General features: G+C 41.9%; 3 protein-coding genes and 1 non-coding gene across 6 annotated transcripts; all 4 read left to right on the plus strand.

Annotated features, from left to right (window-relative positions):
* Positions 1–14117: 14117 nt before the first annotated feature.
* Trnal-caa (transfer RNA leucine (anticodon CAA)) lies at positions 14118–14192 on the plus strand. The gene has a single exon. It is a non-coding gene; the product is annotated as a tRNA-Leu (tRNA).
* Positions 14193–38795: 24603 nt separating this feature from the next.
* LOC126235915 (E3 ubiquitin-protein ligase Siah1-like) lies at positions 38796–52536 on the plus strand. Of its 3 annotated transcripts, none has more exons than XM_049944870.1 (2): positions 38796–38907; positions 50712–52536. In XM_049944870.1, exon 2 carries the CDS (start codon positions 50783–50785, stop codon positions 51929–51931), a length of 1149 nt encoding a protein of 382 aa, XP_049800827.1. In that variant the 5' UTR covers positions 38796–38907; positions 50712–50782; the 3' UTR covers positions 51932–52536. The 3 variants fall into 3 exon arrangements, with proteins under 3 accessions (XP_049800827.1, XP_049800828.1, XP_049800829.1); XM_049944871.1 differs by lacking the exon at positions 38796–38907 and adding an exon at positions 38929–38975; XM_049944872.1 differs by lacking the exon at positions 38796–38907 and adding an exon at positions 40085–40152.
* A 14774-nt stretch (positions 52537–67310) lies between these two features.
* Positions 67311–80294, plus strand: LOC126235916 (E3 ubiquitin-protein ligase SIAH1B-like). The gene is made up of 2 exons (XM_049944873.1): positions 67311–67378; positions 79231–80294. Exon 2 carries the CDS (start codon positions 79304–79306, stop codon positions 80258–80260), a length of 957 nt encoding a protein of 318 aa, XP_049800830.1. The 5' UTR covers positions 67311–67378; positions 79231–79303; the 3' UTR covers positions 80261–80294.
* A 13391-nt stretch (positions 80295–93685) lies between these two features.
* On the plus strand, positions 93686–114928 carry LOC126235917 (E3 ubiquitin-protein ligase SIAH1A-like). The gene is made up of 2 exons (XM_049944874.1): positions 93686–93776; positions 113934–114928. Exon 2 carries the CDS (start codon positions 113936–113938, stop codon positions 114776–114778), a length of 843 nt encoding a protein of 280 aa, XP_049800831.1. The 5' UTR covers positions 93686–93776; positions 113934–113935; the 3' UTR covers positions 114779–114928.
* The last annotated feature ends 29251 nt before the right edge of the window (positions 114929–144179 follow it).

Raw genomic sequence — 144179 nt, forward strand, 5'->3', positions numbered from 1 at the left:
GGCTGCGGTGTAACAACACAAAGGGCGTGGAGCCTTTTTACAGGTACTGTCCAAAGAAACTTGCAGACGTCAACGACGCCTATCGACATTTCCTGACGGATGCCTACTGTCAAGCGACAGTGAATCATGGTTCGATGTTCTCTGGTCGCTAAGGGTGACACAAAGAAGAGCCATTAAGTGTCATCCTTGCCCAAGAATATCAACCTGGCATGTCAATCGAGGATACTGCACGAATTTGACAATACAAACATGGAACAAAATCGAGATGTACGTGACACAAGAGAAACTTCATGAGAGGGCAGAGACGGCGGGATTGCACGCAACAGATGGACAAAAATCCCTACTGACAGCTGCGGCGACGAACCCCCTCCCCCTCCCCTTATATTGTGCCACGGAACAGTGGAACTAGTGAGTGTATAAGTGAACAGTGATTATACGGTTCTTAGTTCAATGCATATACGTGTGTTTCTGTCACAGAAACTTTGACTCGTGTGTTTTGCAGGGACTCGATTTATTGATGTTTATTAAACTCTGACTCTTGTATTTTGCAGGTGTTCTATATTTTTGTTTTGTTTTGAAACTTTGACTCTTGTATTTTGCAGGTGTTTTATTTATTGGTGTTTTGTTTTAGATGTTGACTATTGTACTGTTTTATTGATCAATGTTTGTTCTTGTGTTAGGTATTAGATTTGTGATATTTTGTTTCATAAATTCATTACTGTGGCACTGCTTCCTTTATCAGTCAGATTGCTATTCATTCTCATTGGGCTGTGATCGATTAGCCTTTGCATGGGGCATATTTATTGTGAGGAACCCCTTAAGGGTAACAATCACACAATTATTGTACTTTCAGTATAATGACACAGTGCTCATTGTTTGCTAACTAACTGAAATATTGTAGAGTGATTAAATTAGTGCCACATAGTTAGGTTAATTCTACAGATTATTAGTTTTGTAAGATATAGAATTTTTTTGCGATAACCACTTAGTAAAACATGTTTTTTTGTCGATTTTTTGCTTTTGCGAATTGTGCATTGTAATGTTCTACTTTATGATACTGATGTTATTTGATGTTCTTTTTTTTAATTGCTGTGGCACCTTTGCTATTTTCATAAATTTTGCCTGTTAATAAACAGTCATAAATTTGCCTGTGATCAGTTGGCTCTTGCAATGAGCAAATACTGGTGAACTCCATAAGGGTAACAACCAGAAATTGTTTTCATATCAATGACACAGGAACCATTGTTTTTACTTGCTGACCGATTTAGGTCTACATGATCTTTTAAATAGGTGTCACAGATTGTGTGTTTTTATTTTTCTCTCTTTGAAATTGGTAGATTGTAAAGATGTTTGAAATTATTGTGTTTTAGCAAGTAGCTGGTGACCTTTTGCCTTTTTCTTTACACTTTTGGTTTAAGTAGGGTGTGAGAAGCCTGCTTGGGAATGTCCTAGCATGGCCAGAAAATTCCCTGCACAGTCTTTTCCCGGAGCGTTGGGGTTATGAAAGGTCTCTGTTGGATTCCTTTCATGTTTAATTTCTCAAATTTGTTGTCTTTTAAGGAATAAATTCCTCTTCTAAATTTACTGTGGCGTTTCTGACTATCTGGGAGGAGACTGAGTAGTGGAACGTGTTACTTTTACACGTAAACAAGAACGATCTCTCACACTACTACACTTTAAAGCACAGTTTATATGTAATTCTTATATGTAATTCATGTCACACAGTCTCATACGGAACCTACATCCGCTTTCTTTTATATACTGTGTATGATAAGATACTGTCATCCCCCTTCCCTTCTGTGTGAGAGGATGAATGATCAAATGTGTTTGTAGCTGCATGCTTGAGGGTAGCAGACAAGGCTGTCTGCTAGAGAACAGTAGGACCAACGTTGAAACAGGTAGCTACGGTTCCTAAAAGCAGAGAGGTTTCCATTCTTAGTATGGTCCGGTCCGTCCCCTGTCATGTTGGTATAGGAAGCTGCCCCTCTGGCGCCTTCCGTTTGGTCTTTGTGAGCGACTCTCGGGAGCACGCTGGGTAGTTCAGTGGGAGTCTGGCAGTTGGAGAGTGGGCAGTTGGAGTCCAGTAGTAGCGCAGGGCAGTCCAGCAGTAGCAGTCTGGCGGTTGCGAGCGTCTGAAGTGGTAAGATCTCCGGCCAAGCGCGTGTCTGTTAAGTCCATAGGACAATGGATTTGTTAAGTTCAGGTTAACTGAGAATTTAATCATTTTATTTCGGGTTAGCTTTAAAATAGCTAAGGTTATCTTTAATTGCAGCGGAGTGTGATTCTCGTGTCCAGTTCAGATTATTTGGCGGTAGTTGCTTTGTTATTACTTTGTGAGTAAAGTGGAACCACGTGTTGGTCAGTAACTCTAAGTAAGATCAATCTTAAAGCCAAATGCTTGTGTGATTATAACGTATCGTCTTGAAAAGATTTTGAATATACCAACTTTTCTTTATGTTCAACTCACGTGGCGTGTACTTTGTGAGACCAGTACCACGTCCTTATATAACTGTTTGACCCATCAGGTTAATAGTAAGACGTTAGTAACCAGTTCGAGGTTTTTGTTTTGTAATTTGCTTTTTGATCTAATTTATTTTATTATCTAAATTATTGTGGAGTTATACGCTTTCTATAAACCAAGTTGACCACGTGAAGGGTAATTACAAGACGGACAGGATTGTGCTATGAAAGCAAATTCTTTAACTGAAAATTTGAATCTGTTTGTAGTGATTAACTTTCTGTTGCATGTGTTTCAATGTTCTTTGTGTGTTGTTTTATGAATGCAGTGTTGTACCCAGTCTCCCAATCTTGGCTCCATATTTTATGTGTTCCGTAATATTCCAATCTCACAGTCTCACAATCGTAAATAAGGCACCAGCTCAGTTATAACTCACGTATAATATGCTGAAATTTCAATGAACAATCTTTAAAATAAATTTGCAAATATAAACTGATTTCTTTCTTTTTATTTAAATTCTCCTTTTATATAGATATATTACCGGTTGTTGTATGACTGTAAAAGATTATAATCAATGTTAGTCTGATTGGTAATGTGGTAAACCTAGACTAGTTACCCAGTCGTGAAACAGTGGCCAAGTAAACGCACGGTTAACTTCTCCCAAGACAGCTCACAGTTTTAAACCGCTTTCATGGTCTAATTAGCACCCGATTTCAGCATACCAAATTCAAGTCACAATCTTACGCTATTCAGCAAAGCAAATTAGAGTTACAATCTTACAATATATATATATATATATATATATATATATATATATATATATATTTCCTTTTTAATCGTACAGTTTCGTCTCAGTTATCCTCTGTCATAAATCTCAATAATCGGGTCACAATTCTTCAAACCAAGCTCAGGCTAATCGGCACGAAGACAATCCCGGAAGCTTTTTTTTTAACAACCACCAGAGAAAATACTACAAAGAATAATTATGCGCTCATGGCATAGCTATTGTATGAAACTATTTTGCGCATGGATTCTCAGAGTATGAAGATATAAAATCTGTAAACGTCATTCTAGGGTAGAATTGTGTCAGAATAATTCATCGAATATGAAGAGATATTACAATAGTAACATTAATTTATCACTTGCATTGAAACGACTGATGAAACTTTTAGATAAGTAGATGAAAACCTAAGCATATGCAAAGATACGTTTAATACAGGATGTCTCAAGTGTCAACCATCTGCGGTAGACAAAACATTCACACAATACATAATTTAACGTCATACCTTCTGTAATATTAGTGGCATCTCTAATTCAGTTCTTGTCTGACACTACAGTAGCTCCATATATGAAACACAAGAGGGAAACGTGCAACACTATCTAAACTAGGTGCATATGGTCACAATTGCAAAATATGTTACATCCCTATAAAAAAAGGGATATAATATTCAGTCATGATAAGTTAGGTATAAACATGGGAATCTTTTCTTGTAGCAGAAGTTAGATGCACTGGTTGGTATATGGACTGTATAAACATGTTGAATTAATTTTTATTTTTATTTTTTTAGCACATTGCCAATTTGTATGAAATTTATGCTGTTGAAAAAAATAAACATGCTTCAAGGAAACAATCAAATTTTGTGTGCCATTGAATAATGTTCACAAATGTGATGCTGTTATATTAAATTCATATTTATGTTAATTACCCATTGAAGACTTTGAATATGACACAATTCATAGTATCACATTTCACCTATTAATAAAGTAACTGATATTATGCCTAACATCTTTTCTGAAGAAGCTGAGTTAAAGCTATCCTTATAGATTGTCAGTATTTCAGTGAAGTCTGGATGTCCATTGAAACCTAAGTAATGTTAGTGTGGATATTTGAAAATGATGGATTGCCTGGTTTGTACTCTGCCACATTTAATAACTGTTCTTGCATTATAAAGAATCTAAACTGCCTTATGCAACAGCTTATCCTGATAGTTTAAGGACTATACAAATGTTGGGCCAAAGTGTAAATTTGTCTCTTGTCAGTTACTGGATTTCTAATAATGCTATAATATGGGTCAAATATGTTCACAATAGGTAATAATCTATTTAGTATCATGTTTCCGAATTCATAAGTGATAAATCAATGGACTGAAACGCACAGGCTTCAAAACAGCTTCACACATTTAACAACATATATTATTACATCACCACATGATGACATTTGTAGAGTTGTGACTGATACGTTTCCTATTACAAATTTGTGTCTTTTACATGAGATGTATTTGAGATAGAAATTTATAAGCTGATATTTTTAATTCGAAAACAATGGAGAACAGTGAATATAATTTGCTATTATATTTATAAGAATGGTTTTGAAAAGCAATTGACATCCACAAGGCTCCAGAACTGGAAGGGTTTGCTGTTAGTTTCCAAATGGATTTTATATTTTAGTCACTCCCTTGAATTAAATCTCCACCACAAACGAAAAATAGGGACACCATCACTTCAAACACATCGTTGATTTTCAGTGTATAAATGAGTCAACTGACCCAAAATTACCAGAGATGGAAATATTACAACCAGTGGAATATCTAAACTCACATGAAAATATATAGTACACAACATATACTCCATTCACAAGTCTGCTGCCAACTTATCAAGACCTGTCATCATACTAATTAAGATCACTATTAATTTACTTTGACAATGATAAGGGATAACAGAGTAATTTCAAACAGAATTTGGGTACCAAATTATAGGGAAGTCATTAAAATTCATCCCCACGTTTGCTAAGTATGCACAGTTATTAGCAATGAAGCAATTATTTAGCTCCAACAGTGCATTTATTGGTCTCACATTAAGTGGTCATTATTGTAGTGTTACATTTTGTGTAGCCTTCTAATGCATATCGGAGAGTTAGCTTTATGTCGCAGGGGTTATAGTAATGGTTAATCACAACGATGTGGAATGAATCATTTAAATTCAAGTTACATAGTCACGTGTAAATATAGTGTAATGCTGACAATTCACAATTTTTTTCTGTTTCATTTACATATCTGAGTTAGTAAGTCATACCAACACCTTTTACATATTACAAAAACAGAAATTCCTTTATAGAAGAGAAATAGCTGCGAAGGAGCTCATTTGTCAGTTACTTTTCAAACTTAAGTTTGTTGTCTGTCACATGTGTTGTATCATTGGGCAGGATCAAAACCTTTGGTGCTGATATTGTGCCATATTATTGCTGATATTTTGCCATACACTACCTTAATGTGGAGTAATTAATGTTATTTTGTCTTCTGATATTGTAATTATGTACGACAATGCTCCTTCTGGAGTGAAGTTGATTCCTTACAACAAACTTTGTCAGGACATAAATATACTCAGAAACATTTGTCAAAATGTCTAGTCCTTAAACAGATGTCTGCAACAGGAGGGTGGGTGAGCAACGCATGTTACTTTTACAGCAAGTTTCTGAGCAATAAAGACTTTCTTTTTTCTATATCTGTCACCTCAGAAGATTATTCTGTATGATGTTATTCAATGAAAATATGCAAAATATTTCAATTTACTGTTTCGTCTCTCCCCATGACTTGCATGATTAGAAGCGCAAATGTGACTAATGCAAATTTTTAGGAGTGACAAAATGTGTTTCGTTCTGCTTAAATTCTCATCAGTGTGGATTCCTGAAATGTTTAAAGTTTCCACCCTACGTATAACTTCTTACCATTAGTGTAAAACCCCTAAATGTGGAGAACTGAATGTGTTGTGACACTCTGAAACTGAGACTCAGACCATGTGCAGAACACTACTGAATAAAACTTTTAAGAACATTATTTACCATTTCTTGCGTTTCTGTTTGCAATTTTTCAGATTGATTACATTACCAGTATCATCATCAAAAAGAACCAATTCGGCTTGTTCTATGTTATAAGGCTATATATATATATATATATATATATATATATATATATATATATATATATATATATATTGATTTCTCCCCAATCAGAAGAATCTCGCCTGCTGCTCTGCTGAAGTAGCACACGTGCAAGAGCCAGTAAATAGGGTAGAATGCTCCAAAATTTCGTGTGTACATATTGATGAAAACTTGGAATGGAAGAAGCATATTACTGAGCTTCTCAGACAGTTTCAGGTACTTTTGCTCTTCATGTAATTGCTAATCGTGTAAAAAAACAATCCATATTGTGACATATTTTGCATATTTCACAGATGACAGTACTTACTGTATAACATCGAGTCCTTAGTTCAGTTGGAAACACCATCAAATCTATATGAGTTATTATTTTTGAGAGAATATGCAATTTTCTTAATTTGAGAAGTAGGCACATATTTGAATCAGTTTCATGGGAGTTGCTTTTTCAACATACTGCTTTAATTTTTCTCTTGACCTTATTGTCCCCATGTTTTCTACTGCTTTTAAGAAATGAGTATTAAGCATACCTGTTACCTTTAACTGATCATGCTTCCCACTTCTATGGTCAGTTCTTCTGTCTTTCCTTTCATTACTTTCCATGTGAACTCGAATCAGTCACAAAAATATTTCTTATTTGCGACATAATGTACAAAGAAGTTCTTGGTATGTTACGAGTTTCATTCTGCCTGGTGAACTCATTTGCCTCTTCACATTTCTTGACAATCAGTCAACTGTGATCTCAACCAACATCAGCTCATTGAGTCCATGTATTGTGCGGCAGTGTCTCGACCTGTCATGTCATCGACCCCAAGCTCTGATACCTGAAAATATACAAAGAAAATTAGTTTCTTGGTTTCACATACATATCAGAACATGCACAATAATAACTAATGAATATATATTGTCTCCTAAGATGGATGTCCTGTGTTACACACAAAAAGTTACGCTATTGCTTCACAGACTTTCCATACCTTTTAAATTCATAACAATAAACATGCATAGCATTAAGTAGTAATCTAATCACACAGCATCATAAGACAGGCTCATATTAAAGCCAAAGTACAATAAACAATATCCATGACTGATAAAATTATATCACTTTATACAGATGTAAATGAAATTGATAGTGAGTGTGGCTGGTCATGAACCCATAAACTTTTTAATTAACCTTCTTCCCACTTCATAGTTCATTATCACTATTGTTCTGTTTATTTATTTTATTGCTTCGTTTAGCTCTACTGTTTTTGTTTATATAATAGATTTCGTTTATTACCTTCTGTGAACTTGTCACATGGTTTGATTGATTACAAAGTAATATAATAATAATAGCAATAATAAAGCAATATAAATAATAATAATACCAGTAATGACAAAGATGACAATAATTAAGAAAAAACAATAGTAAAATGAAACAAATTAATATATATCCGTAAATGTATTATGAATCAGCACCAATATTAGTTGAGAGACTCCATGTGTAAGTATTGACTGAAGGTAGAGAAACTGAAAGCTTTAAAAGAAGAATCACTACTAGTCAGACAATATGTGACAGTAAAAGCCATTTTACACGAAATAACATTGGGGCACAGTACCACTGTATCTTTGCTGTAAGAGCTACTTTTTAATTTTTGTGTTTGTAAATTGTCTCAGAAAAACATCGTTACTTTCTACAGCACTGTATCACACTAGAAATGTTTTGCACCTCCCTCCGACGCTGATGTCCTCGCCACCTTGCCGAAATGGGAATGGATGCTGTACTTACGTTAGGCTGATGTGATACTGCGGGTTCCGCCTCGTGTGGTGCTGTGATCTTGGTTTTTCACTCACACTATGTAACTTACTACTCGCGTTAACGTCTTCCACAACACTAAATGAACTCGCTAGAACTTGGTTAATGATATCCATACTTACGTGGTGACGCTGTGCAGGATGGGAGGTATTTTGTAATTGCCATACCTTGACAAATTTACGTTTTCCATGTCAGAAAACGATGTTAACAAAATTGCCTCTTATTGTCCACCATTCGCAGTTTCTTAATGGTTCGTGTAGTGGTCGGTCAGTATCAGTTTGTTCTTTAATTTCATTCAAGGGTTCACAGTACAAGATAATGTGATCAACTGTTCCTGTACGACCTTGCTGATAGATTTAATATTTTATTTTCTGTTGAACCCGTACAGGGAAATTATATATGGGTTGTGTTCCAATAGACAACATACCATGCCTTGACTGGGGTTTACATGGCCAAGGGCACACACTCGTTCAGCAGAGAGTGAAACGTGCAAGTGAAGTACTGTAATAAATATGGGAGAGAAAATGCCGAAAACCGGTCATCTGGAGTATGGAGATCGATTAAACACATCTCCAGCTTGAGGCACGTGAAGTACACTATTGGAACCTGTCACTAAAGATGCTTCATAAATAAAAGAAGCGAAAAGGTTGTAGAAAATGCGAACTGCCTTTCGTTTAACTGTAAAGGCGGAACATATCTACATGAATTTTGAACCAACTAAGGAACCACGTAAAACTGGAAAAATGACGAAAATAAACGTTGTTACGTCAGTTCTTGAAAGTTTAGTTTATGATGTAGACAGATCTAATAAAGAAGTGGTTAGAGACATTGACAGATATAGGTGACCGAATGCTCATTAGAAAAGAAAAGGATGTAGCTGCCACTCAGCGATTCTTTGAAATTCGTCTCAGACCGTAGGCTTTAGTTCGGAATATTTTCAAAATTTCAAAAGCTTTATAATATTCCTCTAGTCGTTAGCTAAAACAGATGGGAAGGGCCACACTTACAATACCCTCTGCCCTCTGGTTCTAATCTAAAATACACTGTGTTGAAAGCTAGCCTGTGGGGAGTTACACGTCACAAGCGTTACAAACTCGGGGATCTTCCCACCAGAGTAGAACGCCTTGCGTTAATGGACGTAGCCGTTCTCCACAGATCCCTACCATCCAATCTTAGTTATCCCTCGTCCTTTGCAGTCTAAATTGGTGACTGCTTTGAGTGAACGTGGGATCACGTAGGGTTTGTCTACAGCAGAGTAAAACACCCAGAAGACATGGTGGGATGCCAAAGCAACTCTCTACTTGCACATATCATCGGTGGGTACGTGAATGATGAGAACTGCAATACTCTGCGACAGGTAAAATGGTCACCAGATCGCATTTGTGTTGTTTATGATTACTTTAGTCACGAGGCCTTGTAGGGTATAAGGGGCGACAACTGCATCAGTTATTTGGTCTCTGTGAAGGACACGAAGGTGCAACATACTCTTGTGAGACGATGTTATCGGCACCTGACAAAGTTTGGAAAGGGCCATACTGTGGATCTCCACTTGGCCTATTGGTTTAATAGTGCAATATTCAGATTTGTGGGACATTCGGATGTGTCAGTGGTCCGATGTTGCACTGCGTGGGAATACTCGTCATCAATATTACGTTTGACCACATCTGACCACCACAAGGAAGGACCGTCTTACTGTGCACCAAACACATCGTAACCCCTCCACATCTGCGCCTGCGAACCGAGAACAGGTAATGGACTTCCAGCAACATTCTGTCTTATCCCGCACCTTTGGTCGGGGACTAGCAGCAACCGGACTAGGGAATTACTGTCCCATGCGGAGGCTACTGTTAACCGCTTGGATGGTGCAATCACTCGGAAGCATCGACAGCTGATGAATGCATAATGTATCTGTAAGAGAAGAAGTAGCAGCTTGGCTCCTGTGTGAAGTAGATCTCTTTGGGCTGTTAGTGTTTATGTTGTTGTAGGTAGGTGAAGCAGTTTCTCCAGCTGTCTTGCTTCTCCTCGAGCGCGCCTTACTTTGGCTTGTACTGTGAGCTTTGGCAGTGGCGACACTCACTTTCGGGATGCTGTTTCTCCATCTCGGTGTTCCCTGAGTAAGGTAACGTTCGCCAAGGCATTCGCATTTGCTGTGATCACAAATATTTGAGCGATATTACTGGGGAAGGCTTTCATCCGGGAGTTATTATGTAGAAGCTCGATTCTTTGTATACAGAACAGTATCTGGGGAGCTGTTTCATGATTATCAGGCTAGTACTTAGGAAAACATTACATCACTCTTCATCCTTTCCAGTGCACTACATGCAGAAACTATAACTAGTTAAAACTGTTCAGTTTACTTACAAAGTTTTATGTTTTCGTACCTGTGACCAAGTGATTGTTTGTTCAACAGAGCTTCTCAGTTGAAAGAGGGCAAGTAAATTTGAAATAAGTTTTCGATTTATCTATTTCGTACCTTCGTATCCTTTCCTTGATTATTCAATCTTTTTTCTCATGGTAACCTCCCCCTTGGCAGTCCCCTCCCGGAGATCCGAATGGGGGACTATTCCGGAATCTTTTGCCAATGGAGAGATCATCATGATACTTCTTCAATTACAGGCCACATGTCCTGTGGATACACGTTACGTGTCTTTAATGCAGTGGTTTCCATTGCCTTCTGCATCCTCATGTCGTTGACCATTGCTGATTCTTCCGCCTTTAGGGGCAATTTCCCACCCCTAGGATATCAATGATACGATTCGCTGATGACATTGCTATACTGAGTGAAAGTGAAGAAGAATTAAATGATCTGCTGAACGAAATGAACAGTCTAATGAGTACACAGTATGGTTTGAGAGTAAATCGGAGAAAGACGAAGGTAATGAGAAGTAGTAGAAATGAGAACAACGAGAAACTTAACATCAGGATTGATGGTCACGAAGTCAATGAAGTTAAGGAATTCTGCTACCTAGGCAGTAAAACAACCAATGACGGACGGAGCAAGGAGGACATCAAAAGCAGACTCGCTATGGCAAAAAAGGCATTTCTGGCCAAGAGAAGTCTACTAATATCAAATACCGGCCTTAAATTGAGGAAGAAATTTCTGAGGGTGTACGTCTGGAGTACAGCATTGTATGGTAGTGAAACATGGACTGTGGGAAAACCGGAACACAAGAGAATCGAAGCATTTGAGATGTGGTGCTATAGACGAATGTTGAAAATTAGGTGGACTGATAAGGTAAGGAATGAGGAGGTTCTACGCAGAATCGGAGAGGAAAGGAATATGTGGAAAACACTGATAAGGAGAAGGGACAGGATGATAGGACATCTGCTAAGACGTGAGGGAATGACTTCCATGGTACTAGAGGGAGCTGTAGAGGGCAAAAACTGTAGAGGAAGACAGAGATTGGAATACGTCAAGCAAATAATTGAGGACGTAGGTTGCAAGTGCTACTCTGAGATGAAGAGGTTAGCACAGGAAAGGAATTCGTGGCGGGCCGCATCAAACCAGTCAGTAGACTGATGACCAAAAAAAAACCTTCGTATATTCCGCTTGTCTATTGAAGACTTACTGAGTGCATCAACGCTTATACGCATTGCTCTTTGCGTGATTTATTTGATAAGGATTGCTTAACAGCGTTTTTAGGGAAAGCCACAAGCTTTATTTCAGGTCAACGTGCAACAAATTTTTCCATTACAGATAGGGTGACAGAGCAGAGCCGACTTCGTTATATTGGTTGCACAGGTAAGAATTAATATCAGGGGCATGATAAAACATTGTTCGAAGTATTCAGGCAGTAGTGAATAATTACACAGCTCTATATCGATTCAGATTAACATGAGAAACTGCACGTGACTGTTATAGAGGGTGTCCCACAAAAACACCGACAGCACATAGTATGTTGTGTGGGAAGGAAAACTGATTGGTTTTAAAGAAGGAGCCCGTTCAGGAAACGCGCGGATTGGTCACTGGAGTGCGCCGGAGTCTGAGAACAAACGTTTGTGACAGTTTTCTCCAATACGTGTTGGTGCCTGAATACAATATGTATGCAACCCGTTAGCCATCTGTGTACTGAGGATGGACGGCCAGTGCCTAATAACATTCCTTACAAGGGAACCTCCCCATCGCACCCCTCTCAGATTTACGAGGGCTATTCCGAAAGTAAGGTCCGATCGGTCACGAAATGGAAACGACTATGAAAATCCGATAAAGCTTTGCACAGATGTGTTGGGTAGTGTCTCTAGTATAACCCCAGTTAGCATCACGTCGCTCTTCTCATTTCTGAGCTCGCAGTGAGTGCGTAAAGATGTCTAGAAAATAGTGTCTGCCGCCAAGTACGGGGGCCTGGTGAGAAATTTCCCCTGAAGCTATGCAGCTAACATTACATAACTGTCGTGCTGTTTCGTCTTCAAGACAATTCTCAGCCGCATTCTGCAGGGGCAATGAAGATGCTCCTGCATCGTTTTCAAATGGAAATGTGAGAGTACCCACAATACAGCCCGTAATTGTCTCCCTCTGAGTTTCAGCTCTGGTCACATGAACCGCTGGTTATGAAGACAACATTTCGGCACAAGACAACGAGCCGTAGGCCAGCGTAGAGAATTGGCGGAGAGCACTGTCGGCTGCCTTCTATAGCGAGGGTATGGGAAAGTTGGTACAACGCTACGATACACGTCTAAGTCGGGTCGGCGACTATGGAGATAAGTAGCTGCAAGGTGTATCTAACTGTTGCAAATAAAACATTTTTGATTTTTACCGTGGTTTCCATTTCGCGACCTATCGGACCTTACTTTCGGAATAGCCCTCGTAGTTATAAGTTGGCACAGTGGATAGGCCTTGAAAAACTGAACATAGATCAATCGAGAAAACAGGAAGAAGTTGTGTGGAACTATGAAAAAAATAAGCAAAATATACAAAATGAGTACTTCATGCGGAAGATAAGCAACATCAAGGAGAGTCTGCTCACAGGAGCGCCGTGGTCCCGTGGTTAGCGTGAGCAGCTGCTGAACGAGAGGTCCTTGGTTCAAGTCTTCCCTCGAGCGAATAGTTTAATTTTTTTATTTTCCGAAAATTTATTATCTGTCGGTCCAAAGTAGCGAACAGTCAACTGCCAGCCAGGGAGCCTCGTTAGCAGGAATACTCTCTCTTTCGCCCGCTGTAGTCGACTGACGTCGTGTGTTTCGATGTTTGTTTAGGTGTAGCGTCCCCATACTACGGCGCAGTTACCTCGCATCGGACGGACGGACGAACAGATAATAATTGTCTAAAAATAAAAAATTAAAGTTTTTACTGGAGGGAAGACTAGAACCAAGGACCTCTCGCTCCACAGCTACTCACGCTAACCACGGGACCACGGCGCTTCTGGGAGCAGACTGTCCATGATGTTGCCTATCTTCCGCATGGACTACTCAGTTTGTATATTTTGCTTATTTTTTTCATAGTTCCACACAACTTCTTCCTATTTTCTCGATTGATCTGTGTTCAATTTTTTAAGGCCTATCCACTGTGCCAACTTATAACTAAATCTGACGGGGGTGCGATGGGGAGGTTCCCTTGTTAGTATACACTACATTCCTCCACACAACCCTTGTGCGCATCCTACTGCCGGATCTTGTGTGGTCTGCCAGCGCAGTAACGTGGTTAACAGCAGCGCGATATGTAGCAGTACCCAGCTGCGCAAATAACAGACATGGTTGCAGAATGAGATTTCCACTCTGCAGCGGCGTGTGCGCTGATATGAATCATATCATACTCCGTTGCAGAGTGAAAATCTCATTCTTGAAACATCCCGCAGGCTGTGTCTAAGCCATGTCTCCGCAATATCCTTTCTTTCAGGAGTGCTAGTTGTGCAAGGTTCGCAGGAGATCTTCTGTGAAGTTTGGAAGGTAGAAGACGAGGTACTGGCGGAAGTGGAGCTGTGAGGACTGGGCGTGAGTCGTGCTTGGGTAGCTCAGTTGGTAGAGCACTTGCCCGCAAAAGGCAAAGGTCCCGAGTTCGAGTCTCGGTCCGGCACACAGTTTTAATCTGCCAGGAAGTTTCGACCGACACGGTGCTTGCATACGGCAAAACGGATTGCAGCGGTAGAGATGCTCCACGTTTCTATGCAGATCGTTTTCCAAACAGATGTACTCCACATCATTCCACGTTCGCGGCCATCGAAAGACGTCTCAGAGAAGCCGGGAAGCTGCACATGGATACTTTCAGCCTGAGGTGTGTCCATTGCAGAATAAAGTGGTAACACTTTGTGCTTGGTACATGCGAATACTTCTATAGTCTTCTGGTAGGTGATATAGGTTGTCCATGCTCGGCTCGAATACTTCAGTTGGGGGGAGGCGGTACTGACAATGTTCGAAGAGGACCCAGCCATCAGCTCTCGGCAGCTAGCACAAGCGTTGCACACGGGTAAAAACTCAGTGTAGCGTACTGTCCGTGAACACCGTCTCCATCCATACCATCTGCAGAAAGCCCAGGCGATACAGGAGGAGGACTACTTACGACAGGTGCGGTTTGCGCAGTGGTATTTGCAACACTGCATTCTCCAACTACAATTTTCTAGCTTGGTGCTATTCACCGATGAATGCACGTTTACTAGAGACGGCATATTAAACTTGTGCAATGTACATGTTTGGCGGACGAAAATACGCAGCTGATTCAAAATCGCCTACAGATGGCCGGTATTAACATCTGGGCTGAGACAATTTGTGATCAACTCATTGGGCCATATGTGCTCCCAAACAGACTACCAGGTCCGATCATTTATTAGAGAAGTTTTGCCTACCGTATTGCATGTAGTACCACTAAGTGTTCGGATAGATATATGGCTGCAACACCACGGAGCTCCGAGACACTTTGATGCCGATGTGTGGAATCACTTCGACGTCGCGTAGGGGTGGACCAATTCCATGGCCAGCACGGTCGCATCTGACATCTCTCGAATATTTTATGTAGGGTAGTATGAAGAGTATGGTGTATGGCACAGCGGTAACATCAGCAGAGGACCTCATTGCTCCAGCCCACGGAACCAGGCAGCTGCTACGGTCGCAGGTTCGAATCCTGCCTCGGGCATGGATGTGTGAGATGTCCTTAGGTTAGTAAGGTTTAAGTAGCTTTAAGTCTGATGACCTCATATGCTAAGTTCCGTAGTGCTTAGAGCTGATTACTTCAAACACAGCCACACATATTGGCTCCCGTGCGTGAGGCTCAGTATTGCCGATGTAGGCTCTGCATTGACGTAGGAAGTACGTAGTTTGCAATGTATACAGCGCAATGTTCTACAATGCTGTGTTTACTGAGGTAATGAGGAACGCACACCCATCTCAGACTTCGAAGCTCTCCACCGCTCAAGCTGTACGTTTCAGATATGGATTACATCTTGAAAATCGATCATTGTACCTTCCTGCACAACAAACTAACTTCCTTGTTTTTCTTGAGTCATCCTGTATGTGTCAACCAAAATGAAAATCTTGACTGTTGACAATTTATCAGTCACACGTGCCAGGTGAAACTTCCAATCAAATTGAGAACATCGCTCTCAGAAAACTCTGTATCATTCTAACTTCGTAGAGTTGCAGAGGCACATTTAATTTTCTTAAATCTGATCTTTCATAAAATGTTCATGTCACAGTATACTGTCTACACAATTTAAATATTCCACAGCAGTCACAATTAGAACCTTTCCTTCTACATACGGAATATAACGCCGACACATTCCATTACTAGTGTATTACACTGAATTATTACTTAATTAGAAGTTTAAGTAAAAAAGTTACACACATATGTTAGATGGTGATACACAAAGGTTTCAAATGGCGTCACATTGTGTTCAGTGGTGAATCGCGGTTCTGCACTACACTAGATGACGATCGTTGGTGCGTATGACGGCGAACGGCGGAGAAGTCCCATTCTTCCAGTGTTTCGGAGAGGCACACCGGTGTTACTCCTAGCATCATTCTGACGGAGGCCATCGGGCTATGACTTCAAGTCGCTGCTGGTAACTACGGAGGGAACTCTGATGACACAATGGTACGCTGTAGTCTACTTGCGCTCTGGTGTGTTGCTTCTCATGTGGCGGAAGGCAATGTGACAATGCTCGTCCACATAAAGGCGCATATCTCAGCTATGAACTGCCGAAGTGATATTGAGATGTTCCCGTAGCCAGAAAGATCCCCAAATTTGACCTAGTCCTTATCTGAATTCAACTCAGTCACTGTGACAGTATCAAGGAAATCAAGCACCTGTTACAACAGTTGTGGACCAGCTGGCTTTACAAGGAGATACGACCTTATGACACCCTTCCCAAGTGAATTAATACGTGCATCAAGGCCAGAGGGGGTTCAACCATCATATTGATCAGTGTGCCCATACAGCGAAATTCTTTGTAAACTTCACTCTATTTTCCGTGTAAAATGAATGTATACACTATCCAATCGAAGTACTCGGATACCCCTATGTAGTGCATAACTGACCACTAGATATCTCGAGAGACGAACATTGTAGTGGAAAAGGAGGCTGGGAGTATTACATTGCCAGCGGAGGAGGAATAAGAGCAGGATGGGATTGTCGTGAATGCTCAGCGACTTTGGATTAATCGTTACACACCACAAAGTAACAGATCCATCTCAGACATTTCATCCCTCCTAAACATGCACAAGTCGACTGTTGGTGATGTGATTGTGAAGTGGAAGCGCCTTGGAACATCCACAGCTAAACCAAAACCAAGAAGATCTCATGCAGGGAGGTCAGGGGCCGTCGAGTATTGGGCAAAGTGGTTGTAAAAAACGCACGCGGTCAGCGGCAGGCATCACTCATGAGTTCTAAAGGCAGCAGTCCAGCTACTACAGTGACTGTTGACAGGGAGTCTGGCGTAGAATGGCCGAGCAGTTCCTCATAAGCTACACTTTTTTTGTAGTTAGTGCTAAGCGACTGTTGAAGTAGTGTGAAGAGCAACACCAATGGACTTTGGATGACTGAAAATGAAGTATTTGGAGTGGCGAGTCACGCTACATTCTGCTACAATTGGACGCAAGGGTTTGGCTTCCGTTTTGGCGGACGGCTGTAGAACTTCACCTGCCGACATGTATAGTGCCAATAGTGAAATTTAGTTTCTTAATCGGTTTCGAGCACTTAGTGCCCTTCTTCAATAACGTATACCTATCGTATTATTTGCGAGTGTCAATAGTAAAATGCGTACGGCAAAATGCCGTGGTCACGTGGTTCATAGTGCCTGTACAAAAACGGTAGAAAGTATTTCAACAACAAGTGCAAACATCATGCCACAACAGCAGCTAACCAGCCAATGCGATGGGTATAATCTTCTCAAGAAGGGCGTTAAGGGCCCGTAACCGATTAAGGAATTAAATTCTTTATATTCAACTGGTTGCTGATTATTTAGATTTATACAACTACAGTTGCTGAGGATGGACAAAATACTAAACATAATATTTTTAGTATAGCTACTGTTGACTTCCATTATTTATTTCATAGTTACTTTTAAGTGTTGTATGTCATGGTAAGTATAAGTCTTTTCTGTATTAACTGTGTTACGCAACCATAGTACAAAATATGTAGAATGCCTCATTAGATGTAAGAGAAGACATGCTAACTAATTTTACCAGGGTATTTAAAAGAAAATTAATGTTTTCCTCGAAGGAGAATCATGTGCGGAACTTATCTACAGCCTCTGTTCAGTAAGAAGCCACCATGCAATAAGGAGGCGAAACTGTGTCATCTATGTACATTTTTAAAAGCTTATGAACCTATTGAGAGCTCAGTCCTATTTTCTACACTACAGTCTGGTTAAAGAATCTCTCACGAACAGTAAATCAAAAGTTAAATTCCAAGGTGAAATTTCTGAAAACATAACTGGAGTCCGAAAATCTGATGGATTTTCCCCTGTACTAGTTAGTGGAGTTTGGTGAAAAATCCTTAGAGAAGAGGAATGTTCACTATGGAAAGCTGGAATATATGAACTAACAAAACTACGAACGAAACACAAAGAAATCAAATTAAACTGCCTGGCCTTTGTAGATGACCTTGTCGCCTTTGCCAAAGATACAGAATCAGTTATCACCCAATAAACCTTCTGGAAAGCATATCAGATAACTCGGCCTACAAATCACGACATCCAAAACAGGAAGCAAGACAAATATCGTAAGTGACCCCAAATTGTTGAAAATTTTTTGTGGAAATTAACACAGTCACAATTTTACGTACCTTGGAGAAATATAAACAAAGAAGGAAACAATATCAGATCCCAGAAAATGGAGATGGTGTATCGACTACCCAAGAACACCTATAGTAAAAAATCGATGTCTATTATTGAGAAAATTAGACACCATGAAACTGTCATAAAACCACAGGCGTTCTGTGCAGCAGAGTGCATTGGCACCAGTAAAACATGGTCAATAGAATCGAAATGGAGAAAAAAGAAAGGAGAGTCCTTCGAAAGAGAATGCTTCGAGAGAAGCATAAGTCATAAGCGAGTGACTGCGTGTGAGATCGCTCTCTAAGTTTTCATATATTTTTGGGTTCCAGATACATATTTTATCGGTTTTTGTGATAATATTTACTATATAAGTGACGTATTAGTGGTTTCTTCATTCAGCTCTGCCTTTCTTCTGTTGTGACGTGATATTTGTGAGTGTTTCGTATCGAGCAACTTAACCTCTTGCCTGTGTTTACATTCCGCGCTGACCAGTTGCAGCTGTAGCGGCGCATCGAAAGCTAAGTACTAATTAATTGTTTGTGCATAGTGATTTATTTAGGAACTTTAGTAGTCTTCAACCGGTGTTCGTGGTGTTTTCTGGTGAAATAATTTCAGAAGAACCTTTTGGGAACTGTTTACAGCTCGTTACTGTGTGATTAGACGTTTGATTCTCTTTCTGTATTAGTCTTTTGTTATATTCACATTTGTTGTTTATTAATACTGTTAATAATAGTAGTTACTTCCCTTGTAGAGTAAGTTTGTGATTATTGTAGTCAGGTTTTAGCATCTTCTTATTGTAGTAGCGGAACTTAGAAAAAGTAAAATTTTACCATGAGTGAGAAGTGTGGGCTTTGCCGTAGGTTCGTGATTAGTGGATTGCGGTGTGACACTTGTTCGAAGTATTTTCACTGGGGGGAATGCAGTGGGGAAGCCAGTGGGCATTCTGGTGAGATCCTCTCCTGGAACTGCAGGTTATGTAGCAAGAGTAAACTGATAGAGGAGCAGGAGCGTAAGATCTGTGCCCTTCAGGTGCAGTTGAAAAACGCACAGGAGGAGCTAGATAGGATGAGGAGGGAGAAGGGGGTTGGGGAATGGGAGCTGGCTGTTGGCAAGAGATCTGCTAGGAGAAGAAGATTTTCAGATAGTTTTACTATTGGTGTTTACAATAGATATGACCAACTGTCAGAGTCTAGTGGAGAGGAATCTCTAGTAGCTGTAGATGTAGGAAGTATGCAGCAGACCTCAGTAGTTACTGTGCCTAGAACAGTTGCAAAGTCGAAGAGAAAGAAGAAGGTTCTGCTGTTAGGTAGTTCACATGGCAGAGGTGTAGGCCAGCAGTTGCAGGAAGTGCTGGGAAGTGAGTACCAGGTCACCAGCATTGTGAAGCCTAATGCAGGGTTGGCTCAGGTGACTGTTAACATAGGGGGGTTATGTAGGGATTTTACTAAAGAGGATCAGGTAGTGATTGTGGGTGGGGCTGGTAATAGTATTGGTAGGGATGGGGAGTATAACATAGATGGTGACCTGGAAAAGATAGCCACTCAGACTGGCAACACGAATGTGCATTTCGTGGAACTGTTTCAGCGTCACGATCGGCCTCATCTTAATACAGCCATCAGGCGTAATAACATGAGACTTGGGGGTGCGCTGATGACAGAAAGCATGGGTCACATTTCAGTGGTGTCGGTGGAGTCTATCAGCAGGACGGGTTTCACTAGACACGGCCTGCACCTCAACAGGTATGGGAAGGGGAGGTTGGCAAAGCTTATAGGTGATCACTCATGGGAAAATTCCTGCAGTAGTGTGTGTTAGATCTGCACCTTTTTTAGATTGAAGTCAGCTGATAGGTATTCCTGCTTAAGGGAAGTCTCTCTAACAAGGGAATCACTTTTGACAAAGCTTAGGTATCCGAGTAATGAGGGAATTAGTATATTTCATCAAAATATACAAGGTATTAGGGATAAAGTTAGTGAACTGCTTATAGATGTTGACTCTGAAATTATTGGTATATCTGAACACTTCTTAAATAAGGAGATAATTCAGAGGCTTCCTTTACCAGGATACAGGTTGGCTGGCTGCTTTTCGAGGAGCTCTTTGCGGTGTGGGGGAGTAGCCATGTATGTGAAAAACGGCATCGCATTTGAGTCAATTGATGTTTCAAAGTACTGCACTGAAAAGGTGTTTGAATGTTGTGCAGGTGTGGTTAAATTTAACGGAGTTAAACTTGTAACTGTTGTTATTTATAGATCCCCAGACTCCGATTTCACAGCATTTTTGCTAAAGCTAGAGGAGGTTCTTGGTTCACTTTATAGGAAATACAAAAAGTTAGTTATATGTGGTGACTTCAATATTAATTGTATAAGTGATTGTGCAAGGAAGAGGATGCTGGTAGACCTCTTTAATTCATATAATCTTATGCAAACCGTATTCTTTCCAACGAGAGTGCAAGGGAACAGTAGAACAACCATAGACAACATTTTTGTTCATTCCTCATTACTAGAAGGGCATTCTGTTAGAAAAAAGGTGAATGGCCTTTCAGATCATGATGCGCAAATTTTAACTTTAAAAGATTTTTATGCTGCAACTCGTGTTAAATATAGTCATCAGCTGTTCAGGAAAGCTGATCCGGTTGCTGTAGAGACCTTTGTAAACCTTATAAAGGAACAAGAGTGGCAAGATGTTTATAGCGCTGAGACAGTAAACGATAAATATAATGCTTTTCTAAAGACCTTTCTCATGCTCTTTGAAAGTTGCTTTCCGTTACAACGTTTAAAACAGGGTACTAGCACAAACAGGCAGCCTGGGTGGCTGACTAGAGGGATAAGAATATCTTGTAGAACAAAGTGGCAATTATATCAAAACGTTAGAAACAGTCAAAATCTAAATGCAGCAGCCCATTACAAACAGTATTGTAAGGTGCTTAAAAATGTTATTAGGAAGGCAAAAAGTATGTGGTATGCAGATAGAATAGCTAAGTCTCAGGATAAAATTAAAACCATATGGTCAGTCGTAAAGGAAGTTGCTGGTCTGCAGAGACAGGTCGAGGATATAGAATCAGTGCGTAGTGGGAATGTCCGTGTTACTGATAAGTCGCATATATGTACAGTATTTAATAATCACTTTCTGAATATAGCAGGTGAACTAAATAGAAACCTACTTCCAACAGGGAATCATATAGCGCTCTTAGAAAAAAGTGTTCCGAGACTGTTACCTGAAATGCTCCTCCATGATACTGACAAGAGGGAGATTGAGTTAATAATTAAATCACTAAAGACCAAGAACTCTCATGGATATGACGGGGTATCTAGCAGAATACTGAAGTATTGTTCTATGTATGTTAGCCCAGTACTTAGCCATATCTGTAACTTTTCCTTTAAGAGTGGTCGGTTTCCTGATCGATTAAAATACTCGGTAGTGAAGCCACTTTATAAAAAGGGAGACATTGATAATGTTGACAATTTTAGACCTATTTCTATGCCATCGGTGTTTGCTAAAGTTATCGAGAAGGTTGTATATACAAGGTTACTGGAGCATTTAAATTCACATAATTTGTGTCAAATGTTCAGTTTGGTTTTAGAAATGGTTTAACAACTGAAAATGCTATATTCTCTTTTCTCTGTGAGGTTTTCGACGGATTAAATAAAAGGTTGCGAACGCTAGGTGTTTTCTTTGATTTAACGAAGGCTTTTGACTGTGTTGACCACAAAATATTACTGCAGAAGTTGGACCATTATGGAGTAAGGGGAGTAGCTTACAATTGGTTCGCCTCTTACTTTAAGAACAGAAAGCAGAGGGTAATTCTCCGCAATATTGAGAGTGGTAGTGATGTTCAGTCCCAATGGGGCACTGTTAAGTGGGGCGTTCCCCAAGGGTCGGTGCTGGGGCCACTGCTGTTTCTTATTTATATAAATGATATGCCTTCTAGTATTACAGGTGATTCAAAAATATTTCTGTTTGCTGATGACACCAGCTTGATAGTGAAGGATCTTGTGTGTAATATTGAAACAGTAACAAATAATTTAGTTCATGAAATAAGTTCGTGGCTTGTGGAAAATAATTTGATGCTAAATCACAGTAAGACTCAGTTTTTACAGTTTCTAACTCACAATTCAACAAGAACTGACATTTTAATCAGACAGAATGGGCATGTTATAAGCGAGACGGAACAGTTCAAGTTCCTAGGCGTACGGATAGATAGTAAGCTGTTGTGGAAAGCCCATGTTCAGGATCTTGTTCAGAAACTAAATGCTGCTTTATTTACCATTAGAACAGTATCTGAAATAAGTGACACTTCAACACGAAAAGTAGTCTACTTCGCATATTTTCATACGCTTATGTCGTATGGTATTATTTTTTGGGGTAATTCTTCTGATTCAAAAAGGGTATTTTTGGCTCAAAAACGGGCTGTTCGAGCTATATGTGGTGTAAGTTCGAGAACCTCTTGTCGACCCCTATTCAAAAATCTGGGAATTCTGACATTGCCCTCACAGTATATATTTTCTTTAATGTCGTTTGTTGTTAGCAATATTAGCCTATTCCCAAGAGTTAGCAGCTTTCACTCAGTTAATACTAGGCAGAAATCAAATCTGCATGTAGAATGCAGTTCCTTGACTCTTGTGCAGAAAGGAGTGCAGTATTCTGCTGCATCCATTTTCAATAAGCTACCACAAGAACTCAAAAATCTTAGCAGTAGCCCAAACTCTTTTAAGTCTAAACTGAAGAGTTTCCTCATGGCTCACTCCTTCTATTCTGTCGAGGAGCTCCTGGAAGAGCTAAAAAATTAAGCAAATTCCAGTGTTACATTGTTGATTGTCTTCATTTAAACTTAAGACTTGTCACCTGAATATGTTTTTTTTTCTATATTTCATTTTATCTGTTTCTAATATCGTGTTATAATTTCATGTATTGACTCGTTCCATGACCATGGAGATTTCTCCTTAATTTGGTCCCACGGAACAATAAATAAATAAAATAAATAAAAAAGAGAATGGAACCTACAAATTAAGATGCAACAAATAACTCTATCAAAATACCCCCGAAGTCTTAGTCACAATCGGGAAAACGTGAGTCGATTTATTTGGAGACGTGAAATGGAATGATAAATTAACTATAAGATTCTTCGAGTGTTTCAGTAACAAAATAAATGGATCAGAGATATTCAAAAAGACGTAGATTGCTACATCTGGACATACAGCTCACCAACATAGCAGTAAAGGGACACGGGCTGCCTACACGTGAGAGTGCAGGGGCCAAGACAACGACAAACCAAACAACGCGAGCACGTTCGACAAGAATAATTAATACGAAGAATGTTACTAACATGGGAAACTCCCCATAGCAACCCTCTCAGGTTTAGTGGTACGATGTCCAGTGGATAGCCCGTCAAAAACAGAACACAGATCAAGTATTAAACAGGAATAAAATGTACTGAAGCGTGTAATAAAAGGCAAGACAGAAACAGCGAACGGTCCGTGCTTAACAAGTGCAGTATCAAGAGAAGAGAAAGAACCACGGCGTCGTGGTTGGGTGCTCACGGTGTTGGTCTACCAAGTGGGCAAGCTAGGTTCCAAATTCCCTTGTGCTATTTATTTTTGTTTATTTTCCTCAACATAATGGACGTCCGGTCATCGAGATGTTTTTTTTCTCTTTCTGTGGTCTTAGCAGTTATCATACCATGCACTGGTAATGGAATATGAATAATATGGTAAACATACATTACCATCGAAGGTAAATATGATGAATAGTGAGGGCAGGCGACATACCACATACACGTCTCACAGAAATGAATACAACAAATAAACGGGTGTGACCTATGTTACAACAATGGAATTCAAGTGTCAAAACGGAACGCAACTTCAAAAACGTTTAATACTCATGTTTTGACAAAGCACAGAAAAACTGAGTTATTGTGGAACTGTTGCGTTCATTTGTTGCAGCTAACTATTATGATTCCATGATTTCCGTGGGAGAGATCACATTCACATTCACACGGACACCTGTATCGGGCAAGAAAGTGTGTCTCACTCACTTACCAGTTGTACAAATTAAATGCGTCGATAAGAGATTCCTATCATACACTCCTGGAAATTGAAATAAGAACACCGTGAATTCATTGTCCCAGGAAGGGGAAACTTTATTGACACATTCCTGGGGTCAGATACATCACATGATCACACTGACAGAACCACAGGCACTTAGACACAGGCAACAGAGCATGCACAATGTCGGCACTAGTACAGTGTATATCCACCTTTCGCAGCAATACAGGCTGCTATTCTCCCATGGAGACGATCGTAGAGATGCTGGATGTAGTCCTGTGGAACGGCTTGCCATGCCATTTCCACCTGGCGCCTCAGTTGGACCAGCGTTCGTGCTGGACGTGCAGACCGCGTGAGACGACGCTTCATCCAGTCCCAAACATGCTCAATGGGGGACAGATCCGGAGATCTTGCTGGCCAGGGTAGTTGACCTACACCTTCTAGAGCACGTTGGGTGGCACGGGATACATGCGGACGTGCATTGTCCTGTTGGAACAGCAAGTTCCCTTGCCGGTCTAGGAATGGTAGAACGATGGGTCCGATGACGGTTTGGATGTACCGTGCACTATTCAGTGTCCCCTCGACGATCACCAGTGGTGTACGGCCAGTGTAGGAGATCGCTCCCCACACCATGATGCCGGGTGTTGGCCCTGTGTGCCTCGGTCGTATGCAGTCCGGATTGTGGCGCTCACCTGCACGGCGCCAAACACGCATACGACCATCATTGGCACCAAGGCAGAAGCGACTCTCATCGCTGAAGACGACACGTCTCCATTCGTCCCTCCATTCACGCCTGTCGCGACACCACTGGAGGCGGGCTGCACGATGTTGGGGCGTGAGCGGAAGACGGCCTAACGGTGTGCGGGACCGTAGCCCAGCTTCATGGAGACGGTTGCGAATGGTCCTCGCCGATACCCCAGGAGCAACAGTGTCCCTAATTTGCTGGGAAGTGGCGGTGCGGTTCCCTACGGCACTGCGTAGGATCCTACGGTCTTGGCGTGCATCCGTGCGTCGCTGCGGTCCGGTCCCAGGTCGACGGGCACGTGCACCTTCCGCCGACCACTGGCGACAACATCGATGTACTGTGGAGACCTCACGCCCCACGTGTTGAGCAATTGGGCGGTATGTCCACCCGGCCTCCCACATGCCCACTATACGCCCTCGCTCAAAGTCCGTCAACTGCACATACGGTTCACGTCCACGCTGTCGCGGCATGCTAGCAGTGTTAAAGACTGCGATGGAGCTCCGTATGCCACGGAAAACTGGCTGACACTGACGGCGGCGGTGCACAAATGCTGCGCAGCTAGCGCCATTCGACGGCCAACACCGCGGTTCCTGGTGTGTCCGCTGTGCCGTGCGTGTGATCATTGCTTGTACAGCCCTCTCGCAGTGTCCGGAGCAAGTATGGTGGGTCTGACACACCGGTGTCAATGTGTTCTTTTTTCCATTTCCAGGAGTGTATGACACACGTACGTCACTGGTGGCGTTTATGATACACCAGACGTGTTTTCCGGGGGAGGATTCGGCTGACTTGCCGCTTATTATCAAACGCTTGCGGTTCCCATTCGAAAGCCACTTCCTTTAGGCTGCTAATATAGTAGTGCGCAGAATCAACAGTCATTAAACATCGCTGTTGCAAACGGACTTTACACCACAGTACAGACACAAATTTGAATAAGGCGAACAGCAAAAAAAAAAAAAAAAAAAAAAAAAAAAAAAATGGCCTCCGCGCACAGATACAAATTTCTATAAACCGAACAGCGGAAAAAAAATGGGAAGACGGAGATTTGGACACAGCTCGTCCGCTTGGCAGTCCAACACCGCAACCACTTCTTTTGTTCGTTGAATTTTGTCATAGCACACGTCACATGACATCCGTTGAAGCTCGTTGTTGATGCATTCAGCCTTTTTTGTTATTACAGAGACCAGACAGCTATATGACCGTCCACGCTGATCTACCGTGCCGGCAGCCCATATGCCATTTCTCTGCCTTGCTGTTCTATAGAACACTACTTGTTCTTAGACCACTGTTTATATTTTGCTTTTTTTTTTTCACAGTCCAGTACAGTACACTTTCTTGCTGTGTTCGTGCTTGATCTGTGTTCAGTTTTGGAGGGCTGCCCACTGGACCCTGTTACTACTAAATCTGAGGAGGTTGCGAAGGGAATTTCCTTTGCGATGGCAGTTCAAGACACCTACATTGCGACTCAGGGCGCTTGCCTCGCCGGCAGGCGGCAGCAGCATAAGTACTGGAAGGCACAGCCATCGCCGACCTACACTACTGGCCATTAAAATTGCTACACCAAGAAGAAATGCAGATGATAAACGGGTATTCATTGGACAAATATATTATACTAGAACTGACATGTGATTACATTTTCACGCAATTTGGGTGCATAGATCCTGAGAAATCTATACCCAGAACAACCACCTCTGGCCGTAATAACGGTCTTCATACGCCTGGGCATTGAGTCAAACAGAGCTTGGATGGGGTATACAGGTACAGCTGCCCATGCAGCTTCAACACGATACCACAGTTTATCAAGAGTAGTGACTGGCGTATTGTGACGAGCCAGTTGCTCGGCCACCATTGACCAGACGTCTTCAGTTGGTGAGAGATCTGGAGAATGTGCTGGCCAGGGCAGCAGTCGAACATTTTCTGTATCCAGAAAGGCCCGCACAGGACCTGCAACATGCGGTCGTGCATTATGCTGCTGAAATTTAGGGTTTCGCAGGGATTGAATGAAGGGTAGATCCACGAATCGTAACGCATCTGAAATGCAATGTCCACTGTTCAAAGTGCCGTCAATGCGAACAAGAGGTGACCGAGACGTGTAACCAATGGCAACCCATACCATCACGCCGGGTGATACGCCAGTATGGCGATGAAGAACACACGGTTCCAATGTGCGTTCAGCGCGATGTCGACAAACACGGATACGACTATCATGATTCTGTAAAAAGAAACTGGATTCATCCGAAAAAATGACGTTTTTGCCATTCGTGCACCCAGTTTCGGCGTTGAGTACACTATCGCGGTCGCTCCTGTCTGTGGTTCAGCGTCAAGGGTAACCGCAGCCATGGTCTCCGAGCTGATAGTCCATGCTGCTGCAAACGTCATCGAACTGTTCGTGCAGATGGTTGTTGTCTTGCAGACGCCCCCATCTGTTGACGCAGGGATCAAGAGGTGGCTGCACGATCCGTTACAACCATGCGGATAAGATGCCTGTCATCTCGACTGCTAGTGATACTGTGCCGTTGGGATACAGCACTGCGTTCCGTATTACCCTCCTGAAACCACCGATTTCATATTCTGCTAACAGTCATTGGATCTCGACCAACGCGAGCAGCAATGTCACGATACGATAAACTGCAATCGCGATAGGCTACAATCCGACATTTATCAAAGTCGGAAACGTGATGGTATGCATTTCTCCTCCTTACACGAGGCATCGCAACAACATTTCACCAGACAACGCCGGTCAAATGCTATTTGTGAATGAGTAATCGGTCAGCACGTTGTCGGTGTCGCCACCGGCGCCAACCTTGTGTGAATGATCTGAAAAGCTAATCATTTGCATATCACAGCATCTTCTTCCTGTCGGTTAAATTTCGCGGCTGTAGCACGTCATCTTCGTAGTGTGGCTATTTTAATGGCCAGTAGTGTATTTCCTTCCCCCACATCATGTGGCCGCAAATAATACTCGACCAATAAATCCGCTCATCTGTACTTCAGCCATCGCACAGCCTAATTCTGGCAGTTGAAGCTAGCTCGCGAACTGGTGAACGCAGAGACTGGAGATACGTGGCATGGGCAGCAGTCTTCGTCTTTGATACTCTGAGACTTGGTCTCACGACGCTCAGCCTTCCGGACTTTGGTATCTCAGATTGTTACTGTGATTCAGAGTTAGTGTGATTGCTAAACTACGAGCTTTGTCCAGAAAGTAAGTACCGATCGGTCGCGAAATGGAAACCACAGTGAAAACCAGAAACGTTTTATTTGCAACAGCTGGTTACACCTTCCACCCACTTCTCTACACAGTCGCCGCTCCAGCTTCGAGTTTTGTCGTAGTGTTGTATCAACTTTCCAATATCCTCGTCATAGAAAGCAGCCTCCTGTGCTTTTGGCCAGTTATCTGCACTGGTCTGCAGCTCGTTGTCTGTGGAAAAATTTTGTCTCCATAGCCTGCAGAGCTGAGACTCAGGGGGAGCCAATTACGGACTGTATTGTGTGTGATCACTTCTCATCAGAAACGCTGCAGGAGCGTCTTCATTGCCCCTGCAGTGTGCGGCCGAGAATTGACATGAAGAGGGTACTGCTCGACAGTTGTGTTATGTGGGCTGCATGACACAGGCGAAATCTCTAACCAGGCCCTCATACTTGGCTGGAGACGCTATTCCCTACGCATCTTTACGTGCTCACTGTTCACTCAAAACTGAAAAGAACGACTCGACACGATCGACGGGCATAGTGGAGACACCGTCCAACACATCTGTGCAAAGCTTTACGGGATTTGCCCAGTGGTTTCCATTTCGCGACCGATCGGAACTTTACAACCCTCGTATTTTGTGTTCTTGTTCATTAATGCTGCAGGAAGGAGAAGAGAGTATTAATGTATTTATTAATAAATCTACTGTTTGTTGTCTACCTGGGTGTAAGTACTGGGAAGACAGGAAGAAGAATCTCATTCAAGAAAACGACTCCTCTGAGACCTTGTTTGGTGCTGTCTGCCGTCGGCCACATTCGACCCAAAAATTGAAGAATGATATTGACGAATGGAAATCAAAATTTGCTCTTAGTTAAGTGATTTTTTGTTTTAGAAGAACGCGGACCTAGCTCTTAAGCAGTATAAGCTTTCATTACAGAACGTCTCCTGTACGAGCTACTGTGCTCAATGGAGCAACATGTGAAACAGGAATTGATACTGACAATGCAGAGAAGCTATCTTACGGCTATCTTTGATCAATGATCTGCCTGGTACAAATGGACAGAGCTCCTACAACTAGGTTTGATCGTCATATGATGAAACAGGATCCCCCCTTAGTTAATATTCCTGTCAGCAACGACGGAGTTCATGCAAAAATCCTACAAAATTCATCTGACAGGTGAAATAAGGAAAGGGGAAGACACTCGATTCCTCATCAACGAAAAGATTACAAAATCTGTAGTACCTAATTTTTGCATAAATGAAACATGTTAATTATGAAATCTGACTGTTCCCAGAATTTACCGAATAGTAGGCTCACTTGAACTAGAGTAATCATTAACATTCATCAACACAAGCAGTTAAGTTCCCATAATGGCTCTGGAATACTGCAGTATAACGAATTTTTAGCTTTTCTTTATTCTTCACGAAACTGCCAATTTAAAGATTTCTTGTTGTCTATACCCTCTATACACTCCGCCAACGAAAATCATCCTACTCTGGTGTGACTGGACGGATTTAACTGGCTTAATGGTGAACACTTTATGATGTACATATTTTGCTAGCACTTCGAATGAAGTATTGTACTATACACTGCAAAATATCCCTGAATAAATGTAAGAAAGTGTAACAATCACAAACGCTACGACCAAATTATATATACGGTGTTTCAAAAATACCTTCACAAACTTTGGCGACCAGCAAACATGGACACTAAAATGCATATCTTAAGAGCTACGAGCACTTTTTCGTCACTATGAAACAGTGCAAGCTCTTTGCTTTCCCTATTTTAGGATGATGTAGTATGGACCAAAAGAAGAAAAAAAAGGCCGGTAAACAGGAGCTCTAAAATGTATGCCTTAAATGCCAAGAGCACTTGATCAATCGTTTCAAAAAGCCACGTGTGAAAATATGATTCTTCAAGCAATCATATTCTCACGTTCTATTGATCACACAGAAAAGGGGACAAGGGTTTTGAATAGCCATTAGCATATCGATCATTTGTTTCCCTATTGGAAGAACAGTTATATTGCAGCTACACTGCAGTACAGAGTCAAAATGCGAACTACACATTTCCTCCAGCTGAGGAAACAAGCAAATCGTCTGATTCTTGCGCATTAGATGTCTAGTACCCTCTTTGGAAGCTTACAAAAGTACCATTTGTTCATGGGCGATTCCTGGGGAAACAGTGAGAAACAATGATTTTTGGATACCAAAATTACCAGTTGTGGGCATGACCACTTTTATAACTCTGTTAATGGCAAGTCATAAACATTTCTTCCATATGTACTTAACGATGATGCTATCGGATACTTCGAAAGTTTTTCCGATATCATTATTCATTATCGGGATCCAGAGGTTGAAAGCTTATGTATATATAATGGCCTGGTGCTTCCTGTCGGAATATTCAAGTGACATGCTGGAGACAATTTCGCTGGTGGCTCAGAAGTCCGATGCGAGAGCCGAACTGGCACTCACAAGCGAGGCAAATATGAGTCACTCCAGCAGGAAGGTTAGTCGTAAGCTCATGTCTGCGCGATCATTTTGCAGCTAAGTTGTTAAGCCTTGGTTGATCGTGCATCTTGCTTCCATCTGCAGTCAGTTTTCCTCCATTTGCTGCGATCGTCGGCGAGTTGCCACCACTTGTCACTGTCAATATTAAATGCGCACATATCACGCTTGTCGCAATCCATAAAGCGTAGTGAAGGTCTTCCACGAGGTCTCTTTGCTCCTGCTATTTCACTGAGTAATGTGCGCCGGGGCAGACGGTAGTGGTCCATAAGATGCAGGCGACGTTGCTTGAGCGTGGCATTGATAGTGGTTTTGCAATTTCCAGAATAATATCATTTGCAACTTGATCCTTCCATGATATTCCCAAGTTGCTCCGTAAGCACCGCAGGTGAAAGGCTTTGAGCTTTCGTTCCTGTTTGGCATACGACGTCCAAGTCTCGGCTCCATACAGGAGAGCACTCAGCAATCATGATTGATACACAAGTATTTTTGTCGACAATGTAAGATGTTTGTTGTCCCATGCTCGTGTGCGGAACTTTCCGAAGGTGCTGGTGGCCTCTCTTGTTCGTGCATTTATCTCGTCATCTAGGGAGAGATCTTCTGTCATTGTTGAACCAAGATAGCAGAATTTATCGAGTACCTTCAACAAGGAGCCGTCCAGTTCGATGTCAGGCGGATCTGTGTATCCCTGTGCCATGACAATCGTCTTCTTAACGTTTATAGACATGGAGAAGAGCTTGCATGCAGTAAAGAAGGCCGGCTGGAGTGGCCGAGCGGTTCTAGGCGCTACAGTCTGGAACCGCGCGACCGCTACGGTCGCAGGTTCGAATCCTGCCTCGGGCATGGATGTGTGTGATGTCCTTAGTTAGGTTTAAGTAGTTCTAAGTTCTAGCGGACTGATGACCTCAGAAGTTAAGTCCCATACTGCTCAGAGCCACTTTTTGCAGTAAAGAAGTTATGCACAAGCTCTTGCAGATCGTCTTGAGTATGCGCTACAAATGCAGAATCGTCAGCAAATAAAAGGATATTTACAAGCAAGTCTTCTCGGAAGCGCTTGGATCTGAGTGGAGAAATGTTGTAGAGCTTCCCATCAGCTATGGTATACAGATGAATGCCCAGGTTAGTTTTACCAAAAGCAACTTTGAGGAGTGCTGGGAAAAGAATATTGAACAGAGTGTGAGCCAATACGCAGCCTTGACGAACCCCTCTTTTCACAGCAAACGGGTCAGATGTGATTCCACCGAAAACCACAGCACCTTCCATATCTTCGTGAAAAACCATTATCATCTTTAAGAGCTTTGGAGGACACCCTATCTTCAAAAGGCCTTCTCTGCTGTGCCGAAAGCCTTGTTTAGGTCGATAAAGGTAATGAACAGAGGGATTTCTGCTCGCGGCACATTTCCTGAATTTGCCGGAATGTGAAGATCATATCAAATGTAGATCGTTGGGGACGAAACCTACGTTGTTCCTCAGGGTATATGCTCTCGGCAAGCTTCTGAAGTCTCCTCAACACGACACTGGCAAATGTTTTTCCTCGTATACTCAGAAGTGAGATTCCACGGTGACAGTTGCAATCGCCGCGATCACCTTCACCTTTGTATGCCGCATGTCCTGCGGCACACTACCCTCAGACGAACATTTCAGTAAGAGGCTGAAAAGCAGCAGAAAAACTGGCTTAAGTTTTACAATTCCTGCTGAGATGTTGTCTTTGCCAGGACACTTACCACATTTAAGCTATGCAGTTGCTTTTTGAAGCTCCTGCATAGTAGACGTGACATCCAAGTCACGGTAAGGTGTCATCTGAGGAATGTCATCCATTGCGTTTGGACTTATGTTGATTGGATGTGAGTAGAGGCTGCAGTAATGTTCCACCCAAAGATGCAATTGACGATTTCGATCTGTGATGACTTTTCCATCTATTTCCTTGAGCGGCAAGCTCTTCTTTGGAATGGATCCAATGGCTCGTTTAATGCCCGAGTACACACCACCAATGTCGCCAGCATTGAAACACTCCTGTATGCCACTGCAAAGTTGCTCCCAATAGGCTCTGGCTCTGAGCACTATGGGACTTAACATCTGAGGTCATCAGTCCCCTAGAACTTAGAACTACTTAAACCTAACTAAGGACATCACACACATCCATGCCCAAGGCCGGATTCGAACCTGCGACCGTAGCGGTCGCGCGGTTCCAGACTGTAGCGCCTAGAACCGCTCGGCCACTCCATCCGGCCGCTGCCAATAGGAATTGATGCAGTTGCGGACTGTGCATTGAACAACTGCCTCTACTTTCCTTAGTTCCCTGTGTGTAGAATTGCATGGGTTTTCATGCCTGATGACAGTGGACTGACGCTTAGCCTCAAGGAGACGTTTCAGGACATCTACGTTCTCGATGAACGAATCCTGGGATTTTGCTTCCAGATTACCGAACACATTTCCAGCCGCAACTGTAGGAAGCGATTTTATCTTCTACCAGTCTTCAGAAATACGAGCGGTTAGGTCCCAGGGATCTACATTTTTTCGTATCTCGTCAATAAGTACTTCTACCGCAGCAGTGTTTCTTGTTTGGCGAAGATTAACTTTTGTTTTGCAAGGTGTTCTGGCAGAGTGAAACCTTTTAGTCACGAAGCGCACTAGCGCACTTTTGTCGCTATTAGTGCATGACCCGTGTCACAGTCTGCACAAAGGAATGAACGTGTATGAAGAAAGTAACGCAGATATTTCCTTTTACTTAGAATAAGATATAATTGGCGCCAATGTTTTGAGCGGAAGTGCTTCCAGGAACCCTTGTGGTTCCGTTTGCCTTTAAAGTATGTGTTGGTGACACACAACTGATACTTTGCACTGAATTCAAGCAACCGTACACCATTTTCATTCATCTTGCCCACTCTTTGTTTGCCTAGGTAGTCGGGCCAAGTGGCACAATCACTACAAATACGAACGTTAAAATCACCAACGATGCATAGACGGTCCCCGGAGCGCACTCCTTGTACCAAATCGCTGAGCTGTTCATAAAACTGATCCTTGGCATCTGCAGCTGAGGTAAGTGTTGATGCATATACAGGTATCAGCGTCAGTGGTCCACTATTTGTTGTGAAACGCAGAGTCATAATGCGTTCTGAGATCCCGATCGGGTTTTAGGTACAACACAGCAAGTCATTGCGGACAGCAATACCGATTCCGTGCTGTCTGGTGGATAGTAACATCTTTGCTCTTCCAGAAAAAAAGTGTAGTTTTTTTCCCGTAATGAGCCATTTTCTGGTAGCCTGGTTTCCTGCAGTGCTATTACAGCGATATTGAGTCTGACCAGCTCTAAGTTGGTAGCAGCCGTTATGCGTAGATATTGTGATCTTCTGCAGGTGTCCGGGAAGCCTTGCAGCTTACTGTGGATGTTCCATGTACCGATGCGTAATGAAATATCTTTACTTGTGAGCTCTGCAACATCCATGTACTAATTTATATTTACATGACAAACCCTATTTTTAGGGCTATATTTTAATTTGGACAAATGGATCTATGCAGACATTTGTAAAAACGGCGATGATACATCAGTCCATACTAATGTAAAATTGCCACCTTCTGAAGAAGACAAATTTAAATTTGTTGAAATCTAGGTAAAGATTTCTTTATCCATTGCAACTGGTCGGCTGTTTGTAATTTTATTTTATTTTACTTTTTATTATTGTTGCAGCAGGTATCGATATTATGGTGACGACTTCTAGCAGTGCTAGTGTTCCATACGCTGAGTGGAACAATCGGCACCAGGACGGACCAGTACCTAACCAACTGGAGGCTGCCCAGCTTCAAGCGGGCGGTGACTGGCGAATAGACTTACGATGGGGCCTCCCACTGTCAATACCGACCCCTGGCGCCCACTCCTACGTCCATTATAACAAGCTCATGACCGGTAACTGCCGCTATCCGTGTTGTTTTCACATGGATGGAGTGTCCTGTCCACGGATGCTACAGCGCCTGGACGCAGGTTTTAGGTGACGACGAGCTTGCCCACTACTCGTGCTACCCTCTCGGCCTAGCTGACTGGTTCCAAAGGTGCGAAAATACGCGACGTGCGGAGTCAGGTTAGCTGCAGGCAATTGTCGCTCATTTCCGGTTGGACCGTACTTGCGCGTAACGGAAGTGCCGATTCCGGGTTTCGGTTTGAACTCGTCCCTCTCCTATACGGATGGTATGCCAATGCTAACGAAGTCCGTATTTCCGAAGACAAGAGATGGGACACAGGATAGAATAAGGGGAAAGAAAGGGCGTTGTGACACATACGTTTTCTGTACTTATGCAGAAAAAAGCAGAAACCTATTTTAGCCGTTTTTGCACCTCTGGCCGCAGTTATGTAAATAATTAACAATAGAAAACGGCTCAAATTTTAATTGTACACACTTCAGACGTTTATGTAGAAACGGCATCTCCTGTTTTCGAAATTTCTCTACCCCTTGCCAAGATAAATCCGAAAACTCATGTTTTATGCGTACCATTAGTGCCAGTTATGGGGATGGATGAAGACAATAGCTGTGGGAGCCAGAGAGGAGATAGTGATGCTCTTTGATGGTGGCAGAATGAGTTGAATGCAAGTAGTTACAGTGGAGGAAAACGAAGGAGGAGACAGTGGAAATGAAAAAGAGAGATGAGTGGAGACCATACATAGGCTTGTGTGAGAGTGGGTCTGCGATATAACTCGAAAAAATTTGCCCTTTCTCCCCTATCCTCCATATCCACTTATTAAAGTTCCCTGGTCTATGGGTCAAAACCACGAGAAAACCATCCCCAAGGACGTGTATGGAGAGGAGACAATATTGGTTGAAGAAAAATATAGCAGACTGTAGACAAGAAAGAAACAGTGGCAGCGGGAGAGAAAAAGGATAGGGCGGAGACAATGGCATGGGAACAGAGACAGTGGAAGTGTCAGGGAAAGATACAGTGGTTGGAAGAGCAAGAGGAAGATATGAAGACAGTAGCAGCGGGAGATACAGACAGGAGAAAATGTGAATGGGGGAGATATATGGACAGTGACAGTGTCAAGGAGACGCTGAGTGTGAAGGCTTCACCACTACGAGAGACTGGGTAAAGGATTTAGAATGCTTCGTCTTAAAAAAGCGCGAGTATCTTCGCATGCCAAAATTTGGTGAGGACGGTGAATTGAGAAATGAGGCACTTTACCCTACTTTTCCGTCAGGGTCCTTTTTCTGTTTCGACAGGAGCATTTTGTAGTTGGGAGAAGAGATATGTTTCACAATATCCAAGATGAACATGTGCCCATAGCTCTTAGATATGCATTTTAGGGCCCAATTTTACGAAACATTTTTTCTTCCTTTGTTGTCAGTCACCTGACCCACAAAGTATGTGAAAGTATTTCTGAAAAACTTTGCACAGTGAGATAAAACAATAAAATAAAAAATACTATGTTTGATAGTACGATAGGAATTCAATAATAAGTAACACACGCAAGTGCATAAAGAATTTAACGTGGACGGATACCACTTGCATTAGCATTTAATTGTGAAATTCAGTTTTAGTTCCGTCTTTTTAATTACTGGAATCATTGTTTGAATGCCATTGTGACAAATTTATGTGAGATGGACAATAAAATGGAAAACCATGTATATGAATTCAAAAGAAATTTCGGTTTATTTAACAAATTTCTAAATGTCCGTAACAGCAATAATGTACTGCTGTGAGGAATTGTGAATGATATTCTTCGGCCCGAAAAAATATTTCAGTAATGCGGTCTTTCTCAAATAATGCAGCTGCAGCTTTCCTCTTGAAATAGATCAGGTAAAAGAGATATGGTAAAAACTGCGTACCGTATTCTCGTTGCATGAAGCGTTGACGGTTGACGATGCGGAACAAGTGTGATTCATACTGAACTACGTAATGTTTACTCAATTCAATGCATGTAATAAGCACTTTTAACGACTGTTCGAATGTAGTTCAATACTGAAGTCAGTTCACTCGGTAAACATGTCTTTTTACAGTCGCTGATGTCATATTACTCCACGATATATCAGTTCGTGATAAGAGGAAGTCCGTGTTGTGCCTAGAAAGCAGTCCTGTTAGTACATGCGTCACTGTCCCACTCTAATGTTGTAGTTTTTATAGTATCGCCTAGAAAATTAGTTCAAGACGTTTAAAATTTAAGTACAGCATGCCCTTTGTTTTCAAATTCCGCAATAAGAAAAAAAAACCAGCTTATATACCCGCAGTTACAAATACGGCACCCATACCGTGTTACTAATCAACAACCAACGCCCCTGAAGTCTGGTCTTCAGATTGTTATCAGAAATAAAAGTTGCAGAATACAGGGTACTGGGCTTAAAATCCGAAAAATGAAACTTTTTTAAAAAATCAAATATTTACAACAAAATAGAAATGAAAGTGAAACTCCTTTTACATACTAGTAGCGGTATCTTCCAAGAGTAACACTCTTTAAAACAGCGCTGTCCAGATTTGCGCCGGCATGCCCCGGGCATGGATGTGTGTGATGTCCTTAGGTTAGTTAGGTTTAAGTAGTTCTAAGTTCTAGGAGACCGATGACCACAGCAGTTAAGTCCCATAGTGCTCAGAGCCATTTGAACCATTTGAGCCCAGATTTGCGAATGCGGCTTCGATAGCGGTGCGTAAAGATGTGACATTAGGGTGTCTTGTCTTGTTGGTAACTCTTTGGACCACACTCCATAGTAGTCGAGGAGGTTGAAATCTGTGCTATTTGGGGGTTTGAACTCCTTTGACCAGACTATGTCAAGGTTATCCGAAAGCCAGTTTTGGACTAAATGGCTCGTATGAGGTCTTCCTCTAACATCCGACTCATTGTTCGCTCCGTGACATTCAATACAGACACCCATTTGCTTAGCGATTGCACCGGGTCTTCCGAAGATAGCGCTTGTGCCTTTTCGATGACTTCCGCAGTTCGTGACACGCGTTTCCTAGCTGGGTTATTCGGAACCTTCCCCAGACTTCCCAGAAACATTATTGTCACAATATCGTAAACAGTTGATCTCGGCCGGCCAGTGTGGCCGAGCGGTTCTAGGCGCTACAGTCCGGAACCGCGCGACCGCTACGGTCGCAGGTTCGAATCCTGCCTCGGGCATGGATGTGTGTGATGTCATTAGGTTAGTTGGGTTTAAGTAGTTCTAAGTTCTAGGGGACTAATGACCTCAGAAGTTAAATCCCATAGTGCTCAGAACCATTAGAACCATTAGTTGATCTCGGGTACCCAAAGAATCGAACTGTTTCAGTAGGCTAATGCTCAGCGCTAAGACTTTTGGTAATCGCGGATCTTCGGTTGTACTCCACACTTGTCCGTAACATCGCGGCTATTCTGCGGTTCTGACTGTTTACTAGACGCCTATGGCTTTCAAGAACTCCAATCGCTACCTCCCGCGGAACTACGATATTGGGGGAAATTAAAATTGGTATTTGTCCGAATTTAAGCTCCGCACCCTCTATTAATGTAATTAAATCTTGTTACACATTCTCAGTTTAGATGTATGCAGATGATTTTAAGATTAATAAAAGTCATTAAAAAAAACAGTAAGTACAGCAGTATAAACTATCCGTTCAGTACCTGATTCAAAGAGAATACACAAGATGTGAACTATTACGCGTACATAGTAGACAAATATTGGTATACGAGTTATATCTTAATAGCGACAAAACAATGTTCCCAATCTCCACAGTAATGAAACGTGAAAGCCTTGCATTGTAGCCGCCCATAAAACCATAACTGCTTGAAAACATAACTTCCAGCCACTTACTTAATGTTCTTGCAGCTAATAACTAGACAACTAATAACTGCGTTTAGCGTGATATGGTTCCTAGGTCATTTCCAGTGACAGACATGTCCAAAAAAAGTCAAGAGAAAAATCTTATCTCTCGATATCACTCGCTCTCTGATCGTGCTCTCTGCGAATGTTTCGCCAGACGATGTTCAGCGTTGTACACGATAAGATAAACCACTGCTGCAGACCTCTGCTTACGACACGATAGCCAGTTACGACGCAGCTGCTACAAACCGCCAACTAGCTGCAGTTTCCACTCCAAGTGAGTATGTGTGCTGCACGTGTTAACTGTGAGGCAGGTCCTCAAGCAGTTCCTGTTTCGTGTTGGATGTAATTATTCTGTGCCTGTTATGAGAGTATCACTGATATTCTACTTATATTGATAACCATATGGGGTGCAAGCTACATTGAAGTTTATGAATTTCAAATCGGAAAGGATACATGTAACTAAAATTAACTTCATACCAAGATTCAGGTACATGATACAACGCAAATGACGTGTTTTACAAAGCTGTACATGATCTCTGAATAAAAAGGTTTCCTTGTTCTGCAATCAGAGACACTAAACGTTATCGCAAAGATTCAAGGACGGCGTAGACATATTCTTGACGAATCTCTCTTCCGCCAGTTGTACGTCCATGAAGCATACTGTCCTTAGATGGGAAATTTCGCACAGATTTTCACCAGTCAGCCTAGCGAATGCTAGAAGTGCGCATTCGAAGCCAATGTCAGCTATTTTCGATTATTTTTGCGATCCATTCTCTTACAACCCCAACACCAACCAGTGGATTTAGGGATGTTCAGGTCCCGCAGTATGTGTTTACAATTAGCAAAATACATGGATGTATAATTTGTTTGAAAGCTCTACAAGCTTTCGTGTGTTGGATCAAAAACACAATGTCTGTAAATAATAAAGTTTTCCAGTAAAAATCAAAAGCGTCCCAGTTCTCGTGTTATCAGTCTGAAGTAATTATTAGTTCACCAGTGAAGTTTATCACATCATCGACTGCACACGAAACGAAGTGTGACCCATGAGACAATTGAAGATATTGAAGCGAATATATGTCGAATTTAGTTCAGTGGAAGGGAACAGCGTTTCGCAAGCTGTGGTCTATGGACACACTACCTAAAAGTCTACTTAAGTTGCCTGTAATATGAAATCCGAAACGTGTCTAGATATGAAACATTATTATCACACAGAAGAGAAAGGCGTTTAATTCAAAAACGAATATTTGTTTACCTTCTGCTTAAAATGTCCACATAAACAAACCCCTTGCGATAAAACTAAATACTGTCGAATTAAATGAGTTTCCATCGATCACCATTAATGATATTCAATGAGTAATTTATAAGGCTACACTTTTTCTGGTATAATTTACTTATGCTTACTGTTTTATTTGTAGTTCATCCACATATCCCCGCGCTGGGTAGCCGCGCGGTCTACGGGCACCTTGTCACGGTTCGCGCAGATCCCCGGTCGATGGTTCGAGTCCTCCCTCGGGCATGGGTGTGTGTTGTCATTAGCATAAGTTAGTTTCGGTTAGATTAAGTAGTGTGTAAGCCTAGGGACCGATGACCTCTGCAGTTTGGTCGCATAGGAACTTACCACAAATTTCCAAAATTTCCTTCAGTTATCTATTACGCATCGTATAAGCCCGTTTTGCTCAAATATATTGCTCTTAGTGAAGATGTTGGAAGAGAAAATTTCGTAAATCTTGGCTTTAGGTGTACAACGTTTTATGAACAGCGGGAAGATATCTATGTAATTATATATGTGGGGTTTTTTCTTTCGGACATGTTCGAAAGAACAGACACCATTATGATCCTGCAGGCACTATGAATCAAGACACAAGAGTATTAAAGACGTTAGCTTCCGGTGGGCTTTCATTTATACCCATGGGGCAAGTTGAAAATTTGTACCAGACTAGGATTCGAACCTGGGCCTCCTGCTTACTAGCCATTTGTGCTGACCACTACGCCATCCGGACACAGTGGTCATCACAACCGCCCAGCCTACCCTAACACACTTCCCATTTCCCATCAGACCCAACTCTGATGTAGGGCCCCTTAGAATTTGGGTCTGACGGGAGCCATGCTAGGGTTGTCTGGGTAATTATGGCAAACACTGTGTCGTGGATGGAGAATCTGCCTAGTAAGCACTAGACCCGGGTTCAGATCCCAGTCTGTCACAAATTTTCAGTTTGCCCCATAGACATAAATTAGTTCCCACCGTCAGCTAATGCCTTTAATAACTTTGTGTCTGGAAAGATATCTGTTTACTTCGTGTTATTAGAGTATAATGTATTACCTCACTTCAGTAGTTGATTTTGTTTACGTGAGCACATCTCAGATACATAAAATCTTGAAAGGTGCGCAGCGGGGTGGGGCCGATCGTCTGCATTTTGTTGACGCTACCGTTCAGTGCACTTACCTCGATAGGATCTTGCCGATGTCCCTACACTCTGTGGTAGCAGATACTTGCTAGACAGTGTAAAGCAGCGTTGAAGACACCACCACCTAATACCTACCACACAGAGGCCGCGTAACTCTAGTTGAAAATCAGTTCCTGAAAGTTCATGATTAAAAAATCGAGCTTTCGGGATCTTCAGTTTACTTGCAGAAAAGCGTTTAAAATTAGATTAACTCTGCTTTTTATTCGTATTGAAACACATGAAATAGCTATCAAATCCGTACTTAACATGGTAATGCTTTATCATTCAAAGTTCACTGTCTGTATAATAAAAATTCACTCGAAAAGCAGCCAGAATTTCAGTAAGTCCAACGAGACTAATTTTCACGTTCTACCAGTCACAGACCTACAACTATTCGCGAGTTAAACATTCGGTCGTTTCACTACTTCGTTGGTTGGTTTGTGAGATTGAAGGGACCAGACTGCGATGGTCATCAGTCCCTGTTTCACTGGTCTTCTTCGTAAGAGGTGTTCGCCAAAATATTCCGTACAGAGCACGAAACACGCAATGCGGAGTTATTACTACGACCAGAAAGTTCACATGGTCATTTCTCTCAAACTATGTAATTTAGAAACACCAAACTTTCATTAAAATTTTAGTAACTCTAGTCGCTTCAGTCACGATATGTCCGAACCGAAATTAGCTCACTATTTCCTCATCTTACAGAGTATTTTTAAGGAGCGATGTGACCCCGCATGGATTAGCCGAGCGGTCTAAGGCGCTGCAGTCATGGACTGTGCGGCTGATCCCGGTGGAGGTTCGAGTCCGCCCTCGGGCGTGGGTGTGTGTTCTTAGGATAATTTAGGTTAAGTAGTGTGTAAGCTTAGGGACTGATGACCTTAGCAGTTGAGTCCCATAAGATTTCTTACACATTTGAACATTTTTTGACCTCGCGTCATCCGTAGCCTGGCTAGCAAGCGACTCGTCTTAAGATACTCTATGCCCACTCCTCTTTTCGCATGGGAACAGCTTCATTCTGATTGGCTGTTGATCTAAACGACCAATCACAACGTTTCTTCCTGATAATTCTCGCAGCAAATATTGCCTTATCCAATCACTACTTTGATAGTAATTAATGTCAGTTAAACTTCAAATTCTTTTATTTTGTTTAATCAAAATAAACGAAGTGCAAAATATATTCTTCAAATTGATGAATAAACTTATTTCGCCTCTAACCTCCATTCTGGCTACTTTTATACGAAAGCGAGCACACACCGAGAAACGTCACCTAAACCGTGATTGCAACATAACTTTCCCACGGTTCGTTTGTACAAGGTTTTACGTGAAATGAAATACTAAATTTTAACGCATGTCCCACATACACTCAATCATTCTCACGCACTCAAGTGGCAAAATATAATCAAATAATAATTTTGACCGATTTTTGTATTACGTAATGCATAGTGACTAAAGTTTTAAAAAGAAAATTTTGATTAATTTATGCACTGATAACTTTGCAATGGCTTCAAATGATAATGAAAGTCAATCTGTTATTGTTCCTAACTTGGTTCTAACAAACAACCGTAGGTTTTAGGAGTTTTAGGTAATTCGCTTTATCTCCAAAACTGTAATAAATAAAAATCTGAATCGCTGGAGTTGTCACCATGCCTGTGCACGGTTGGTGACTATACCTAGCTACCAACCGTGCACAAGCAGGGTGAGAACTCCAGCGAGCGACCAAATGGCGTAAATTGCCCTGAAGATAACCCCACCGCGGGTTGAAACCGGTTGGCGACAAAATAAATAACGCGGTGGTGAGTGTCATTTTGATTGATTAATTATAAGTAAACCAATCGCTGCTATCTCCACGCAACTATGTTGTCTAAAAATTCGCAGCTCCACTCATTACGCCCAGATAGCAAAATGACAATATGTGCACTCAAATAGCAACAGTGAGCTTTTTTATTTTTTATTATTTTTGGGGACCAAACTGCTGAGGTCATCGGTCCCTAAGCTTAAGCACTACTTAATCTAAGTTAAACTAATTTAAGCTAAGGACAATACACACACCCATACCCGAGGGAGGATTCAAACTTATGACGGGGAAAGCCACGCGGACCTTGCCAAGATGCCGTAGACCATGCGGCTACCCCGCGCGGAAAGTGAGCTACAAATAAAAAATGACAATCGATAAATAGACGCACAGCAACCGGAATACCAACATGCAAAACAAAAACGCTTCGAACTTATGCATCAACTTAGTATATATTTAAATGGGGGCGGGAGGGAGTGGGGAAGAGGTTGCATAAAAGTCAGCACAGGAAGGCTAAGGGGCTGTGACCGTGTGCCTAGTGTACATTGTGTGTTCCCATTCGATTTAAATATAGCTTCATTGATTTCGATTCACAGTTCATTTAAAAAATACCACATGCATAATTTATAGTCAGTGATTCAGAACGAACAATTTACGTAAATATAGCTACTGTTTATTCGAGAAGCCAAACAGCTGCCGCTTGCAATCTCCCTCGTCAGTAATGATGAAGCACCATAGCTTTAGGCGAAATATAGTATTTTGCAGTTACTGTTTCTTATCGTTCACATATTTCGTATTTAGACACTTTTTCTTAAAACTACGTCTTTAATAATTCCTTATTACAATCTTCCTCTGCAGCAATAGTTAATATTCTTCCTCTGATCACGTTTTACTTGTCATTGTCATTAATCTCACATTTTACGTCCATTCATATTGTAAAAATGTATGTGTGTATGTACATGCACTGAGGTCACATAATTCACGGGATAGCGATATGCAAGCATACAGATGGCGGTAGTACCGCGTAGACAAGATATAAGAGGGCAGTGTACTGGCGGAGCTGTCGTTTCCACTAAGGTGAGTCATATGCAAAGGTTACCAACGTGATTATGGCCGGACGACGGGAGTTAACAGAGTTGCGCCGTATGGTAGTTGGAGCTACACGCATGGCGCATTCCATTTCGGAAATCATTGGAGAATTCAAGAGTGTGTGAAGAATACCAAATTTCAGTCATTTGGAAAACACAGTGGCCGACGGCCTTCACTTAACGATTGAGAGCAGCGGCGCTTGAGCAGAGTTGTCAGTGCTAACAGACAAGCAACACAGCGTGAAATAACCGCAGAAATGAGTTCGGGACTACGACAAACGTATCCTTTAGGACAGTGCGTTGAGATTTGACGTTAATGGGCTATGGCGGGAGAGGACCGACGTGAGTGACTTTTCTAACAGCACGACGTCGCCTGCAGAGCCTCTCCTGGGCTCGTGACGATATCGGTTGGACCCGAGACCACTGGGAAACCGGTGCGTGATCAGGTGAGTCCCGATTTCACCTGGTAAGAGCTGATTGTAGGGTTCGGGTATGGCGCGGACCCAAGTCGTCAACAACGCATTGAGCAAGCTATTGGTGATTCTGGGCCACAGTTGTTCGCGATCGGTTTGAAGAAGGTTGTGAACAGTTCGAGTGAATTATTTCGTCACTCAGATCACCCGACGTGAACCCCATCTAATATTTATGGAACTTAATCGAGAGGTCAACACCTTCGCATTTATGGACGGCTATAGAGGCAGCAATGCCCAATATTTATGCAGAGGAATTTCAACGACTTGTTGAGCCCAAAATGTGGCCAGTTGTTGTAGTATGCGGGCAAAAGGAGGTCCCACACGATAGTAGGAGCTATCCTATGACTTTCGTAATCTCAGTATATGTGTGTACGTGTGTTGCACATCTCCTCCTAAACCACTAAACCGATTTCAACAAAACTTGGTACAAATATCAATTGCTGTGTAAAAAGAATCGCTGTGGGGTTAAGAATGACCTACCTATCAAAAGGGTTGGGGTGTTGTGAAAAACAAGTATAGCTTGCCTCACGCGACTACCCAGAGTTTCTTCATAAGTTAAGTGAGAACGAGAGCACTTAGTGACTGGCAACTAACTTTAGACATACTTTCAATCTTTTACGATACTTTTTCTTCCAGGCAATCCACACAAAATGATAAAATGGAAATAGTTTATTGCTACTTTATTTTTGCTGTTCATACAGTAAAACTGGTGCATAAGGCATGACGTTTATTCATTACCTCGTCACTACTAAAATTTATTGACGACGCATTTTGGTACAGTATTCGCATATATCACTGAATATACGTGCAAAATTATGTCATTATACGACACATACGTCAGTAGATTCGACGTTTCAAACACTGAGATGTGTGAAAAGCTGCCGCATCAAGCGTGGCGTTCGAATTTATTATTTTTCTGCTACCGCCTCGATTTGATACACATTTCGCAGATTGGTTTCACGTATACCACCGAATGTACGAGTATCTCCAAAATTATATCACTATACGGCACATATTTCAGGAGATATAACATCACGATCAATGAGATAACTATCATATTATGGATGACGTTTTGATATGAAACTTCCTGGCAGGTTAAAATCGTGTGCCCGGCCGAGACTCGAGCTCCGAACCTTTGCCTTTAGCGGGCAAGTGTTCTACAGGTTTTTTTTAACTTACAGTGCGTTATGCACCCACACGTCAACGAACTTGCTGAAAATTTAAACATAGTCCCTATGAGAATACAAAAGTGCGTTGAAGGCACGTATCTTCCTTGTAAGATTAGAACCAAAACTAAACTAAACTACTCCCGAACAGACCATGAAGGCCAAACGGTACCCACAGGCGTCACTGGATGCAGATGTGGAGGGGCATGTGGTCAGCGCACCGCTCTCCCGGCCCGTTTACGAGACCGCAGCCGCTACTTCTCAATCAAGTACCTCCTCAGTTTGCCTCTCAAGGTTTGGGTTCACCCCGCTTGTCAACAGCTCTCGGCTGACCGGATGGTCACCCATCCCTTCGGTGACCTGGCGGGAACCGGTGTTACCCCCGCGGCAAGACCGTTGGCTAAGATAAGAACGCTTGTATTAAATCACATTCCTTCTGCAGTGCTAGAGAGCAGTAGGATACGACTACAAGAGTGGAAGGCGCTCTTTTCATTTTCACGTTAAGTTAAAAACTGTTGGCAAACGGCCGTCCATATTTGCTTTCCATTTTCGTTGTAGGGAGATTTGCGTATACTCCTGCGTGATGTCGAATTGAAATTCTAATAGACACTTGCTCTTCCTGCCCAAGCAGAAATCAGCGAGCTTACCCATTAACCAGTAGGCTGAATGTGGTTTCCGATTTGGATCAGGTTATCTTGTAGGAGCTAGCAGTGTTTCGAGAGTGATAGTGTTATCATGTGCAACGATGGCAAGTTTATGTCGTGTCCATTGCCACACCCCGTTAGCGGCGCCGCAAGTGAAACGGTGAAGTAGAGTATCAGTCAGCTGACAGTCAAAGCATTGGTCAGTATTTGACATGCCGATCCCGAAGAGAAGCTCATCTGCGCTTATGGAGTTGTATAAAGCGCAATACCACGTAGCTCTCATGTGTGACGGTAAGGTTTTAACATGAATGTTTTGCCAAGCAACAATCCAAGTGATTGTGTGGAAGCCTTTTGTCAATTTGCTTATATACTTATCTTCTGTCAGCATTTTATAAACTTTCTTGCTTGTATAGTTCAGTACTCTTTGTCTTGTTAACCATGCTAAATAATATATAGGTTTTAAAATGCGACAACCTATAATAATATGGCCGACCATAACTTGCACCCTGTTGTCTAGAGGAGACTCTGCGTTCACAGTGAATGCTGTGAGATTTCCATTACTTGTTATTAGGGCCTTTGTCATCGTAGATATCAATAAGGCTCTGCATTTATCTCTAACGCTGGCGAGACTTAAACCTCCTTCTGTTTCAGGTACAGTCGTGGTTTGATAATCAACCCTAAGGACTCGCCCTGTCCATATAAACCACACTAGAGCAGATTCAGTTCGCTCCCCTATTGTTTGATGCTAGGGGAAGGCACTTGCGAGGTAGTACACCTTAGGAAGTATAACAAGATTTATCAACGCGATTTTTTTATCATATGTAGAGAACGGGTGGAATTCTCTCTTAACACCGCTCGGAAGCTGTTGAGCTTCATTTTCCAGTTCCGGGGAGCTGTCTTAGTAGGACATTTGCTAAATCGTATCCCCAGAAGTTTGATGTTATCTGATTGTTCTATTGGTCAACTTTCAACGAATCCTATTCGCCTGCCTAACTGTAGAATGTAAGATTTACCGGAGTTGATTTTAGCTCCAGTACAGTAAGTAAATTTCTGAATCATGTCCTGTACCTTCATAAGACAGGGTGGATCAGTCATGTACACAGCCAGGTCGTCAGCGTAACATCAACATACATATCTGCTGCCTTCATTTTCAATTCCAGGGAGCTTGACATATAGCAATTGTAGAAGAGTCTCGTTTTGATAACGAGAACAGCAGCATCGAGAGGAGGCAGACTTGCCGTTTCGACGCTGGGACAGGAATTCTTTCTTTGCGCTGTCCAGTGACAAGAATTCTGATGATTTAATTATAAAAAAAGGCTTCATTCCCATCTTCGACATGACACGTAGCAGGTAGTTGTGATGGATCCTGTCAAATTATTTGTCCATGTCGATCGACACGATGGCCACTCTGCAGTTGGATGCCGAAGCGACAGCCGTTACGTCCCGGTATTCCTCCAGCGCTTGCTCTGTTGTCCTTCGGATGGAACACGACCGTTACTGACGGAAGAGGCGACCAGCAGTGACGTTCAATCGATGAAGTAATACCCTAGAAAACAGTTGGAGCGATATAGGACGCATGTTTTGCAGATCATTAGTGTAGCCCTTTTTAGGAACAAATACTATGAGCCCTTCTAAAAACTCACAGGGGATAATGGCAGACGTACGTATTTCGTCGAACACTGCAGTGAACGCACTGGCGATTAAATTCCAGTATATGATGCTAAATTCTACTGGTAGCCCAAGACGTCCAAGGGATTTGTTCCTCGGGCTTCGTTTCAACTCCTCGCACAGTTCCTCTTCAGTCACATGAGCTTCCAGTTCTGCATTTTCGGCATCCGTCACAGCTGGGTCAACGCAGTTTAAAAAGGCCGCACAATTGTCGTCGTCGTCAGTGTCCGCTTCAGCATACAGTGCCGTGAAATAATCATGGGCAGACCTTTTGATGTCCTGTTGGTGGATAAGTTGTCTTCCATCATCATTTCGAAGTGAACACACTTGCAGTCGGCTTCTTTTGAATTCGGCCAGAAGATGGAAAAGCGCAGTTTTTTCATCCACGACTCCACTGTTGTCTCTCAATATTATTTTAACTCTCTCTATTTGCTGGCGTTTCAGAGCCGTTATTTTGGCCTTGGTCCGTTTTATTCTCATGAGATGACGTGACATTTTGATTGTATCTGTGTGTAGTTCTCTAAGACATAGTTCTCTTAGACACTAAAAGTAGACATTAGTTTTACAGATCGACCACGGCCTCTCAGCCCGGAAGTTTTAACTAATGAAGACGCCGGCCGTCAAAGCCTACACGTTATGACTGAAAGTAGAATTCCATGGTGTGTCTTTCGAAGCGTTACTTTTCAAAAGCGTAGCTTTTTAGTAAAGATGGTGTTTTAGGTTTCGCATTTATTAACCACCGTCCCAGCTTAAATCTGTAGTACCTTATGCTCCTTAAGCACACTTCCCAACGCCGCTTTAACTTGAGCTCGAGCTCAGCATCCATTAGGTGTGAGATACTGGATTTCCAGACACGCCTACCCCTAAATATCCTTTGCCTTGGCGTGTTAATCCTAGCCACAACTGCCAAATGGTCAAAACAACTGACTGCACATGTTTCGGCTGTGAGAACACTATTTTTCAGCCTACTAGAGGCGCAGATTCGATCTAGCCTACTAGTGGAATGGCTAGGGACACAGGTGAACTCTGGATATCCTCTTGGCTATCTGTGCCAGGTGTCGACGAGGTGCAAATATTTCACTAAGTCTCCCAGTTCCAGGCATATGTTAGGATTCGGTGTTTGGGCGGTGGCAGAAAGGACACAGTTGAAATCACCAGAGACAATGGCGTCCTCTTTCACGGGATTGATTAACTCCACTACACTTTCCTGAAACAAGGTAGCTCCATCGAGTCTGCGGACTGAGCTGCCCAAGTCTGATTCACGACCTGTCCTCAAAACTTTATTTCTGAAAGCGCCTCTCTCCTACCTTCCAAACATCACAGAAGCTCTCCTGCAGGACAGCTAGTTCTGCAAGTTTCGGAGGAGAGCTTCTGCGAAGTTCGTAACGTAGAATATGAGGCTCTGTCGGAAGAAAAGCTTTAAAGACGGTAGTGAGTAGTGCTTGGGGAGCTCAATCTGTAGAGCAATTTCTCGCGAAAGGCAAAGGTCCCGAGTTCGGGTGTTAGTTCGACACAGAGTTTTTATCTGCCAGGAAGTTTCAGTTCAGCACACACTCCGTTGCAGAGTGAAAATTTCATTGGGGATGTTTTTATTTATTACGTCTTTACTACCTTGTCTATTCACAACAAATTTTGCAGACAGTATCGAAACATACCAATAAAGCGACCTGCAAAATTATGTCTTTGAACGGCCGATTGTTCAGGAGATATAACGTCATAAACATGGAGTTGCGTTAAAACGAAACTGCAGAGGAAAATTCGCTTCAGATGCAGTTGAAATATATGTATATGTGTGATATATATGAAATGCATGTGAATTGTAAGTACTTTGGCAACGTCGCGGGAAAAAAGCTCCTCTTAAAGTCAACCAGACTTAGTATAAATCTTATTTACCATCTGGAAAGAAATTCCCTGGGAGTAAAAACCACCAGCCTGCTATTGTGGGAGGGATGATAAAGTGGTAAGAGAAGCTGTGGAGATGAGATTTGACAAAGACGGAGAAGGACGACATGGACGCAGACAAGTGGATGAGATGGACAGAGGGAGAGGTGAAAAAGGACAGAGAAAGAGAACAGTTTGAGATGGAGTGAGAGAGGAGAAAGGAGGAGATGTACAGAGAGAGGGGGAGGAGGAGGTTGACTTAGGGGGTGAGTAGATTGAGGAGAAAAAGGAGATGGACTTAGAGGCGGGAAGGTGGTGGTGGGCAGAGAGAGACGGTAAGTAGCAGATGGTCAGAGAGAAGGTGGAGAAGCAGATGAGTCAAATGACGGGGCAGGAGCACAGAACAGGGAGAAGGACGGGAGGAGATGGAAAGAGAGTGGGGGAAGGAAAAGATGGTTTGATAGAAGACTGGAATACATACATACCCAGGCAATATGGGGTACTCCGCTAGTTCTGTTCCCCAAACTTATTGCTGCCTCCACTAGACACCACCAACCCACTGACTACTTGAAAACATAAAAATCCTCGCATTGTCAGCCCCTGCAGTGATCTACGGATTTCAGAGTGACCACCAACGAATTGTCTGCTGATGAAACAGTGCGCTTATAAACATCAAAGTCAGTTTCACAGAACTGGTATGAAAATATAATTTATTTGAAGGGTAAATAGTAAAAATATTGTTGTCATTTCAGTTGCACTGATTTGCTACATTTAGTACCTTGCAAACTAATGGAAAGCGGAATCATACCACGTTGTATTCGTTTATCCATTGCACTCATTGTACCCTATGGAATGTAGTGTATCAGTAATTACTCTTTTTGACTGAACCTAATATTACACTTGCATTTTTTTCTGTCATCAGCAAGCTGAAAGTGGAACCGGCATTACAAGGAAGTTGGGAACTGATGGGTGCCAACAACGAGACTTGAAATCATGTTTAGCAGACCAACAAGTTCAAAGAGGCTGAGTAAGATTTTGGGCAACAGGGAAATAACAGAAAATCAGCCGGTGCCTCTTCCAAGACGACCAAAGCCTTCTACATTGAACAAGACTGGAGGCGAGTATGAATCCCCCGTGCCAGCGAAGCTGGGAACACCAAAGAACGCTGTTGGCGATGCTCCACCACCACTTCCGTCGAAACCGGAAGCACTGAAGGACCAAGACGAAATTCCACCCGTACAACTGCGAACAGGCCTCACGGCGACAGCCTCCATGAGACTCCAGCCTCAGCAGAGACTGCAGTTGGCTCGCCATGTCACCATCTCCAGTAGCTCTGGAGGTGATCTCAAGAAGGGTGTGCTCGACGCCCTCCGTTGTCCCATCTGCAATCAGTACATGGTGCCGCCCATCTTCATGTGCGCCAGTGGCCACAGCATTTGTGACACATGTAAGGCCAAGTGCCAGGATGTGTGCCCTTCCTGTGGTGGGCGCATCGAGACAACTCGCAACCTGGCCCTGGAGCGTCTGGCGGAGTCTTCGTCGTCGCTGTACCCTTGTGGCCATTGGGAAAGGGGCTGCCGACAGCAGCTGCCGTCCAAACAGCTGCGCAGTCACGAGGCTAGTTGCATCTTCCGGCCACTACTCTGTCCCCTAGCATGTGGCTGGCACGGCCGTCGCGACCACCTGTTGTCCCATGCAAAATGCGCACACCCTAGCCGCTACTCTGCTGTCGTGGACACCAGTGTGCTCCACATCCAGTGGGACCTTCCGCTGAAGGCGTCCTTCCACGATTACCGCCACGCCGTCTTTGCCTTCGGTGAGTCCTTCGCCTACGTGAAGCACTTCAGTGAGGAGAAGCGCAAGATGTACCTGGCTGTGCAGCTCCTGGGTGATCCTACCAACACTTCGAGTTTCAGGTACAAGTTCGAGATGGCCAAGGAGAAAGGAGGCTGTTATGATTCCATGTCTCGTACGCGCTCTGTGCACTCCTGCGACGAGGACCTCGACACTGTACTTCAGTCGAACGCCTGCATCACTATAGACTTCGAAACATTAGTCTATTTTGGGAATGGACCACGTACCTTCATGATATTCAAGGTACAACAGAAGGACGCCAGCAATAGCAAACTGCTCGTGATTTAATTCTCACAGTCATTACTTTTTGTCTTGTGGGGCACCTCAAACTCCTATTGCAAAAGGTTGCAGCACTAACTATAAACTACAGTAACTGGAGAACTACTATACAAAACATATCAAATTTCACATAATTTTTGAGGAGCTATGCAATGTAATATCTTTTAGCAACCTGACACAACAACCAAATATCCTAGCTGGACATGGAAGATATGTGTAACATAGAATACAAAGTGGACCAGAGTGAGGTGCTGATGTCTGTTGTAACTTTTCGTGTTGTACAGTAGTTGAATGATCTTAGGGAATACTTATATGTTATTTATTAAAACATGTAATAAATAATTTTTGCTATTCTATATACAAAATAAGAACCAGCAATATCATAATTTGGCTACCTACCATTTAATGTGTAAAACTTTCAAGTGTGTTTGTACGATGCATTTAACACATAGACATGTGGCAAGAGTGGATTTACGTAATGTGGTGCAATGAATGCTTCAGCCACGCATTTAAGTATTGATGTTATTATGGATGTTTATGGTAATGAGAGTTGAGGGAGAAGCCTGATATTGGTGCACAGGCTACTCCCCTTGAATGATGCCAAATGGGCCAGTAAGCTTAATTACATGTATTCCTAATTTAGTGGTGCATCGTATATACTTATCTTACTTGTCGACAAATAACAAATTGTCAAAATGACTATAACAGTAACGCAAATTATACATTTTGCACTGAAACGACTGTTGCAACCTGTAGATAAGCATATGCAAAACTTGGACATATGCGAAGATACATTTAAAACATGACGTCTAAGGTGTCAACCATGTGCTGTAAACAAATAACTCACACAGTACTTAGTTTAACATCACATATTAGTGGTGTGTCTAACTCAGGTTCTTGTATGAATTGTTGCCACAATAACGTCATATATGGAAGAGAAGAAGGAAACATGTAAGAGTATCAAAATCAGGACCCATAGGTGTGGTAAAGCAAATTTAGAAAGTATATCACAATCTAGAAAATAGTATAAAGCGTTCTGGGCCCATAACCCAGAGGTGTGTGGATCAAAACTGTGCTCTACTATCATTGGTATAGTAGGAGCTATTAAAGTGTAGTGAGGTGCCGGGCTAACATGAATTCAGACATACTTTGCAACAAATTTATTAACAAACAATCCTTACTCTACAGTTACTAGAAAACATATTGTCTGACCCCTTTATTTTTTTTTTGTTAAAAGGTACCTATCACAAAACTTACTCTTAATAATATTTACATTGATACAACATAAAGGGTTAAATACTGTTCATGCGGTAGCGTCAAATTTGAGCTTACACCAATTATAACATCAATTAGATGTTTCAATTCAACCCAATAACTATTTGTGATAAAGTTTGAAATGACCAAGGCGACATCAAAAATGCTTGTAGAAACCTTTAAACAGATTTATAATGACAAACTAACTGGAATTCAAACCTAAAAACAGTATTCACATAAATCCAATTAAACAAAGCACTTGAAATACACAACAAATTACAGCAGGACTACCTTATCACAGGTTTCATACACGCCATTTTTTTCTCGTGCCACAGTTTAAAATTTGCTCAGTTACTCTACAGGAGCACAGAACAATTTCATACAAGTTTAGGTGCAGACATCTTCAGATGAACACCAGATTAAGAGGCCTGAATAGTTCAATTACAGGTCATTATGTAACTCAAGAACAAATCTGAAGCTTTAGAATACATCCGCTGCTACCCCAGTGGGTTTACAGAGCCGCAATGTTGCAAGTTTATTTTATTTGACACTTCAGTATTGCGCACACTTGCTGGCAATACATTACACATATCATTAAATTGGCGTGAGATGACCTGACACATAAATGTTGCCACTGGTCCCACACATGCGTACAAATAACTGGCCCCACCAGGGCAAACTCAGTGACAACCTTGTAACATGAACAGTTAACAAACAAATGACCAGTCACGAAATAGTGGAACTAATGGCTCCCTACAAGAACACGTTGATGTAAAATTTTTCAAGATGAAAGTATGAAGCACACAGCTGGGCAAGTACTCAATGATAAGATTGCTCAGCTCCACGTGGATTTAACCAGTACTCGTGTGTCAATGCAACCAGGGGCAGTAACAGTATAGAGACGTCTGTACAGCCCACCAACCGTTGCTTTAACCTCCGATCTCCTTCGGGCAACACCAGTATTGCACAACCGAAAAGCTCTTTCATGCAAAAGGAGAGATCTTTTCCAAATTACAGCTTCTCAAACAACGGCTCCCAACTACAACTAGAGCGCGCTATCACTCCAAGTGCGGCCAAGTCTGTTTCCGTCACATACACAGGCTGCTACCAGCACAGGGCTCCGCTCGCCACCTTACTCGTCCCGCTGCTACTCAAAACTCCTTCCCAGCCCGAGCCACGCCTTCTCGCGGACCACTTTCACACCACAAGCTTGTCTGGCAAAGAGATTGAGAGATTGTAAACAACCGGCGATTCCACCCGAGAGGCATAAAGTCGAAAAACACCAAACTTCGAGGAAGAATTTGACGCACGGTACAGATACCAAAGGGGCCAGCAAGTTTAATTACATAATTCCTAATATATTGGTACATCTTACATACTTAATTTACTTGTCGAAAAATAACATTGTCCAAAAATGACTATAACAGTAATGCAAATTATATTTTTTGCTCTGAAACGACTGTTGAAACCCATAGGTAAACACACGTAAACTTTATAAATACGCAAAGATACATTTAAAACATGACGCCTAAGGTGTCAACCATGTGCAGTAAACAAATTATTCACACAATATTTAATTTAACATCACACTTTCTGCAATATTGGTGGTGTCTCTAATTTAATGGTGTTACACTAGCCCCATGTACGAAACACAAGAGGAAAACATGTAAGAGTATCAAGACCACGACACATAGATGTGTTAAAACAACTTTATAAAATACATCACATCTCTAGAAAAAAGTATAAACTGTTCAACTGGAACATTGTTACGGATATCTGAATCTATAAAAGTGGAAATCTATTTTGTGTAATAACTTAGACATGCTGGTTGATACTTGGATTGTCTAAACTTGCTACATCAAAAATTCTTTGGTTTTGTCAGCAGGCTGCCCATTCGTAGGAAATGAAGCCTGCTCAAAAAATAAACGTGTTTCAAGAAAACAATTTTCTAAACAGTCGTACTTAATATGCCACGGGAGTGATGATGACGAATATAAAAATTCGTATGGTATTATTATCTTAAATTTATATTTATGTTAGTTACCAATGGAACACATTGAATTTGACAAAATTCACATTTCACCTGCTAATAAAATCATTGATTCGTCTTTTAAATATGTTTTCTGTAGAAGCTGTGTTGGAATTATGATCGCATGGTCTCAATAACTCAGTGTAGCCTGAATCTCCTATGTAATGTCTGTAGTATTATTGTGGACATACAGAAATGATGGATTACCTACCTAGTGTTCAGCCATATATTTTAATATATGTTTCTGTGTCATAAAGAATTCAGACTGCCTTACATGATATCTTACCCCAGTAGCTAAAGTTCTATAAAACTGTTGAGTCCTGGTGTAAATTTGCTTGTTGTTGTTAATTACTGGATTCCTCATAGAACAAATAATAATATAATATAGTTCGATTATGTTGATAATACGTAATTAACTACATATTTTGACATATGTTCCAAAGATCATAACAGAGATAAATGCAATACACATGCTTGACAACAGTTAACATATATATTTTAATGTAAGTTGTATCGGCATATGACTGATATTTATAGACTAGTAAATGATAACTTTTTCTGTTCAAAAGGTCTTTCATTTTACAGAAGGTGTAGTCGAGAATGAAAACTGAAATATGATTTTTGTAACTTAAAAACAACGAAACAGAATGAACAAAAATGACTATTTGGTCTGTGTTCTTTTCCCAATCTTTTCTAATGAAATTCTTCTTATACTGTGGTCGTATCATAGCGTGAGATATTCCAATGTTCGACAGTTATTGCAGGTATACGTTATCACCCCGATAAAGATCGCCTGCCGGCCGAGGTGGCCGTGCGGATCTAGGCGCTTCAGTCCGGAACCGCACGACTGCCACCTTCGCAGGTTCGAATCCTGCCTCGGGCATGGATGTGTGTGATGTCCTTAGGTTAGTTAGGTTTAAGTAGTTCTAAGTTCTAGGGCACTGATGACCTCAGATGTTCAGTCCCATAGTGCTCAGGGCCATTTGAACCATTCTGAACCAAAGATCGCCTGTAACAATGGCTGAAACATTAAAATATTACACACTCAAAAGCGATGAAGAATTGTGATTAAACTTCCTTCTTGGTTACATTCTGTTCCTTTTGTGGTGAACTATACCCCCAGTTATTCATTCCCACCATCAGAAGTGCTTTGAAGTTTCTCCTGTCGTATATCGATACCAGGGTGACGGAATCACACTTGCCTTTCAGATCATTATTGATTAGAAACTGTGTATTTGTTTTGAGGTGGCGTAACTGATGGCCCACAGATATTCGGACTTCATTCATCTGGTATTTAAGAACAAACTTTACACACGATTTCAAACATTTACAAAACATTTTATCGGTAACACCCCACTCAAAATGATGAAAAGGCAAAAGTTTATTACTTACTACATTTTCGCTGCTCATGCAGCAAAATTTTAGCGTCAGACGTGATGTTTTACCCTATTACTTCTTTATTACTTACTCCATTCGCAAGACAGTTTTCACACAATATTCACATTTACACTGATCAGCCAGAACATTATGACCACTTACAAAGAAACCGGTATATCCACGGCGACGCGTCGGGGCATGTAAGCAGTGAGGCGTTGGTAGGTTGCTAGAGACACCTGGCATCACATATGCACGCACAAGTCACCTTATTCCCGTAAATTCTGGGGAGCGGGTGATGAGCTTTGATCCCACGTTCAGTCACATCCCAGAATAATGTCTTCGACCGGGTTCAGATCTGGTGAGTAGAAGGGCCAGCACATCAGTTAGAACTCAATACTACACTCCTCAGACCACATCATCACACTCCTGGCCTTATAACATGGCGCATTGTATTGTTGAAAAATGCCACTGCCACAGGGAAGCATGAACGCCATGAAGGGTGGTCTGTAACCAGTGTGCGATACTCCTTGGCCGTCACGGTGTCTTGAACTAGCTTCAGTGTATGCCCAGGTGAATGTATCCCAGAGCATAGTGGAGCCGCCGCCAGCTTGTCTCCGTCCCGCAGTACAGGCGTCAAGGAGCTGGTCCCCTGCAAGGCGACGGATTCACGCCATCAGCATGATGAAGAAGGTATCAGGATTCATCAGACCACTGCGCCAGCGTACAGTGCCGAGCGTCACGTGCCCATTTCAGTCGTAGTTGCCGATGTCGTGGTGTTAACATTCGCACATGCATGGGTCGTCGGCTGTGGAGGCCCATCGTTAGGAGTGTTCGGTGTACTGTGTATTTAGACCAACTTGTACTCAGCCCAACATTAAAGTGTGATGCAAATGCTCCACAGTTCGCCGCCTGTCGCGTTTTACTATTCTGCCCAGCCTATGACGTCCTACATCTGTAATGAGGGGTGGCTGCCCATCCTACGACGTCTGAACGTGGCTTCACCGTGGTTTCGCCACGTGTTGAAGGCACTCATCACACCACACTCCTTGAACACCCGACAAGTGGTACCGTTTCCGAAATGCCAGTGCCGAACCTCCGGGCCATTACAATCTGTCCTCGCTCAAACTCAGATAAACCGCATACTACACACGGACAGCAGACAGCACGCTCACTGATACTGCATTCGTCGTGCGTGTGTCTTACCAGCAGTCATTCCTCGCCAGGTGACGCTATTATCGCCTGGACGGGTTTATATCAATAGTAGGTTGGTGGTCGTAATGATCTGGCTGATCAATGCACAATTGAATGAACCCGCGAATGTATATCATTGTACACCTATTGTTTAGGCTTTTTTCAAATACGTGAGGAACTAGTTTCTGCTTAAAATGGCGTGCGGGAAAACTTCAACATCGGGTCTGACGTTTTAGTTTGTTATGACTTTACTACTAACTGTATCCGCAACACACTTTGTTGTCAGTATCTACATATAGGGTGTGCCTCCTAAAAGCCGCCAGGGGCATTTCCTCTGGCGTTCCAGCAAGTATTTGCAATTTCATTATTGCACAAGTGCCCATCACGTCTCCTACGAGGGTTGTCCAGAAAGTAAGTTCCGATCGGTCGCGAAATGGAAGCCACAGTGAAACCCATAAACGCTTTCCAGAATGAGATTTTCACTCTGCAGCGGAGTGTGCGCTGATATGAAACTTCCTGGCAGATTAAAACTGTGTGCCCGACCGAGACTCGAACTCGGGACCTTTGCCTTTCGCGGGCAAGTGCTCTACCAACAAGTTTGGAAGGCAGGAGACGAGATACCGGCAGAAGTAAAGCTGTGAGACCGGGCGTGAGTCGTGCTTCGGTAGCTCAGTTGGTAGAGCACTTGCCCGCGAAAGGCAAAGGTCCCGAGTTCGAGTCTCGGTCGGGCACACAGTTTTAATCTGCCAGGAAGTTCCATAAACGCTTTGTTTGCAACAGTTAGGTACACCTTCCACCTACTTCTCTACATAGTCGCCGCTCCAGCTTCGAGTTTTGTCGTAGTGTTGTTACAACTTTCCAATATCCTCGGCATAGAAACCAGCCTCCTGTGCTTTTGGCCAGTTATCTGCACTGGTCTGCAGCTCGTTGTCTGTGGAAAAATTTTGTCTCCGTAGCCTGCAGAGCTGAGACTCAGGGGGAGCCAATTACGGACTTCACTGTAAGTGATCATACACTTCTCATCAGAAACGCTGCAGGAACGTCTTCATTGCCCCTGCAGTGTGCGACCGAGAATTGGCATGAAGAAGGAACTGCTCGACAGTTGTGTTACGAGGGTTGCATGACACAGGCGAAATCTCTAACCGGGCCCGCATACTTGGCCGGAGACACTATTCTCTACGCATCTTTACATGGTCACTGTTCATTCAAAAACGAAAAGAGCGACGCGACACGATCGACGGGCGTACTAGAGACACTGCCCAACACATCTGTGCAAAGCTTTACCGGATTTTCCCTATGGTTTACATTTCGCGACCGATCGGATCTTAATTTCTGGACAACCCTCGTATGTGATGCTCAGGGTCGATGGAAAGCGTCGCTTTTTTTCGCGTTACAAACAAAATCATTTTTAAAGTGGGATTTTTCATGTGAATTCGATAGATTGGTCCGAGATTAGTCGTATTAACAGTGACAGTAGAGCTCTATGGAGAACCGGAGAACCGGTACTCCACCAGCGACTACACTGCGCTGACTCGCACTGATTGCTACAGCCAAGCATACAGCGCTACTGTGTCTCTGATGGATTGCTGTTTATGCTTCGTGTTTTAGTTTTCCTGTTAACACATACTAATAAAACAAATATCGGTATAGACTAATCTGGGCGTACTCTATCGAATGAACATATAAAATAACGATTTAAAAATATTTTTGTTTGTAGTGAGAAACAAATTGATGCCTTCCGTTGACACTGGGGGTCACATGAAAGACACGACGACCAGTAATTGAATTGTTTGGGGCGACGCCAACTACACAATGCAAAAATGAATTTGCAGGTATCTGCCGTAACGTTGCACGATCACAGGTTAATGTTAACGTGAGAGAAGCCATTGAAAATGTGAAATGCTGGTACATTAATAACCAAAGTAACTACCAGAATGTTGAATGCAAGCGTGCAAACGCCCGTGAGTTGTGTTGCACAGATGCTGGATGTCTGTTGGATGGCTGCAATTTCTTGCCTGTAACACTTGGTCGGTCAGACCAGAGACGATTAATGCTGTTTGTGGATGACGCCGGAGTTAGCGTCCGATGATGTCCCGTGTGTGCTCGATTCCAGACAGATTTGGTAATCGAACAGGCCAAACATGTAGGCACCATGTAGTGCGTGTTGGGTTCCGACAGCAGTAGGCAGTGGAGCGTTATGCTGTTGGAAGGCTCCAAGGAATGCTGCTTCTGAATGGCAGCACAACAGGTCGATTCGCCATATTGAGGTACAAATTTCTAGTCAGGTTGTATGGGGTAACCATCAGAGTTGACCAGCTGTCATACGAAATCGCACAACAGACCATAACTCCAGGTGTAGGTCCACTGCGTATAGCACGCAGACAGGTTAGTTGGAGGTCCTCAACTGGCCCCCTTCTAAGGAAAACATGGTCATCACTGGCACCGACGAAGAACCAGCTTTCATCAGAAAACGCAGTATACCTCCACCCTTCCCTCCAATGAGCTCTCGCTTGACACCACTGAATTCGCAAATAGCGGTGGTTTGTGGGTCGGTGAAATGCACGCTACAGGGCATCTGGCTCGGAGCTATCCTTGAAGTAACCGATTTGTAACAGTTCGTTGTGTCACTGCGGTGCCAACTGCTGCTCAAATTGCTGCTGTCGATGCAGTGAGTTGCGCCAGAGCCATACGCTGTAAACGATGGTCTTCCTTCTCGGTAATACCACGTGATCGTCTGGAGCCTGGTCTTTTTGCGACCGTACATTCTAGAGACCGCCGCTGCCAGCAATTATGTTCAGTGACTGCGTTCTTGCCAACTCTTTCTGCTACATCTCAGAAGATACATCCGGCTACTCGTAGTCCAACTGCACGACCCCATTCAACCTCAGTGAGGTGCTGATAATGGCGTCTTTATCGCCTTAAACGCATTCTTCCTAACGTCAACTCACCACGTACCTAATCCTCGAGACCGTTACAGCGTGTATTTAAAGCAAATCTGATTTACATCCTCATACTGGCGCTAATAATGCCATTGTTATACGGTTGGCGTGAAATCTGAGTAGACATCATCTTTCAGACGCAGAAACACGGCTACCAACTTTCGTGTATGTCGCACAACTTCTTCGTGGTGTTGCGACTTTTTTCATCAGTGCAGTTTATTTAGGTATTCCCCAGAGAGTTAGAACATTATTTTTTCTGTCATGCAATCCATGTATTTAAACCAAACGTGTAAAAAGCAATTCAAATCAAATATCTACGAATTTTATTTATAGAAACTCCGTGGTTTTAGGGGTGGATGCAACATGCCGTACGTAACTGTCTGTGTATAGGCGCATCTTCTGCTGCCGAAATGGTCGTTCAAGGCAGATTTCAAACGAGTGGCAGTTTCACTATCGCAAACTCAGTACGCCTTCTGTACGACCTGTGAATGAGATAAAAAGCTTCTGCTGTCACGAAACGACAAGCTTCATAGATGCGCTGTTCTAAGTCACTCTCGATAAGTTTGTAGAGTGTATCAGTACCATGCCGTTTACAAGGTACTTTGGAATGCACAGACAGACGACTTTCGGTTTGCCACACATATTGACTTGGAATACACATAGCATATAAGTTCAAGGGAGAAACGGTTCACACTCAGCTTACTGGGAAGTTACGTCAAACTGACGTGCCACTCAGTGCGACGGAAGCCACGTTGAGTTCGTCGTATTTCGCTGTTTTGTGTTATTCGCTGTTTTCGTATTATTGCGGTATGCAGTTTCAAGGCAAGGGGGCAAGAAGGTTTATCGCAAACACACTCTTATAATCAGATCCCAGTTAAAGACACAACGACTGTAAAAGCCATCAAGAGATAGTATGAAGAAAATCACTTAAGTCCAAACGTCCATGTTTTCGTCGTAGCATAGTTGTTAAGGACGTGAATGATCGAGTAGAAGGAAGTAGCTTTGCGTCTTACTATACACTTGAACGTTTTAACAAATTCTGGGACTTCGTCATGCATCTAATACAAGTGTGTTCTACAATATTCTATTTCATTTACATGTAAGAGCGCGCCCGCTCGGGAATGAGCTTCTTCGATTTTGGGACTTCTGTCTGACTAGCAAACGAAATATGGAATTTCTGGAAGAGAAAAACGAATAGCAAGGACATTTATATTTCTTGCTTGTCGCAAATATTTTGCTGTTTCCTCTGGATACGTCGCGATTTCCCAGAGTGTGGTTAGGCAGGAACCTATGAGGACAGCTTAAATTATTGCTGCGAGTGAAATATTTAGCTGTGCTTTCTGCGTTGCGAGGGTCCAAACACACACTGGAGTAGCTGGTGTCAGTGTCACGCACTGCTTACTCGAAATGTGCTGCTGGACACGTACACATCATGCTGACGTCACTTCTGAGAAAGCTGAGAATCTGAATAGCTGCTGCCCTACCTTCAACGAGTACGCTGAATTGTTGCCGATGCTCGGTGGATGGCGACACGAAGCCAGGGAAGCGGCCATGGCTTGTGCCGCGAGATATTCTGGTCGAACAGCACCATTACCTTTGACTTTCTTATATGCAGTTCTACAAAAAAGTAGTTTGAGAAGGCGCAGCAGTAATAGAAAAAGACCAGCAAGAATTGAGGATAAGGAAGTGTTTGTTAAAGGCAGCACGTTGCTTCCACCTACAAAATACTGAACGTTTGTAGCTAGATGGAAGGACAAGACAGACAGCATGACATACAAACTTAAGTGGAATGTGTTTAACTCTGAAGAAACCTTGGGTAACATATGAAATACTTTAACTGATCAACGAAAGAAATAAGACACGCATAGATCAATGTAAGGTACTTAGGAATGAAATAAACGGGAAGTGCAGGGAAGGCAAGGCGAAATAGCTACAGGAAAAATCTCGTCAGAAAGAATGATTCAGAATATCAAAATAAGCTTCGGTGAAGTCAAAAGCTAGAGCGCCAATATAATGTGTGCAATGGGGATTTCACTTTTAAACGCGAAGTAGAGAGCGGTTGGCTGCAGTAAATATTTCAAAATCTTCTACGCCGGGGAAGACTTGTCTAATGACATAACAGAAGAAGGAATGGAGTCGATAAGTAAGATAAAAACGATCTAGTATTACAGCCAGTTTAACAGAGGTTGGAAGACTGGCGATCAAATAAGAAAGAAGGGATAAATAATATTCCATAAGAATTTCTTAAATAGTTGGGGAAAGTGGAAGACAAAATTCTAATCCAGCAGGTGTACACAATTTATGAGACTGTCGATATACCATAGCATTCTCGTGAAATATCATCAACACCGCTACGACAGCAAGGGAAGATAAGTACGAAAACTATCGCACAGCCAGAAGTTGACAAGAATAATATACAGAGAAAAGGAAATTGAAAAACTGTTAGGTAACGATCAGTTTTACTTTCGGAAAGGTAGAGGCACCAGAGAGGCGGTTGTGACGTTGCGATTGAAGGAGGCGGTTCTCAGAGCTCTATCTACTTTGCACAATTTAGACCGTGAATTTCGATTATTTAAATGCAAAAGAACCTGTTTTACTTCCAAGCTTAACGAAAGTAACCACGTCAGAGTATTAATCTAGAATAATCCACATCAGTGTACTCGAGAACTGGCAAATATGATGAATTGTTGTAGGGGTTTTGTTTTATACAGAAAATTTTAATTTCGGTAATATTTTGGATGTCACGTGGAAAAGTAAAGCTTCCAATAGCATCTGAGTAATTGCGGGCAACATCTCTGCCAAAGATGTTGCCCTGCGAGAGACTGTTAGTAGAACCTTTGGTTGTGAGTGGAGTGCAGTTTGGAGAGAGTGAGAGGAGGAGTCGAGTTGTATCTTGAGATGGAGTAAGAAGTGTTTAGGCCGTGCTGTGTGTCAGCAATAATTTTCTTCTATTATTTTTCATTTAGGAAGAGATATTTTGTAAATTCCATCAGAAGGCTTCAGCAGGTACTGTAATAGTACATTTGCCGAGACAACCAAGCTAGTAATTAATTTGACCAGGAATTAAGAACTGGAGATTTTCATGGTAACGTATCAATGTGTGATTTGCTGATTTTTCTTCAAAGATGGATAGCACAGAAAGTAAAGAGAATCTGTTCAGGTTTTTCCACTATTAATGTAAAGTGAATTTTTAATATTTCAAGTGTTAAAATATTTTTCCTTGGTGATATGAAGTTTTATTAATACCGTTACATTAGTGTTTCTCCACCAGTCAGCATTCTTCTCTTTATTTTTTTATATAATTTTACTGTCCTGAGTTTATCAGTACCAGTATCAGTATCAATGATTATTGCAGTAATGAGATTTGTTTGCACAGAATTTTTGTGGTTGCCTCTATAGTTTAAAGCATACATTTCACATTGCGTTACTAGTAGTCTGAATTTTTATTTTTCAACTAATGTAGCAGCACCAGCCTCAGTAGTTTGGAGACAGCAGCAGAAAAGCATTTATTCATTGTGCAAACAGGTAGCCCGTTTATAATTTACGTGTAACAAAATTAACATTTCAGCAGTGACATATTTTACAGGCAGGGCATTTTTGGTGGTTATTTTCATATTTTTCTCGCTTTTCTTAAATTAAACATAATAGACTGTACTCACGGCACGAGCGTTGCAGTACACAGTTTAGTGTTCCATTTCTAACTTTCGCATTGCAGATCACTTTTCAAGAATTTGAAGATTACTTACGAACTTAAATACGGGCTTATCTGTGTCCCTAATCACGAGTTTAACTTAGTAAATATAACTATACATTACCGTACAACAAAAACTAATAATCACTTTCACCGTGATCATTGTACCATCGTGGGACATTTACATGCAATGAGGAAGGTTCAAAAATCAGGTGTATAGGTACACCATGGTCTAACCCAAAATTACAAAAATCAACAAGTGGCCATATATGCATCTCTGTTTGTTCATCATCGATTGGCTCGCGAGCAACACTGACCATCCCTATTCTGGATCGTTACTGACGACGACAAATGGTATCTTTATGCTGACATAGAGAAAAGAAATTCCCCTTTCAAAGACCTGTGTGTACCCACAAAAGATAATTTTACGCATCTGATGGAACAGCGACGGTGTGGTGTACTACAAATTGCTTCGCTGTGGTGTTACCATGCTGAAATTTACTGTCAACAAGTAAGGTGTCTTCTAGACACAGTCCAAGAACAGTTACCAGGAAGACTGCGTGAAGTGATGCTACTCCACGTTAACGCCCGCTCACATTCTACTAGAATGACAAGAAAGACTACACAGTAGATGGGTTGGGAAGTTATTTCACACCCTTCTCATTCACCTGGTGTTCCGCCAAAAGATTTTAGCTTTTTCCTTTCTTTATCGAACATCTTTCACGAAACTTTCTTTCCGGATGAAAACTCGCTCCGAACAGGGCTCGACGAGTTCCTCGCCTCTGAACCATGTGGCTTCTACAGTCGCGGAGTCGAAAAGTTACCCCAGCGTTGGCAGATTGTTGTAAATACTGAAGGAAAATGTATTATTGATGACGGAAGTCTATTCTGGTGGTGGTGGTGGTGGTTGTTGGGATGTTTAAGGGGGACTAAACAGCGAAGGTCATCAGTCCCCCAGTCTATTCTGTATACCTGTTGTTAAACTTAGGGAAATACGCTTAGAACTTCTGCACCAACCAAGTATATTAGCTCGACTCCATTGGAAACAGTACAATTGCAGTTACGTTTCTGCAGCATACACCTGGTTTGGGGTTGATCGGTGCTGTAGCAGCTGCAAATAAAACAAATCGGGCAGTAGGGAATATTGTCAGTCCTATTACGATGGCCGTTCAAAAAAATGGTTCAAATGGCTGTAATCACTGTAGGATCTACCATCTGAGGTCATCAGTCCCTAGAAGTACAAATACTTAAACCTAACTAATCTAAGGACATCACACACATCCATGTCAGAGGCAGGATACGAACCTGCGAACGTAGCAGCAGTGCGGTTCCGTACTGAAGTGCCTAGAACCGCTCGGCCATAGTGGCCGACACGAGGATCGTCATAATAAAAATCCTGGTAGCGCCATACAAGTACTCACACGCTGCCGTGCAAGGAGTCTCCCATAAATGAATTGCTTTAATAGGTGACACGATACAATAATGGCATGTCAGATGTTACCACTTTTTTTTATAGTTTCCTCAACAACTTTCTCACTGGCAGTTTCTACGAGGTCCAACAGATCGCAAATTCATCAGCGATGACATTCTTCCTTACACAGGTGAAACAGTTTCATACCCATTACAATATTTTATTTTTTATCTCGCTATACTTTTATCTTTCCACAGTAAAATATATAACGCATACATCTATAAACTGTGAGAATGTTCACATACTTTTACAGTCCAAGTATGTTATTGTCTCAGTTTTTTTCCACGGTTTAAGGGAAAAATTGTTTTTATGGAAAATTTCTTGTAGCGTTAGTTTGTATTTTTGTTTTTTTTTCGTAAAGACTGGCAAGAATTTAGCCCTGGAAGGTATTCCATCATATTCTAGACTAGGAACAGGGATGTCACTGGACGCTCGAAACGGCACATTCTTAATTAGGTCTACCTGGCAAACAGCTCGTTTGCAACCCATATTTACTGGAATACTTTTGTTTCCATCGTCCTATACTTTCACAGGTGCCAGTTTTCACCGTTAATTAAGGCACATCCTGTTCATACAGGAATGATGTGGAGAAGTTTACGTTTCACCCGAGCTGCAGAATACGCGTCTCAGAGAGCCGGTCTTCTTTATACAGATGATAATATCCACCACGAAAATGGTTGTCTGCTATTACGTGAGCTCTGGATGAAGACAAGTTTGATCAGTTCCAGCACGTCAAAGGACGGGTAAAGTGCAATGTGCCTAATAATCTATGTTTTCGCAACTGGTGTTTACTTATTTAAAATTTCCGAGCTCAGAGTGCGTGGTGAATATAAAGAACTATTCCCCGACGTTCCGTCTCCGACTGCGAGTGACATCTTCGGCGGTAAAGTGGCAACTGCATCACGGGCTCGAGGCTCCTTCGAAACTACAGAAATGTATAAGGGGAACGACCTTTCGTCACATGATGTTGAGATGCGCCATTATCTGTAGCAGGAGTCATCGTTCTCCATTGATAGTAATCGATCCACATTCTTGGTACGAAGTTGGCATATTTAAATGAACTCCCTGTCTCTAAATAGCCTTTCTGCCTGAAAAACCCGTTTTCTCTAGCTTTTTCCCCACTTTTACTCAACGTTTGCTACTACTCGAAAACTTGAAATTCGAAAGCTGTTTAGGACTGTCGCATCCTCTATAATTTCTTTATTGTACCAGCCGTTATATAAGCAACATAGTGGGGAATGGAAAAAAAAAGCAAATTGAGCATCTCGGTGCCATCCATATAAGCTACTCGGACCTGCTAATCCCTGTTGGCTAAATGAGTTACAAAAGTGACTATCCTGTCGCTGCGCCTTATCGATACCGAGAATCTTGAAGCGCTTTTGAAGATAGTGCTTATCTGTGACAGCGGAACCGCCGCAGTCCACTGTGTTCGCAGCTGTCGCGGAGTTCAACCGCCTGAGGCCGCCATTTTGTTGTTTCAGTTGATAGCGTAAACATTCTGCAGGTGAGAGATAGAGCTACAGTGATGACCGTGTGCTTTGTTATTAGTCACATGAAGGTAGTTTCGTTCAGTTCACAGTAACGAACCACTTCACTATTTTAAAGAATTATTTTGCAGAATGACTTAACTTAGGGAAATTTAATATTTTTACTGTATTTCTGAGATACTGAAACAACTGTGGTGTTTATAGCACGATGAAACTCTGTGGCGACTTACGATGTATTTCGATACTTGCTGTAAACAATTCGCAAAAACGCTACTAAATGCCTTGAAAAGTTTGCTGGCAAAGGACATTTTTACATATATTTCTCATAAACACAAAAGATATGTGCGAGAATTTTGCAACTGCTTTTTAGAAAGTGTCGCCGTTGTCATTGACAATTTAGTACTGTTCTACTTAATTCACTATCTATTTATGACCATTTATTCCATTTAACAAGACTATCATTTGATTGTTTTGAGAGTTTAAAAAAGTCAGGTACAGTAAATGATCAAGTTCATTGTGGACCTTCACTTGTTTCAGTATTTCGAATTGTTGACACAACATAGTGTGTTAATTGAATATGGCGAAGATCACGACACTACTGTTCTTCTTTGTCAAGCGTCATAACCGTCAGAACTATACATGGTTTATTAATTTTAAGTGTAGGATGATGTGAATGGCACTGACGACTGCAAAGAAAATTCCAGTTTTTCCCCACTAGGGTCTAAATATAGATGTTTGAAAGCATTGATAATAAGAATATTCTACCCAGAAACCCCCACATTCCAGCGAGAGGGAGACACCACCGTGTCCAAATACTTCGATAGTCACAGCATGTGTGATTGTATGATTCACTCGTCAAAGTTGTGAATATTGAAGGGTTGTATCTGAATCTTCTCTATTTTTTGACTAAACTGTGCAAGTTCGGTTTACATGGAACGTATATTTGTGTTTGTTTTAAACAGAATTACGCCGTTCTTTATTGTACTGTATGGAGTCTCCTAATGTCTTCCCCAAAGTAGCAACATGCTGTGGCCTTTTATTTTTAATAATTTGGTATTAGTCAAACTTACTTCGTTCATGTTAGGATGTAGTCTTGAACTTGCACCTGTTTACGGTATAAAAGACAAATTAAAACAATTAATTATCTCTTTCTCTCTCTCTCTCTCTCTCTCTCTCTCTCTCTCCCTCCCTCCCTCTCTCTCACTCTGTGTCTGTGTGTGTGTGTGTGTGTGTGTGTGTATGTGTGTGTGTGTGTGTGTGTGTGTGTGTATGTGTGCAAGAGTTAAGAGTTTGTTTTATGTCAGTATCGAACATTCCAATCGGTTGACTCACAGTGACAGTGTGATCTAAAGACCAACAGTGCAGAAAGTGGTCTAGCGGTTCTAGGCGCGCAGTCCGGAACCGCGCGACTGCTACGGTCACAGGTTCGAATCCTGCCTCGGGCATGGATGTGTGTGATGTCCTTAGGTTAGTTAGGTTTAAGTAGTTCTAAGTTCTAGGGGACTGATGACCACAGATGTTAAGTCCCATAGTGCTCAGAGCCATTTGAACCATTTTTTAAGTGACTTCGAAGCTTCAATTTTTTACACCACCAAGGAGCCATAGACATTAGTACAAGATGCAAATTTCAATTTGACACGTCTGCCTGTTCCTGAGGAAAAGGGTTTATAACAGTCAGATAGAGAGGGAGCCTGACAGACAGACAACCACAGAGATATCCTGTAAGAGTTCCGTTTTTACTTTTTACCGATTGCGGTACGGAACCACGAAATATATATTGCGAAGCATGTGAAACAACTGAAGACAATCCCCTAGGATAATGATGTTGGTTAAATTAGATAAGTAAAGTTCAAACCAAATAACTACTTATTAAATAAGGTTTACACATTTGAGAACGGTGGCTTCACATAGATTCGTGAATTCAAATAAAAACAATTACAGATTGATTAACTTCTGCAGTTCGAGCAGACATGAATCCATGGACGCTGCATGTCAGCAGGGGACTGTTCAAGCTGGTGCAGGCCCTGTAATGGTGTGAGGCGTGTGCAGTTGGAGTGATATGGGACTCCTGATAAGTCTGGATACGACTCTGACAGGTTGACACGTACGTAAGCATCCTGTCTGATGACCTGCATCCATTCGTGTCCATTGTGCATTCCAATGGAGTTTGGCAATTCTAGCACGACAATGCGACACCCCACACGTCCAGAATTGCTACAGAACGGCTCCCGGTACACCCTTCTGGGTCTAAACACTTCCGCTCGTCACCAACCTCCCCAGACGTGAACATTATTGAGCATATCTGGTAAGTGTTGCAACCTGCTGCTCAGAAGAGATGTCTAGCCCCTCGTACTCTTAGGAATTATGGACAGCCTTATGCAGGATTTATGTTGTCAATTCCGTCCAGCACTACTTCAGACATTAGTCGAGTCCATGCCACGTCGTGTTGCGGCATTTCCGCGTGCTCGAGGGGGCTCAGAGGCAGGTCTACCAGTTTCTTTGGTTCTTCAGTGACTAAATGTCAACAGAAGTAAATGCTCAGAATTGACAACCACCTCAAATGCCGTCAGTAATGTGACAATTGGAGTATTCGAACAAAAGTCAGTCACAAAAAAAACTCAGTAAAATATTCTGTTCCGTGAAAAGTTAGTCCATAATTAGAGCTCACGAAATTATTACAAGTCTGGAAAAATTGTAGCCTATTTCACTTGCAGGTGGCTCTTTGGCCTTCACAGCCTCTCGACAAAAATCCATTCTCAACATGGACGGAAGCTCACTGATGAAACACCTCTTGGGCCTTTCCTTTACCGAGCGAGGTGCCGCAGTGGCTAGCACACTGGACTCGCATTCGGGAGGACGACGGTTCAATCACGCGTCCGGCCATCCTGATTTAGGTTTTCCGTGATTTCCCTCAATCGCTCTAGGCAAATGCCGGGATGGCTCCTTTGAAAGGGCACGGTCAACTTCCTTCCCCGTCCTTCCCTAATACGATGAGACCGATGACCTCGCTGTCTGGTCTTCTCCCCGAAACAACCCAACCCTTTCCTTTAGTGCGTAAAACCTCTCTTTTACGTCACACACTGTTGAGCCCAAACTACTTATCTAATGACCGCATATACACATTATAGTAATAGGCATAGAACACAATTGCAGTGTCTTTGAAACCTCGTATTAAAATTTCAATGCAGTATTAAACAAGTTACTAACAATATTCGTGACTCCATGCTTACGTCCAGCCCTTCACCGTGGCAGAACTTACTAAATACACTGATGGAAAAAAAACACAAAAAAAGAGGTCGTGCGACATAAACAGGAGTTGGTTGGCATGTTTCTGCATCAGAAAGTAACGTAAGAATGGCGCTGGTAGCACCACTATCAGGATGCAAATCAGGTTTGCTTTAAATATACATCTAATAGTTGTGACCGTTAGCTACATCTGTGATTAAATGTGGGGAGTTGATTTTAGTCAAGAAGAAGAAGGCGACAAAGAAGCCATTATCTGAGTTTGAATGAGGTCGTGTAGTGGGGCTACGAATGGTTGGATGTTCCATTTGCGATATTGCAAAAAGACTTAACAGGAACGTAACCACTGTACATGATTGCTGGCAGCGATGGTGACGAGAATGTACGAGCGCAAGAAGACGGAGCTCTGGACGGCCACGTGACACTACCGAGTGGAAAGACCATCGTGTTCGGTGTACGGGTCTGGCGTATCGTACCGCATCTGCCGCAATAATATGAGCGGTAGTTGGCACTACAGTGACACAACGGATGGTTACAGATGGATTACTTCAAGCCAGCTCCGAGCCAGAAGCCCTAGAACGTGCTTTCCACTGACCCCAAACCACAGCCATTTGCGACTTCAGTGGTGTCAAACGGGAGCTCTTTTGAGGGAAGGGTGGAGGTTTGTTGCGTTTTCTGATGAAAGCTGCTTCTGCTTGGAGCCAGTGATAGCCGTGTTTTGTTTGGAAGGACGCCAGTTAAGGACCTGCAACCAACCTGTCTGCGTGCTAGACACACTGGACATACACCCTGTAGTTACGGTCTGGGGTGCGATTTCGTGTGACAACAGGAACACTCTTGCTGTGATTCCACGTACCCTGACAGCAAATTTGTACGTCAATGCGAAGCTTCGACCTATTGTGCTGCCTTTCACGATCGCCCACATACCGCTGTTGAAACCCAACATGCTCTACAGAGTGTCGACATGTTGCCTAGGCGTTCTCGATCACCAGATCTGTTTCTAATTGAGCACTTATGAGACACCCTGGTGTGACAACTCCAGCGTCATCCACGACCAAAACTAACCGTCCCTGTACTGATCGACCAAGGGCAACGAGGACGGAACTCCATCCACAGACTGTCATCTGACACCTGTACAACACAACGCGTGCACGTTTCCATCATTGCAGTCCACATTCCAGCGATTACACCGGTTATCAACGTACCAGAATTTCATATTTGAAATGGCTTATATCGCGCTCACATTTACCTCTAATCTTGCAATGTTAATCTCTTACATACCTTTCCTTACTCTACAATAATTTTGTTGTTGCTGCGATTTTTCCATCAGTGTATTACAAATACGAATGAAATAATAAATTGTGGTTAATCATCCATTAGGAATATTGGTTAAGGATCTGGGAAACTCATGCTGCTTTCATGTTCATGTTATACTGTTCAAAGTCAGTGGCTAATATCATTTTATGGGCAGTCGAATTCACAATGCACCTCTGATCCCGGTCTTTGAGAAAACACGGAGTCGACGCATAAACAGAACGTTACAATGAAGTACACAGTTGTTTGAATCTCACCTACTAGTTGCCGTATTCTTCTCTATGAACACCTATATTTTGTGCATGATTATATGTATTCACTGGACTTAATCTTGCACTGAAGATGATCACTCTGAGATTGAAATCGATATACAATAATAAAATATCAGTTTGAGCTTATACGATCAGTGCTGCAGCTTCCCTTGCTTGCGGTACACAGTAGTTACAGACCGTGTAGTCAGCCATAAAATTTGGATGATACCGCCACTCGTCTATTTTTCCATCCTCTCAGATATCTTTTTCAGGCGAATGAGCTGTTATTGCCGGTCTCAGCATTCTATTCAAAGCAGTTTTCAGGATAGATAAACAGTACAACTCACTTTAGTCGCAAACATACCTTTCTGCCCAGCGTCCCGTCTTCTACTCTTTTTGTGAGCAGTGCGTTATCAAAAGACTGTTTTTAATCGACGATACTACTTGAGTACTTATAACGAGACCATGATTTTATACGCGGGTTTCTAGGTTTTTACTGGTCCAAGTTATCCACATTGATAAAAACAGTATTTATAATTCATCTTCTGCATTTTACTTCTTAATTATAAACAAAAGAATTGCGTGCTAAAGAAAATAGAAATTCTGGTTAATATCACACACAAGGCATGTGTGAGATAATTAAATTCTATACCAAACAGTATAAACAGGGAAAAACCTGCATTATATCTGTAAAAGTTCTATTACATGTTCTGAGTGCAGTGGGCACCGCCAGGTTGTGATACTTAGTTTTTTTTAAAAAAAAAAAGTAAAAGAATATGTTCTCAGAACGTCACCTAAACTAAAGGAAGGATTGTGGGTGTTGAATTCTGAATATTAGCGAGATTTGCATTTTTGAGAGAACTTGAAACAATTATTCAATGGAACGACGTACTTCTATTGGCATTCGATGGCTTGTCAGAAATGAAATGACAAAATAAGTATCAAACTTCTGACTGGAGCTCTCTTCAAAGAGCCAGAAATATGTACAGCTTTTTATTGTCATACACGACGTGTTACAAACAACCGATGTACACGAGCAGTTAGATAACGATTTCCTGAATTTCCGAACGACACTGTACTACATCGTCGACGAATAATCAAAAGACGAACATAGGGAGAGTGTTAGCAAGTGTGGCTGCCTTGGCGAACATTGAATAAGACAGCTTTTGGAGAAAATGGTATCACCGCAATACTGCTGAAAAATCTTGGACTAAATTCCCTCAAAGATCTCACAGAAATCACGATAGAGATTTGGCAGAGAGAAGAACTTCCCGAAGGTTGGAAAAGTGCCCTAGTTCTCCCACCACACAAAAAAGGCGAAAAAATCGGATTCAAATAACTGCCGAGGACTCTGCCTTCCGCTAGTTACAAACAAAATTCTGTCAGCATGCTCATCTAAAGAGTTCAGGAGCAACTTGGTCACAATATTGGCGAATACCAAGCCAACTTTCACGCTGGTAGAAGCTGTGTGGAACAACTATTCAACTTAAAAATAACACTAAAAACAAAACGTACAAACATTTTAAAAATTTACAAAACGCTGTGAAACTGAGCCCGATCATAGGCTTCTTTGTGAACTTCAAGAAAGCATATGATTACATCGATCGGCATCGCTTTTATTGTCCTCGAAGAACAAGAACTAGCCCCAAAAACCATAAATCTCATCAAACAAAGTTTGCCCAACACAGCGTACAAAGCAAAATTCATGGGAAGGAGTAAAAACAGTTTCTGACCAAAACCGGTATCCGTCTGGTTTTGGATAAAGCCGTCGGAGAGTAGTAAAAACTATTTAAAAACCGAGACTACTGGAAACCTATACGTGTTGGCAGGTCTAACAATAACATCCAGATTTGTTGCCTAGATTTCGCAGATGATCTGGCAATACTAACAGACGGCGAGCCAATAGCAGCTACACAGACTCTCGAAGAATGCGGTGAAAGAGTTGGCTTTCAAATATCCCAAAGAAAAGAAAAAAAAGTGCTTCTACTCAAGACAGACTACTCAAAAACTGATCAGAAAATATGGACAAGTCGACAGTCTCCCACATTTCATGTATCCAATCTTGGGCGAAATTATTGAACCTACAGAGAGAAAATTCGTATGCAAAAGATTAGACCTTATGGTAAAATAAGCAGTGTCTACAACAAAAAACATATAACCATGAGACACCATAGCACATTTATCAAGCCTGAAGTCTTATACGCTGGCGAAGCGCTTACACTTCACAGAAAAGGTGATCTGGAAGGTACCCAATAAGAAGAACGTAAAATTCTTAGAAAAATACGAGGGCCAAAAGGACAGAAGATGGATACAGACAACAATCCCGGCAAACAACCAAAAAACCATCAAGAATCGCTGCACACATCAGAAGAAAATATTGAAATTTTATTTCCATATCCACAGATTCCCAACAATGTGGCTCAAATAAGTTGGACATACGTAGAAAAATGGTTCAAATGGCTCTGAGCACTATGGGACTTAACTTCTGAGGTCATCAGTCCTCTAGAACTACTTAAACCTAACTAACCTAAGGGCATCACACACATCCATGCCCGAGGCAGGATTCGAACCTGCGATCGCAGTGGTCGCGCGGCTCCAGACTGTAGCGCCTAGAACCGCTTGGCCACTCCGGCCGGCACCTACGTAGAACTCAAAGCCATACCTTAGATAAAGAAGGTCGGAAAGGACTTAGAAAAGTCTGATATAAGTTCATCAGACATTTGTAACAGCCAAAGGCTGAGCCGTCTCGTGCGTTTTCATATCCCCTGTAAGAACAACTCACACTAATTTTATCTGGCGGGTCACTTGAATTGGCGCGTTGCAGCCTAATTGGTTAACTTCATTGTTAATTGACTCGCAAAGGGCACAACGTATCGAAGGTTTTCGTTAACGTTTGTTTCCCAGCACACCCTACTGTGCAACACTTTAACAATTTTCAGGCTGTTTCTGATTGTCCTATGTGTTATTGTTGCACAGTTGTAAGGAACTTCAGAAAGATCTGATCTGGCTAACATTTCCACTTGCTGTAATGATTGGCAGCTCCTTTCAGATGTGGATAAATGTAAGCTAATGCCTTTACAAAGGTAAAGGAACCGACAGTATCTGATTACAAGCTTAGTGGCGAATATCTCTATCACGTCGCATCACATAGGTATTAATGGGTAATGATGTGAAGCCATATAGAATGGGATGATCTCGTAAAATCTCTATTAGGTGAAGGATGTGTAAAAGTTTGTTGTACGGGCTCTGGAAAATGCTGCGCATCTACAAAGGAAATAGCGTAAAAGACGTTAATGCAGCCAATTCCAGAATATTATTCGAGTGCTTGGAATCATTATCAAATGGTCATGCTGGCAGACATCGAGAGAATTTAGAGAGACGTTGCTACAATCGAAACGGGTCAGCAAAACCCATACGAAAGTGTAACAGAAACGCTCGTAAGATGTAAATGGGTGAAGAAAGATGGCTTAGTTCTCACGATACCCTGTTAGTAAATTTGGAGAACCAGTATTCGAAGATGACTTCCGACCATTGTGCTGCCATCAACGAATATCTCGCGTAGCGCTCATGAAAAAAAAAGTGTAGAGAGATTAAAGTGCCAAAGTACATTTAGAGACTTACAGTACATTTCCCTCCGTCAATACAGAAATGGAATAGAAAAAGGATAATATTGGTACTATGTACCCTCCACCATGCACTGTAGAATGATTTGAAGAGTATATATCTAAATGTAGATGACGCATTATTACGACATGTATATCGGGTGATCCGGGGGAATGTCAAGTGTACAGGGCGAGATGTCAAATCTAGTATGGCCAAAAAGGAATAAATAAAATAACTGTTACAACGAAATTCTCCAATATCACGATTTTTGCTATTGTGGGGACAGATGTCTGTTTTCATAGCAATGCAAAAGTCTCATTCCAAATTTTTAGTTGCGCGGTTTAGCCGCGTGGTGTGAGGCGTCTTGCCAGGATTCGCGCGGCTTCCCCCGTCGGAGGCTCGAGTCCTCCCTCGGGCATGAGTGTGCGTATTGTCCTTGGCGTAAATTAGTTTAAGTCATAGTAAGTATTTTGTAAGCCCAGGGAGCAATAACATCAGCAGTTTGGTCCATCAGGAATTTACCACAAATTTCCAAATTCTTTCGCTAACTGGAACATGGGAGGGATTGCTTGCTTGTATCTTCGATTATGCACATTTTGAAGCAGAATAAACCATTAATAAATATAAATGAAGCCTCTGTCTACTACAGCTGATAGAACATTTTTAGAGAGGTTATTCAAAGATATTAAATACACAACATTCCATAGCTGCAATATTAGATCGATATGTCTATAATCTCGGTTGTACTTAGGCACCACACAATATTTTTCCATCTTCTTCTCCATTTGCCCCATAAGACTCTAGAACAAACCATCCGTCTATGTGTCTTGTCGTAAATCTAGCTTCATCCGAGCATAAACCAGCTTTCCCTCCAATTATTATTAGTGGTAGAAGCAGTATATTGTTATTTTAAATTAAATCTTCCAAGTAAGTGATAAGTAGTTTTATAGTATTTCGTGCAATAGTTCTGTTTCAGCAGTACTGCATTTTTCAAGAATACCCGTGAATATTATAGTTAGTAAATTCCATTTACTTTTGTGTTCGTTCTATATGGAGTTTAATGCATATGTCATTTTGTCAATTTGACAGCTAGTTGACGGTTCTAAATGATGCTGTATATTTACAAAGTGGTTATACCTACTCAGCGGTATTGTTTGAGTTACAGAGAATTCAGTTGTTTGTGTAGTCATTGGTTGTTTATGTTTTATACGTTGCCATGTTTCAGAATAGCAATGAAATTTACTTGGTAATGTTTCAGAATGGCAATGAAATTTGCTAGGTAATGTTCGTTTAAAATTTCATGCAGATAATTTTCCATGTGTATATAAATTTTCAGTTCTTCCACTGCGTTCATGGCAGCTCCTTTTAGTATTATGTTTAAGATTTGAAGTTCAGTGTCTCCTCTGTCTATATAATGGTGTAAGTAGGGTGTTTACCTTTTATGTTGGTAACGCCACGTAACGCTCTGTATGAAAATCACTGACTGTGCTGTGTGCAGCCTGTGGCTGGTTTGCATTGTTGGAATATTTGCTATTGTAGTGTGGGGCAGCAGGATGTGAATAGCGCGTAGCGTTGCACAGTTGGAGGTGAGCCGCCAGCAGTGGTGGATGTGGGGAGCGACATGGCAGAATTTTGAGAGCGGACGATCTGGACGTGTGTTCGTCAGAAAGAGTAAATTTATAATAGTGTATATTGTGAACTGATATATATATATATATATATATATATATATATATATATATATATATATATATATATATATGATACTTTTTAATATTATTAAGGTAAATACATTGTTTGTTCTCTATAAAAATCTTTCATTTGATAACTATGCCTATCAGTAGTTAGAGCCTTCAGTAGTTAGAACCCTTTATTTAGTTGGCAGTATTGGCGCTCGCTGTTTTGCAGTAGTTCGAGTAACGAAGATTTTTGTGGGGTAAGTGATTCATGAAACGTATAGGTTATTGTTAGTCAGGGCTATTCTTTTTTAGGGTTTAAAGTCAGATTGCGTTGCGCTAAAAATATTGTGTGTCAGTTTAGTGATAATCAGAATAACTAAAGAGAGAAATGTCTGAGTACGTTCAGTTTTGCTCAGCTGTTTGAAAATCAAATAACGTAAGGAGTTTACCAGCACAGTCATTCATAAATTTTTCTATGGGGAGGTTTCAATGGTTTCGTTTTTAGTTTTTTAAATGCATAAGAGACTCGATTGATTGTTGTCACTGTCCTTAGTGTGTTCTCGAAATCTGATGTTAAAGCTTTGTTCTATTTGTCCAGTGCGACAACTATAACAAATTTTACTTTGAACAAACAGGACGAAATTTTAGCAACAGATTTAGAGAACATACTACAGATAGTGATAACAATAAATCGCATCTCTTCATGCATTTAAAAAACCAAAACCATAAAGTCTACAGTATCGGAACTGCACTTCCAATCTTACACGTAATACCAAAAGGGATCGCCATGAATGTTTAAGAATATTTAGAAATTTATATATGCATAAAAAATTATCTATATGACATACTAAACGAACAGACGAATTTCAAACATAAAATTACCTAGAGAATTTTATTGACCTTCTGAAACATGACAACAGATAAAAAATAAAGAAACACAAACAACCAAATTATCTGTAACTCAGACTAGCTGTAACCACTTTGTGAACTATTAACTAGCCGTCAAACTATTATGTGACTTTATTTTACCATCATAAAAACAGCGACAACTGGCAAAAGAACTTTTTAGTGATGCATTATGTACATCTCGCCCAGTGAGACATCAGTATACACGTACAATTAACTCCATTTACAAATATCGCAAAAGTAAACGAAATTTACCAACTGTAATATTCGCAGGAGTACTTGACAATGGCAACATTGCCGAAATGGGCCTAGTCTACGAAATAAAATAAAACCTTTAGCAGCAAACTTGGAAGATTCAATTTAAAATGTCATACAAGGATATATTTCATGCTATGAGCCCAACTGTACAAAAAGTATATTGTTGTTGATGGTACTGTTGGTATGTCCTTTCTTCTTGTTACTATACATATTGTTTATACTGAGTCACTGAAGATGTTTGGATAGATGTATAAGATAATATGAAGGTTCTCAACTTACCAGGATAAATAACAACGTAGACAATAGAACATAACTAGTTACTCTGTGTGTGTGTATGTGTGTGTGTGTGAGAGAGAGAGAGAGAGAGAGAGAGAGAGAGTTGCTGATTTACAGCAGACAATTTATTAATGCTGTCTCATAGTTAGCACTTATATTTTGTATGTTCTGCTCGTATCTTCCATATTTGCACTTTTTAATATGTATTCCTCCTCTCTCATCGGATAGCATAGCGTCTATGAATGGATATTTGTAAGTTAGTATTGTAATTCAATACAGTGTCACAAATTAACTTTCAACAGTGTGTAATATACTTTAATTGGAGTTTAACTGATGCAGGTACTACCCCCTATGTGAACCGAGGTGTTGTCTGGCTGTATCAAGCGGCATGTACACGAGCTAGTTGCTCGCCATGGATGGACGGAGCCCAAGCGCTGGACGCCCCAAAAGCCCAGATACTGGAAAGAAGCCACCGCCAAAACCAGCGCGGTTGGTCCAGGATGTTCGAGGCGACACCAAAAGGAGTAACCTGTCGACGGTATCCAAGACTGATACGACAACAAAAGGTGACACAAGCAAACTGGAGAGGCACCTTCAGACTGTTCTCGAGTGCCCTGTCTGCTACGAGTACATGGCGTCGCCCATCTTTATGTGCCCTAACGGTCACAATTTGTGTGGGTCCTGCCTGACTAAGTGCAACGAGTTGTGTCCGACGTGTGACATGCGCATCGACTCGAGGCGGAACCTGGCGCTCGAACAACTGTCCGTGACGTCACTGTACCCCTGCAGCTACTCGAACCGCGGCTGCCCACAGAAGCTGCCTGCACATGTGAAGCTCTCCCACGAAGCTGGCTGCGCCTACAGGCCGCTTGCCTGTCCCCTGGTCTGTGGCTGGCGGGGTCGCCGCGACCAGCTGCTTTCCCACGTCACCATGGCGCACCCTGGCCGCTACTCCATGAAGAACCATGACCTCCCACACTTCTGGCAGAGCATCACCCAGAGTGACTGCTTCCAGGACTACCGTCACGCGGTATTCGCCTTCGGCGAGACTTTCGCTTACGTTAGGCGCTTCAGTATGGAGCGTCGGAAGATGCACCTGGCTGTGCTGCTCATGGGAGACCCAGCGCGGGCGTCCAACTTCCGGTACAAGTTCAAGATGGCCAAGGACGACAGCGACCGCCACAAGTCAATGTCGCTGGCGTGCTCTGTCCACTCATACGATGAGACCCTGGACGCAATCTTCCTTAAGAACAGCTGCATCACTCTAGACTTTGAGACATTAGTGTTTTATGGGAATGGGCCACGTAGCCTAAAGATAAGTAAAGTGCAACAGACAGGCCACAATGAAAGCAAACCCATTGTCGTCTGATGTACTATAAGAACTTTTGTTCAGTCTATGTTTAAAACAATCAGATAAATGTAGTACACTGCTCAGAGGCATTAATAAGTGAACACACAAGAATCTGTGATTCTTGAGTTTCTCCCGGCGTATTTGATAAAATATCCACGGGTGTGCTGCCGGTCTATAGTGTCCAACGGGCACAATATTTCGGCGATCGTACATGTCGCCATCATCAGGTGAACTGACGGACTGAGCTCTTGTGAACGTGCCGGCACGGAGATCCGTACGCTAAGGCTGCTCAGAGGGAACTGGGTTCGGTCGCGGCGGCGGCCGATTTAAATGCCCTCCGCCCGCGGCGCGCTCCCTCCGCCGTCCGCACCCCGCGCCACGGTCGCGCGTTGGAACAGATTGCGACGGCGTCTGAGATGACGTCGGTGTGATGGCTCTGTCCGCCGTGGTCGTCACAACTGTACGTTTGCTCGATGTACTCTTGATTAACCCGATCGCTGGTTCCCAAGCCTTGCTAAGATTATAGCCACAGTCGCGGTTTATGAGGCCGTCATTGGTGCGAATTTCGATGGCCTCTCTAACAACGCTGTCCCAGTATCTCGACGTCTGTACCAGAATCCTCGTGCGGTCATACTCCATGGCGTGATTTTCCGACAAACAATGTTCAGCGACCGCCGACTTGCTCGGATACATCAGTCGAGTGTGCCTCTGGTGTTCACGGCATCGATCCTCGACGGTACGCATCGTCTGACCAGCGATCGGGTTAATCAAGAGTACATCGAGCAAACGTATAGTTGTGACGACCACGGCGGACAGAGCCATCACACCGACGTCATCTCAGACGCCGTCGCAATCTGTTCCAACGCGCGACCGTGGCGCGGGGTGCGGACGGCGGAGGGAGCGCGCCGCGGGCGGAGGGTATTTAAATCGGCCGCCGCCGCGACCGAACCCAGTTCCCTCTGAGCAGCCTTAGCGTACGGATCTCCGTGCCGGCACGTTCACAAGAGCTCAGTCCGTCAGTTCACCTGATGATGGCGACATGTACGATCGCCGAAATATTGTGCCCGTTGGACACTATAGACCGGCGGCACACCCGTGGATATTTTGAACACAAGAATCTCATTAGATACCAATTCAGAAAGTTTACTCATCGTCTCTCTGCGTGTATGTGTGTGTGTGTGTGTGTGTGTGTGTGTGTGTGTGTGTGTGTGTGTGTGTGTCTGCCTGCCTGCCTGCCTTTCTCCATTGGTGAAGATGTGACCAGCCTATCAGCACTAGCAGCTAATATCAGTACTTGATCTGCATGCAGTAATGCTATCATGTTTTGTGTACTATTTTCTAACTTTACAAATTCTAGTTGTTCTTTCATTATTCGCCAAGAAGAAATTATTGATAATGAGTCTTTAGAGACCATCTGAGAGGAGATATGTGAGAGCAGTTGCATTGTTTTGATTTCTTGCCATAATCATCAGCCGCCATAGCATGTGACATCCAAGTACATTGAAAGAAAATATTTTTGTCTTGTGAGAACTGACTGCTAATGAAGAATTGACAGACTAAGTTACTGTAGGGCAGAGATTAGAAGTTTCGAACCTTAGTGGAGTTGGGTAAACTTCACCTCAGTAGATAAATATTTCCGCTGTGAAATTTGCTACGAAAGGTGGTTCAAATTTTTATTACGTCACACACTAAAAGATGAATTTTCAGACCTCAAACGTATTCTTTAAACGTTATCATTAGCGGTCACACTGAAATATACGTTAAGCTAATGGAAGTGGTAATTTAAGGCTGCTCTTGAATCACTATCTAGATGACGATTGCCTCATAGTAGACTGGGAGTCACCAAGTTGTGACACTCATCCTCATCCACTCGCTAATCCAAATAGATAGCGACTACAAATCAGATTCGTTGATATGGTTCGCGAAAAACGGTGCCACTACTAGCATAGCTCGTAAAGGCAGACAGAAATAGTTTAAAATTGAATACATGAACAGTGTTACAAAAAAGTGATGGTTTGTGCCTGAATGTGTTTGTAACAAAAAACCAGGCTTTTTTACTACAATCTCTTTTTTTTAGTAACTGTTTATCTATTATGAATGAAATATTGTTTTATTGTACTGAAATTTCACTGTCTTAAACAATGGTCACTTGTAATTTAAATTTTATTTATTTTGTTTGTTTGTACTTTTCACTTCAATAGAAAGCGAAGTACATCTCAGTATTTAAAGCAATAACAGTAAACTGTATCTACAATAAACCAATTTAATGTAATATGCTTTGTTTCATTGTTAGTTAAGACATCTCACATACATGAATGAAATTCCAACAGTATAACAGTAAACGGCGTCCTGTCGTGAATTAGTTGAAAGATTCACACCCTGTGCAGGATTGACACTCCAAGACTGAGTTAATTTTTGATGAGAGTAACAAATTAAGGTATCTGCCAACGTTAGTGATCAGTCATAAATCAGCACCTCCCCCAGTTTCGTCAGGCTACCAGACAAGCCCAGATAGCTTCGTTGGCAATAACTGCAAACAACAAGGTTCCGTATAAATCTCTCAAAAATGTCAGTCCAGTCAGTTGAAAAATTACGGTTTGTAGTTTGCGCTTTTCACAGCATAACAACCCTGTATCGCAGAATGTAAATCTTGCTGCTCGTTGGACAGTTTAGTTTTGTAACCGATACAGTCAATATGGAGAATGGAATTCGAAACCAGGTCTACTGCTCACTAGGCAGGTGCGCTAACCATTACGTCATATTGGCACAGGGTTTTGTACAGCTGCACAGGCTACCCTAGCATCTCCCCCACTCAATCCGTATTCCCATTCATGCTACAGCCGACTTGGTATTCCCCTTAAACTCAAATAACATTGCAGATGCTCACCAACTGAAATGAAGTAGCACCTCAGCATCAAACGAAATGGAGGATCCTGCTTGAAACCCAGGCCTATGTACTTTGATCAAACGAAACTTTGTAGTTGCAGGAACCTTAACAGCAATTTGAACTGAGAGGCAGACTGCGTATGTACATCACAGATGTTTGAGGCTTGAAGTCTCTGGAACAATAAAGTTTCATTTGATTAAAGCAAGACAGAATCCCCAGAATCGTTTGATGTTGAGGTACCCTTGCAATACAGTTCTCCAGCCTATGCAGTTGAACACCAATTGGGCTGAAGTGTAAATGGAAATTAGGACTGAGGAGGCAGGCTCACTAAGGTGTGACATGGTGGCGTAGTGGTTCGCACGCCTGCCTTGTGAGCAGGAGGCCCAGGTTCGAATCCCAGCCTTGGTAAAAAAATTTCATTTGTCGTTTCAGTATACATATATACATCATAAATATTTGACACTAGATAAACGTCTCTGGCACTATATACTTTCCTTCGATACAGTCACTTCTGGGAAAGGTGTTTGATGAACTGACAGCACTCACTTAAAAAAATTAAAGCACTCAAGATGGACAATGATAAATCTGTTTTGAGAAGTGTTTGTAGCTTTCCACCATAAACATGATGTCAATTTCTGTAAATCTCTGGCCTGTAGTACACCCTTTAGACGCTGGGGGTTAATCACTTCATTGTGCTGCCCGTCCACTGCATCATTTGAAAAGAGAGAAAACCACTCAATTCACGACTCACCGGACAACATTTAATTCCATCTTCGGGCACTGTACAGTTGTTGAGCTCACTAAAGACGTGCAGCCTTCAGCCTCCGTAATCAAACGGTTTTTGGGAGGTACCTGGCTTCAAACTTCGATTTATTTTCGCAATATTCTGTCGGAAATTGAGATGAGCATCTAACGAGTGACTGCTTCACTCACTGTCGGGTTTGAAACAGACCGTAATTGAGAGGACGTGACACTCGTCTTCGGTCGCTGTCGGTAAGAATATTTGCACAACCACTTGTCTCACGCCACATTATATGGCTGTGAATGGTACTCTGTCCGTGTAGACTCACTGTACGGTCTACGATGATACAACAATAAACTGGCTGACTTTATTCATGTTGTGGTCATGGATACGTCCATACATGACAGCTCTTTTCTGCCACTGATGACTATTCCTCACCTCCCACCATTAAAAATATTTAATAAGAAAAGGAAAAAAGAAAATTTCATCTAACTTAAATGGCGACTGTTCTTTAGGTTCTTTGTCAATCAATTTCATTGTTTGTAGCCACAGGAAGACGGTAAGTTCTTATGTACATAGGACTTAAATTTTATGTGGTTAAAAGTCGTAACGTAATTTCATTTTGAAACATGTTCATTTACTTGCAATTTGTTCGTTACGCTTTCCTCCCACGGTTTGAAAGTAAAACTTGTCTGTGCCGTCTACGTGTGATCAGCTCGTTGCATTCATGGCTCTGTATCAGCCCTTCTCGGCAAGCAGTTAAAGTAAATATCAAGGCTGTCAGCCGTGCAATGATTTCTTTCAGGGACCTGCAGCTCAGCGCTTTAATTTAGTCATTAAAGTAGAGGAGAACGGTTTCCATTCCGTAGATGAGAATCAACTGTAGGGCTAAGATGAACTTTGTGAGAAAGAATTAGGGAACAGTGATCATTTGTGTATTTTTCAAACAACCCAGAAGTAGTATCTTCTATCGGCAAACGGATTTAATACGCCGCAATTGACCATTGCAGTTTTCGGTTGGTGAAGAAGAAGTTATTCATCACTTGAAGATTGATAATTTTAATTTAGAGTACTTCAGTCTCACATACATTAACACAGTTACCGTTTACATTCAGAAGTAGTATAATTACGGCACTTAAAAGTAAGTCATGGGATACTGGCGACATTCCAATCAGAATTTAGAACACTTCCTTCCGCATTCCAAATAGTACATAAAGTTACACCACACAGTCAGTCACACGGATAGGAAAGTTGAAACTCGTAGAAACCTTACGAAGTAAATCTGGATAAAGACTATTTACAAGAACATGGTAGTAAAACTGCAACGTAACTGTGTTAACCTTCCACCTACCTCATTCTTTGCAAAATGCTGCTTCAAAGAAGCTCTGAAAACCAAGTTGGTGTCTGATCATGCTATTCAAGCATCTCATGCACCATCACATGTCATTTACTCTACGCATGTTTTTTCAGTCAGTTTTTAAGAGCAAATTCCCTTTTCATTGTTTTTTTTATTCCAAAAATAAACAGTTTACAAGGTAGATATTTTCCTCATTTAAATCCAAGAGCTTGTTAAGGTGGTAAGATTTGATTAATGAAAACTAATAATCATGCTGATACTCAAATTTATTTATCATTGTGAACAAGAAAAATAATTCAATAAAAAATTAAATTTTAGCAGAATTCAATCACTTCACGTATCATTTTTTATGGAAATTCGCCCCCTGATAGGTTTATAATATTCTTGATACACAGGAAGAAAGTACTTAAATAAGTCATCGATATCTTTCATCTCATATTCTGATAGTAATTATTTAATATTATTCAGTTTTTTTGTTTAATTAACTGTCCCTCAATTCTCTACATTTCTTATCTGAGGAAGTGACAGTTGTACCTGCACGTCTTGTCGCTCTTTGGCGAAATTTAAAGTTAACCCTTTCCACAGTGTTTTTAGTGAATGATGTTTGGTATGAAATACGAGTATTTGCCAGGATTTGTGTAAATTCTAATGATTTTACTTGTGCAAGTGGGGTAAATTGGAAATTAAATTTCTTCGACACCGGTCTAAAGTCATGAAATCATCATTGCAGATCTGCGTTGGTAGAAGAAGATTTTTTCGATCCATACTTTTCCAAAATCGTACGAATCCAACAGGGGAGAATAAATCAGCTCATTACTCACAATAATATCCAGAAGAATGGAAAGCAATGTGTTATTTAAGTCAATGAGTTCGGCTCTAGGGAAGGTAAAGGCACCACAGAGGCAGCTGTGACGGTGCGCTTACTGCTGGAAGCAAGACACGTACAAGAGATCTGTCGACCGAGAAAAAGCGTTCGATACTGTAAAATAGTGTTAAAATGTACGAAAGTCTGCAAAATTTAGTAGTTTCTTATACCGAAAGTAGGTAACATACAATATCTACCAGAACCATCAGCGAAAGATAGAACTGGAAAACCAAAAACCATGTTCTAGAATTTGAAAAGGTGTAAGATAGGGATGCAGTCTTTTGGCTCTACTTTTTAATGTGCACATCGAAGAACCAATGCCAGAAGTAAAGGAAGGGTTCGAGTATGGGATTAAATTCAGGATGAAAGGATATCGATGATAAGATTTGCTGATGACACTGATGGTAAACCGAAGAAAGATGAAAGTAATGAGAAGCAGGAAAAAACAGAAGAACTGTAAACTTAGTATCAAAATTCTTGACCACGAAGTATGAGAAATAATAAATCAGGTACCTTCGCAACAAAACATATGTGAGACAAAGGAAGGAGGACATAGAACATAGACTTGTACAGGCAATGAGCAAAAGGAGCCTGTTAGTATCAAACGTACGTCTTAATTTGAGGCAGACTTCTATGAGAGTGCATTTGGAGATTTGGAGCACAGAATTGTATGATAATGACTCACGGATTGTGAAACAGCCACAGAGAATCGAAGGTTTTGATATGTAGTGCCACAGAATGATTTCGAATATGAAGTGTACCGATAACGAATGAGTAGGTTCTCTGCAGAGTCGATGAAGAAAGGAAAGTATGGGAAACACTGACAAGAGAAAGGGACACGATGATGGTGCATGTGTTAAGGCATCAGGGAATAATTTCCAAGTTACTAGAGGGAACTGTAGAGGGTAGAAACTGTCGAGGAAGGTTGGAACACATCAAAAAATAAATAAAAAATAATTGAGGATGTAGGGTGCAAGTGCTACTCTGAGATGAAAAGGTTAGCACAGGAGAATATTTCGTGGCAGGTCGCGTTAAACCAACGAGAAAACTGATAATCCAAAAAAGCGTACAAAGACCGTATCAGAATATTCATTTGAGGATGTCTTTTCTTAATACGCAGAGTACATAAAACAGGAAAACGTTAGATACCAGTACTGCAACAGTTATACTGCACTTTATTTTCATCGTCAAGTTTTAATACAGTACAGCAATCCATTTTCCCTCAAAGATTTTTCTTGTAGGTACACACTACATTGATAGTTATATTCAACAATTTATTTTTCCTTGAGAAAAATCTATTATTGTATACTCTGATTAAAAAGTTAATCAGTGAACACAACGGCCGTCATTCACCTATCAAGTTTCGCAAAAGATACAACCAGTAATATTCTTACTTTTTTTCTGAAAACCTTAGTTGTTTCCTACCAACACCGAAATTCTTCCCAAAAAGATTCCCCCTCCCCTCAAAACTTAAAAAGTAGTTTTACTGGAGAAGAAATGGTAAATTAAATTGGTTTCATCAACGTTGAAGACGCCTTCCACGTCACATTGTTAATTTTGAAGCCAAAGTAGACTGTACACATTCTGAAGTCATAGTAGGTAAAACTTGATTATTTTCATTGCAAACTTTACTAACACTGTTCTGTTCCTTTTGCTTAAAATACTGTATTCCACCCAGCCTAGATATGCAGAAAATTCATTATCCATTTGTTCATCAGCTCTTAGTAGCAATAAACATCATAGTATGGGAGCATTCTGATATCTATTTTATTTGAACCAAACCAAGCAATACCGTTTCCAAATCTTTGTACATGGTCTTTTCTTACGTCTTTCTATCTGGATCGAGCATACTTCTCTCAAACATTACCGAAATTTAAACTCTATTTTTATGTGTCACTGACAGAATAAAGTTAGAAAGTCATACGTTTCATGAATGAACATGACTACTCCAATTCGCACTCTCCAAAATTGCGATGAATAACATTCAAGTACTTTTTAGGAATCTAACTTCAAAATTCTCCTTTACATTAAGCGTGAAGTGTGACTTGTTATGACACACACATACAATACCAGACTGACAAAGACGCAGCTTTACTGAAGCCTGACGTTTGGTTCAAATGGTTCAAATGGCTCTGAGCACTATGGGACTTAATATCTCAGGTCATCAGTCCCCTAGAACTTAGAACTACTTAAACCTAACTAACCTAAGGACATCACACACATCCATGCCCGAAGCAGGATTCCAACCTGCGACCGTAGCAGTCGCGCTGTTCCGGACTGAAGCGCCTAGAACCGCACGGCCACCACGGCCGGCTCCTGACGTTTGGTGAGGTAAGATGGCGGCGTCAGGAAATTTGTGTATGGTAATAATGTATGTTTCTGAAATGAAATGGCGCTGTAAGCTTTACGATATGGTCTAAAGAAGTTCTGAAGTTGAGCAAATATTTGGCTATTATTTCAGTTTAACACGTACTTTGTAGAGTCGTGTTACGAGAAAACATCAAGTTACCTACCTACACAGACATTGAAAGCAGGCTTTAGTTTTCGTAAGAACACTTAAATGAATAAAGGTACTTGTTATCAACGACAAATAGCACGCTCTGCTTGCAGGAGCACTTTTATAACGAGCATACTATTCGAACAGAAGCCAAAGTTGATCAAAACTGGTTAACAACCTATCATTAAGCTGCGTCTGTTAACATTAGATTATTAAGCACCTTAAAGCAGTGCTCTATTTCTGATAAGACAAATTGTAATGTAATTATCTAGGTTTAAATACTGCACAAAATACAAAGCAAAACTATGTGTCTTGTCTCTGGTTATGATGCTTGTGTCTTCTGTCTGCTGTGCGAAAAATTACAGCCAAACACGACGCATGTGTTGAGCGTTATGTGAAAACTCTAACTACTGTTATTATAACAGTTTATTCCCATTTCTTATGACTGTCCTATCAATAAATAAACATCTGTTTGTCCTTTGCGCTCGTCGCCATGTTACGATTCAAAAATGCATGCTTCAGTGACACCAGTGATACTGTATACTTTACTGCCAGTCTATGTATTTCTGGGAATTATGCAAAGTTGCGCTTGAGAGAAACCTTGTGTTCTCGCTGAATCTCACTAAACCTTCCACCATTAAATCTCTACTTGAAATGTTAACTGAGTTTCGATAACTAAGTAATAACTGTCACTATGGTAAGTAACAGTAACGTTTTGTCAGTATAGCAACTGTCACTAATGATGTTATCCGCTCACCTTGCTGACGTCACCAGCGGCTGCGACAGAAAACTGGGTTATCTCTGCTCCCCTCCAGTCACAGCAGCCGAATGTCGTTGTTACCGCAAATGGCGGCCCTGGGCAACCATGTTAGAAAAAATACGTTTAACAATATTGCATAGGAAATCTAGCTACTGAATGTAGTGTAGCTGCAAATTGGTATTGCATAGGAAATCTAGCTACTGAATGTAGTGTAGCTGCAAATTGGGTAAGAAACAAAAATTTAAATGACTCTATTGAACTGATAGATTGTATTTGTTGTGTGGTTTTAAGGAAAACAAAATATGAGGGCACCGAACAAACCCCGCCGTATGGTATGTAATTGTCTGAGGATGTGCACATTTATTACCAATGACAGTTCACTTAAGGCTTTGTACTATGCCCTTGTAATTCAAGATAGTTCTAACCTAGCACTAGAATCTGAATGATCACCAATGAGTCTTGTACTGCAAGGAAGCAAAGGAGAGTATGTTGTTATGGGAGGCCAGTATCCTCTTTTTATAACACAAATGCACACGTGGATTAATACTGTTCTTTATTTACATGAACTGGAAACTTAACTTGAATAGAGTCCTTGTGTTGTGGTACAATCTTATCAGTAATAGTCCTCTTGCAGACTGATGTAAAGTACAATTCTGGTTGAGGTAAAGTAGTCCTGCTATAGTCTCTAACCTGGTCGCTACGTACTCTCGTAGCCTGCGACGAACTAAACCTGTACTGCGAGTAAACTGACAAACGCCAAACTGGAAGAGTGAGTCAGCGAGGCCCACCTGCCAGCGGCGGCGGCCTAAACACATGCTATGAGGAGGTGTTGGTGGCGTGTTGCTTGTGGGTGTGTCTCTGGCCTCACTCGTGATAGGCGTGCTTGATCGAGCGCCTACTTAACCGATGTTTGTGCTTCATCTTTGCTGACTGGTGTGGCTGGTGACAGCTTACACCTGTACAATCACGTACTACTTTTGTCTTCTGAACTGCCTAGTTCATACACAGTACACAGTCAGTACAAGTAACGTTCTTTCAGCTAAAGTATTGTTAACTCTTCATGTCGACAGTTTCTTCACACTTCTCCACTCTGTCTTGTTACTGGTATGGCGCATAAATTTGGAGCGTTTTTTTATAAGTTTAAATAATGTGACAGATACACATAACAGATACCATCTTCAGATATATAGTTAAGGCTCACTGGCCATTTGATCATCTTCTGTGCGGATGCACAAACAGTGCCCAAACTCTTACGGGAATCATTAAAGCCGTGCGTAATGAGTGTAATGGGCAGGGGCACTACGAACATAGTGTAGGACAACAAACTGAGAATGTGGGTCTCACGGGAGGCGTGCCAGAGATAAGTCCCTCCAGTCGCCCTATTTTCTGTGTCCTCGGTGGCTCAGCTAGCCGGCCTGGTAGCTCAGCGTGTTCGGTCAGAGGGTTAGCTACCCTCTGTAATAAAAAAAATGAGTTAATCGACCAACGACGAACTTAAACGAGTGTCTTACGACGTCCGCCCCGAACAGATGCAACGAACGAAAGCGAACAACATGAGATTAAAAAAAATAAATAAATGAGTAAAAAGCTGGATAGAGAGTCTGTCATGTGAACAGGAGATCCCGGCTTCGAGTCCAAGTCGGGGCACACATTTTCAACTGTCCCTATTAACGTATATCAACGCCTGTATGCAGATAAATGCATTCATTTCATTGTATTGATTTAACTGTAACTTCATACGTAACTGACACTTTAGAGATCAATAGGATATTCTCTTTCACTATTTAAAATAGTCTACCAACGCTGGGATAACTTTTAGATTCCACCACTGTAAAATCATGTAGTTTTGAGGCTAAGAACTCGTCGAGCCACATTCCGAGTGCATTTTCATCCGGAAAGAAAGTTCCGTGAAGGTTGTTCGATAGAGCGGAAAACATGAAAATCTGAGGGTACAAGATCAAGTGTATAAGGCTGTTGCAGAATGACTTCCCGATCCAACTCCGGGGCTTACTCTTTCTGTCAGTCTAGCAGGATACGGGCGGGCGTTATCGTGGAGTATCATCACTTTACACAGTCTCCTTGGTCGTGGTTCTTGGACTGCGCCAACAAGACGTCTCAGCTGTTGACAATAAACGTGAGCAGTGGTGGTTACACCTCGGGGGAAGCAATTCATACTACACCACACCATCGCTGTTACATTAGATGCAGATTATCTTTTGTGGATGCGCACACGCCTTTTTACGGGTAGCTGCTGCTTTGTTTGGGCTCAACCATTCCTTTCTTTTCCTTATGTCAGCATAAAGACATCATTTTTTCGTCACCAGTAACGATGCGGGATAGGGGTGATCTGTGTTGTTCACGAGTCAAATGATGACAAGCATGCAGAGATGGACATATGGCCACCCACAAATTTTTCTGGTTTTTGCTTAGAACATGTAGTCTCTGTACATCCAATTTTTGAACCTTCCCTAATGCAAGCAGATGTTGTACGATGCTAAGATAGTTACATTTCGTCACATCTGCCAGTTCTCGACTACACTGACGTGGATCATTGTGGATTAATGTGATTAAATGATCTTTATCAAACCCCGAATGTCTTCCTGAACGTGGTTAGTCACTAATGTCTAAACGATCCTCCTTAAAGTGAGAAAACTATTTTCTTGCTGTGCTCAGTCCACTGGCATTATATCTATAAACGGCGCATATGTGTATGGCTGCCTCTGATGTTGTCACCCTTCTATTAAACTCAGACAAAAGAATATGTCTGAAATGTTCCGATTCCTTCATTTGGCACTCCACTGTGTAGAGCCTACAGCTGCACACACTATCTCCAAATGACAAAATGTAAACTCAAATAGCTACAGTGGATCACAAGTAAAAACAAATGACAATCAGTAGATAAACCCATAGCAGCCGGAATACCAACATGCAATACAAAAACGCTGCGAACTTACACACCAAACTAATAAAGACCTTCTGCCTCAAAATCAGAATTAATCATTGGCATTGAGGTAATATGAAGCAATTTTCTTTGGTAACAATTATTCTGACAAGTTTTTCATACCTATATGAAATGTGTTCGCATCTGCGAGTACGAACAACTATCAACTATATAATGGAATGACGATAATGATAATTTGTGCCGGACCGGGACTCAAAACCGGATTTCCCGCTTTACCCGGGCAGTTTCCTTAAACCATTTGGCTGCCCGTGCACGGTTGACGGGCAGGCCCAGACTTTCGCACGTTGTCGTTCCTCATCACAACCTGTACTCGTACAGGGGAGGACGTTTTAACTGGAAGTCGCCCCTGATACGGTATCTGCTGCTAAGGAAAACTGAATAAAAAATGTTCACATGTGTGTGAATTTCTAAAGGACCAAACTACTGAGGTATCGGCCCCTAGAATTACACGGTACTTTAACTTATGCTAACAACGACACACACACCCATGCCCAAGGGAGGACTGGAACCTCCGGCCGGAGGGGTCACGCAATCCGTGACATGGTGCCTCTAACAGCGCGGCCACTCCGCGTGGCAAAACTGAACTGTTCCTCTTAACAATACAGGCACTACAATATCGTATACACTGTCAATCAACTACGAAGCTTTTTGAATTTCACTCGAATCTTCATCAGGAAAACAACTCTGTCCACTCTTCAGTATTGTTTCTCTAGTTTTAGCTACATTTAATACATTCACTACCCTTATGTCCAATAAAGAACCGAAGACGCCATGTACTGTTCCATCAAACTGTTCTACAGCACCACCATTACCTGATGACACCACAACAATTTAAAACACAAGACAGTTTCTTTCAAAATCAGTTCACTTTCTCACAGCATCGGCAAACATTTCGTTTAATGCTCCCCTTTACGATTCCCATTTAAATTACTAGTCCATGACGTTCCATCGTTGACGACTTTCACAAAACTGCGAAATGCACTTCTATTACTCTTTATACTCAACTGTCTCCTTCTTCCTATTATGCTTAGAACACAGATTATATTTAACCTCAACCGCGCGTATTTCGTGTAAATTACTTTACACTGATTTATTTTATTTTACAAATTGTCGAAGTCACAAACTTTTAACAAAGAACATTGTTATGAAACAGAATAAACTCATGAATTTGTCACAATTGTGTGAACCGAAATAAATCAATGAACACGAAAAAGAAGTTAAGCAGTAAGAAATCTAATCAGAACAGATAATCGCAGGTTAACAAAACTACCTTCTCAGACTTTCCTGTAAGTTCTAAAGTGCAATACAATGATACGACACAATTGTAGTGAGAGCCAGATATGGCTTATCTTGAATACCACAAACATCGACGGCACACTGCATAGCTTGGTGCCCTGTCTTGAGTGTGCTCCTGGTCACAGTATTACGATTTTCTTCTGGGAACAGTGTGGACTGATTCTGCAGGTGAGATATTATATTATGACGATGCTCAATACATCTACATCTACATTTACATGGTTACTCTGCAATTCACACTTAAGTGCTTGGCAGAGGGTTCATCGAATCATTTTCATACTACTTCTCTAACGTTCCACTCTCGAATGGCGCGTGGGAAAAAGGAACACCTAAATCTTTCCGTTCGAGCTCTGATTTCTCTTATTATGATGATCATTTCTCCCTACGTAGGTGGGTTTCAACAAATAATTTAAGCATTCGGAAGAGAAAGTTGGTGACTGAAATTTCATAAATAGATCTCGCCACAAAGAAAACCGCCTATGTTTCAGTGACTGCCACCCCAACTCGCGTATCATACCAGTAGCACTCTCACCCCTATAACGCGATAACACGAAACGAGCTGCCCTTCTTTGCACTTTTTCGATGTCCTCCGTCAATCCTACCTGTTAAGGATCCCATATCGAGCAGCAATATTCCAGCAGAGGACGGACAAGTGTAATGTACGCTGTCTCTTTAGTGGGTTTGTGGCATCTTCTAAGTGTTGTGCCAACAAAGCGCAGCCTTTGTTTCGCCTTCCCCACAAAATTATCTATGTGGTCTTTCCAGTTTAAGTTGCTCGTTATTGTAATTACTAGATATTTAGTCGAATTGACAGCCCTTAGATTTGTGCGATTTATCGTATACCCAAAATTTATGGGATTTCTTTTAGTACCCATGTGGATGATCTCGCACTTTTCTTTGTTTAGCGCTAATTGCCACTTTTCACACCATACATAAATTCTCTCTAGATCATTTTGTTATTGGAATTGATCGTCTGATGATTTTACTAGCCGGTAAATTGCAGCGTCATCTGGAAACATTCTAAGGGGGCTGCTCAGATTATAATCTAGGTCATTTATATAAATCAGGAACAGCAGAGGGCCTATGACACTGCCGGCCGCGGTGGTCTCGCGGTTCTAGGCGCGCAGTCCGGAGCCGTGCGACTGCTACGGTCGCAGGTTCGAATCCTGCCTCGGGCGTGGATGTGTGTGATGTACTTAGGTTAGTTAGGTTTAAGTAGTTCTAAGTTCTAGGGGACTGATAACCACAGCAGTTGAGTCCCATAGCGCTCAGAGCCATTTGAACCATTTTTTTAGCCTATGACACTACCTTGCGGAACGCCAGATATCACTTCTGTTATACTCGATGATTTACCGTCTGTCACTACGAACTGTGACCTCTCTAAGAGGTACATTGACCATTTTCTGTATGTAGAATCTTTACTGTTCTGCATTTGGTCCCGTTTATATTTCAACACCTGGGTGACTTAAGACTTTTAAAATGGTGTGTACCACGTCTCCATAATTTTAAAATACGATACATATCTATATAATATGTTATGTATTTATATAGCGCTATGAAGGTAAGTAGACTTCAGCTTTGGCAACGATAGAAACTGGTATTATTTTGTAATCCGGTCATTTGTTGTTAAAATGTATGCTCTTGATGCATTTTGCTAATTGTAACTTATTCTGTATCTAGCTCCACCAGCTGAAGTCCATAAACTGTTCTGCAACTTTAGTAAATAACGTCTTCATGCATAGCCACAACATAGCAGCTAAAAACTTTATTGATCTGCTGATAGTTTCAACAAGGTGTCGTCATGTGGCGTTACCATTCTATTATCGTCTTACGTTGCCATAAACTATAATAGCTGAAGTGCTTCTGATTTTAGAAATTTACACCTATTTTTGGAACTGTCGCAAGAACTGAGAACGAATGCAATTGACCAACAGAAATAGACGGCCCTTTTTTTATTTCGGCTAAGGTTGGCGTTTTCTAGTGTGTAATTCGATGTCATTTCTCCACAATGTACGATTAGCTTTTCTCTAGGTTGTTGGGTTGACTATTACCTACAGATGTTGGAAAAAAATTATGGGAACATCACGAAAAACGCATCGATGAACATAAATGCAGATGGTATCCGTGCCTGTAAACTGTGCTGTTGGATTTGACCGAGCATGTGTCCTTAATACGTCACAAGTATCGCTTATGGTAAGAACAGTGTCGTGTGTAGTTGTGAGTGCATTATGTCGGAGCTAAATGAATTCTGTCGTGGCCGAATAGTTAGCGGTCACACGACGGGTGCTATCGTACCCCAGCTGGCCGAACCAAGAGACACCTTAATGCTAGATGTATCAACAGATGTAAAGGTAATTTCCGGAGAACACCAAGGAAGCGTGACAGGACCGTTAATGTACAAATAATCTAGTAGAAAGCGTCGGGTGCTCTCTAAGGCTGTTCGCAGATGATGCGGTTGTCTGTGACAAAGAGCAACGCCAGAAGATAGTAATGATTTGCAGAATGACCTCCAGAGAACTGATGAACGGCGCAGGCTCTGGCAGTTGATCCTGAACAGAAGTAAGCGTAACATGTTGCGCAGACGTAGGAAAAGAAATGCACTACTGTTCAGCTACAGTATTGATGACAAACCGCTGGAAACAGCATCTGTCATAAAATATCTAATTATCCAGAGCGACCTCAAGTGGAATGATCACACAAAAAAAAAAAAAAAATGGCTCTGAGTACTATGGGACTCAACATCTTAGGTCATAAGTCCCCTAGAACTTAGAACTACTTAAACCTAACTAACCTAAGGACATCACACACACCCATGCCCGAGGCAGGATTCGAACCTGCGACCGTAGCAGTCCCGCGGTTCCGGACTGCAGCGCCAGAACCGCTAGACCACCGCGGCCGGCGATCACACAAAACAAATGGTGGGAAAAGTAGATGCCAGACTCAGATTCGCAAGAAACATCTTAAGGAAATATAACTCATCCACGGGGGAAGTGGCTTGTAAGGCGTTTGTTCGACCGATTCTTGAGTATTACTCATCCATCTGGGACCCCAGCTAGGTAGGACTCATATCAGAGATAAAGATCCAACGAATAGAGCGTGTCGTCACGGGAGGAGGCGGACAACATATTACTTCTCGTCACATGCGTCTCGCTTAATGATCACGAGGGCAAAATTCGAGAAATTAGAGCCAGCACACTGGTTTACCGACAATCATTCTTCCCATGTGCTATTCACGAGTGTCAAAAAAAAAATCTTAAAATGTGTGTGAAATCTTATGGGACTTAACTGCTAAGGTCATCAGTTCCTAAGCTTACACACTACTTAACCCAAAGTATCCTAAGGACAAACACCCACACCCTTGCCCGAGGCAGGTCTCGAACCTCCGCCGGGACCAGCCGCACAGTCCATGACTGCAGCGCCTTTGACCACTCGGCTAATACCTCACGGCTATTCACGAGTGGAACAAGATTGGAGGACTTAGTTAGTGACACAGAAAGTATCCTTTGCCACACACCATTAGATGGCTTGCGGAGTATGTAGATGTACCGTATACGGGAAAAGCGGAAAAGTATCATCTGCTTAGACACAAAGCGGACGAAAGTGTGTGTTAGGTTATAGTGACCGACCGTCATTAAAGAGGTTTGTGCTGACAATTAAGAGGACGATGTCTTCGAAAGTCACTGCGGAACTAAATGTCGCAGTTGTAATCCCAGTCAGCACCAAACAAATACGAAAGGAGCCCGATAAGCAGGGAATAGCAAGGTATGCTGGAATGCCAAAATTAGTCATCAGTATCGCAAATGCTTGTAGCAGGAAGACGTGGTGCCGAAGCATTAAAACCTGGACCATGAAGAACGGAAGAAAATCATGAGGTCGGATGAGTCTTGTTTCACACTGTATACAGCTTGTGGCCGAATTTACGTCCCAGCGAAACGCGGGGCGCGTTCGGTAATGATTAGGGCAGCCATGCTGTGGAATTTCATAGGCCCCTTTTTTACCCTGCAAGATTACATCAGTGTCGAAAGTTATATGACTGTTTTGGCTCATCACGTACATCCCATGTTTTTTGTCCAATGGGAATGCTGTGTTCCAAGACGACAGAGGTCCCGTCTACACGGCTCGCATCTTTCAGGACAGGTTTTCGCACGAAGAATAGTATAGGGTTCCCTTAGTAACAGTAAACCGACCTGTATCCATCAGTTACGAGGCGAATAGTAGCGGTTTCGAATGACAACTGTTTTCTACATCTTATTATTCATGGCAGTCTGTTCTGTTTTTGTTACTCCCATATTTTCGTTCGATCCCGGAACTTATACACCGATTTTGTTGTTTTAAATAGACGCTAGAGAACCGAAGTGGACCACTCTTTTTTTTCGGCTTTTGAGTTACAGCTTGCTTCATGTAGCGAAGACAGAGGTCTCAAGAAAATATCGAACTGTATTCTACAGCGCGTCTTTCCCCGCCATCTGTTGACAGCTTTTTGTACTATGCAGTGAGGTGTGTCTGCTCGGTCATGTAATTAGCCAGTTCTGTTCGGCGTCGAACATTGTGTCCTGTAATTTGGAGTTTCAAGCTTATTGAGATTTTGGAGATGATCAAGATGTGCTGAAAATACAATAGTGCCCTTTATATACTTGGACATTTTCGTTTTTTATTTATACGTTTGTGTATTGATAAAAGATCCTTCCCCCTACTCTCTCCCTCTCCTTCCCCCCCCCCCCCCCGCCAAGGGCTTCCACACCGAACCCTACACTCTCCTCTCCCCCTCACTTTTCTCTCCCAATAGTGTCCTCCCCACCTCCCTCCTACCCTCCCCCATTCCCTGTGTCAGCCACGCCCCCTTTTTTTCGTGCAACAGTGTTTGCAGTGCGTCTAAGATCATCATCCATGTTTTCTGTACAGTGTTTCTCCGTTCCAGTGCAGTTGTGTCTCTTAGTCTTCCATCGTTCGACAGTGTACTCATTGTGCCTTCTTGTACGGTTGCACTTGCTTATGCAATTCAGTGTCTTCAGTTCGAACGTCTTCGTTATTATCATTATGTGTGTCACCTGTTTTTTCATATTCACATTTTCTGTATATCTGTCCACAACTTATCTGTTCTCTCGTTTTCTACGGCCGAAGATCGGCGTAGATAGGCCGCTGCCGGCGTACCTTTTGTACAAGGTTTTAAAATAACAATAAAGGGAATAAAATATTGATAATACAAACAGCTTCATGATGTCCATCCGTCACACTTATTACCCAAACGTGAAGCGGGATGCTGTGTATGTAAGCATATTCCTATCCCGCTTTACGGCTTGGACACTGTTTGTAGTCTCTTCCCGTTAGGACTAAATGTTGTTTATGCCTGTGTGTATATTTGGCTTTGAGACTTATAAGTACAGATCACAAACAGTTTCTTCTCTTAAATTTATGCGGATAGAACGCTTACTTTTCTAATCCGCTTTATGGATTCCGGCTATCTGATAATATTTAGTATTACTCGAATTTTCAGTTGCAATAAAAATAAATATATTAGCTGAGAGCTGTAAGAAGAAACCACCGTTTCCAATAATTACATGAAGTCTGTGGACACAACCAGCATAAGATTATGGTACAGAAAAGTGTGTAGTATTTAACGGGTTCCATTTTCAACAGGCTTCCAGCAGAACTGAAAAGAAAAAAAAATGATAAACCCCAAGTTTTCAGATCTGAGTTGAAAGGTTCTCTTGTGGCACAGTCGTTCTAATGGGTACAAGAGTTTATCACAGTAGTTAAGAGCTCATTTCTGCAATGTGAAATTGATGGTTCTGCTCCCTGGCAACTTCTTTTTCGTGATTTATTAATTCATTACTTCGTTTCTAATCAGCGTTCTGTAAACTATATACAGACAGTTAAATAACAAAATATCTTCGGTTCACACGGACCTTCGGAATATGACAAATGAATAGGGCTCTACAGATGAGGTAGACTGAGATGGGACATAAGGTCTGACAGGCCAATGCTAGAAGACAAATCGACCAAGTCTTTTTCAAAGGAACTTGAAAATACCTGGGCATTCGCCACAATCGTATATCAGAAATAGACCGAATAACATGAGAAGTTCAGGATATGGAAGAACTCAACTCTCTCTTGTAACGAACATGTTACAAAATAACCTAGCCGTAACACATTTTTTATTTGATCAACTGAAACTCAATCCATTTCGTAATTCTTTCCTTGGAAATACACGCTTCTCGTAACTTACCCCACCAACTCCGCCATTTTAGAAAGCATTTCTGGAAAGGTACTTACTTAGACTCTCTATTACGCATATCTCTGGTAAACGGCGGAAAAATCAAGTAAGGAGCTTGACAAACTACAGAGACATGGTAAGTCCAGAAATATCTGAAGCGTATGCAACGAATCGACAGCTGCGTTATCGAGGTGAAGCTGATAAGATTTAGATCAGCAGAACCGACTAGTTTTCCTTGTACTGTAATGCGGAGTCTTAAACCTGTCGTATTTCTTGCTTATGATGTGGCTTCGTAGTCATTATAGCTAACTAACGACGACTCGGGAGTGATAAAGCCCAATCACCATGATCATGTTACTGATATAGGTGCAGGGCATCAACTCCTTTAGTAGCCCTTATGACGTTAAATCATCTTGTAGTAACTGCACGATTTTTGAGGGAGGTAGAGGTGTAGGAATTTGACATGAAGTAGTCAAACTGTTTTCAGAAAGTGACGCAGTATTGTCCCCCACATAGTTCCGCTGTTTTGAAACAATCGATTCCTAACAAACGATGTTCTCTGCGGTCAGAAAATAATATTCGAGTCAGCCTACAGAAGTCCAAAACTAATCTCCAGTGGATGACGCTTCGGGTGCTTCAATTGCTACCGCTGGAAAAATTTAAGTTTAATAGATTTATAACAGCCTTTCTATGTGAAAATTCGGCTTTCAGCATTAATAGAGAAATAAAATATTCCAGCATTTACAGCTCCAGTAATGTAAACGCGTAAAGAGACCGTAACTTCGAGATAGAAACCACTGTTGTTCGCGAATTGCGGGTGTCTAGCAATTCCAGGGCAATAACTAAATAAAACGTTTCTTAATTGTCCAATACACTGCTAAGTCAGCTCTGTCACGACTGAGATAGCGCAGATATATTACAAAGAAGTTTTTCCCTTGAACACCTTAGTCATGAACTGTAATCAAACAGTGCATGTTCCCGCTACGGTCGCAGGTTCGAATCCTGCCTCGGGCATGGATGTGTGTGATGTCCTTAGGTTAGTTAGGTTTAAGTAGCTCTAAGTTCTAGGGGACTGATGACCTTAGAAGTTAAGTCCCATAGTGCTCAGAGCCATTTGAACAAAGTGCGTGTTCCCAACTCAGAATAGTACGTTGTATAAGCGTCAGGGATCGCTTGTATCAATTTTATGATGGAAAACAGCGATGAATAGCTTAATTCGTGGCATGCAGTATGCCCGATTCCCTAGCTTGCAGTAAATTTGAAGACAACAGACGACCGCCTCAAGCTACGAGACAATGGAAGACATAGATATGCGTATTAAAATATGCACTTTAATTTATATTCGTATGGGTATGAACAGGTAAAAATATAAAAATCTAACAAGGAGTAAAACCTTATTATTCTATTCACTATGTAATGAAATACACTGAAGAGCCAAAGAAACTGGTAAAACTATCCAATACTGTGTAGGGCCCCCGCGAGCACGCATCAGTGCCGCAACACGACGTGGCATGGACTCGATTAATGTCTGAGGTAGTGCTGGAAGGAACTGACACCATGAATCCTACAGGGCTGTCCATGAATCCATAAGAGCGCGACGGGGTGGAGATCTCTTCTGAACAGCACATTGCCAGGCATTCCAGATGTGCTCAATAATGTTCATGTCTGGGGAGTTTGATGGCAGAAATGTTAAAACTCAGAAGAGGGTTTCTGGAGCCACTCCGTAGCAATTCTGGACGGTGGGGTGTCGCATTGTTATGCCAGAAGTTCCCAAGGCCGTCGCAATGCACAATGGACCTGAATGGATGCTGGTGATCAGACACGATATACGTGTCACCTGTCAGAGTCGTATCTAGACGTATCAGAGGTCCCATATCACTCCAACTGCACGCGCACCGCACCATTACAGAGCCTCCACTAGATTGGACATTTCCCTGCTGACATGTAGGGTCCACGGATTCATGAGGTTGTCTCCATACCCGTACACGTTTATCGGCTAGATACAATTTGAAGTGAGACTCGTACGACCAGCAACACGTTTCCACTCATCAACAATCCAGTGTCAGTGTTGACGAACCCAGGCGAGGCGTAAAGATCTGTGTAGTGCAGTCATCAGGGGTACACGATTGGGCCTTCGGCTCCGAAAGTCCATATCGATGATATTTCGTTTAATGGTTCGCACGCTGACACTTGTTGAGGTCCCAGCATTGAAATCTTCACCAATTTGCAAAAGGGTTGCACTTCTTTGGACGATTCTCTTGAGTCATCGTTTGTCCCGTTCTCGCAGGATCTTTTTCCGCCAACAGCGATGTCGGAGATTTGATGTTTTGCCGGATTCTTAATATTCACAGTACACTTGCGAAATGTTCGTAGGGGACAATCGCCACTTCGTCACTACCTCGGAGATGCCTTGTCCCATCACTCGTGGGTTGACACCACGTTCAGACTCACTTAAATATTGATAACCTGCCATTGTGGCAGCAGTAACTGATCTAACAACTGCGCCAGTCACTTGTTGTCTTATACAGGCTTTGCCGACCGCAGCGCAGTATTCTGCCTGTTTACATATCTCTGTGTTTGAATACGGATGCCTATACCAGTTTCTGTGGCGCTTCAGTGTAGTTGTCTTTCTTATTGTTCTTGTAAACAAGTCGGATTAAGCTTCTGATTCCGTCTTGCTTGCAGCCACCCTCTCATCTTACTGTGAGTTTGCGGGAAGCATGTTTTTTCAGTGTTACGTAATTCTTTCTTAACACGACAGTCACTTCTTTTGGTAGTTATGTACTTCATTGCTCATTTTATTAACATAAAAGTCCCGCAAGGGTATCATCACTTCTGACTGTATCTCATACAGCCACGAATGAATCCTGTTCACATATTAAAATAATGGATATGAAAGTTACCAGCTTTTAGCTTGAAAACAAGATGGTAATAATCGGACGAACCAAGGAAAAAGTGAATCAAGGATTAAATGAATATTAAACGAAGAAAATCTTACTAAGCTGACTCGCGAATAAACAGTTGTGCCGACTGTCTCCGTCATGGAGATAGGTGCAAAAGGCCTCACCATATCATAAGAAAGTTTCAGAATTTGACAGAATCACGATTGCAGTCTTTTGATTCTTTGTTAGTTTCTGTTCTTGCATACAATCTGCGCCCTGTAAAATATTGCAGTCCACGTTAAAGGCAATCGAAAGATCGAGCAGAAGATTTCTCGAGCTGTGACGTAAATTGCTAGCGCTGTTCGAGTCGTGTTCGAGCACAGCTTTATCACCTGAGTTTGTAAAACAAACAGAAGAGTCGTTGGCTGCCAAAGTTAAGCGTTATCTATCGAAAGAAGCAGGGACTTACCTACAAGCAACCTGCCCTGGGGATTCATACACTTCCTCGTAATTCCCCGTGCATTACAGATTACGTAGTTTCCCCGCTATTCGAGAACTGAAAACACCTGTTCTAAGACTTAAAATACGAGCTAGCCAATTATTTATCTTTCTTATTTTCATTCAGTTTACAGCAGACAATAAACCAATGTTAAATACGCAGCGAAGTGTTCTCAACTTCTGGCTACCCTTCTTAAGGTTTTTAATAAGAAGTACTTGAATTTTCAAAGTAGTAGTCATAGAATGCACTATACAGGGTGAGTCACTAACTGTTGCTACCTAGAATAACTCCAAAAGTATGATAGGAGCTGCAAAGTTTGTGAGACAAATGTTGCATGGACAACGCCATAATATGACGTTGGTTTTTTGTTGCTAATGGGATGCTGTAGTTTGGTACTTATTTTCTGATAGCAGCTATCGAGACGAATCCAATGATGTGTAACAGTAAGGTCTTTGAAGATCAACGAATTGATTGCAGTACTGCATTGATACCAATGGTCATCACTTCGAACATCTTCTGTAAATGGACGTTCATGCACCTTTGTAGCCCTCGTTGACCTTCAAAGACCTTACTGTTAGACATGATTGGAATCGTTTCCATAGCCTCTATCAGAAAATAAATACCAAAATATGGCATCCCATTTAACAAAACAAAGTTGACCTTCAGATCTCTGAAGCGACGCACCTAGCAACAGGAAACCAACGTCATATTAAGGCCGCAGTTGTCCCATGCGACTTTTGTCCTACAAACTTTTCAGCTCCTGTCATACTTTCGGAGGTATTCAAGGTGGCAATAGTTAGTGACTCACCCTGTATATGGTACATTTAACTACTGTTTTTGGTGTGACACACTGTATTGATTTTTCGCTTGGGTTTTGATCCAATGGTGGTGGTCTGTCGAAACGCGTAATCTGTGTGTATAAGTAAAGTGCGATGTAATGAGGTAGTTTTGTATAAGTATTTCGTTATGGTCACCGATCTCTGTTAATGACATTGTCTCCTTTATATAATAAATCAATGTGAACAGAAAGTGTTCGTCCTTCCAACTTGTATCCCACAATTTCGTCACATTACACTAACGTTCTGAGTTCCTTTTCTTCAGCAGCGTCTTTGACCACATCCTCTTGCTGTCAAACTAGCAATTTCTAAGGACATCCATGAGTGATAGTCTGGTGTGTCATTTGTTTTCATAGCAAAATCCATTTGGTTGTTATCCATAGCACCCTTATAGTACAGCGTTACTTCGACGATATTCTACGCCTCTCTTTGTTGTCGTTCATGGAGAACCATCCTGGGATTACATTTCAGCACGATAATGCGCGCCCGGACAGGGAAAGAGTTTCTACCGCTTGTCTTTGTGCTTATAAAACCCTCCCTTGGCGAGCAAGGTCAACGGATCTCTCCCCGATTGAGAACGTAGGAGCACTATGGGCACAACCCTCCATCCAGCTCGGGATTTTGGAGATCTAAAGCGCCATTAGAACAGAATTTGGCATGTCATCGAAAAACTCTATCAGTCAGTGACAAGCCGATCAACTGCTTGCATTAGGTACAGAGGTGGGCTAACACGTTATCGATTTGCTCAGTTCGTGAAGCTATTTCTCTTGTATAATTCTTCCTATTTTCCTGAAATTGTACACATTTGCTTTTCTGTACATGTGGATCAAATTTACCGATTTCCATCCAATTCGGATAATTCCTTCGTTGTACGTCGTTTTCTTGCCTTAGAGTGTATTTGTATTACATCTCTGTCGAAAATTTGTTATTTTGTACTGTACGCTTAATAAAGATAAAGATGGAATTCATTACCAGTATCTCTGGTCAATAATATGGATAATATTAAAAGTCACTCACATCCAATCATGATAGAGAAATTACAGCTCTTCAAATATGAATAAATGCAGGATAACACCTTTCACAAAAAAGATACAAGATACAGGATTAATAGTGAATATTTACATCATGTCACACCTGATGAAATTGAAAAATCTTGTAACATCATTATCAGCGAAGGTGATTGGAAGGTTCATATTTTCTGAAAGGGTCCTGGGAACATTCATTGATGCATAGGAAATCTGATAAAATACCCTAGTCGAACAAGTCTGAAGCATTATTCCATCGTTTGGGGGCACTTATCGAGTAGCCGTGATAACAGACGTCGATAAATTCATAGAGGAACCGTTAGGATCTTAACAGGTGTAAATATCCCATATGAAACTGTAGCAGACATGTTTGGGGAATTTAAATGGAAGTCCTTCGAGGAAAGTCTCCATAGTCCTCCCAAAATACTGTTAAATAAATTTAAAGAACCTCTGTTTCAAACATAATGTGCCAATATCTTATATATTTGCGTAGAGATTCCTAGAACATACGCAAAATAAAGAGCATGCTGAGGCATGAAGACTTGCTTTTCCTTCGCTCAATATACCTCTGAAATAGGAGATAAAATCGATAACATTCGTATTAACCAGCCTTCACTCTTCACTTTACAGTGGCTTGTGACGTATATGCAGATGTTGATGAAGATTCCTTGTAGCTCATGCTACAGGGTCATCCCGCAATCCACTAATCACGTTGTTACATACTTTCCAACATTATGCTGCAAATGTGTAAATGGTTAGTTTCCGACCGAGAATGATTCAGTAAGTCAGAGCTGATGCACGGCGATACAATTTCCCCATACAGCAGCAACCAAAGAGAAAATCTTTCCATCCAACCGCGGATATACATAACCAAAATAAAAAAAAATGATAACAAGAGATGGTTTAAGACGCTGGACTCGCATACACGAAGACCAAGGTTCAATTCCGTAGCCATGGGTAAAGATGTAAGTTTCCCTTAATTCGCTTAAGGCAAATGTCAAGACTGTCCCTTTGGAGCAGAGCCGGCCAGTTTTCTTCCCCATTCTTCTCCAATCTCATCTAATGTTCGGTCTCTAATGACTTTGACGTCGACAGGATGTTGAACATAGTCGCCCGTCCTTCGCTTTAGGACTTTCTCATGTTCTATTCTTCTTGACAATCATTAAAAAGAATTAACTTGCAAATCATTTGTTTGAAACATTCTGGTATATTGCGTACCCGTCTGGGTCCCTTAACATACGAGATTAACAGAGAAGATGAAGATACGCACAGTTGAAAATATTTTGGATAAATAATCTAAAAAAGAGGAGCAGGAAAATGTAGCCTGGGTGGTTGACTAGTGGGATAAGGATATCATGTAGACCAAATAGGGAATTATATCAAAATATTAGAAGTAGTCACAACGAAGCTACAGCAGCCCATGACAAACAGTACTGTAAGATGCTCAAAAATGTTATTAGGAATGCAAAGAATATGTGGTACACAAATAGAATAGCAAATTCACAGGATAAAATTAGAATCATATGGTCGTTTGTGAAGGAAGTGTCTGGTCAGCAGCACAAGGTCGACGATATAAAGTCAATTCGTAGTAAAAGTATTTCTGTTACTCATAAGTCAAATATATGTACAGTATTTAACAATCATTTTCTGAAAATCTGCTGATGAATTAAATAAAAACTTTCTGCAGGCAATCATATAACACTTTTGGAATATGCCTTTCCGAGATTGATGTCTGAAATTCGCCTCTGTGATACTGACAAGGGGGAGATCAGTCAATAATTAAATCACTGAAGACTAAGGACTCTCAGGGATACGATGGAGTGCCTATCAGGATATTAAAATATGATGGAGTGCCTAGCAGGAGATTAAAATGCTGCTCATTTTAGCCCTGTACTTAAATATATTTGTAATTTATCCTTTGAGAATGGTCAGCTTCCTGAACGAGTAAAGTACTCAGTAGTAAAGCTGCTTTATAAAAATGGCGAAAGCTATAATGTAGGTAACTGTAGACCTATTTAGATGCCGTCAGTGTTTGCTGAAGTTATTGAAAAGGCTGTGTATGTAAGGATAATTGATCATTTTACATCACATAATTTGCTATCCAACGTACAGTTCGGCTTTAGAAGCCGTTTAACAACTGAAAAAACTATATTCTCTTTTCTCGCTGGGGTACTGGATGGATTAAACAAAAGGTGTCGAACGCTAGGCATAGTTTTAGATTTAACTAAGCCATTTGACTGTGTTGATCACAAAATTTTGCTCCACAAGTTGGACCATTATGGAATACGGGAAGTACACTCATGCTCATAAATTGAGGATAATGCTGATATATGGTGAAACAACGCTATACATGGTGAAACAACGCTCTGGTGGTGGGTTTGCGGGTGTAAATCACCTCCGTTTATGACCATGAGGTGCATTTGACCTGCAGTCGTCGCACGGCGGCGCTGGCAGCAGTCCACATACGCAGAGGTGTGTTGGTGCATGTCAGAGTATGGTGCAGCGAGTAAGAGTGCAGAGGTTTTCAGACGTTTTAATAGTGACTGTGTGTTGAAAATTGCTCAATGAACACATATTGATGACGCTGTGAGGGGCAGAATACTAGGGCGACTGGAGCCTGGTCAAAGAAAACAGGTCGTAGCACGGGAACTCCCAATGCCACAAAGTGTGATCTCAAGATTATGGCAACGATTCCAGCAGACAGGAAACGTGTCCAGGTGCTACAGTACGGGACGTCCACAGTGTAAAACACCACAGAAGACCGATCTCGTATCATCAGTGCCTACAGTCGGTCACACAGTACTGCGGTAGCCTTGCTCGGGACCTTATCACAGCCAGATACACAGTCTACAGACGACTGAACAGACATGGTTTATTCGCCTGGAGACCAGCAAGGTGCATTCCACTGACCCCTGGTCACAGGAGAGCCCGTAAAGCCTGGTGTCAAGAACGCAGTACATGATCATTGGAACAGTGGTCCCAGGTTATGTTCACGGACGAGTCCAGGTATAGTCTGAACAGTGATACTCTCGGGTTTTCATCTGGCGTGAACCAGGAACCAGATACCAACCCCTTAATGTCCTTGAAAGGGATCTGTCTGGAGGTTGTGGTTTGATGCTGTGGGTATGGGATTATGATCGGTGCATGTACACCCCTGAATGTCTTTCACAGAGGAACTGTAACAGGTCAGGTGTATCGGGACTTCATTTAGCACCAGTATGTCGGCATTTTCAGGGGTGCAGTGGGTCCCACCATCCTCCTGATGGATGATAACGATCGGCCCCACCGAGCTGCCATCGTGGAGGAGTACCTTGAAACAGAAGATATCAGCCAAATGGAGTGGCCTGCCTGTTCTCCAGACGTAAACGCCATCGAGCGCGTCTGGGATGCTCATGGTCGAATCGCAGCACGTCTTCAAACCCCTACGACACTTCAGGAGCTCCGACAGGCACTGTTGCAAGAGTGGGAGACTATACCCCAGCAGCTGCTGGACCATTTTATCCAGAGTATGTCAACCCGTTGTACGGCCTGTGTATGTGTGCATGGTGATCATATCCCATATTGATGTCGGGGTACATGCGCAGGTAACAGTGACGTTTTGTAGCACTTGTGTATCGGGACGGTTTTCTCAACTTATCACCAGTACCGTGGACTTACAGATCCGTGTGTGTTCCCTAAGTGCCTATGCTATTAGCGCCAGTTTTGTGTAGTGCCACGTTGTGTGGCACCACATTTTGGAATTATCCTTAATTTATGAGCATGAGTGTTGCTCACAATTGGTTCACCTCTTACTTTAACAACAGACAGCAAAAGGTCATTATTCACAGTGTTGAGAAATGCTGTGATGTGGGGTCTGAGTGGGATACAGTCAAATGGGGGGGGGGGGGGGATGCTCCAGGGATCAGTGCTGGGGCAACTCTTGTCCCATATTTACATAAATGATATGCCCCCTCTGGTATTACACACGCTTCTAAAATATTTCTGTTTGCCGATGAAACGAGCTACGAGCTTGATAATAAAGGATGGTGTGAGCAACATTGGCACCGTTTCAAATAATTCAGTTCGTGACATTAGTTCATGAGTTGTAGAAAATGAACTAACGCTACATGATAGTAAGACTCAGCTTTTACAGTTTAAATTCTGAGATTGGGCATATGGTTAGTGGAACGGAGCGGTTCAAATTTGTAGGTGTTCACGTAGATAGTAAACTGTCTTTGAAAGCCCAAGTTTAGGATTTTGTTCAAAGACTTAATGTTCCCATTTTTACTATTGAACGGTAACTGAAGTAAGTGATCATTCGACACGAAAATTAGTGTACTTTGCTTATTTTCGTTCGCTTATGTCGTATGTTATTAAATTTTGAGATAATTCTTCCCGTTCTCAAATGATATTTTTGGTTCAGAAACGGCAGTTCGGGCAATAAGGGAGTCTGCGAACCTCTTGTCGACCCCTATTAACTAATTTGAATATTCTGACATTGGCCTCTCAATATATATACTATGTGATCAAAAGTATCCGGACACCTGGCTGAAACTGACTTACAAGTTCGTAGCGCCCTCCATCGGTAATGCTGGAATTCAGTATGTTGCTGGCCCACCCTTAGCCTTGATGACAGCTTCCACTCTCGCAGGCATACGTTCAGTCAGGTGCTGGAAGGTTTCTTGGGGAATGGCAGCCCATTCTTCACTGAGTGCTGCACTGAGGAGTGGTATCGATGTCGTTCGCTCAGGCCTGGCACGAAATCGGCGTTCCAAAAGATCCCAAAGATGATCTATAGATTCAGGTCAGAACTATGTGCAGGCCAGTCCATTACAGGGATGTCACTGTCGTGTAACCACTCCGCCACAGGCCGTGCATTATGAACAGGTGCTCGATCGTGTTGAAAGATGCAGTCGACAACCCCGAATATCTCTTCAACAGTGGGAAGCAAGAAGGTCATTGAAACTTCAATGTACCCCTGTGCTGTGATAGTGCCACGCAAAACAACAAGGGATGCAAGCCCCCTCCATCTAAAACACGACCACACCATAACACCACCGCCTCCGAATTTTACTGTTGGCACTACACACGCTGGCCGACGTTCACCAGGCATTCGCCATACCCACACCGTGCCATCGGAATGCCACATTGTGGCCGCGCGGGATTAGCCGAGCGGTCTCAGGCGCTGCAGTCATGGATTGTGCGGTTGGTCCCCGTGGAGGTTCGAGTCCTCCCTCGGCCATGGGTGTGTGTGTGTGTTCTTAGGATAATTTAGGTTAAGTAGTGTGTAAGCTTAGGGACTGATGACCTTAGCAGTTAAGTCCCTTAAGATTTCACACACATTTGAAAATTTTGCCACATTGTGTACCGTGGTTCGTCACTCCCCACACCGTTTTTCCATTGTTCAGTAGTCCAATGTTTACGGTTCTAACGCCAAGCGAGGCGCCGTTTGGCTTTTACCGGCATGATGTGTGACTTATGAGCAGCCGCCCCACCATGAAATACAAGTTTTCTCACCTCCCTCCTGTCGTAGTACTTGTGGTGGATCCTGATGCAGTTTGGAATTCCTGTGTGAGTGTCTGGATAGGTCGGCCTGTAAGCTTTTGCCCGTACATGTCCTTTCACGTTTCTACTTCACTATCACATTAGAAACAGTGGACCTAAGGATGTTTAGGAGTGTGGAAATGTCGCGTACAGATGTATGACACAAGTGACACCCCATCACCTGACTACGTTCGAATTCCGTGAGTTCCGCGGAGCACCCCATTCTCATCTCTCACGATGTGTAATGACCACTGAGGCCGCTGATTTGGAATACCTGACAGTAGGTGGCAGCACTATGCACCTTGTATGAAAAACGTATGTTTTTGAGGGTGTCCGGTTACTTCTGATCACATAGTGTTTATTCTTTACTGTCGTTTATTATTAACAATATGAGCTTATTCTCAAGTGTTAGCAGCTTTTATCCAGTTAATACTAGGCAGAAATCTAATCTGCATTTGGATCGCACTTCCTTAACTCTAGTGAAGAAATGTGTGATGTATATTGCTGCATCCATTTTCAATAAGCTACAACAAGAAATCAAAAATCTTTCCAGTAATCCACGCGCTTTCAAATCGAAACTGAAGAGTTTTCTCATGTGTCTCTCCTTCTATTCTGTTGACGAGTTCATTGAAAAATTTATTCCTATGTTATAATGTTCACTGCGTGTACTTAAACTTACGGCTTGACTTTTTGGATTCATAAACATTTTATTTTATCTGTTTTTACTTCTACGCTGTAATTTCATGCTCTGACACGTTCCACGACCTTGGAGATTTGTTCCTCAATTTGGTCCTAAGGATCTTGCGGATCTTGACGGGTAAATAAAATAAAATAAACCATTTGCTTGAAGACATTACACATATCTGTGGATAACGAAGAACTCAAATTCAGTGAATGAAGTAGCTACGTAATTACGTCATCAAATATCGCGATTATGGCAAGTAGAGGACTTGTAATCATAGCCCCAGGTTGCGGGACAAAAATTTATCAAACTTTGATAGTGGCGAATAGCGTCTTCCGTGAATCAACTCATTATAATAATATTTTAAAGGACGTTACTTACCTCTCTTGGTCTCTCCGTTCATCATTAGTTTCCGTATCTCAGCAATCTCTTTTAGCTTGTATTTTACCTCCAACAAGATTACTAATCCATTTATGTATATTGGTACATAGCCTGCATGGGGTCTTAATTAAAAAGAATAATGAATTCAATAATTTTAGTAGCTGTGTGTCCGATTACGAAGTCTAAGTAGTATTAGTAAGCAATCTGACTGCATAAAATAACAATAAAGAATGACAAGAAGTTTCCGTTAACACAATTGATTAAGTCCCCTGCAACTATAAAAGCTACTAAACAACAAAGCACAAGTGTAACTGTCCTGCGTGTGGTAGTGTGATTCAATGGACATGTATCTGGCACGGTTCTTCCTCAATACGACAAGATATTTTAAACACCATTTACAATGAACTAATTGAGAAACCGGAAATACCATAATTGCACATAGAAACCAGAATTACAAGTCTGATACATGAACACGAGCCAGATGCTTTGTTGACTGAACCTGTGACCAAGAGGCATTGTCATTCAAGAAATGTGAAATAATTTTTTTACCTCATTATATATTGACGAAAAATACACTGTGATCATTGCAACAACTTCCATCTATACATTACACCAACCGAGCAGCATCTACTCTCTCGCCCAACAGAACAACAACTGCACTCGACATCCTCTGAACTAGTACTGCCATCGACATCCCCTCAACAACTACTGCCCACGGCAACCTCTGAACTACTACTGCCCCAGTGGAGGCGGCGGAATAATAATCTTTGGCGCAATCTGTGGCGCTGTGACTCAGTGTAGCCACCTTTCAAGCCTACATATTGCACACCGCTTATATTTCCTCAAAAAGAAGGCGATTATCACTTCATTTCCTGTTGCTGATGAACTCAACAAAGACGTGCAACATCTGCTTGGTGGAAAATCTCCTTCATAATTTTTGTACTGGGACCTACTTTTGTCTGCATATTATAATGAGATTGTGGCAAGGAAATCCTTTGTAAAGCTAAAAAGTTTGTTTCAGTAAATACTCACATAACGGTTTAGTGGCTGTACCTATCAATATTGTTTGACCGATGATCGTCTCAAAACAAGCCGGGAGTCAACACTTCGTTGATGATTCTACAAGAAATCCGTTAATCACAGTCTCAACGAAAGGTTACTTCCCATCTCGTTTTCGCACGGTCGTCAGCTAGGCAGCTGAGATACTGTCTACGACTAGGCAACAGAAAATGGAATAGTCTCTAAGAAATTTTGTGTGCATTTACTTAAATAAACTACATGGCGAAAAGTGGCAGAATGTAGAGCTCAATAATAACATGAAAAATATGAGTTCATCATTTATGTGATTTATGATTCAACAAGACACAGAGTGCACAGATTATGAGAAATGTTAACAAGTTAAGCATCATCCTCGAATGGCTTGGAATGATCAGTTTTTGGTAAATGTTTGGATTTTAGTTTGGTATCAGAGGTCGTCACATTGGAGGATCGAAATTTTATTAACTAGCTATTCTATTGGCAGGACAAAGAATCCAAACTGGCCAAACCAACTTAAGTCTCAGTAAAGGCTGGGCAGACTGTCGTTCGACCATTAGAAGAACCTGCTTGTATTTAGTACGATGAAACCACACTACACAAAAATTCCCTCGAATAGTGTTAAAGTTAGCTTTGTTGATCACAGCCATAGGAGACGGCAAAGAATAAATAACTTGCATGGGACAAAGCATGGGAGTTGTCTCGTAAATATTCACGAAATAACTATCAGCATAATCTGAGAATAACAAAATCAAAACAGACATATATATAAAACACAGTGCCTTTAGTGGCTGGCCCAAAATCTTTGACGGCGCGATTGTTTATAAACACCCGCACACCACACGCGCGATACAACACTACGTAACTACGCGTTGTCCCCGCAATAAGAAAGACCCATGATGTTTTGTTATCTGGCGAGATGTTTTATTCCTTGCACCCACGTTTACTGCTGTAATAATATTCACAATTCAGATCAGATCGGTTACAAGATAAATCACACAAATCTAAACGCTGTAAAGTCAACTAAATACTTAGGGATTAAGGTTACGAATAATGCTGTTTGAGAGTTGAACAATAGAGAAACAGCTTGAAAGTGATTCTGCGGACCTCTGAGAGGCACTTATTTGTGAATTTCAGAGTAATCATGTAGATGAACATAATGAACACTCTTCTTCCTTATATTATATTTATTATAAGCTCCCTTGTTCTCCTTTCTGACTGATGTTGAAATGAGACCTTTTGTGGTAGATATGAAGGAGGTGGTGTGGCTGCTACCATCTCCTGGTGTGGATGGCGGTGGTGCCACTGAGAAGCAGCAGCAGCAACTGGTGCATTGCCAGGAGTGCAGCTTCCTCAGATTGGGACCTGTGACCTGCTGTTCCAACAGCTGCTCCACCTGCTGCTTGCATGGTGCCAAGTGCCACGTGTGCAGCAAAGTGTTGTTGTCGCCACTGGTCTTCTCGCTGAACCCGCAGCAGGTGACAGCTGCTGTGCCCTTAGTGCAGGGTGTGCAGCCCGGCTTCCACGACGGTACACCGCTACTACAGCTGGCCACACATGACCACACCTGCGAGCACCACCTGCTGCACTGCCTCGTTCAGTCAGGCACGTGTTCATGGCACGGCAAGCGTGCCGACCTGGAGGCGCACACCCAGGCCAAACACCCACAACACTTCGTGCGCTTCCCCAGCACCGTGGGCAACAGTGTCTCGTGGCGCATCTCTAAGAATGGCTGCTGCATCGACCTGGTGCGCCATCTTGTTGTGGCCTTGGGTGAGATGTTCGTCTACCAAAAGCAGTTCAGTTACCAGGAGCGTCAGCTGTTCATTGCCATTCAGCTGGTGGGCCCTCCTGAACGTAGCAGGCTCTACCGGTACAAGTTCAGGCTCACCCGCAATGAGGGTGCCCACTGTGTGACTTTCGAGCATGCTGTCCATTCACAGAATGAGAACCTGCAGCGAACATTCGGCCTCGGTGACTGCATCAAAGTGCCCTATGATACTATCTCTCAGTTCTGCCATGGCGAGAGGGTGCTTATACTGTGTAAGCTTGACCCGCCGTATGAGCCAAATGTTGAAACCACACATTTGTAGTCCTCCAATTACTGTGATGCATAGTTTTGATGCTATGGTTATCACAGACCTACTAATGTCTTGTTAATACATAGCCTGACACAAAATCGACACCGCTTATCACATATCAGTGAAAATTTAAGGTGTAAGAAGATTAGTGGCAGAATCCACAACGCCGGCCGAAGTGGCCGTGCGGTTAAAGGCGCTGCAGTCTGGAACCGCGAGACCGCTACGGTCGCAGGTTCGAATCCTGCCTCGGGCATGGATGTTTGTGATGTCCTTAGGTTAGTTAGGTTTAACTAGTTCTAAGTTCTAGGGGACTAATGACCTCAGCAGTTGAGTCCCATAGTGCTCAGAGCCATTTAGAATCCACAACACCCTCTAAAATCTGTGCGAGTACATGCACAGAGAGAATTATGTCACACTTTTCTGTTATTCATTCATTTGACCAAAATGTGCCCTCTAGTCACTGGTTTATGGTGTGTTTATACTGAGCAATGGGGCTCAGTACTAAGGCAGTGGATTCATACACGCATCAAAAAATGTTCTGCATCACCCAAGTTACGAGAGTTCCGGAACCTGTACAGAAAATTGGAAAAGAGATCAACGTGAATATCATTTTCGCCCTTTTTATTGCTCATGAAAACCACGCATTGCATGTTGTACCACCATACAGTGGGACCTTCAGAGATGGTGGTCCAGATTGTTGTAGACATCGGTCCCTCCATACCCGGTAGCACGTCCTCTTGCACTGATGCTCGCCTGTATTCGTCGTAGCATACTATCCACAACTTCATCAAAGCACTGTTGGTCCAGATTGTCCCACTACTCAACGGCGATTCGGCGTAGATCCCTCGTAGTGGTTGGTAGGTCACATCGTCCATAAACAGCCCTTTTCAATCTATCCCAGGCATGTTCGATAGGGTTCATTTCTAGAGAACATGCTGGCCACTCTAGTCCTGAAGGAATTCATTCACAAGATGTGCACAATGGGGGCGTGAATTGTCGTCCGTGAAGACGAGTGCCTCGCCAATATGCTGCCGATATGGTTGCACTATCGGTCAGAGGATGGCATTCACGTATCCTACAGCCGTTACAACGCCTTCCATGACCACCAGCGGCGTACGTTGGCCCACATAATGCCACCCCAAAACAGCAGGGAACCTACGTCATACTACACTCCCTGGACAATGTGTCTAAGGCGTTCAGCCCGAACGGGTTGCCTCCAAACACGTCTACGACGATTGTATGGTTGAAGGCGTATGCGACGCTCATCGGTGAAGAGAACGTGATGCCAGTCTTTAGAGGTCCATTTGGCATGTTGTTGGACCCATCTGTACTGCGCTGCATGTGTCGTTGTTGCAAAGATGGACCTCGTTATGGAAATCGGAAGTGAAGTTGCGCATCATGCAGCCTATTGCGCACAGTTTGTGTCGTAACACGACGTCCTGTGGCTGCACCAAAAGCATTTTGCAACAAGGTGGCGTTGCTGTCAAGGTTCCTCCGAGCCATAATCCGTAGGTAGCGGTCATCCACCGCAGTAGTATCCCTTGGGCGGCCTGAGCGAGGCATGTCATCGACAGTTTCTGTCTCTCTGTGTCTCCTTCATGTCTGAACAACATCGCTTTGGTTCACGCCGAGACGCCTTGACACTTCCCTTGTCGAGAGCTCTTCATGGCAAAAAGTAACAATGCCGACGCGATCGCACGGCGTTATTGACCGTCGAGGCGTGGTTGAACTCCAGACAAATCTAGCCTTGTACCTCCTTCCTGGTGGAATAACTGGAACTGATCGGCTCTCATACCTCCACCGTCTAAGAGGCGCTGCTCATGCATGGTTGTTTACATCTTTTGGCGGGTTTAGTGACATCTCTGAACAGTCAAAGGGACTGTGTCTGTGATACAATATCCACAGTCATCGTCTAGGAACTGGGGTGATGTAAAACTTTCTTTGATGTTTGTAATAAGGATGGTGTTTCAGATCCCTATCTGGCCATCCATATATAGCTTTTCTGTGTTTTCATTGCCCTTCCATCCCCGACTCGGGCTTCATCACTAACGAGCTCTTCATCAATGGGAGATTAAACCTTAATATATTCTTACCTAGCGTGTTTGTTATATATAAGTGATCAGTGAGATTTTTCTGTGGCGGGATGATCTTGAACTGCCCCATTCAGCAGAACAAAAGCTGCTTAGAAGCTTTGAACGTATCCATAATTAGTAGGTTTGTAACTGTTTAGGTACCTCTATCCTTCCACTGTTATGCACATGATGGTAATGGAGTAAATGTACGGACAGATACACAGTAAGTGAAGGCTAATGTTAATAAAATACCGAGAGACTCACAATAATTCAGGGATCAAGAAATATTATTAAATCAAAGCATGTATGATGGTGAAGACAGTTCTGCTGATTTTTTCTTATGGTTTGACATTATTAACCTTTGTGATAGATATGACTTGTATCATCAGCATTCGTTCGCCAAACACATATTTTTAAGAAAGAAGGAGCATTATCTGGGTTATAGAAGGAAACTGTTCTCACAACCGTTACTGTCACATTCAAGGGACACCATGATAGCTGACAGAAACTGATCCTTCACATCCTTGCAGATAAATTTCAGGACAGTAGAAAGAAAGTAGAATGAACAGATAACAAAAAAAGTTACTACAGACAAACAAATATGTGGTACTTTCGTCATGCACAGAATCAGCTTGCAAATTTTCTTCATCCTGTGATCAAGGCCTCATTAGAAATATTAAATACACAACAGTTTTACAGTAGTAAATGCTGTAATTTCTTCTCCAAGTAGTTCACCGTTTTCATAGTCAGCCTGGGTGGACCAAGGTCTGGTTTGTTCCTTAGTTTTACAATAACACGCTGGTGGTTTGCATGAGTGTCTGCTAAGCCACAGAGATAGACTGTGTGGTACATTACAATATTATTTTTACGAGAGGAAGAATTTGCCAGTCATTACATTTCATCAAAACTGGTAGTACTTGTTTTTGTATTTCACAGTAATGAAGTCTGAATTAATGATGTATACCATTCATTGTCATTAATAAGTGTAATGAATTGTTACTGCCTTGTAACTGTCTTCAATTTCACCAGAATAGAGTGATGGGAGGTAAAATGGACTATACACCTAGCTATCTGGTGAAGAGGGCAGTTTGACGGTGAATCTAATGCTGCTTCACAAGATCAAATATCGTGCATATGAATAACTGGTTCATTACCGTAAGAGTTCCAGGATGTTTAGCATTATTAGTAATGCATGATTGCAGACATTTACATCTACATCAACGTACATACTCCACAAGCCACCGTACGATGCGTGGCGGACGGTATTCTACACCACTACTAGTCATTTTCTTTCCTGTTCCACCCGCAAATAGAGCGAGGGAAAAACAACTCTCTATATGCCTCCGAATGAGCCCTAATTTCTCGTATCCTATTTTCGTGGTCCTTGTGCGCAGTGTATGTTGACAGTAGCAGAACAGTTCGGCAATCAGCTTCAAATGCTGATTCTCTGTATTTTCTCAATAGCGTTTTTCGAAGAGGACGTCGCCTCCCTTCCAGGGATTCCCATTTGAGTTCCAGAAGCATCACTAAACACTTACATAACGTTCGAACCTACCAGTAACAGATCTAGCAGCTCTCCTCTGAACTGCTTCAATATCTTCCTTCAATCCGACCTGGTGGTCCCAGACAATCGAGCAGTACTCAAGAATAGGTCGCACCATCTTGCTATACGCGGTCTCCTTTACAAATAAACCACTCTCCCAATGAACCGAGGTCTGCCATTCGCCTTCCATACCACAGTTCTCACACGCTCATTTCATTTCACATCGCTTTGCAAACATGATTGCGTTAAATGGGAATTCCCGTAAACTTCACTTTTTTGTGATGGAAATATCTCATATAAACGTCTTTTCTGGTTCTAAATCATAAAACTGTAATGCATAACACTCAAACATCTACACATATTTGTACTGTATGCACTTAAAACGGATCTTTCTTTAATTCTATAACTGTTCAGTTGTTGCAGAATCTTTCTGAACGGTCCTTTAAACAGTTTATCATTCAAAATGACAGAACAGGAATGCTTTCTGGTCCTGCTTCCAAAGTTTACAGTTTGAAAGATAGAAAGACAATAAGAGTTCCCATTATTTACATTGTTTAGTTACCCTTAAATTCTTCACTTATTTTTACTCATTCATTTAATCGAAGTATTCAGTCTGACACTTCTGTTCCTATGTTAATTACCAGAAAATGCAAACTACATGTTACATTTTAATATTACTATACATTCCTGTACACTCAAAGTGCTCAACATTCTAACTAGAACTCAATTTCTATTGTCGTCTTTCCGCCTTCAGTCTTCGAGTATGAACCACTGTCTAACAGCAATTATATAACATTGCCGAGAAAGGCAACAACGAATAAGTGTTCATACACAAAAATCACCTGCATTGCAAGAAGAAAAAAAAAGATTAAACAAGTGCTATACTCTGCCTTGAGTCATATAGGTATATGTATAAACTTCGCGAAATGTCTTAGTCGGAAAACATCTATGGACTCCACCTTCATGGCTTCCTAGAACACAACATATCATCCAGAAATGACCTCTGTTCTTAAATAATGTCATGGCTCAGGTCCTCAGGAGCAGCACTATGGCTTGCTCCAAACAATGCTATTTTTTGTACTTTAAGTTTTTTATTTGTGTTAGACTGTGTAACTAACGTTCGATAAGAACAATAATCACAAAACAATGCCTACTTGAAGTTGTTACACTGTATTTCAACAAGTTTTTCTTCACACAGTAACCACCACACATAATAATTTCAACATATCTGGACATTATAGTGGAAGACTCTTTTTCAACATGTAACAATACTTCATTTCATCGAATTCATATTCCTTTACTTATTAGCAACTGACATACAGCTTATGACTTTTTTCTTAAATGTGACTGCAAGAAACTCTGCCTCTCGTCATTCTATCACTTTTCACGTGTAAAACAGATGTAGATTAATGCATTAATAATTATTATATTCATAACCAATGCATGATTTACTAAACTAATAAACTCTTTTCACTTAAACCGGGAGTCTGTAAGGACCTACGAAAATACAAAAAAATCATTCATTATTTCTCTTTTTTTCTTACATGGAAAACACAATAATTTCTCTCATTAATCCCTGTTTTTCGTAATTTCTTTCTCATTTAGAAAAGACGATATTCTCGTATATGTTTAAACAGTTAAATTCTTTCATATCCAGTGTTCGTGTATGCCTTAACCTTACAGCTTTCTTGCGAGGTTGTTCTACAATCCCTCATGGTCCACAAAATTTATAACAGAATTTCTCCAACTATTTATTATGCTTGTAACTCTGACCACATGTGTTATTCGCAATTAACTTGCCACCTCAGAATTGCAACCATCACTCATAAGTGGAGTACACGGCTGATCTATCATCATCACTATAAATTACATCCTTTAATATACTCCATCTCATCTGCCAACGGATTAAACTTCACAACTGGTTTCCATTTTCTCAAAAGATTCAGAAATATCCATAAGGATGTCAAAAAGCACGTTCCACATGAATTTCCTTGTACTTTGTTCACCACTATTAAGGTTGTCACACGCATTACATCCAACGTTTCAGATTTCTACCCTGATCTTTAAGCTTATTCTCCAAATTACATCCTCCTGTTTTGGTGCTCCCTAACGCGAGTTTCAGTTTTTTTTGTTTAAACTGTCATATTTGGTCAAAACAAATCTCCATTTTTACAGTTTCACTCCACAGGTTACCTTTGACGTGAAGTACTCTTCCCTATTACTCCTGGACTATTGAATCTCTGATTGTTTGCCTAAATATCCAATAGTCTATTTTACTCGTAAAGATTTTAATCTACTGTTCCTCTGCTCAAATTTATGATTTAAATCTGCAACTCTACACTCTAAATCAGGCACCTGATGATCAAATATACGATAGTATAATAATCATCATGTGCTGATCAGTTTTACATTCTAAACGTTAAAGATTTTAAACGTTAAAGATTCTCTATAACGTATTAAATTTTGAAAATTATATCCTATAAATATTTTCCCACTAATTCTTGTTAACCCCTTTTATACATTTACCACTGCACACATTCTTAAATCGTCACACTTAGTGCAAAATAAACACTCATATGTCACTCACTACTTAACCCTCACATGATATCAGCTCTGGAAAAACATAATACATGTATGGGGTATTTTTTGACCCTAAAGTAATTCAAGCAACTATATGTCGGTAAAATGTAAAATATTTCCACAAAAATTATAGTAATAACGATATGCTGCAAACTTCTTAAAAAATATCAGTGGTAATATTCATACTACTTCCCCACAAGTGATAATCTAAATCATATACTACTCGTTTTCCTTGATTTATTTCCCTTCCTTTTGCAGATTTCCTTCATGTAGTTGTGCACAATCTATAGCAGCCCGAACATTTATCCTATACTTTCCAGGATTAAGGGAATGTGCGCCTTGAATGGACACTGTCCCCTGCAAGTACACAGGTGCTTATCAACTAAAATAAGGTCCAACTAATATAAGATGAAATGCACGAAACAACGAAAAATTCAAATACAGTCCGTATAGGTTCATATGTCTATCGAGAAACGGCTTTTCTTGCTTCTTTTGTAAGAGTATCAAAGAATTGGAGGCACATCAGCATATCACGAAATCTTGGAAAGCTTATTTTGGCTCAAAAAATATGTAAGCCATACTCATCTGGGCAAAATCCACTCAAAGGTGACCCACATACCTTGTGTAAACCAGCTATTATTAGTAGACCAGAGAATCTAGCACTGAAGAAATGGGTGTGCGCAACTATTGGTATACCTCACTATTTCACGTGATCAGTGATAGAAAGTATGATAGGATCAGCCATTGTCTGTAATTGTCCTCTAAGGCGGTGTGTAATATTAGCAGTTCATTCGTGTGCACATTTGCTCACATCAGGTGGTACTGGTGTCATAATGCCATCTGTCCACTTCTGTATGCAAGAATAGGGGCACTAGTTTTCTGAATACCATTATCATCTCCTTCACATTCATTCACATCCACCTCATCTCTGACCTGTGTATCTTCCTCTCTCACATCTATATCAGTGTCATATCATCCGCATTCCCAAAAATTGATTCATTGCCACCATCACTCGTATGTGTATCTGCTAAAGCCTGCTTGAGTCTTTAACCCCTTTCAAAGCGCATCCATTATAAGTGGAATATAATACCGGATCTTACTTCAACGTAACGTAATTCCTAACTGTGAATTCGTTCCAAGAAATCATGTGTACGTATTTTCTATGCTCTGGGCGCAATGATGGACGTATTTATTTGTTTTCGTAATGAAGGTGAAATGTAACACTGAAAATCGTATATTTTATGCCTGAGGTATTATCTGACCACCACTCCAAAAATTTCAAATTATTGTATTAGGAACTGTGATATATCCATAAATATTTTGCCAATTTATAATAAAAGTCCATGAAAACCATATCGGTAAGACGAAAAGCCTACATCCACGATAAAAGTGTTTCTTTGTAGTTAATAGAGCCTTGGGTTCCTAAAGGACCCCAGACATCAAGCAAGAGTTTATGGAACGACTCACCGGATGTACGACTGTCTACTGATACCGATGGGTGATGCTTCGGTGTTGGCGGCAATGGCAGCAACCAGAGAGCTGAGGTACTTCGGTAGCTGTTACAACAGCAGCGGCAGCCACTGGAGAGATAGCTTCAGCTGCGGCAACTACGGTGGCAACAGCAGCGGCGGTGACAAAGATGGCAGAGATGGAGTCGAATGGATATTAACACTAGCGTCGAATTTTGGTGCCGAACGGCACAACCGGCGTAGCCCAGTAGTTTTATCTTTGCACTTAAACATTCTTCTCATCTCTTATTTTTCCTCTTCTCAGTTCTCTTCTGCTTTTTTTTTCTTTTTTTTTTTTTTCTTCCACACCATCCAGTCATATCGGTGATTTTAATTAAAGTGCAACTACTCACGGAAGTTCAGTGTGGGGTGTAACTAACGTATGGCAGCGAAACTTGCTATATATGCTAATACCTTCACGTGTAACCGATCTACGCTGCAAAAAAGTTAGGTGCAAATCTGGCGCAGTACAGCATCTCGTCTACGTCACCAGTGCTCAAACTGAACGAACTGTGTAAGTGGCTGTCATTAAAAATACAGTAACGGAAAAAATAGCAACACCAAGAAATAATTAATGTTGAGTAATAAAATTTGGGGATTACATTTCACTAGGTAACATATTTAGGTGATTAACGTCACCAGTTCACAGCTTAATCTAGGTGCGAGAAAAGCCATTCCAAATCTGGAATGCTGGTGCATTAATAATTGGTGAAACCGCCAGAATGCTGAATGCCAGTTTGCAATGATGCACGCATTGTATCATACAGGTACCGGATATCAGTTTGTGGTATGTCCCAAACACGCTCCATTGGAGACAGATATGATCGAGCAGGCCGAGGCGACATGTCGACACACTATACAGCATGTATGGATTCAACGGCGGAATTTAGGCGAGCGTTATCCTCTTGGAACCCCCCCCCCCAGAAATGCTGTTAATCAATGGAAACACAACAGGTCGAATCATCAGACTGACGTAAAAACTTGCACTCACGGTGCGTGTGATAACCATGAGAGTGAACCTGCTGTTATGAGAAATGGTTCCACAGGCCATAACTCTAGGACTCAGACAGGTTTATTGTAGGATAAGGCAACACACGGCCACCACCGGCACCGAATCAGAACCATCTTTCTTTAGGAAACGCAACACATCTCCACTTAGACCTCCAATGGTCTTTCGATTGAACCCACTGAAGTCACAAATGGCAGTGGTTTCTGGTCAGTGGAATGCGGCTACAGGGCGGTTTATAACAATTCGTCGCATAACTATGGTGCCAACTGCTGCTCGAATTTCTGCTGCATAAGTAGTATGATGGGCCGCAGCCATACGCTGACAGATTCTCTACACTATCTCGTTCAAACTCAGTGAGCTGTTGATTATGGTGTCTTCGTCGTCTTAAAGACACTCTTGACTAACATCAAAACCTGGTTTGCATCCTCAAAGTCACGTTGCTAGCGCCACTATTGTGGGCCGCGCGAGGTAGCCGCGCGGTCTTGGGCGCCTTGCCACGGTCCGCGCGGCCCCCCCCCCCCCCCCCGCCCCGTCGGGGTTTCGAGTCCTCCCTCGGGCATTGGTGTCTGTGTTGTTCTTAGCGTAAGTTAGTTTAAGTTAGGTTAAGTAGTGTGTAAGCCTAGGCACCGATGACCTCAGCAATTTGGTCCAATAGGAACTTACCACAAATTTCCAGTTTCTACTCTTATGCGACTGGAGCGAAATACGAACAGACGTCATCTTTCAGATGTAGAAACACACCAACCAGCTTTCATTTATGTCGTACTTCTCCTCCTTAGTGTTTCCTTTTTTTTTTTTTTTCGTGTATCAACATAATGCCTTTCTCATTTCTTTGACCTTTTACCCCACGTCCTATTATTACTCTATTACAGATGGAAATATTTCTTAACGTCTTTCCTGTACACACAGCGCCAGATCTGCAACTGACAGACAAATCTGGAACTTTTTTTTCAGCAAAAGTCGATTTCGTATTAATGCTGTAGAACATGTACACCATTTTGGTGCCATTCTTTAATTACAGCTCACACTTAACCTCTGTGTGTAGCTACACATTAATTATAGCCACCCAATACTACTCACACACTTTAACTTGGCCTTTCTCTGTTCGATGAAAGACGGCTGATTTCGTCTCACTCCGGGATATTTATGCTCATTGCCACCGTTGTCTACGAAACCGCGTTGTGCGCCATATCTGTCAGTAACCACTGCGAATATACTGTTGATTCGTGTGAGGCGTTGTACCTATTGGATGTCAATATCATTTAGAAAAATGATCCAAGAGACTGTATCTAGCGACTTCTCACGACTCGTAACCAGCGTCCGTGTCACTTATGTGGTGCATTAGTCCATTACATGTTGTGCTGTGGTAGAAGGAAGTGGGTCTTTTCTCAGCAGCCATTGTGCTAGGATTGTAAGAAAATTGAAGTCCTACAGCCGACCTTATGATCTTATTTATTGCGTAGCTTCCAGATTCGGCGCTTCAATGCGCCATATTCAGGCTGTAGTTGATGCTGAAGGGGTTATTGCGATCCATATATACACTGCATCATTGGCTAAAATAACTGGTTTACGCAGACTATATTAACTGTGGTATCAGCACTCCAACTATCAACTGCCAACCACTCCCAGCACTAGAGTGCTGACACCAAAATTAATGCCGGGATGGTTTCTTTGAAAGGGCACGGCCGATTTCCTTCCCCATCCTTCCCTCCCCCGAGCTTGCGCTCCGTCTCTAATGACCTCGTTGTCGACGGGACGTTAAACACTAATCTCCTCCTCCTCCGACACCAAAATTACAGATAGTCTGTGTAAACTAGTTAGGTTTACCACTGATGCAATATATATATATATATATATATATATATATATATATATATATATATATATGTGTGTGTGTGTGTGTGTGTGTGTGTGTGTGTGTGTGTGTGTGTGTGTGCGTGTGTGTGTGTGTGTATGTGTTTTTGTGTGTGTGTGTATTGTGATAACCCTTCAGCATCAACTATGGTCTGAAGATGGCGTATTGAAGCGTCGAAACTGGTAGCTACACAATAAATATAAATAAGATCACAAGGACGGCTCCAGGCGTTTCATTTATTTACATTAGTGAACGGCCGTGATCCCCAAGACCTCTTGAGTCTAAAAGGATGGGCATAAAAAAAAAAACTAAACGTGCTAGGTGATCGCTAGCTTTAACTTCCAGCATCCTCCATATAGGGACAACTTAAAGTGAGCGATTAGTGTGGTGTTTTGTCATCGTTGAAACTTAAATTTGAATTTTTCTTCGTTTGTAGGTTCGACTTTAAACAGCTTGAGAAGGGAAAGAATTTAGGATACATAGAGAAGGGACGATTCTTTCCTGCTTTAAATTGTTTTGTGAAGACTCCTTCTCACTTAAAAGCTCGTAAGGAAAAGTATTTTACGTGGTAGAAATAATTTTCCTGGTCTCCATAAACCACTACATTCACTTGATGAGAATAATCCACCACAAATTCTCGCTGAACTTTCATTCTCCTCAAACCTCACAGTCTAAGCATGACATTAATAACACTATTGAAAACGATTCTCAGTAAAGTAAGTTACAGAAATTACCATAAAACAACCAAGGAGAAAATATGAACAAAATGTGTACATTACTCTGAGGGGTGAACGGCCTTGCCGCGTTACGACAAAGCGGCACGACTTCAAAAGGACCACACATTGTCCCCGTGATCGGCCTTTACAAGGAAAAAAACGGTACAGTTTCTACAGTCACATCACAAAGACATATTTTAACACACAGAACAACTTATAAAACTGCTTGTGCATATAACTGGTCGTCGATTTAACATATAGTTTCACAAACAATTTGTGAGACTACAAGTGTCATTGTGAAAAAGAGGCTATTAATACAGTCCAACGAAAAAATATAGTTTTCATTCTCTTTGGAGGGTAGTAGCTTAACATCCTTTTTCCTTTTGAAGTCAAACTTTAATTTGGTACCATCCGTAATCTGACTTGTTATCCTCTAGCCAATTACCAAATCACACAAATTGTAATTAACAATAATTTTTCTATATGAAAATGTTATGGAAGTATAAACATAAAACACCTTTATTACACAGAAATTATGTATCAATTGTCTTCCCTCTCATCCAAGCACGTAATATGGTTTTTTCTTTGAAGAACGGTCTGTTGCACGCCTCGGTAAGTTGAAACTTCTTTATTTAAATGAGTGTGGCTGTACTCAAATAGCTGAATGACCGAGACTCACAATATCCTAGCAAAACGCAGTTTGACTGCTCGAAAAAATTACAACCTGACTTCAAATAATAATTAATTCAAAAGAATGTCCCTGACAAAAAAGAAATCTTAACAATAACATATACATTTCATTAAGCACTTATCTCACAAAAATCTTCATTACGCGAACTACTGCAATACAGCGAGCGTCAATACTGCCAGATAAATAAAGTTTCTGACTACTAAAGCCACTAACAACTAATAGGCATGTGGTTAGCAAAGGAAAGATTTTGCTGCAAACCAAATAATCTATTTTTTACCTTCATTATCTGACATCCAGTTCAAACACGAATATAAATCGTCATTAATATCTAGTACAAAGGTATATAATCATGAATAACATTCATTCTCCAAGTCGAACATGTACAGATCGTTAGCCGACGTTAACACTTCAGACCTCTACCATCCATCAATGCAAACTTCTCACATCTAACATCCATCACTGTTGGCTGTTCACCTCCAAGTGCCCAACAGTACTTCCATCACTGCTGGCGACTAACTTCCAGCTGCCCAACACTACTGGCGATTAACTTCCAACAACGAGTCCAATCAGCCACACAGTCTCTTACAAAGAAAGCGCAGTCAGAGATCCAATACAAAGCGCTACACAGCGCTGCCAACACAGACGCAGCACACTTACAAAGTAAACAACAACAATACCCCATCACATTGTTATTTCCAACGACTCTGACACAGATTTCCCATGATGTCTTGATGAAACTGGTCACCTTGTTCCTAAACAGCACAACGCAAATTTATTTTCGGAAAAAAGTCAAGATGACTGTTAAAAAAGTGAATCGAGATACTCATAAGACAGCCTGACAGCTTGAACTGTTCCAGCTACTAACGACACTGTGGGGCGTCGGGTTAAATAAAAATATTATAAATATATTCGTCGCCGTGTTTTACAAGAGCCTGAAAACTGTTTTTGCCGTCATCCACAAAACGATGGAGAACATACTGACCATAGATTCAAGTCTGCAAGTCCACATTCTTCTTGTTGTTGTTGTTGTGGTCTTCAGTCCTGAGACTGGTTTGATGCAGCTCTCCATGCTGCTCCATCCGGTGCAAGCTTCTTCATCTCCCAGTACCTACTGCAATCTACATCCTTCTGAATCTGCTTAGTGTATTCATGTCTTGGTCTCCCTCTACGATTTTTACCCTCCACGCTGCCCTCCAATGCTAAATTTGTGATCTCTTGATGCCTCAAAACATGTCCTACCAACCGATCCCTTCTTCTAGTCAAGTTGTGCCACAAACTTCTCTTCTCCCCAATCCTATTCAATACCTCCTCATTAGTTACGTGATCTACCCACCTTATACTCAGCATTCTTCTGTAGCACCACATTTCGAAAGCTTCTATTCTCTTCTTGTCCAAACTGGTTATCGTCCATGTTTCACTTCCATACACGGCTACACTCCATACAAATACTTTCAGAAACGATTTCCTGACACTTAAATCTATACTAGATGTTAACAAATTTCTCTTCTTCAGAATCGATTTCCTTGCCATTGACAGTCTACATTTTATATCCTCTCTACTTGACAATCATCAGTTATTTTACTCCCTAAATAGCAAAACTCCTTTACTACTTTAAGTGTCTCATTTCCTAATCTAATCCCCTCAGCATCACCCGATTTAATTTGACTACATTCCATTATCCTCGTTTTGCTTTTGTTGATGTTCATCTTATATCCTCATTTCAAGACACTGTCCATTCCGTTCAACTGCTCTTCCAAGTCCTTTGCTGTCTCTGACAGAATTACAATGTTATCGGCGAACCTCAAAGTTTTTACTTCTTCTCCATGAATTTTAATACCTACTCCGAATTTTTCTTTTGTTTCCTTTACTGCTTGCTCAATATACAGATTGAATAACATCGGGGAGAGGCTACAACCCTGTCTCACTCTTTTCCCAACCACTGCTTCCCTTTCATGCCCCTCGACTCTTATAACTGCCATCTGGTTTCTGTACAAATTGTAAATAGCCTTTCGCTCCTTGTATTTTACCCCTGCCACCTTCAGAATTTGAAAGAGAGTATTCCAGTTAACGTTGTCAAAAGCTTTCTCTAAGTCTACAAATGCTAGAAACTTAGGTTTGCCTTTTCTTAATCTTTCTTCTAAGATAAGTCGTAAGGTTAGTATTGTCTCACGTGTTCCAACATTTCTACGGAATCCAAACTGATCTTCCCCGAGGTCCGCTTCTACCAGTTTTTCCATTCGCCTGTAAAGAATTCGCGTTAGTATTTTGCAGCTGTGACTTATTAAACTGATAGTTCGGTAATTTTCACATCTATCAACACCTGCTTTCTTTGGGATTGGAATTATTATATTCTTCTTGAAGTCTGTGGGTATTTCGCCTGTCTCATACATCTTGCACACCAGATGCTAGAGTTTTGTCATGACTGGCTCTCCCAAGGCCATCAGTAGTTCTAATGGAATGTTGCCTACTCCCGGGGCCTTGTTTCGACTCAGGTCTTTCAGTGCTCTGTCAAACTCTTTACGCAGTATCTTATCTCCTATTTCATCTTCATCTAAGTCCTCTTCCATTTCCATAATATTGTCCTCAAGTACATCGCCCTTGTATAAACTCTCTATATACTCCTTCCACCTTTCTGCCTTCCCTTCTTTGCTTAGAACTGGGTTGCCATCTGAGCTCTTGATATTCATACAAGTGGTTCTCTTCTCTCCAAAGGTCTCTTTAATTTTCCTGTAGGCAGTATCTATCTTACCCCTAGTGAGACAAGCCTCTACATCCTTACATTTGTCCTCTAGCCATCCCTGCTTAGCCATTTTGCACTTCCTGTCGATCTCATTTTTGAGACGTTTGTATTCCTTTTTGCCTGCTTCATTTACTGCATTTTTATATTTTCTCCTTTCATCAATTAAATTCAATATTTCTTCTGTTACCCAAGGATTTCTATTAGCCCTCGTCTTTTTACCTACTTGATCGTCTTCTGCCTTCACTACTTCATCCCTCAGAGGTACCCATTCTTCTTCTACTGTATTTCTTTCCCCCATTCCTGTCAATTGTTCCCTTATGCTCTCCCTGAAACTCTCTACAACCTCTCGTTCTTTCAGTTTATCCAGGCCCCATCTCCTTAAATTCCCACCTTTTTGCAGTTTCTTCAGTTTCAATCTGCAGTTCATAACCAATAGATTGTGGTCAGAATCCACATCTGCCCCTGGAAATGTCTTACAATTTAAAACCTGCTTCCTAAATTTCTGTATTATCATTATATAATCTATATGATACCTTTTAGTATCTCCAGGATTCTTCCAGGTATACACCTTCTTTTATGATTCTTGAACCAAGTGTTAGCTATGATTAAGTTATGCTCTGTGCAAAATTCTACAAGGCGGCTTCCTCTTTCATTTCTTCCCCCCAATCCATATTCACCTACTATGTTTCCTTCTCTCCCTTTTCCTACTGACGAATTCCAGTCACCCATGACTATTAAATTTTCGTCTCCCTTCACTACCTGAATAATTTCTTTTATCTCGTCATACATTTCATCAATTTCTTCATCATCTGCAGAGCTAGTTGGCATATAAACTTTTACTACTATAGTAGGCATGGGCTTTGTGTCTATCTTGGCCACAATAATGCGTTCACTATGCTGTTTGTAGTAGCTAACCCGCACTCCTATTTTTTTATTCATTATTAAACCTACTCCTGCATTACCCCTATTTGATTTTGTATTTATAACCCTGTAATCACCTGACCAAAAGTCTTGTTCCTCCTGCCACCGAACTTCACTAATTCCCACTATATCTAACTTTAACCTATCCATTTCCCTTTTTAAATTTTCTAACCTACCTGCCCGATTAAGGGATCTGACATTCCACGCTCCGATCCGTAGAATGCCAGTTTTCTTTCTCCTGATAACGACGTCCTCTTGAGCAGTCCCCGCCCGGAGATCCGAATGGGGGACTATTTTACCTCCGGAATATTTTACCCAAGAGGACACCATCATCATTTAATCATACAGTAAAGCTGCATGTCCTGGGGAAAAATTACGGCTGTAGTTTCCCCTTGCTTTCAGCCGTTCGCAGTACCAGCACAGCAAGGCCGTTTTGGTTAATGTTACAAGGCCAGATCAGTCAATCATCCAGACTGTTGCCCCTGCAACTAATGAAAAGGCTGCTGCCCCTCTTCAGGAACCACATGTTTGTCTGGCCTCTCAACAGATACCCCTCCGTTGTGGTTGCACCTACGGTACGGCCATCTGTATCGCTGAGGCACGCAAGCCTCCCCACCAACGGCAAGGTGCATGGTTCATGGGGGAAGCATTCTTCTTGTGCTCACTGAAAGAAAATGTTCCTACTTGCTATTTACTCAGCAGGATCAGGTACTACGATCGTAAATAAAAGTTCTGAGTCTAACTCATTAATATATTCAGTAAAAGTTTACACGCACAAACATGGTAATATTCCTGGTAATAATAATAATAATAATAATAATAAACCCCGTGGAGGCCCGGGAAAAGAATAGGCCTCCGGTATGTTCTGCCAGTCGTAAAAGGCGATGAAAAGAACAAACCACTAATAGGGCTAACCCCCCTTTTAGTGTGATTACTTGGTTCAGGACAGAACTAAAGAAGCCTCGGACAGGCGCCGTCATGGTCGGGGACGACGCTTGAACCCTATGCCCGCCCACAATGGTAACGACACTGCTAGCCAACTGGATAATGATTTAAATCCAAATAGAGGTGTTTTGCAGGATATGCTTCCTGCAACCACCCTAGAAGGAAAACAAAGACAGAGGATGAGATGGTCAGATGAAGTTAATCGACACCTCATGTTCTGTTATTACCAAGCAACAAACCTAGGAACCAACACAACTGGATACAGATCACAAGTATACACAACATTTATTACCAGATACCCAGAATTAAAATTTTTAACAGAACAACGACTAGCTGATCAGATCCGTGTAATAATAAAAAATAACAGGATACCCCAGTCAGAATTAGAAAACATCAAACAACAAGTACAACAAATACTAGAACAAAATAATGTGCAATCAGAAGAAGAAGAAGAAGAAGAAAATACAGTAATGGACTCAAACATCCCAGAGCAAACAAACAAAGAACAACACACATCAATTAAACAATCAGAGGAAAACGACATCTTAAGACAGCCACCAGAACAAGCACAAATAGAACACGAAGTGACACACATGTTAGATATAGAAGAGAAATTTCAGCTGACATATATAGAATACAAAGACACAGATACAGACATTAGACCAATCTTGCATACACCACCAAATAACCCACAAGTCGAAACAACAATAACAACTATCAACACAATCATACACAACAAAATAAATGAAAATACAACAATGGAAGAGTTACAACTACTGGTTTATGTAGGAGCACTCACTACACTAAATATACACACTAGGCAGAGATCAGAACCAACCAACACACAGAAGAAACCCACAAAACCAGCATGGCAACACAGGCTACAGATCAGAATAGAAAAACTGAGAAAAGACATCGGACAGCTAACACAATTTATAAGAAATGAAATATCAGACAAAAAACGAAAAAGGTTAGGTAAAATCTCACAACAAGAAGCAATAGAGCAATTAGATGAAAAGAAGCAGAAATTACAAGCATTGGCCAAACGACTTAGAAGATACAAAAAAAGTGAAAATAGAAGGAAACAAAACCAAACATTCAACACAAACCAAAAGAAATTTTACCAGACAATAGATAACACACACATTAAAATAGACAATCCACCAAACATAACAGACATGGAACACTTCTGGAGCAACATATGGTCAAACCCGGTACAACATAACAGGCATGCACGGTGGATACAAGCAGAAACAGACTCATACAAGATGATACCACAAATGCCTGAAGTGATAATTTTGCAACATGAAGTCACCCAAGCAATTAATTCTACTCACAATTGGAAAGCCCCTGGAAATGATAAAATAGCAAATTTCTGGCTAAAGAAGTTCACCTCAACACATTCACATCTAACTAAATTATTTAACAGTTACATTGCAGACCCATACAAATTCCCTGATACACTTACACATGGAATAACCTATCTGAAACCTAAAGATCAAGCAGACACAGCAAACCCAGCTAAATATCGCCCCATAACATGCCTACCAACAATCTACAAAATATTAACCTCAGTCATTGCACAGAAATTAATGACACATACAACACAGAACAAAATTATAAATGAAGAACAAAAAGGCTGCTGCAAAGGAGCACGAGGATGTAAAGAGCAACTGATAATAGATGCAGAGGTGACATATCAAGCTAAAACTAAACAAAGGTCGCTACACTACGCATACATTGATTACCAAAAAGCTTTTGATAGTGTACCCCACTCATGGTTACTACAGATATTGGAAATATACAAAGTAGATCCTAAATTGATACAGTTCCTAAACATAGTTATGAAAAACTGGAAAACCACACTTAATATCCAAACTAACTCTAATAATATCACATCACAGCCAATACAGATTAAGCGTGGAATATACCAAGGAGACTCATTAAGTCCTTTCTGGTTCTGTCTTGCTCTGAACCCACTATCCAACATGCTAAATAATACAAATTATGGATATAATATTACTGGAACATACCCACACAAAATCACACATTTGCTATACATGGATGATCTAAAACTACTGGCAGCAACCAATCAACAACTCAACCAATTACTAAAGATAACAGAAGTATTCAGCAATGATATAAATATGGCTTTTGGAACAGACAAATGTAAGAAAAACAGCATAGTCAAGGGAAAACACACTAAACAAGAAGATTACATATTGAATAAGCACAGTGACTCCATAGAAGCGATGGAAAAAACAGATGCCTATAAATATCTAGGATACAGACAAAAAATAGGAATAGATAATACAAATATTAAAGAAGAACTAAAAGAAAAATATAGACAAAGACTAACAAAAATACTGAAAACAGAATTGACAGCAAGAAACAAGACAAAAGCTATAAATACTTACGCTATACCAGTATTGACCTACTCATTTGGAGTAGTGAAATGGAGTAACACAGACCTAGAAGCACTCAATACACTTACACGTTCACAATGCCACAAATATAGAATACATCACATACATTCAGCAACTGAAAGATTCACATTAAGCAGAAAGGAAGGAGGAAGGGGATTCATCGACATAAAAGACCTACATTATGGACAGGTAGACAATTTAAGAAAATTCTTTCTAGAACGAGCAGAAACTAGCAAAATACACAAAGCAATCACTCATATAAATACATCGGCTACACCACTGCAATTTCATAACCACTTCTACAACCCTTTAGATCACATAACATCAACAGATACTAAGAAAGTAAATTGGAAAAAGAAAACACTACATGGCAAGCACCCGTATCATCTAACACAACCACACATCGATCAAGACGCATCCAACACATGGCTAAGAAAAGGCAATATATACAGTGAGACGGAAGGATTCATGATTGCAATACAGGATCAAACAATAAACACCAGATATTACAGCAAGCACATTATTAAAGATCCCAATACCACAACAGATAAATGCAGACTTTGCAAACAACAAATAGAAACAGTAGATCACATCACAAGTGGATGTACAATATGTGGTGTCACCGCTAGACACCACACTTGCTAGGTGGTAACTTAAATCGGCCGCGGTCCTGTAGTACATGTCGGACCCGCGTGTCGCCACTGAGTAATCGCAATCCTAGCGCCACCACATGGCAGGTCACAAGACACGGACTTGACCTCGCCCCAGTTGTACGGACGACATAGCTTGCGACAAGACGTATCACGTATTCCTCTCATTTGCCGAGAGACAGATTAAATAGCCTTCAGCTAGTCCATCGCTACTACCTAGCAAGGCGCCATGTGTATCATTGCTAATTGCTTACTACTATGCAAGAGATGTATTTCAACAAGAACAAGACTACATTAAAGTTAAGTATATTAAAATCTCTCTTCTTTTCTTTATAGTTTTCATCCAGTCTCCTGTTTCAGAATTTACGCCCGTCTGCGTTAGTTTCGCGTGCACCTAGCCACTCATTGTGTCGAGACCTTAGGGAATCGACACAACAATATTTTGGCGACGAGGATGGGATGCCGCGCCCACGTTGCAGTCTTTGTGTTATACTTGCTCTAATTTGCTTGTGTCATGGCTTCGCCGCATTCTCCAGATGTACTGTCCGAATTTTTTCGCTTGCAGAATCAGCAGACGCAGGCGTTATTGGAAGCCCTTGGACAGCTCGTCCAGGGTCAACGTGCGCTGCAAACCGATGCGGCGGCAGCCGCTTCTTCGCTACCGCAGCCACACAACGCTGTCGCACCGCCATTTAGGCCCTTTGAGGCCCATAACGAAAGCTGGACTGAGTGGGCCGATCAGTTCCGGTTCCACCTCACTGCTTATGGAATTCAAGGTAAAGAGCGGCAGCCGTTTTTGCTTTCTTGTGTAGGTGTGTCTACCTACCGTGTGATAGTGAAATTGTTTCCCCGACGCGACGTCGCAACTCTGTCCTACGAAGAAATTTTGTCTGCTTTAGATGCCTATTTCAAAGAAACAGTAAATGTAGTTGCCAAACGGTATACGTTTTTTCGTACAAAACGTACGGCCGGTCAGACTAACAGGGAGTGGGTTGCAACTTTGCAAGGCCTTACTAGAGACTGCGCGTTTGCCTGTGAATGTGGCCTCCCATATTCAGATACTATGGTGCGTGATGCAATTGCACAGAACGTTTCTGATGTTCGCATAAGGGAACAGATTTTGAAACTCGTTAATCCCTCCCTGCCACAAGTGATAGACATATTGGACAGGCAAGACACACTTGACTTTGCTCAGGAATCATTTGAAACTTCGCCAGCAGTGTGTCACATTAATCGGCCCGCCCGGCCCGCTGCACGGGACGCTAAGCGGCCCTCGCGCCCGACTTCGCTGCGGCCGCCTAGCTTGCAACCACGTGCGCCGCGTAAGCAAGCAAATGCAGTGAAATCATGCCCGCGGTGTGCCACTAGACATTCGCGTGAAAATTGCCCGTCACGCCAAGCTATTTGCTTTTACTGTCAAAAGAAAGGACATGTACAAAGTGTTTGCCAGAAAAAGCTTAGGTCAGACAATCACACAAATTCCAGGCCCTTTGCTTCGCGCCGGAATCGAACCCAGGACAATCAGGCACGTGGACCTTCACCCATGGACATCCATGTAGTACATTCCCACCCGTCCAGTGACACTTTAGCTAACAGTGACTGTGTTCGTCCCACCCAAAGTGTGCGTCGACGTCGCCGGAAATCCCGTAAAGTTGCAAGTGCTTCTGGACCTGTATCAGTTCAAATTGCACGAGACAGTCGCTCTTGTCGTCAACAAGACAATAAACTTTTTGTGGACTTAGACTTTGCAGGAAAAGTGATCCCATTCCAGCTCGATACCGGAGCTGCAGTTTCATTGCTCAATCACGACACGTACAAACAACTGGGCGCCCCGCCATTGCGTGCCGCAAATGTTACGTTAACTAGTTACTCAGGACAGCATATACCTGTGTTAGGACAGTGCAGGCTTCTCTCTGGGCCTCACCCTTAGTAATTTTGCCAAAACCTTCCGGAAAATTGAGACTTTGTGTGGACTTCAAGGCAACTGTGAATCCACAACTTGTGACTGCTACTTTTCCTTTGCCCCGCCCGGAAGATCTTTTTGACAAACTGTGCCCGGGAAAATCTTTTTCAAAATTGGACCTAGCAGATGCGTACTTGCAAATACCTGTGGACGAAGAATCCCAGCGCGTCTTGGTGGTAAACACGCATCTTGGCTTGTATCGCTTCAAAAGACTGCCATTCGGGTGTGCATCCGCCCCTGCTTTATTTCAGCAATATTTACAAACTATTTGTGCGTCGGTCCCTACGGCTGCGAACTATCTGGACGATATTGTAATCTCAGGAAAGACAGAAGCAGAACATTTGCAAAATCTCCGAACATTATTTCAGGTATTGCGTCAGAATGGTCTTCGCTTGAGAAAGGACAAGTGTGTGTTTTTTGCTCGTGACTTACCGTACCTGGGGCATGTCATAAATGCCCAAGGTATACATCCGAGTCCAGAGCACCTTCGTGCCATTCAGGACTTGCCGTCACCGCAGAACTTAAAACAGCTACAGAGTGTGCTGGGTAAGGTCACTTATTATCATAGGTTTGTGCGCAATGCTTCTTCCATTTCAGCTCCGCTTCATCGCTTACGCCGTAAAGGTGTTCCGTTCGTCTGGACGACGGAATGCGAACGCGCCTTTCGCCAGTTGAAATCGGCGTTACTTTCAAATACTTGCCTTACGCCATTCGATCCCCGAAACCCCTTTTGTTGATGGTCGATGCATCGGATTTCGGGATCGGTGCTGTGCTTGCGCACAAACATGGCTCGCATGATCGCCCTATTGCCTTTGCGTCCAAATTGCTCTCATCTGCGCAAAGAAATTATTCACACATAGAGAAAGAAGCTTTAGCTCTCGTGTTTGGTGTTTCAAAGTTCCATGATTTCTTGTATGGTCGTCACTTTACCATAATCACGGACCACAAACCTTTGACATCGCTTTTTCATCCGAACAAGCCTGTACCTCCACGTACAGCGCAGAAATTCATTCGCTGGTCACTTTTTCTCTCGCAGTACCGCTACGATATCTTGTATCGGTCCACTGCTAAGCACGGCAACGCTGATGCGTTGTCCCGTTTGCCTGTTGCTGAGGATAAGGCATTCGATTCTTCCGAACTTGCTTGCATGTTCATTGATTCGGAAGCCGATGACGTGGTCGCATCGTTTCCGATTGATTTTCGTCGTGTAGCTACAGCCACAGCTGCTGACCCTGTCCTTGCTCCCGTTTTGCGTTTTGTTGCTACGCAATGGCCCTTGTCAAAGTCACGGATCGAGGATCCTTTGGTTCGCCGTTTTTTTGCTCACAAGGAGAGACTTTTTGTCCGACGTGGTGTTTTGTTGTTGCGTTCTGATAATGATCAATCCAGAGTCGTGGTCCCACGTTCGTTACAGTCCTCTGTCTTAAAGCTTCTTCACCAAGGACATTGGGGTATAGTGCGAACGAAACAACTTGCTCGACAGCACTGTACTTGGTTCGGAATCGATGCTGCGATTGCGAATATGTGCTCCTCTTGCGTGGCGTGTGCCGAACAACAATCCGCACCGCCGCGGAAATTCTTTGCTTGGCCGAAAGCCACTTCCCCTTGGCAACGATTGCACATCGATTTTGCTGGTCCATTCTGGAATGCTCGATGGTTGGTTGTGGTCGATGCTTTCAGTAATTTTCCTTTTGTTGTCCGGATGTCTTCCACGACGTCTTCTGCCACCATCCAAGCCTTGTCTGCTATCTTTTGCATTGAAGGTCTTCCGCAGACTATTGTTTCCGACAATGGCCCACAATTCATGTCCGCAGAATTTCAGTCGTTCTGCAAGGCCAATGGTATTCAACATCTGACATCCGCGCCGTTTTCGCCTCAGTCAAACGGTGCCGCTGAACGATTGGTCCGGACTTTCAAGTCACAGATGTTGAAGTTGAAAGAGTCGCATTCTCGGGAGGACGCTTTGTTGCTCTTTTTGTCTTCATATCGCTCTCAGCCTCGCGATGGTCGCTCGCCGGCTGAGTTGCTCCACGGTCGTCCTCATCGCAACCTGATGTCTTTGCTGCATCCGCCACATCCGGTTCCTGTGCAGCGGCAGTCTCCTGCTTTTGCTCCTGGCGCCGTTGTCTATTATCGCAACTATCGCGGTTCACGGCGTTGGCTCGCAGGGCGCATTCTTCGCTGCCTCGGCCGCGCGATGTATTTGGTTTTGGGGGCCTCTGGTGAGGTGCGTCGGCATCTCAATCAGCTGCGCCTCTGTCGTCGCCTGGGTTCTGCCGCTCCCCGTCTGCTTTCAGCGACGGAGCCGTCAGGTCAGCGCCCTGGGGACCCATCTACTGGCTCGCCTCATCCCCAGGTGTTCCCGACGATGCCTTCCATTTTGCCTCATGGCGTCGCGCCGCCGCAGCCGCCGCCGGCGCCGCCAGCAGCGGACGCTTCGCTGCAGCCGCCTCGCGCCTCCCTGGGTCACGCGCCGCCGCTTGCTTCCCGTGACCAGCCGTCCTCCGCCATGGACCTCTTGCCCGCTCCGGACCAGATGTCGTCTTCGCCCGTCGGGTGCTCCGACCACATGGAGGTCGACCCCGCGGCTCCTCTTATATCATTCCGTGCGCAAACACCTCATGTTGACGTGCACCCTGGACTAGGTTTGCAGGCGTTTCCTAGCTCCCCTCGGACCGAATGGCCGGGTGCGGGTGGCACAGCCTCGCCTGTTGTTAGGCTCCCCACCTCATCGCATACGTCAACATGGGGTCCTCCCCACGGCGGGCGGAAGCCTTATCTCACGACCGTTCGCCGATTTGCGGGGGAGGAATGTGGTGTCACCGCTAGACACCACACTTGCTAGGTGGTAACTTAAATCGGCCGCGGTCCTGTAGTACATGTCGGACCCGCGTGTCGCCACTGAGTAATCGCAATCCTAGCGCCACCACATGGCAGGTCACAAGACACGGACTTGACCTCGCCCCAGTTGTACGGACGACATAGCTTGCGACAAGACGTATCACGTATTCCTCTCATTTGCCGAGAGACAGATTAAATAGCCTTCAGCTAGTCCATCGCTACTACCTAGCAAGGCGCCATGTGTATCATTGCTAATTGCTTACTACTATGCAAGAGATGTATTTCAACAAGAACAAGACTACATTAAAGTTAAGTATATTAAAATCTCTCTTCTTTTCTTTATAGTTTTCATCCAGTCTCCTGTTTCAGAATTTACGCCCGTCTGCGTTAGTTTCGCGTGCACCTAGCCACTCATTGTGTCGAGACCTTAGGGAATCGACACAACACAATACTAGCAAATACAGAATACCCCAGAAGACATGACAATGTAGCAAAAATAATACATCAACAACTTGCCTTACAACATAAACTTATAAAACAACACGTTCCCACATACAAGTATGAACCACAAAATGTACTGGAGAATGATGAATACAAATTATACTGGAACAGAACCATTATAACAGATAAAACAACACCACATAACAAACCTGACATCATACTCACCAATAAAAAGAAGAAATTAACACAACTAATCGAAATATCCATACCCAATACAACAAATATACAAAAGAAAACCGGAGAAAAAATTGAAAAATACATCCAACTGGCTGAGGAAGTCAAGGACATGTGGCATCAGGATAAAGTTGACATTATACCAATTATACTATCAACTACAGGAGTCATACCACACAATATCCACCAGTACATCAATGCAATACAGCTACATCCAAACTTATATATACAATTACAGAAATCCGTAATTATTGATACATGCTCAATTACCCGAAAGTTCCTAAATGCAATATAACATATACCGTACAGCAAAAAGGAAGTGACGCTTGATAAAGGTCCGCGTAACTCCATTCTTAACCAGACTTCTAAAAAGTCTGAGAAAGTAAAGAAATAATAATAATAATAATAATAATAATAATAATGTCCCTATCATAAACAGCACTATGAGCATTTCAGAGGCTACATCTACTGTTAGGTTCCAATTAAAATAGTCTTTCGCCCTGACTATTAATCATCAGAGTCCACTGCTGACCACATCCCCAAGTGGAAAATAATCTCACCAGTTGCCACGCGGTTTTGTCAACATTACGGGCGACACACAGACAGTTATTTACGTGAAATCTAAGCCATACAGGACGGTCTACAGTCCTCACTAGTTCACTTCCAATATGTACCGGAAACATGCATTTGCTAGCGGCCTGTCTTGTAACATATGAACTACATATTTAAGAGATCTTGTGTTGATTATTACTTGCGTTAAAGTCTCAAAAGCCAAGCGGAGTGGCCGCGCGGTTTGAGGCGTCATATCACGAATTGCGCGGCCCCTCCCGCCGGATGTTCGAGTCCTCCCTCGGGCATGGGTGTAAGTTAGTTTAAGTAGTGTGTAAGTCTAGGGACCGACGACATCAGCAGTTTGGTCCCATAGGAATTCACACACATTTGAACATTATTGAAAGTCTTGACACTTGTTATTGCTTTATTATTTAATGGATGTAATCGAAACTTTCTATCATTAACGTAAATGATACGTAATTCATTACAAATAAGGTTGTTTTTCTTCCAAATTTAGCTTTTAGTAAATTACTTGAAAACAATTAGTGGTAGCTTAGTGAGGTCACTCAGTAGATGTGCCTTTATATCAAACTGAAGCTTCATATGAATCGCCATCTTTCTGAATCTAATTTTTAGCGCCTTCAGTTTTTAATAAAAACACCGATTTTGGCAAAATATTGTTCCGATCAAGGTGAGACTTTTAACAGTTGATTTGTGATATACATTTGCACACTCTGAACAACTTTTGGCTCCTAGCTTTATTATTCATCGTCACATGTTTCTTTCTTAAAACAATGCATTTAGTGAAACATATCCATCTGATCAGTCTGATATTTCACAATTTTAACATTAATATACTGAAGCATGTATTGAAAAAATTCTGAAAAGCTACTTCAGTTTTTAATTTCATCCTCAGATTATGGCGCAATACATTGTATGCTATGCAGAGCGCGTTATGATGACGTGGCGCTAGTCGCAGTGAACTGGGGGAAGTCCCGGGTCACTCGCTCGCCCCTGTATCTCTCAAATGATACAGTGCTTGTTTCGCCACAACACATTACATGAATCTTTTTTACTGCTTCAGAAATCTAGTAATAGCTCCTCGAACGATTGTCAGGCCTCGTAGTCACTCACCTATTAAACTCAAAGTTGAAATCGAATATCATTTTTTGAATATCGTGTCCAGTAACCACGTCTTCCTTCAGTTTTGCATAGGACGGATGACCAAATGCCTTGTCAAGATACTTGAAACACATCGACATCTACGCCTATACTCCGCAAACCATCTTGCGGTACGTGGGGGAGGGTTCTTCAGGTGCCACGATCCGTTTCCCCCTTCCTTATTTGATTCAAATTGCACGGGAGAAGAGTTATTGCCGGTGAACCGCCGTATTTTCTCGTTGTAGTCATTTCGCGGGACGTCTATTGGAGGAATGTATTGCTGCCCTTCTCTTCCCGGAACGTACTCTCCCTTGAAATTTCATTAGTAAACAATGGAGTTTTGCTGAGCATTTCTGTAGTACTCTTGCGCCGACTTACGAAACGCGCAGCTCTTTCTTGGATCTTGCGTATCTCTTCTGTCAATCAAACACGGTAAGGATCCCAGACTGACGCGCAGTACTAAAGAGAGTCGGTCGAACAAGTGTTCTGTAAGCCACTTTTTTCGTGAATGACTTACATTTCCTTAACATTCTTCCAGCTGAACTCATCCCGGTGTCTGCTTTTCCTGCAGTTTATTTTGTGTGGTCTTTCCACTTGCTGTCGCTCCAGATGATTAATTCTAGGTATTTTACTGCAGTTATTGTTTCCAAGGGTCCGCACAATATTGTAATCGTATAGCTGCGGGGTTCTTCGCTTATTTATGCACAATATTTTACATTTATTTAAGTTCAGGGTCCGCCTCTTGTCTCTACATAAACCATCGATCCTCTGTAGCGCTTTCCACAATTGGCTGTGATCTTCTGGTGTTTTTTCCGTTCTTGTAAACAACTAAACCGCATAGAGATTCCGCCGTTATCTACGTCATCATTTGTGTATTGTAAACAGTAACGCCCCCACACGCTTATTCCGGTACTCCTGAGAGTACCTCTCCATCAGTTAGTTCTTTATCGTTAAGAGCGACCTGTTCGGCTCTATCAGCAGTGAAGTTCTGAATCAGTCACATATCTGGTTCGGTAATCAGGAAGCTCGTATTCTGTCAATGTTTGCTACACAACGAGTACATTTTTTTGGAAGTATTTCTGCATTTACTACATTTACTACCAAACGACTCCATTTCCCTAGTCCATTATATCGAATTGGGTTTGGTTTGCGTGCGTGTGTGTGTGTGTGTGTGTGTGTGTGTGTGTGTGTGTGTGTGTGTGTGTGTGTGTGTAAGAGAAAGAGAGAGAGGGGGGGGGGGCGGAATGGGGAGTGAGGGAAGGAGAAAAATATTTCAGGTCGATTGCCTTAATATTATGGACACTGATTCGCAATAACGGTCGTATTTTATAAGTCTTCCCACTCTGTGGTTATGATACAGCAACCGTGATATATTTCCAGTCGGAAAAAATAGTCTAGGCTACAAAAACAGGATAAGCTTTATTGATGCGTTTCGCTCTTTTGAGGCACCTTTATTCCTACACCTATGGCGAATGTGGAACGACACAGCCGATTGTTATTTCGTTAAGATCATCAATTAAACTTTTCTTACCGTCGATTACTTCGTTCTCAGTGTCACTGTTACGTAAGATTTTTCTAGTAACATCAATAAATAAGTGTTCAACTTATTAAACGACACTACTTTATCAGCAAAAAACTTAAAAAAAATAGATTCATATTCCATCATTGGTTAGTTTTAAGTACTTTGCCATTACTGAGTGTGCGATAGTTGCACCAACGTGCTGTATCCCACAGCTGTGTGGACGACGTTTTACTTTAAAATTTCAAAAATGTCAAATTTTCAACATTCCTGTTGAATAAGAAAAAAAGGTTTCTACAAGAAAATTATTTCATTTAGATGTATTCGCACATTTTCAGTGATGCATTTTCTCTTTTGGATGTTTACAAATAGGAAATTGTTCTGACCTCATGTATGTGTGCTACTAGCACAACTCAAAATGAATTGTTTGCATTGCAAGTGATGCTATTCTATTTGGAAACCGGTCTGAAAAATAAATATGCACTGAAAATCGAATAACGGGTTCTGAAGAGATGAAAATCGTTTTAGTTTTAAAGGAATTTCGTCGTGAATGGGAAAAAATATATTAGTGAGAATTTATTGGGTGAACGCAGCGGTCACATTTGTCTGGTGGCGTCCTTACATGTTTAAAACACTATGGTTGTAAACGTAGTTTATCACGTCTATTCAAACTGTATCCTACCAATACCGTGATTCTTTACGTAAGAATTTTTAAAAAAATCGTTTAATTGCATTACAATGAAAAAATAATTATTTTCGTTGACGCTTAAGACATCTTCCGCAACTCATTGTTCAAGTATTGAAGCGAAAGTAGAGTGCACATAACCTGGAAACATAATCGTCAGTACGTGGTTAGATTCACCGCAAAATCTTTTGCGGTCTATTACCTGAAATGTTCCATCCAACCTGGAATTGAAGATATAATAATAGCCGTTTGTTTTTCATCAGCTCTTTCCAGCAATGAAGCTCATTATGTGGGAGTATTCTGACACCTAACATTTGGAACCAAACAAGCAACGCTGTGTACACCTCTTCGTATTTAACCG

Source organism: Schistocerca nitens, chromosome 2 (assembly GCF_023898315.1).
Source record: "Schistocerca nitens isolate TAMUIC-IGC-003100 chromosome 2, iqSchNite1.1, whole genome shotgun sequence".
NCBI lineage: Eukaryota > Metazoa > Arthropoda > Insecta > Orthoptera > Acrididae > Schistocerca > Schistocerca nitens.

Coding starts and splice junctions, on each gene's coding strand:
- LOC126235915 (XM_049944870.1), top strand. CDS start 50,783: ATGTTTAGCAGACCAACAAGTTCAAAGAGGCTGAGTAAGATTTTGGGC.
- LOC126235916 (XM_049944873.1), top strand. CDS start 79,304: ATGGATGGACGGAGCCCAAGCGCTGGACGCCCCAAAAGCCCAGATACT.
- LOC126235917 (XM_049944874.1), top strand. CDS start 113,936: ATGAAGGAGGTGGTGTGGCTGCTACCATCTCCTGGTGTGGATGGCGGT.